We start from the raw sequence: 144,179 nt of genomic DNA, 5'->3' as shown, positions 1-144,179 counted from the left end.
GTAAAGAGACTTGGGTACAGAAGGCCCTGATGCTGGTAATGGAACTGTATCCTCGTGCTGAAGAAGCCAGAGTGTGTGCTTTGCTCGAGTGAACTGCCTTGTCCCGTGCTGAAAATGTGGTGAAGGGAGGCAAACAGCCTGAACATCCTGACATATCATTTTGTGAACACTTCTTTCTTTTTCATGAACACTACCCCCACACTATTTTTAATTAGCAGTAATTATTAGCAACATTTCTTTTTAGTTTAGACCTTTTTACTTTTTTGTTTTTTAACTCTTTTTTTTGGTTTTACAACATCCATAACATAACAGTTCCCCGCCCTCCTCCTCCCACCCCCTGGTGCAGATGAGGATTCCTCCCGCTCATGGTCCTTCTTAAGTTCAGTCCAAGTCCAAATGCTTAAGGCGTTGGGGTCACCATAATATTCTGTAATCTTCCTTTAGAAATTTCATAATCTCTCCCCAGTCCCTTCCAAAGTGTTGGATTTTATTGTTCATGGCGTATGTAGCCCATTCCAGTGCCATTATTTCCCACACTTTGCGCAGCCAGTCCTGGAGTGTAGGGATGTTTTTACTCTTCCACCTCTGGGCGATGATGCTCATTGCGCCTAGGGTCAGGATCAGTCTTGCCTTTTCTCGGAACCTTGGCTCGCTGGTCTTGCCCTGTTCCCGAAATGCCAGTAGGACATATTCCGGGGGCTTGTGCCCCTCCCGCCTGAATGCCTGTTGTAGGGCACTTTTTATGTCCTTCCAAAAGGGCTCTATTTTTGGGCATCTCCACCATATGTGTTCTGCTGTTCCCCTTAAGCCACAGTCTCTCCAACAATCTGCCGAGGCTGTGTTCGGGTACATGCTATGATGCCGAGCCGGCGTTTAGTGCCACCCATATAGGATTTTGTACCAAACTTCCTGCAGTTGAGAAGCCCTTGCTAGTCTCGGTATCTTCCTCCATAGTTTGCCCAAAGCCTCTCTTGTGATCTCCTGCCCTATTGTCTGTTCCGAACTTTGCATGTATGCCCAATCGGGTCTTAGTGAGGCGTCTTCTATTATTTTATGTAGATTTGATATCAAGCCCTTTGTTCCATCGTTCATTGTTATGAAGTTTTCAAAAGCTGTTAATTTCCTTTTGGCTGCCTTTTTATTGTGCAGGCTCATCACCCAATGTTTTAACTGCACATACTCTGCCGCTCCCCCTCTCCTACCCCAAAATACCTCTTTCACCACCTAAAAGAGCAGATTTTTCCCCCCTGAAATAGATCTCCGATGACCCTACAGCCCCCATTCTTCCACTGCCCGAATGCCCCCCTGGAATAGGGGGGTGAACGGGGACGGGTAAGATGTTATCCCCTTTGTTTTAACCACCTTGTCCCAGATGTCTGCCACTAGTGCCGTAATAGTGCTTTCATACAACTGTTGTCGGGGAGTTTCTCCCGGGGTCGGCTGGGCCTTCTGCGGACCTCCGGGCTGGGAGGCCCCAACTACTCCCGCGTTTCCCAAAAATGAGTATGAGACAGGCCTATTTTGCTTCGAAAAACCAGAGCACGTCCTTAGGTTTGTGTCGTGCCACTGCCCGGTCCATGGCCACCCATAGCTTCCCTCCCCCCTGTAAACCTCTCCCTAATGACCCGTAGGTGTGCAGCTTCATAGTAGATAGGAATATCTGGCAGGGCTAGCCCCCCTTCCCTTCTCAATGCCATAAGAAGCCTTCTGTTTAGCCTGGGTTTCCTCCCTTCCCTTCCCAGATATGATATGATATGATAGTTTATTTATATAGCACCTATACACAATGTGTTTCAAAGTGCTTCCAGGTAAGGGAGGGAACAAGGGAAAATACAATGACATTCTTACAGGCCATGAACAGTAAAGATGTGAAATTAACTATCGTACTCGGCCTGACGACATTTCAGGTAGTGCAAGAGCTAAGACATAGATAAGGAAGGGAGGGGGAGAGTGGGAAGGAAATGGAAACAGACAGGCAACTACCGTACTAGGCCTGACGACATTTCTGGTAGAGCCAGAGAAAACAAAAGGTGAGTGAGAGGGGTGCAGAAAGGGAGGGGAGGAACAAAACAAGCGACTATCGTATTAGGCATGACAACATTTCAGATAGTGCTGGAGGGGGTTGGGGAGGAAACGAACAGTAATGGGAGGGTGGAGGAAACAAACGAGGTTGCTATCATATTAGGTCCAGGGACAATTCTGATAGAGTAAGTGCATAGAAGAAAGTAAGGGGAGGAGATATGAAAAGGGAGAAGGGAAAGGAGGAGAGAACAAAGAGTAAGCAGTCAAAAAGGGTGGAGAAGCAAGAGTGGAGAGTGCATACAATTGCCGAAGTCAGTAGTAACACATAATGTTGCAAGCTAGGATACAAGATGAAGATGTGAACAACACGATTCAGGGCCACCATGAGTACAAGACGCAAAGGAAGTCCAGCATGAGAGTTGAGAAAGGGTGATGCACTGTGAATGAATGAAGTCCATAAAAGTCAAATCCAGCATTGGCCACAAGACGGTGATGGTGAAACCAGATTATATTAGGACAGACTCCTGCAGAAGTAGGCTGGAGGAGGTTGAGAGGGAGCAGGGTAGAAGAATCAAGCAAAACAGGCAACACCTGTGTGCGAGAAGGGGGGCACAAGGGAACATCACAGGGGGACCAGAGGGGCTGGTGATGGCCTGTGGGGACACATTTTGGCACAGGAAGGCACCAGGTGGGCAGGGCTTGCTAAGTGTTGAAAAAGAGCGGCAAGCAGGAAGACACCAGGTGGGCATGGCTTGCTAAGTGGTGAAAAAGAGCGGCAGGCAGGAAGGCACCAGATGGACGGGGCTTAGGCAAAGTGACCTAGATCCACGTGCACCTGCTCCCCATCTGCAATGGAAAAGAGGCTGGAGGGCTCCTTAAGTAGGAAAAAGAGTGGCAAGCAGGAATGCACCAGGTGGGCTGGCTTGCTAAGTGTTGAAAAAGAGCGGAAAGCAGGAAGGCACCAGGTCGGCAGGGCTTGCTAAGTGGTGAAAAAGAGCGGCAGGCAGGAAGGCACCAGGTGGGTGGGGCTTAGGCCAGGTGACCTAAATCCAATTGCACATGCTCCCCAGATGAAATCGCTTATCATTTTGTCCAGTTCCCTGAAGAAGTGTGCTGGCAAGGCGACTGGTATTGCCTGGAACAAGTACAGGAGACGGGGAGGACTACAATTTTCACAGCCGCTATCCTTCCTATCCGTGATATTCTCAGGTATCTCCATTTCTGTAGTTCTTTCCTAATTTCCTTTAACATGTGCTCTAATGGTGTTGAACGGAGCGCCATTGTGCACATCGTCATCCGACCTCACTCCTGGGAACCCAGCTTTAATTGTATTTATTTATTTATTGTTTGCTTGTTAGGTGCCTATACAGCAAGTAAAATACTTACATATATCTCCCGTTTGGTACCCCACTATTGCTACTAGAAAACTGTTTATACCACTGTGAGAAACCTGAGTGTATACTCCCAGTAAGACCTCGAGAGACCCTTATTTAGGTTGCCAGGACATGGCTATCGCTTTTGCATCCAGTTCCTGGGGGTGGATCAGTGGGGGAGGATCCCCTGGGTAGGGGAACCCATGGTTATGCTAGGGGGAAATACTCCAGGTGAGACGCAGTATTGTGCCAAAGAAGGAGAAAAGGGCAAGATATCTGAAGCTTTCATGGGCTGTATTGCATCTGCCTCCCTTCCTTCTGTTAGATCTCTCTGGCCAAGATCCAACAACCCCTCTGTACATAATAAATCTTCTAAGGTCCTAAACCCGGTTAAACCTAAAAAGCATAACTCCCAGAATCCTTGCTTCACCGGTCTCCATTTGAATACTCCCTATCCTCCTTTCCGTTCCTCTGATTATCATTTTCCGCGAAGGTGGACCAGGAGAGCACAGGACGAGCAAGGCGAGTATAGCAGAGAGCATAGTGAGACGGCTTCCATGCAGCAGTTCAAATGAAGGAGGAAGGTGGCAGGAATCGAGAGGGTGGCGAGGAGACAATTGACCTTGCCCTTTTCGTACCAGGCCCGCGGAACTTCGCGGAAGAGAGCCTAAGACCATGAACAATAGCACAATTGTCCTGCAGCAGATGTCAACTGTATACGGGGCAATCGTATGCCGATAAGCAGGAGCAAGGGAAGCTCCCACGCCTGTGGTACCAGAATTGACTCCAGAGAAGCTAAAAGCCAAGCGGTTCGACACAGCCAGTGAGTCGAGGGAAGAACTGATAAGAACCGGGCTGTGATGAGTGAGAATCGCAAAGTGGCATGTTTTGAACCAAAGCTGTTAAACTTTGAATGAACTGTTAAATGTTTGAAGGGGAGACCATCTGCAGAGGGGATTCAGCACCACATGGGTGCTAACTCGAGAGACTATAGTCGAGCCCCATATGAGATAAACAAGTACCAGAAGGCCATAAAAGGCCCACAAAATAAGTCAATGTGGTCATACAGAGGGTCAAGCAAAATCCCCATACAATTGAAAGACTTTAATCTACAAGCACTATGAAAGAAAAGGACGTGAATCCCAAAGCAAAAGGACATCGAGAAACCAAGGGCATCGAGTCCCATAAAAGGCAAGAGGAGTCTGAGCCCGACGGAAGGAGATCCGGCAGTGAAGCTATCCCCCAAGAATTGGCAGTCAGGAGAGGTCTGAGAGATTCAGGGGTGAAGCCATCACCTAAGAACTGACATTCAAGAGTGGTCCGATCTGCCCAAACTATGACCAATGGTCCGCGGACGTGGATGCTATCAGCCTGAAGGAACGTCGAGTATATCAAGCACGGGGCTGCCCTGGCAAGGCGGATAAAATATGGGGAAAATGGGAACAAGTACTATGAATATGCAGGGTTTGGGAGAATGAACTGCAACACGTAGCCTTGCCATCAAGCAAGGACTTAACAAAACGTAATGTTTCGCCAAAATCTGGTTGTGTAGCCAAGACATTAACGCAGCTGGTCTTGTATATGTGTATCTCTCCGTAGTTGATGTGTATATGCGCCCAGAGAAGTTTCCTGCGCAATGCCTTATTCATATGTATGCAAACTATGTTTATTTTTATGTTTATTTTCACTTTTATTTTCTTAGTTTTGATTGGATATTGATTGTTCTGTATAAAAACCCAATAAAACTTGTTATTAAAAAAAAAGAGTTGTCCGAACCCGGAAGAAGGAGATCCTTGGGATGAAATTATCACCCAAAAAGTTCATAAATAAAATAACTGTGATATATGGTGAAGTACAATACATAAAGTGTCAGCCCAGAAGAGGGAGACCCAGAGGTGAGGGCATCACCCTATGTGGAACTGAAATAAACTATTAAAAAGGGTCAGTGCCCAGAAGAGGGGGACCCAGGGGTGAAGTCGTCACCTGAAGGTGAACATTTGGAATAAGATTGAGAAGAGTCAGCACACAGAAGAGGGGGACCCAGGGGTGATCCCATCACCCAGCGAACATTAGAAAAGAACTTTCATTTGTTAAAGGAACTTTTGTTTTGTTGTTTGAACACATCAGGTCCTTTAAAGCAAGGCACTTTCAAGTGAAATGAGACTTGGCCATTGAAGGCCCTGATAACTGAGAGCCTGAAAGAGTGTCCTGAGAGCTGCCGTTGGTACTGCCTTCTCATGCTAGAGCAACCCAAGACTATACTGTGTTCCAAGCTTCCATCTTACTCTGTGCTCAAATTGTGGGAAGGGAGACCCAGGCTACCGCCTCCTGACATATTATTTAAGAACACTTCTTTCTTTTCTTGAGAACTATCACACACCCCTTTTTGTATTAGTTGTGCGGTTGGGAAATAGGTTTCTTAGTATAGGCCCTTTTGTTTTGACACAACGCCTCCTAGGAATGCTTTATTTTTTGTTTGTAGATTTCGGTTTAGATTAGGCATTTTTCCAACCTGCATACCAAATTCATTGTTCAATAAAACCCTAGAACTGTGATCACTTTTGGCTGTCTTACTTGTTTAGACCATGAGTTTCTCACACAACGCACAGCGAAGGGCACACCTTTTTAAATGCGTATATCCATTCTCTCGCTCCCGCCATCAACTGTGGGAGCGCCTTGATCAAATTGTTCTTATCCATCTGCACCCAGGCTACATACTGTGCTCTATCCACACCCTTATGAATCAGCAGCATTTGTAACACTACTTTTTTCTCTTTTCTTCGCACTTCCCTTTTTCCTTGATACTTCCATCCGGCCAAACCTCTTAACCCACTCATCCTATAAACTCTCCATCCCGCGTGTCCTTTGTGCTTGCATCCTGCTGTGCTTCTTCTTCACCATCATCCTCAAATTCATCCACTGTACTCCACCCCTCGTCACCTGGGTCTCCACCTAAGCTTCAGTCCGACCTCATATTTTCATACCCTGTACTGCTGCTCGCCCGTAATCTTCCTTCTCTATATGCACATTGTTTACTGCTGTGCTGTGCTGTCCAATCTAAACAAAATGTCCCCCGCTCTCCACTCATCTAAACCGTTCCCCTTCGCCTCACTTTGTGTTGCTTGCAGTCGTGCTAGTTCTGCTCATGCCGATTCTAGTGCTTCTTCTAACTCCTTCTACTATGCGCACTCCAAAGAGGGAGCTGTTGCTGGAGTGAGTATATATGGGGTGATGGGACACAGGCCAGTGTGCAAACATATGTTGGGTTAGAGCACCCTGTCGCTGGGAGTGTCGACAATGGGTATGTGTTGGTCGTTCCTCACCTCCCTCAGCTGGTTTGTCCCCCTCCTGTATATTCTGTGCCTCACTTTCAGTGGTATCTTCCACATCCTCGATCATCTTCCATAAATCTAAGATCTCTTTTCATTTCTGTAGCTGCTTTCCCTTATACTTGTCAGCTAGAAAGGTTTTATGTGTTCCAAAATTCGCTTATCGTGGCTGCCCTGCTCTGGCTATGGGCGAGGCATTCCCCCTTTTTGTCTCTCTTACCCATTGTTTGTGATACCTCTCTATGTTGTCCCTGTACAGGAGTAAAATCTTGTATATGTACCCTAGTGGAGTCTCCCCTCTCATTGCAGCGATATGTCCCTACGCCCATAGTCGTGCACTATGCACACTGGAAAAATTACAACCAACAAACAATTTGTTGTTCCCTCCTCCCTGTCTGCCCTCGTTATTTCTTCTCCCCCTCAACACACCCACTCTCACACTCCATACACCTTAAACACACTGCTATATACACAATGTCCCTCCTTGGGCCTCCACCCTGCACGCTAAAAACACTGAAACAATAAAATAAAATAACAAGCTAAAATAACAATAACTACTATTCCCAAGACGACTAATTATGCAGAGCTCCTATTTATTCCTTTTTTCTCTGTTACACAATAAAAGTGCTACCAACATCTCCCCTCACTCTGGGAAGCTCCTGTTTCCTCCTGTTTCCTTTTCTGTAATATACTCCTTAAAATCCAATAATAACAAAAAACGAAAAAAGAACACACTCACACTATACAATTGACCTTGTTCTCCACTTGCTCATGATCCAAACTCATTCCCAATTACCCTTTGCCTGCTTGTTATCCCTCGCAAGGGTATACTCACACAAGTGTATTCACCCGAACTCCTACGTCACGGGGTTCCAACACCGGCCTGCACTCTCTACGGAGTAAGGCCCCGCTGCAAAGATGGCTCCTGCAAACCTCTGTGACTGCTCGCTGCAGGTGGGTGCGACACCCTCGGAGAAGCAGCCTGGAAGCCTCCGTCAGTGCGGGGGTCGCTGGGATCATGTCGGGTCACCAAATGAAGGCACGCCCCTGCATGCTCACACGAGACAAAAATAGCGATAGGGAAAAATGCCCGAGATACTCTTGCATGGATAAACAAGTGTTTACTTCCATACAAAAAGAAAAGCGCCAACAAGTAACTCTGCTGCCGCAGAATGTTCTGAGGTTCATTGGCATGTGTGGTACATTATAAGCACGTAAAGCATCACTAGTGACGTCAACATATATAGTACAATTCTCCAACATGGATTTACCAAGGCCTATAGATGTAAGGCCTGCTCCATATCGGATGCCAGGCCGATTGTCCATCTTCATCTTTCCATCTTTGTTCACGTAGGTGCTGCTGGGATAATCATCTGCGGTGAGCTGACCTAACAATTAATTAGCTACTCTGACACACAAGGTTATTCTTCTGATAGTGACAATTCACCTGGCAGATACAGGAATGGGCTTGTGGGAGAACCGAGGTAACACTAACTCACAAACACATTACTTGCTCCCAGACAGATCAGCAACCCCCAAGGTCCTCCACCTAAGTTTTAGGCTGTAATTGTGATGCCACCCTGGACCTCGCTTCACGAATCACGTGACCCATTTCTGAAGGTGCGATTCCTTTCCTTCAGATGTTGGTGATCGATCGAGGGGTGTAAATGTTTTATGGTCGGCGGTCTGGATTTGGACGGTGCCATGGCAAACAGGCTCATTGGATGAAAAGTATTGCAAAGCTGTATTTCTCGTGTGAGGATCAATGGGGGCAGGAGGGCCTTTGCTATCTGTTCTGTGGGATGATACAGCCAAGCGGTGCTCGGCTATCTGTTCATGACCTAGCCGGGTGCATTCTTCCCTGGGCGTGAGGGCCTGTAACTTTCTGAACAATGGAGGAGGTTGTGGGGAGGTTGTGGATCTCTCAGACCTGGCCAGGGTGGGGTTGCCGTTTGCGCTCATACAAGGGGCCTAATACTAATGCACAAGATACTGTTTGCTGCGCTTGGGCCTAACTTCTAAGACGGTTGTGGCTTGCCAAGATGCCGTTCACAACTTCATATACCATATAGCTTATAATGCATGAACTTAGGTGACCGTGCAGCCCTCTATGTGTACACCCCGTACTCCCTGTGCTCTATTAGTGTCTAGTTCTCATTCGGTATCGCCTAGGGGGGGTGGGAAGAGCCTCTCTCCTTCCCAGCAATTGTTACTCTGACAATGGCAAAGACTGTTGCTAATTGAGAGGCAAAGCTTCCTTTGGCTCTGAGTTGCATTTTTATGGATTTGAGAGATACGTTATATTCAGCCAGAATTTTGCATTGAAGTAGTTATTTGTTATGTTGCTGCTGAGGTTGCTGGTGTGTGGTATTTTATCTCGGCGCCAGTGGACAGGCGTGTTTGATAATGACCACTGCTACAGAACCAAACCCTCCTGCGAAATCGGTCCACCGTCAAGAGCAGGTAACGCTGCGGTGCCCGCGTTTCATTGTGGGCAAATCCTCTCTGTTTCATATGCGTGTCCCTCGTTTGCCAGCTGATATACAGCACAGCAGCTCACATTAGAAGAGCAAGCCATGTGTGGTTTGTGGTAGGCACGTTGGTCACTCTTAGCTCAACTGATTGCTTCTTATGGGTGCATAATTCATACATGATCTTAACCGTGTTGTTTTTTAGTGTGCTGCCTAAAAGAAAAAACAACAACAACAAGTGGGCCTTTATAAAGAGTACATGCAGGTTTGTCTTTGTGAGTTGAGGAGGGGAGAGGAAAGAGGATGGCGGAAACAACCATGGGGTTTGTCCTAAAAAGCACAAGTATATTTGTTTTTTAATTTGACAAAAGAGTGTCCCACTGTAGTACGATTTCCAGGATGCAGAAGGGCATTTTTTAGTGGCAAGGATGGCGTCCACATGTTTTACCTCCCTACTTGTTCCTACAAAATATCTGCTGTCCTTCATTAGCCAGAGTATTGTAAGTGGAAACTTTCACAGACGGAAAAGGCGAGGAGCGCCTTGTGCTTCACGTGAAAAGAAAGGGTGACTTGAGCCGGGCTCTTCTTCTTTAGCTATTTTAAAAAAGATTGTACTCACATGATTCAATGTATCAATTTGGAAGATGCATGATATCTGTCCCATTCAAAGATGGCCACTAGTTTTGGCTTGTTTCCAGAGAGCTTCCTTAGAGACAGTCAACCAAGATGACTGCCTCCATGGAAGAGCTCAGAGTTCTAAGAGTTCTGAGATGGGAAGGAATGGGAGAGGGTCCATACCAAAACAACACCAAATACACAGTGTATCTCTCTTCAAATGTCATCTCCATTGAAAACCATTACAGACCCTCATTCAAAGCCTATATTTGAAGCTCCTATGTTGAAGCTCTTATTTTAATGACAATAGTTTTGGCTTAAACTTAGCGCTTTCAGCACCAAGTAAGAGCCCAAACTAAGCACATTTTGTAATAATTCTAAAATTGTCAACTGGCTCTTAATACACATTTAACAACGTTAATTTCTATTTATCTATTTGAGTGCATAGTTTAGTCATAAGAAGATTGCACTTATTTACGCAGCAAAGCACAATGTTAATAACAAGAATAACCATATGCATTATGTTCTAATAAAAGGATCTCATTCCAAAATGCACAGACTGGTAACCACCCATTGTAGTTATAACCTTAAGAGAAAGGGACTAGGCCAAATAACACCAACAGGAATGCCTGCATTCTCTTCATAAAATCAAAAGGTATTTCGTGGACATATAATTGCCCAGTGTCGTCATATTGAACCAATATGTCTGTAATAAAAGATGTGTAAACTTGAATTCCTAAGTAGCTTAAGTTCTATAGTGGTGTACCAAGATTGAAAGGCGTAAAAGCCTTGAGTAAGGCTTTAATGGCTTTCAAACATGCCACGCCGCATATTCAGTGCATAAGAATGGTTGCGATGAATAAGTTGTTTAATGGTTTGCTAATGTTGATAGTGTTTTTTTTTTTTTCTCTTGTCCATTGGTCTATGTGTTGTGGTAGCTAGATCAATTTTGTACATTGTAACTCTGTAATTTTGACTAATGTGTGGTGTTATGTTAAAAGCTTTCAGTGTATATTACTGTATTAATTTCCTTGTATTTATAAGTTATTTGTACCTGTTATAATCAATCAAAAAAGATGTTAAAAAACAAATTTAAAAAAAACATGCCACTCCACATATTCAGCCATCTTTATGGCAGAGAGGAGGGGCGGAACGCAAACTGCCATACAAATGCCCCAGCATTTGCACCAGCATGGATTTTCATGCCAGTGCAAATGCTGGAGATCTCTATGGGGCGGTTGTAATTGTAATTGTGAGTGGCACCTGCCATGTGAGTATGAAAAGCGGCACTTACAAACAAAATTAAATGCTGCTTGCCTGGCAGCGTTTACTCACTTTGTACTGAAGTGTGCAAATGTGATGGGCAAAATGCAGCGTATACGCTTGTATGACACCTTTTGCCCTTTCCAAATGCTCCCCACAGCACAAATGACAATAATTTGGTGCCGGAGAGCCCTTTACATTGCTGTGCAAACATAATGACTCTCTGCCGTCAAATTACTCATTTATTGAAAATGAGCCCCAAAGAACACTATTCGCACTGGACTTTGTGCTCATTTAATTCTTCATAACACTCACCCCAAAATTCAAATATTTGAAACATTAAACCGTATACTCATTTGAAAAGCCTCAGAACTTGGATGTGCCGTCACTCAGTCCAAAGGGGTTTAAGAGCAAGTTGGGTCTCAAGGAATCCATAGTTGTACATATGTTCAGCTCCCAAAGCACAGATATTTTAGGTGAAATGTGTATGTAGTATTGACTTCTGTACTTTTGTCATGGATGTCAATTGCTCTCGAAGGTTTGAGCTGGGAAGCATTTTGATATCCAAATATCTGTTACAACTTAAACATTATAGAGATGGAATTTAATGATTTCCTCTCCCAAATGTTAACTGAAAAATTGGAAGTAGGGATGTGTTGAAGATGGACAGTTATGGGACAAAGAGTGTTTGGCTTAAGGATTTGCCAAAAATATAGGTAGTGATACATTTTTTGGATGGGGGCAGAGTGACAGCTCCAGAGAGAAGCCCAAGGCACTACAAATAAATGACCTCTGATTTAGACACATGACAAGAGGGTCTCCGAAAATATTGTTTTTACACAATCAGTATTTTTGCACATGTGGACAGTCCCTGTTTTCCATAAATTAGAGTGTAGATTGAGCTTTCAGTTATGATAGAATTTCATCCACCTCGCCAGTGGAGTAAATACCATCTCAAGAAACCTGGCCTCTGTTGCTTGCTTTTTCTTTAAAGAATTACCGGATGTCCCCATGCTGCAGGAAGTACATGCTTTCAAACTGTTGTTATTTGAGAGTTTTTCAATGGTATATGATATGATATGATATGATATGATATGGCATTTGTAACGCGCCTATACACAAGTGTTTCAAGGCTCTGATCCTACTAGGCCAAGTGTCATTCAGATCGCGCAAGTGCAAGGGTAGGGGGGACTGGGAAAAGTGCAAGGGGAAGGGGAAGGGAAAAGTGCAGTACATGGTTAGTAGAAAAACAGATAAATAATAGGGCCAGCTGGTGGCAAGTGCAAGGAAGTGCAGTAAATGGTTAGTAGAATACAAGATAAATAATAGGGCCAGCTGGTGGCATGTGCAAGTTAAGTGCCGGGAGAAGGGGCTGCAGGGTACAGAGACAGTCCCGTAGTGCAGGTAGGCAGTGCAGGGAAGTGTGGCTGGGCCAAGGACCGAGATCGGTGAGTGGCCCAGTTGCAGATTCAGTGCAGGTTCATTGATTTTAGCAGGGGAAAGAGGGAGAGAAAGCAAAGGCAAAGAGGAAGGTTTTGAGGTGCTTCCGGAACCGGAGATGGTTCTCAAGTTTCACGGAGGCATGAAGGCTGTTCCAGAGGGAGGCCCCTGCTGCGGAGAGAGAGATCTACCCCCAGCTCGTTGCTTGGAGAAGCGGCTGACCCTGAGGTAATTGGAGGTGGATAAGCGAAGAGCTCGAGAAGGAAGATATTTAGGAAGAGAGAGTTGAAGGTATTTTGGCCCAAGGCCCCAGAAGGCCTTGTGGACAATGCAGAGGGTTTTGAACTTGATCCTCGCAGCCACTGGGAGCCAGTGTAGTGATTTCAGTCCTGGAGAGATACGGTCCCTGGGCTTGAGGCCAAGGACAAGTCTCGCAGTCCTGTTCTGGATGAGTTGCAAAGGGCGGAGAGTAGAGACAGGAAGATTTAGATAGAGGCTGTTACAGTAGTCCAGCATCGAGAGAACCAGGGCTCTGGAGACAGTGAGCTTCTGGGGGAAGGAGAGGAAAGGAAGGATACCTCTGAGGAGGTGTAGCTGGTAGTGTGACTTCTTAGAGATGTCAGATATGTGAAGAGAGAAAGAGAGTGTGGAGTCGAAGATGCCCCCGAGGTTTTTGCCTTGCAAGTAGGAGCAGGAAGAGGGCCAAGGGGAGATCAGAATAGGTTGATTATTGTAGGATATTGTTATCACTGTTAAGCCTCTGACTAGGCTGTACGGCTAATGTGGATCATGTCATTAGTAGCAAGACAGATGCACTTTTCTATTATATTTGTATATTGGAAGGCTATTAAAATAACACTGATTTACATTCACTGTTTTCAACTGTTCACATTTTTGAGATATCATAAAATCATGGAGGTTTAACCTCATCTGTACTTTGTTTGGAGACATTGGGCCTCATTACAATCTTGGCGGAAAGGGTTAACGTGTGCCGTTAATGGATGCAGACCGTTAAACCCATTCCACCTGATTACAAGGTCCCCTCACGGGACCCGGTAAGGACGCCTGGTAAAACCAGGTGTTGTTACCGGGTCCCATAAGGGGACCAGGGAGCTAACAACTGGCCGGTCGTAATCGGCCCGTTGTTAGCTTCCTGCACCCATTCCCATTGAACCCTATGGGGGCTTGAATGGGAATGGGGAAGGTTCGGGCCCGGGTTCCCTGAGGGAGGAATTACCAGGCCCTCCAAACTCGGAATGGCCCGGTAATTCCCCATTCAGGAAACCCAGACCGGGTTTTGGAGGCAGCCATGCTGCCAATAGCGGCATGGCTACCGCCAAAGCCGTAATGAGGCCCATTGTATGACATTACGCAAAAAACAATGAAATTGTACATTGAGCCTCATAGGATAATGTCTTACTTCCATCCCGAACGGTGTGTGATCCAGGCAGGCACATTCCACGGCAACAGGAGAATATCTGAAAATGTAATGTGAGAGAAGTGGAAATTAACTTTTTTAAATATCACAGCTCTAATACAATGAAAAAACATGAAATACCATGAATCATAATGGGCAAACTAGGCCAGATGAGGTGTCATGCACCCTTTGTATCACCATTATTCCAGATTTTGGACAGTCTCAGTAGATACAATCAATAACCTGTAGTATGCTTAGGCTCACTATTAGGTTTCAGATCTGATTCAAGGTGCTATTATAACATGTATAATGTTCTGCAAGCATTGGGTCCTGGTTATCTGCAGAACTAACTTACTAAGGCAGAACCTGAACTCTTTACTACCCCTAAAAAATCACTTGTTTTGGAAACCCATCATCTGTGAAAAATAAGTAACAAAACCACCCAAAAAACAAACAAGCAGACGTTTTCGAGAATAGCCCACTCCAGCAATACACCAAATCATCAACCAACAAGTAAAAGACATACCCCAACCAAAAACCAAGCCATCAAGCCTTAAAGAAACAAGCTTTGGCAAAACCAATACATTTCACCTCTGCAATTATTTATGCATTTTATGTTTACATGCATGAATGTAGTAAATACATCTGCTTCACACACCCAGTAATTCCTTTCAATAGTTTCAAACATGTCTTCAAGAAAATATTTGCAGACACATAAGATTAGTAAGACATATACCAAAATAATATCTATTCACTGCAGTATCTACACAACTAACTTACCAAGGCAAAACCTGAACTCTTTACGCCCCCCCAAAAAAATCACATGGCTTGGAAACCCATCCACTGTGAAAGATAAGTAACTGAATTTACCCGAAAAACAAACAAGCAGATATCTTCGAGAATAGCCCACTCCAGCAATACACCAAATCATCAGCCACCAAGTGAAGAGAAACCCCCCAACCAGAAACCAAGCCATCAAGCATTACAGAAACAAGTTTCGGCAAAACGAACCATTTTAACCTCTACAATTATGTGTGTATTTCACATTTATATGCATGAATGTAGTATATACCTCTGCCTCGTACACCCAGAAATTCCTTTTAATAGTGTGATAAAGGTGCTAACTCAGTGCCAGATAGGGGGACGAACCTACCAACTGCAGGAGTAAAGAAGATGCATGGTGGGGGTGGCTACATGGGGGATAACACAGGTACTGTGAACCACAGACATGCTGTGTAAAGGACTTCACCAGGAATGGTAGGGGGTAACGATACATTAGATGTAAACTTGGTCCAACCCAATGCTCTAAGATTAGCTAATGGAGGGCAGGGAACAAAATAGCACTATCACAAATGAGTACAGTGGTAAATCCCTTGAAGTAAGCTGTATCTGGGAACTTTTCAATTCAAAACACGTGACCACAATGGCAGGGATGTGCAAAGCGGGGAGGAGTCTCAATGTACTTGTCAGATGGGAATTAAAACAACCGGAACTGGGTGATGTAACTGCAGGGTGGTCAGCCAAAACAAGCCGCCCTACATGGTAGTGGGGAGGTTGGCTGTGTACCCGTGTGCCAGTTAAATGGCCACCAATGCCCATCGACAGGCGGTAGTGGGAAAGGAACACTGGATGGAGTGACGTTCCTGGGAGGACCAATCAGACAGTAAGGTTCTAAGCTCTGACGAGGGAGCCAGCCCTCAAAGTATTTTCCAGAGTCTGCAAAGGTCATTATCTAACAGGTATTGTGTGAATGTCCCCTTTCTCACCAGCTGCAGCGTGTCCTGTATCCTGTTCTCATTGGTGCTGAGCAATGGCAGTGTATTAAAGTTCCGGCAGTCAGCACAAATGTAGCTTCATTGATAACAAGATCCCGGTTGGGTTGTAAATAAAATGTGGTACCACATGGGGAGGTGAGGTGATGGGAAACTATTGAACTGTTTGCTGTAATGACTTTCACTAATTAGTGTAACTATTAAGGAGGTGGAGGAGATTGCAAACCAATCAAATCCCTGGATAGCAGAGAAAAATAAATCCTCCAACTTGCAAGTGTTTGTCCTGACTTCCGACTATTGTATTTATTGTTATAAAACTGCTGTTCATAGTCCATTCAGATGTAAGCCACTCAATCAGAGCTAATTTCTGTTCTGTTTGATTTGTGCTCAAACAGTTGTAATAAACAGCGTTGCTTCTTGCCTGGTTTGTGCTCAATTTTTTGAGTATGTGGTTTTTATTATGCACTAATTTGCAGACCCCTGACTACATTTTGGAGTCCCCAGTGAGATGTCTCATTCCTGCCCGGACTACTGAAGGTATCCAGGCTGGCCCTTCATGGGGCGCAGGTCTGGCGACCACAGACTTATTCACAGCGCATCACTGAGGAGGCCCTGCAGACAATGAGTTTGCAAAGGTCTGCCCAGGTCGTAAGAGCCGTCCAGGGGTGGACTGGCCTAGACGGAACTCTGGAGATTTCCCGGTGGGCCTCTGCACCCTGGGCCTCTTTTCTGTGGTATTTCCAAATTTTCTCATAGGAAAAGCATTGGGCTTGCTGAAAATGTGTCATTTGGGCCAATTTGAACTTTATTTCCAGGGCCTCTTTTGGTCCCCAGTAATTATTTCCAGGGCCTCTTTTAGTTCCCAGTCCAGCCCTGGAGCCGTCCCGCATTTCAGCGGCAGGGCGAGCCTGTGGTGGAGGTTCAGTGCCGAGGGGACTCAAGAGTATCCAGGACGTGAGTATAACTGTGCAAGAAGATGCTGCACAATAGGTGTAGCTAGCAGAATGGGAAGGGATACATTGTTTTTATGGTGGATATGACGCATCCACGAGAGAAGATAGGACAATCTGTCGTAGTAGTGTAGTTATTAGATCGTACCACCCGATAGGGATTTAGCACTGGTGTGGGCATGCCTGTGGTAGAGCAGGAGGGATGCGTGGTGAACTTCATTAGACAGGAGTGGCCCGTAGTACAGGCAATTGTATAGTTACGTCATTGTGGTGCGAGTTGTGTTGGTTTTTTCTTGTAGAAAGGGACATGCATGTGGTACTTAGCATCATTGAATGGTGAGGGTTTGTGGTGGAGGGATCAGCACACAGATGTATCTCGTGTAAAATAGCAGGATTTTCGCATTAGTAACAGCAGGAGTGTGCAGGTGGTGCCTGAGTAGACACTGGACACTCTTGCAATAACATTGGAAACGGTGAGCCTGTAGAGAAGGCTGTGCAATGCTAACATTGGGTGAGTGGTCGGACCTGTGGAGAAGGCCAGTGTGAACGATTGGAGTGGCTAGTTGGGCCTGTGGAGAGGGCCCGAGTGAAGATTGAAGAGTGTGCTTGGGAATAAAGATGGGGGGAAGAGTTGGGGGAAACAGAAAAAGGGGAACACAGGGTGGTGGAATAAAAAAGAAAAGGAAATAATGGCATATATGGAAAGGCCCTTAGACCATATGTGCCATAAATTGCCCCAGTATTGCAATAAAATATTAAAGTACATCTTCCAGTAGGCACAGGAGGCTGTAGGGCAGTGTTTCCAAACCTGGCTAGGAGAAGGGACGTTTGATAGTAAAATAATAGAGAATACATTCTCCTGCCTGGTAACAAAATATAAAAGCGCTAAGATAAAAAGTAGGCAGAATATATTGGGTCTCTGGTAACTATACGAGGAGACTAAAGAGGACAAATTAAATAAAGAAGAAGTAACAGTGGGAGGGGATGGACCGAGCTCACTGCCCCCACCCTACAGGTTTTATCTCACTTTACCACCAGCCACATGTTACACTAACCTGCAGCGGGAAACATCAAAGAGAGATCAGGGGGAAGCACAGGTGAAAAAGAGAAGGAGGAACAAAGAGGAGATACATACGTGGGGAGAAAGAAAATATCTAGCAGACATTGAAAAGAACACACGCCAGCAAGTAGATGCGTTGTTCAGTGAAGCAGAACGGGTAATGGAAGAGGAGGTTAGGAGGAAGAACAAAGGGGACAAGGGGGAATGGGTATGGGGAAGAATCAAATTCAAATTAGATGGGTAGGACGGGGAAGAGGAAAAGACAAAAGAAGATCAGGGGGACGAGGAACACATAGCATCAAAAAAAGGGTCAATGGGAGGCGAATGGAGTGACAGGGACAGTGAGAAATGGACAACTGACAAACTGAGGAGAAGGGGAAGAAAAGAGCAGAGATGACAGGACCGAGATGGTTGCGGTAGAGGTTGGTCCACCTCTGTATGAGGTAGGATGGGGAAGGTAAAAATGGGATTGAAACAAGTTGTCAAGGGAGGAGTGGCTGGACCAAAGCCGCAGGTAATGCAATTATTACAGAAGGGACAAGGGGAGCCATTACGTGCCTTGGCAAATAATGGACCGGGATAACCTAATTGGTACTTTACCTTCTCTCGTGGATGGGGCCATTAAGTGCATACAGGCACTAGAGAAAAGACAGCCGAGAAGGTGCTGGCCATAGGGGACATGAAAAGTTTGTTCACCGCAATCATAGGAGAACAGGCAGACAACATTTGGAATCAGGCAGGTTACAAAGGAGTGAGATTGAGCACCAATGCTTATGACGGAACTCCATTTAACAATTGTCAAGTACATGTCTGGGAAGAGCTAAGAAGCATGTATTAAGACACCTATGACCTGGGGACAGTGATGACGCATAAAATGAAAGGAGAAGATGTCCCAGAAGAATATATAAAGAGATTCCTGGATTTATGGACTCAAGAGACATGAAGTCCTGGGATGATTGTATACCATTGCTCTATGTGAGAAACCAAAGGGTGTCTCATTTACTATTCCCAAGGATCTCTCTATCAGGTGGCCAGGGCACAGCCATCACCTTTGGATCCAGACCATGGGGGTGGACTAGTGCGGGAGTATCACCTGGGTGGGGGATCTTCGGGGAGTTGGGGTGAAGCAACCGATGGTAAGACCCGGTATCTCCCCCATTCCTGTGACCATATTCCATCCTATTATTTAGGATTCTCTGATTTTCCAAACCCCACCCTTCACAAACACTGGGCTGAGGAAGATGAGGACTGAGAGTAAAAAGGCTAACACTTGCATATGTCATTGGACATTTCCTGTTAAAAGGTCAGGCAAAGTCAGGCAGTTGACATTAATCACATACATCTGATATCCATTAGCTTCCCCCACACGGATAAAAGGCAGAACATTGAGACACACTCTGAGCAAAGTGAGACACGAGAAGGAGCAGATCTTCCGGGGCAAAGGCAAACGCACTGCAGTAGGACGACCAATTGAGGGGCCAGAGCAAGGGGTAGAGAAACCCTGAAGAACCCTGCAGGAGGTAGTTGCTTCCGGGAAACCGTAGGGATACACAGAGAAAGCCCAATCCCAGCCAAGAAGAAACCTGCATTGTGTTTCAAGGCCACCAGTGACCCTCCCGGGCGAACGGCAGAGTTGTGGAGTTGAGGCCAAGCCTGTGGTATCAACCTTGACTCATAAATCAAAGCTGCAGAGAAAAGAACAGAATGCACATAACCGGTGAGTTAGCGAAAGACATGATAAGCCATTTTTTGTCAAGGAAAGATTGAAGCTGCAACAGTGTATCCTACAATTTAAGATTGCGTGCGTGCTGATGAGATGCAAAAGAAGGCAAATCAGTAGTGAACTTTAAAGTTACTGATAACTGTGAAGCCAGTGATACAGAGTAGCTGAGTGGTCCGGTGAAAGAAAATAGACCACTTGAAAATCTCAGTAAAATGTTTGATGTCTCACTAAAAAATGACAAAGGGAACAAACTCTGAAAGGCACAATGGTCAAGATGAATTCTGTCGAAAGTGGAAGTTAAAAAGGTGATTGCTTTAAGAGAAATATTTCTTTGAACTTTTCTGATTGTGCTGTGGAACTACCTAGACCAAGAGACACTGGGGAAATTATCATAAGAGAGAGATGAAGTGAAAGTTGAAGTGGTCCTGCGGAGGTCTATGGAAAAAGCCGTGCACACTTGAAAGTCTTCAACATCAGTGAAAGGTCTGAGCCCAACCGATGGAGACCTGGAATATGAAATAAGTTAGGGGAAGGGAATCCCTAACAAATGGGAATGAAGCTTGGGGAAGGGAACCCCTACAAGTTTCAAGGTCCAAGTACAACTGAGGGAGACCTACGTGATGTTGAATCAGGTACTTTTTGTTGAGAGGTCCGAGTCCGACTGAGGGAGACCTACATGAACTGTTGATGCCTTGAGAGGTTCAAGTCCACCAGAGGTAGACCTATGTGAACTTTTGTTGAACTCTGAAAGGACATTCGGTGAACTGAAAGTAAGTCACTTTAATGTGGAAGACAAAGCGGGCCTCCACCCACATTTTGAGCTGCCGTTTTTTGATAACCTGAGCCAGAGCGTGTCATCCTGTCTGTGGGGGCCGCCTTCCTCCGTGCTGTCCAACGTAGGGAGGAGAGCTGACTTAGCCACTTTGATCCTTTATGTTATAACACTTACTTTCCTTTGCATACACATTACTCTTTACACAATTTTGTATAAGAGATAGGGCAGACATTCGTTTTCCTTAGTACAGGCCATTTTGATTTGACATTGACTAGGCCTGTGTTTTCTTAAATATTTGATGGTTGAGACTACTCCGATTATAGCTATAGGGCAAATCAGGAGTTTTTCCAAACCCCAAGAATTTAATAAAGGTTTTGAAACTTGTAGTTCTTGTATCAGTGTCATCCTTGTGATACCCTGCCTCTCTTACATCTATCACATACTAGTCCAAGATAGAGGGCATAGAAGTGTGATAAAAATGCAAGTTCAGCACGACAAAGAGGCACAAACTTACGAGCTGCGGGAGTAGTGATCAAAGGGGCAGGGGCTTCTGTGATAACTGCACTGCAACTTCAATGTAAGATGGAGAATGCCCAAAATAATAATGTCTCACAATTAAATAAATAACAATAATAAAGATGAATGATAGGTAAGTATAACAAAAATGTGTATAAGGCTGAGGCGCTGCAAATAGGCCCCAAAGAATGCTTTTGCAGAAACATGTGTTTGTTTCATTAATTCACTTAGAAGCCCCAGCTGCAGGATGGCATGGTAAGAAGTAAGCAATGTTTTTTACTTTCGAGGTCGGAGGGCAGAGCTCACGAATCCTGCCGAAAGGCAATGAATACACAAATATTTAATAATTCGGCATATTTAAGTTAATAAGCTTGATCTACTAAGTGGTTTCAAAAAGCCTGTAGCGGTTTCAAAATTGCCCCAAACTAATTTCTGCCTGGGACGAAGGTCAAAGAATTGTTAATGTGATACATTTATACAGTGACTTGTTTTTGGTTCAAGGCTCTAACAGTGTCATGGTGTAAGGTTCTTTCTCATGAGAACGGAGATGAGATGACCGAGAAAGATGCATAAAGTTCTGCTGGTCATTTCAAATGTTTCAATGAATTGACATTACAATGTGGGAACTGGGAGTTGGTCTATGACATCACAGTGGGGGGCCAGGGATGGTGTAGCCAGGTCTGCAGGACCCAATCACTGAAAGTAATTTATGTCCATCTGTAGAGGTTTAATATGTAGTGACCAATCCGCTACGTGTGGGGACACTTATGTTGCTAAATACCTAGTGTTAATGATTTTAGATGGTTATAAAGGTTTCCAAATAAGGGGGTTTCTTTGACAGCACCTTTTCATGCTATTCTGTTCTGTGTTCTGCTTGAATGCCAGCTGCGTCTGGGATCCTCAAATAAAACTGTTACTTCAAGCCTGGCGTACACTCCTTTTTGACTACTTTTTGTAATTTTTACTGGTGAGTTCTGCGGCGACCCCCAACACATTTTTGTAGGCCCCAGTGAGATTATTCAGCATTCCCGACCAGGCGTGAGGATTCCAGCCGTATTCCTGGGGGAGTGCGGGATAGCACCTGCTGACCAGCCCCAACAGCTCAAATATCGAGGAGGTCCAAGGACACTGAGTTCCCGAAGTTCCGCCTGGTCAAGGCACTGCCCACGCTCCAACACGGTAGAGTCCTTTAAAGGAAGAATCTGAGGTCGAGAGGAGTGGAGAATCTCCTAAAAGAATAGGTGACGGACCCGTGCATGAATGCGCAAGGGTGTGGGAGGGATCAGAACACAGAGACGTATCTAAAAGATACAACACATTTTTTACAAAAACTACAAGATGTTGAATTTGTAGCGGGCCGTGACATGCTCTTCACCATGGATGTCACATCCCTCTACACTAATATCACCCATGAGACCGGTCTAGAGGCAGTAGAGTGGATGCTCCTAAGAACAGCAGATTGCAAGGCAGATCGAGTGTTTGTACTGACTTTATTAAAATTGGTTCTAATGAACAATTTTTTCAAATTTGGAGAGCGCTATTTCTTACAAGTATCAGGAACCAGCATGGGAGCCGCTATGGCACCATGCTATGCTAATATATTCATGTTTTACCTAGAGTATGAAAATGTCCTCACCCCCCCAAGATGGTCTCGACACCTATCACTCTACACACGATACATTGATGACATCTTCGGTATCTGGACAGGTCCAGCAGACGAGTTGGAACAATTCTTTACCATGATGAACCTAATGAACCCCAGAATCAAGTTTACATCAGTCACTAGTGACTCTAGAATACACTTCCTTGATGTCGAAATCTACGCGAAAGAAGGAAAACTAGAAACAAGGATCTTCACAAAGGAGACAGACAGGAACAACTTACTACTAGCAACAAGCTTTCATCCTCAAAGAACACTGGATAGTGTACCGTTGAGCCAATTTTTACGATACAGGCGAAACATCTCTGAAATGTCAGAATTCTCCAGACAATTATCAACCTTACAAACAAAGTTTATCGAGAGAGGATATGATAGAAATCTAATTTCTGAAATCAAAGACAAAGTTAACTCAACCCAAAGGGATACTCTACTTACTCCCAGAACCAACCAAGATCAACAGAAATTGGTATACGTTACGACATACTCCACCCAGAGTAAGAGGATCAAAAGGATTTTTCAGAAACATTGGCACCTGCTCCAAATGGATCCGAAATTGCTACAACTCTTCCCAGATATACCAACGTTCGCGTACAGGAACAATAAATCCTTACGTAACAGCCTGATTAAAGCAGACATAACTACCATGGGAACCGGAAAAACTACATTCAAGGGTACTGTCCCCTGCCACAACTGCCAACATTGTGACAATATATTAAAAGGCAATACCATCAGCCACCCATACACAGGAAAACCTATCCCCTTGAAACACTCATGCACGTGTGATGCATCAAATGTCATTTATGGACTCAAGTGTCCTTGTGGCCTATTCTATGTGGGCATGACCACCAGAAAAGTAAAAACCAGATGGTCAGAGCATAAGTCTAACATCAGAACAAAAAGTCAGAAATCACCCGTGGCCACACACTTCTCAGAAGCTAGACACTCGGTAGCACAAATGAAATGTGTTATACTCGAACATGTAAAACTTGGCCCTAGAGGCGGAAACATTCTAAGAACTCTCCACCAGAGGGAGATAATATGGATTGACACCCTTGACTGCCTTAGCCCTAGAGGCATGAACATAGAGTTTGATCTAATGTGTTATGTTTGAATGTATGCATGTTTCGGGTCACAAGTATGTAAATGTACAGATGTCTCTTCTGTTAAATATACTCTACCCTACCTCCGGGCACCTAACTTTGTAATTCCAACTGACTAATGTACATGTCTAAAATGCCTTGATGTCAGCCACGTTTGATTATATGCAAAAGCAAAATTTGGCTCATAAACCACACAGAATGTGAGCCATCTAATTGGCAGAGACCAACTTGTTAAAATGTTGAAACAACAGGCCTTTCAGGTAGCAGAGAGGCAGGAGAGAGACTATTGTGTCACGTTTCAGCCACAGTGTGGAATGAAAGGGGACCCAAGCAGACTAGCTGTCTGCGTCACTCCCCACTCATTCACACTGTGGCTCTATGATACAGATTTTTGGCAGAACCTTCTTTTATAAAAAACATATGTTATTTTTTCGAGATTGACCATATTAATTTATCCTATCTTCCCAAATGGATGGGATAAGATGCCTTACCTAGCAAGTACCGGCTCACTAAACTGCAAGTCAGCATAGGGCTCGCCCCTCCCCGAGATACATCAGGTATGCATACGCATGCGTGGAGGCACAGTGGTCCTGAACCGAGTTGCGATTAGACGGGCACATCATCTGCGCAACAGAGGTTCACACAATGCACCCGCGCATGCCTAAACGAAATCGGACCAAGCTCCTGTCGACACACATGCGCGTGGAATCAGTGGCACAGCCCGCCCATGCGCACACGAAGTCAGACTAGACACGAACTTCCACCGTGCGCATGCGCGAATAGTAAGCGGCCCGGTCCGCTCACGGGCATGCGCACAGGCTCCCCACACTATTTAGAACAGTTACCACCAGGCAAGGCTACGAACCGAAGAGCTCCGCTCGATGCTCCGGATACCCAAGGACTTACAAGGCACCCACACGCTGCACCTAGAGGTGAGAAAGAGATTTAGAACAGATTTAACAGGCGCAGCCCTGGTCCCTACATCATTTGACTAGATAAATAGTATGCACAATGTGCATCTAGTTAAAAGAATACAGCCAGATTAACATTATGGGGGAATAGTATACCCCTGGATCTACTCTACTAACACATAGCGGTTCACTTTTATAACTTGCAAATATAATTCTCAGTGGAGCCTACCAAGTATCCAAAAAATAATCTCCCCCTGTTGGTTTTTTTTTTCTAGAAACTCTTTGAGAAGAATTCTCCTTGAAGTACAATTGTTCACACACAGAGCAGATTAGGTGTATTTAACCTATCAACAAGATAGTGTCAAAGAATCAGGAAGCAAGGTGCCAGAGGCAATAGAAAAAGGTGCGTTAAAAGTAATGTTTTGAATTGTCTGAAAGGCAACCTTTCAAGTTGTTATTTCTTACTGTTGAGTTTCCCATTATTTTGAATAAGTGATGCAAGAACACTAATAGTGAAAATATTGTCTATGTTTTTATCGTAGGAATTGAATTCAAGAAACACATGTATTGTTGGAACAAATAGTGTCATTAGCCCTGAAGATGGACTGTCAGAAAAGTCCGAAACGCGTTGGCAACACACTGATAAATCTTGATACTAGTTTGGTTTGGTGACTTTAACCAAGAAATTTGTCTTACTTTATTTTGTCATTACCCAAAAAGGGATTTGGTGAATTCATGTATGAAAACAAAGTTTTATGATTTAGAATGTATTTAACAATAAGGCTTTGAGAAAAAAACTATATATTTTGATTAAAATAACCCATGAAGGGTTTTTCTACTTTCACTAAGGTTGTAATATTTTGTATCAAATAACGGATTTGCGAAATTGTGACACCCTGTGAATTGAATCCAAAAAAGTAAAATACTATTGTTGGATATAACACAACAGTGAAGCGGTGACTGTACACCTTACCTAACCACCTTGTACCTTAGGAATTTAAAACCTAAAAAAAGAAATCATACCTTCAGTTAAAATCTGAATTGCAAGCAGTGGGAACCTTCCTATAGCCCACGTGCCTGCAACACTAATACGTTTTGGGATTTTATTCCCTCTGGAGTGCACTAAGGGTTGGCAGGTAGTAATACACGCCTTTCCTTTCCAGTTTCTTTATCAGTCCCGAGTGGCCCCGTGACATTCGCCCTGGTGCACCTGAAGTCTCACTACATTTGAATAAATAACAAACGTATTTGTTTTCACCACCATTTTTAAATGATATAAACGCATAAGCAACCCATAGTAGTGCCTCCTCTTCATTTTCTCACAAGGGATTATTTTTTTGTCATAAGGGACGCACCCTCAAGAGTTGTAGGGCGATTGTCATAGTAGTCTTTGATCTTAGGTCCACTTATTCAATAGGGAGAACGTGGGAAGTGGCATAAATGCATTAGAGCAGATGGTTACGTAGCAGGTTGCGGACCTCGTCAGATGAGAGTTTACGCATAGTGCAGGCAATTGGTATAGTTGCGTCATGTTTTATAGTTACGGGTGAAGAGTTTTTATGATAAAAGGAGAAGGGGCAAGAAGCATAAGCGTTAGTGTCTGGTCAGTAGTAGCGGATTATTGCTGTTTAGTGGAAAACATTGTAGTGTTCGTTGACCATGGCTGTGGAGGTTACGGATAGGGCCAGAGTCAATTTAACATTTAAGTAAGAGTTGTGCAGATCATGCAAGGCGGTGTGGTCAAATGAAGAAAAGCAACTGCACTCTCAATATAATAACCTATATATGATATGATATGATATGGCATTCATAACGCGCCTATACACAAGTTTTTTTTTAAAACTCTTTTTATTGTTCAACAGCGGTCTCAACAGTCACAGCAACCTCCTCCCATCAATGCATAGAGGTCAACAAACAGGTAAAACGTTTACATTTAGTGTTATATGGACACTTCATCATCTGAGAGCATTTCACACAAATACGTGCGGAAGGGGCCCCATATGTCTTTTGGTCGGCTTGCCCCAGGCAATGTCAAAACATATTGTTCTTCACATTCATTGGTATATGTCAGTTCACCGAGGAAAGTGGTCATGGTTGGTGGTGTAGGAGTTTTCCAAGCTTGTAGGATACATTTCTTTGCCACCACACATGAAACATTAAATAATCTCCTAGTTTTCTCTGAACACTTGCTAATGTTTCCAAATAAGTATTTTTGGGGAGTTAACTGTGGGGGCATCTACGTGATTTCCACCAACATCTCGGCCACCTCTCCCCAGAATCTCAACAGCACAGGACACTCCCAGTACATATGAAAGGAGCCAGCGCGCTGGGTCCCACACTTGGGGCACTCCCCCCCGTACTCTGCCACAAATTTTACCATCTTAGCTGGTGTGTAATGCAATCGATTAAGGAGTTTAAATTGGATCAGGCGTAGCCCCGCATTTAAAGAAACTTTTTTCATGTGTGCACAGTATCTGTTCCATTTATCTTCTGGAATGGGCGTTTGCAGGTCTGCCTCCCATTTGTCTTTGACCCAGTGTATTGTGGGGGTGTGGGTTTGTATTGCCACATATAATTTGGAGATACCCAACCCAGCCTTCGTGGTGATAAGTTGTGTACAGGGGTGTTGGGGGGGTTCATCTGGAAACATCGGCCACCTTTTCTGAAATGCAGCTCTAACCCTGTAGTATTGTAGTATTTTGAGTGGCCCACCGCCCATTGCTCTCGTGAAGTCATCTTTAGTAGAAAATTTACCATTTATGAACATATCGCCCACCTTAATTTCCATATGAGGGACCCGGCCCTCCCGGCTACTCGTATCAGAAGTTGGGGGGATACCCGGAAAGTTCCACAAGGGGACCTCTGGGTTATATGGTGTCTCCAGCTTTAATCTTTTAAATAGCGCACCCCAGGCCCGGACCGTGCAGCTGACTGGGTCATAATCGCATGTGTCTTTGTGTCGTGGATTAAATATAACTGACTTGATGTCTGCAGGAGAGATAGTTTGTGTTTCTACCCAGGTGTGTGATGTTCCATCTGACTCTTCGTACCAGTACTTCGCAAACTGTGCCTGAGCGACAAGATAGTAGAGCTCAAAGTCAGGGGCCGCTATACCCCCGGTGTTATAGGGCTCTGTCATTTTCTCCCACCCGATTTTTGCCGTTTTCCCCTTCCATAGGAAGGTGACTACCAATGACCGCAGTCTGGAAAAGAAGTCTCTGCCCGGCCATATGGGTATATTTACAAAGAAGTATAGTAGCTTTGGGAGGGCTATCATTTTGAGTAGTGCTATTGTGGCATATAGGGATATGGGGAGGTGTCCCCATATCTGTAGCTTGGTACCCAGAGTTTGTAGTGCCTGTTCGTGGTTGTCTGCATAAAGCGTGTGTCTGGTTCTAGATACTAGCACACCAAGGTATCTGATGTGCTGTTCCGACCATTTGAGTCCGCAGGTGGTTGTTGGGCATTTAGTGGAGTGGGTGAGCGGGAATATTTCCGATTTAGATGTGTTGATGACATATCCCGCGTATTCTGCAAACTCATGTATATCGGTCATGATGGGCGCAATATTGTTCTCTGGTTCGCGGACATATAGGAGTGTATCATCGGCGTAGAGTGAAATTAGCTGGATGGAGCCTTTCATATTTATACCCTTATCTCCATGTCTCTGTCTGACAGCTGCTGCCATGGGCTCAATAGTCAAGGCAAATAAGATGGGCGAGAAGGGGCACCCCTGCCGTGTACCCCTACCTAATTGGAACAACTCGGAGATGGTTCTGTTGGTGCATACTCTGGCACCTGGGGCGGTGTAGAGTAGCCGGACAAATCTAATGAAGGCGGGTCCCACTCCAAATGTTTCCAGCACAGTGAGGAGATAAACCCACGAAACGGAGTCAAATGCCTTTTCAGCGTCTAGGGCCACAGCGACTGCACGTCTGCATGGATCTATCTGTGCCATTATACCAAATAGTCTACGGAGGTTCAGCACAGTAGATCTTAGGGGAATAAAACCATTCTGATCAGGGTGGACCAATGTGGAGACCAGGGGCAGCATTTGGTCCGCCAATACCTTAGCAAATATCTTAGCGACAACATTGATGAGAGATAAGGGCCTGTATGAAGACATGTCGTTAGGCAGGCGTCCGGGCTTGGGTAGCACATTTATGATTGCTTCTCTCATTGTCGGGGGTAGCATGTTTCCCTCTAGGGCTTCCTCCCATGTCTCTAGCATTATGGGAACTAGTTCGGTACGGAACTCTTTGTATAATTCGGCCCCTAGCCCGTCAGAGCCCGGCGCTTTACCTGATGCTAGCCTAATGATCGCCTTGCTCACTTCTTCCGCAGTGATCGGCTGATCTAGAGCCATTTGGTTTTCAAGCGGTAGTTTTGGGAGCCCCAGTGTTGCTAAGTATGCCTTAATCTCACCAGTAGTTGTCCTGTCTCTGTTTGAATATAGTGATTGATAACATTTGGAAAATTACTGATTTATGCCTTCTTCGCTCATTACTACCTCGCCTGTTATTGCCTATATGCTGGTAATTGTGTGTGATTGCCTCTCATGCTTAATCAGGTTAGCCAATGTTCTACCTGCCTTATTACCCTCGCCATATCTACTTGCCCTGGCCGGGGCTGCCATATATCATATTTCTCTGGCAGCTAGATCATCAAAATCTTTAATGGATTTGTGATTCTCGGCCAGAGTGGCCCTATCATGTGTGCGGCTATAAGTTTCCTCAAGGCTATTTAAGGTGTTTTCCACTCCTTCAAGCTCTCTTCTTACTCCCCTCAAGAGGCCCGTGGATTTTGAGATAAGTGCCCACCTAGCCCAGACCTTGAAGGTTTCCCATACCGTGCCACTGTCCCAATATTGTTAGTAAAAAACTTAGTTATTTCCTCCCGTAGGGCCTCCACTACGCATGGGTCACCGAGTAACCCATCCGGCATTCTCCATCTCTTAGCAGGCCTGGCAACATCTCTCAGCCTGAGCTCCTGTATTACAGGGGAGTGATCAGAGAATGTACGGGGCAGGATTTCGGAGCTATGCAATGTCTCAGACAGGCCATGCAACACAAAGAAATAGTCTATAGGTGATTCGCTGTCATGGACGGATGAGTAATAGGTGTATCGTCTAGCATCTGGGTGAAATGTGCGCCATGCATCTATCAATGTCATTTCTGTTATTAGTTGACCTAATGTTAGTGCCATTCTGGTTGGTGTCCTCATTTTCGTGCTGTTTCTATCTGTCAACGGGTCAAGGGCCATATTGAAGTCCCCCCACCCATATTATGGATGATGCATCGAGTTTATTGAGGGTTTCATATATATTTAAGTAAAAGTCAGGGTTTTCAATGTTGGGGCCATATGTATTAACCAATGTTAATTGTTTGCCAGCTATCTCCCCCCATACCAGCACATACCTTCCCAGCACGTCTACCTTGTGTCCCGCTACCTGTAACTTCAATGAGGGGTGTATGAGAATGATAACTCCTCTTGACTGAGACAAATAGTTTGTATAATATCGTGTCTTTCCCCATTTGGGCATTATATTCATGTTTACGACACCCGTTGCATGAGTCTCCTGTAGCATCACAATCAGGGGGCAAAGTCTAGCAACATAATTTCCAACCTTCCTGGCCTTTATCGGGTTGTTTAGTCCTCTTACATTCCAGGACAAGAGTGGTATTCTCAACCCATCTGTGCCATAGTTCCTATGAGTGTCTTTACCAGCCATAGCATCAACCAATTCCAATGTTTATATGGCGGGAGTAGCAACCGTATCTGCGAGACCACTTAACCTTCAAACCTAGCTCAAAACCATAGCAACTTCGCTCCATCAAATGCAAGGCCGGCTTGCAAAATTCCCCCCTCTACCCCCCTCCCTCACCACATAGCTCAACATGACAAAACACTTTCTTGTACCCTGACCCTCCACCCGCACCATCTCCCCGAACTTGACGATGCTGCCCCATAACACTCATAACTTGCCCAGTGGGCTTACTTCTGAGCTGTTGGACCTTTCCAGAGAGACAGCTGCTGTAAGCATCAGGCTGCCCTCAATGGAGGCTTCACGGCTCGATAAACAACGAAGTTCTTTCCAGACCAACAGCGTTAGTGTTCCTTAAATAATGTCCCTGTGCGGGGATGGTGTATCTTCATCCGTCTGCTGGGTCCCTTCTCTCCTCACCGGGTCTTGGCCTCGCATTTTGGTCTCTCCCCCGATCGCCGGGTGGAAGTGGGATGGAGGCCTCCACATATGCCATTGCATCTGAGGGGTTTTCAAAGAAGTGGGCTCTTCCACCGTGTTGAATTTGCATTTTTGCAAGGAAGATTAGGGCGTATGGCACATTGCGTAACCTCAGCTGTTTCTTGACCATCTCATAAACCCTTCTCTGTATTTGTATGTTTGCCGAGAAGTCTGGGTATATGTGTATTTTGTTTTCCTCGAATTGCAGTGATCCTTTCTCCCTAGATAGTCAGAGTATTGTGTCCCTGTCCCTGTAATTTAGGAGCCTTGCCACAATGGTGCGTGGCGGAGCGCCTGGTTTTGGAAGGGGTGCAAGAGTACGGTGAGCTCTTTCGACAAGAAAGTGGTCTGAGAGGGACTCCGTCCCGAGGACCATCTTAAGAAAATGTTCTACCTGTCTTTCCATGGAGGCTTTGCCAAACATTTACGAAACCCTGACTATCCGAATGTTATTTCTGCGTGATCTGGATTCCAAATCCTCGCACTTGTTTTGTGTTTTGCACAGTTCCATTTAATTTTGAGTTGGGCTATATCGCGGCCATGTTGTGTTATTGTGTCTTCATTCGTGCTTATTCTATTCTCCTCTTCCGTAGTGCGCGTACTCTCTTTTTCCACTCGTGCTTTCAAGGATCCAATTGTCGCCACTATGTCGTCCAGCTTGACGTTGACCGACATGAATCCATTCTGCACCACCGTAGCCAGGCAGTCTATAGGATCTGTCTCAAGGTTGTCAGATGTCTGTGGCAGTCCTCCAGCCACACCGTGGGGCTGGGAGCCGGCGAAGGAGTCCATTGGGCCGTTTTTTTCCCTCCTGCACCCTTCTTCTCGGTGTGGCCCATGTGAGTCGGTAACCACTTTGGGGTGGACTGTGCTCTCCCACGTATAGGAGTCTAGTACCTTGGTACCCAGTAAGAGAGATATATGTATGTTAAGAGGGCAATGCCGTCGCCCCTGTAGGGGCGTAGGATGCATTACAGGTCAGATATAGCTCCCAGCTCGCTCCAATGAGCAGCATTCGATTGTGGTCCGCTGCAACGGGACTCCCACTACCTCCGGAGGGCTGCAGTTGGAGGCCGCAATGTGTGTCGCCTAGCCACCAGCCAGTAATGTACCACCAATTCCACTCCCCCGAGGTGGCCATGCAGCGTAGGCAAATTGCTGCACCTATCCCTCGTGGCCGTATCCGGGCAGTGCCGGCAATGTAATTATATGTCCTCCCCTCCTCCAGTGGTGTGAAAGGATCGGTGACCCCAAAGGCACCAGCCGTCCAGCCGCTCCCTCCCGCAGTCGCAGCGCAGGCCTGCACCAGGATGTCACAGTCGGGTGCACCCTCGCAGCCTTGCACTCACTTGCTGGTGTTGCCTCTGCTCCTTTCCTGCCGCTGGTATCCACAGGTCCAATCGCGTGGTGGTCGCCCGGGAAGGCAATTCCGGATTCCAGAGAGTACGCCGTGTATGCAGACCCATCCGCAGCAGGCGCAGAGCGTCTCTGCCAGTCTGTGTCTTTGGGCAGCCCCTTCAGCTGCCGATGCAGGATTCGGGCCGTGAAGGTATCCGCCGCAGTTCGCAGTGCCTCTCCCTCATGAGAGGGGCCGGCAGTCGTAGGTGTTTGCTCAGGGGAGAGGGTGGCAGCAAGTTCGTCTCAGACAATCTTCGGCACTCTGGTCCGGCCCAGGCGCCCCTCCCCCACTCGGCCTGCACGCTGTCCTCAAGACCCCAGGCCAGAGTAGAAAGCGCGTGGAGCTCTTGAGCGGCCCTGCTGCAGCTCCACAGCCGGTGCAGGGTCCGACACGGATTTCTGCGTCGTCTGGCAACCTGGGCATCTCGCTTTTTCAGGGTTTATGCCTTGCACCTTCTGCCACGATATTTTGAAGTTTGCTGGTATCCGCGTTGGTTCTGGCAGGATATTTTATAAAGAAGGATTTCGTACGAGCCGGAGCTCTCCATCTAGGCAGCCATTTTTGTTATGCGCAACAGCGCCCCCCTATACACAAGTTTTTCAAGGCGCGATGAGGCGGGGGAGGGTCAGGGGGGACAGACAACAATCCTACTAGGCCAGGTGTTTCAGATCGCACAAGTGCATGGGAAGGGGGATGGGGGAAAGTGCAGTACATGGGATAATAGAATAAATAACAATAAATAAAAGTAAGGCCAGCAGGTGGCAAGTGCAAGGGCACTGTTGTTAAGGTGGTGGGCCTGTGGAGAGGGCCATTCACATACTAATAACATAACAGGACAGGCCAGTGGAGAAGGCCATTGTGTGTGTGTCTGTGTGGAGTGTGAGGAGTGAAAGGGTAGGCCTGTGGAGAAGGCCAGTGTGAACGAAAGTAGGGTGAACAAGTTAAGTGGTAAGTATAAAAATTGAGTGAGTGGGGTGAGCGAATGAGGATATACAAGTTTTGGGTGTTAATAACAGAGGGAAAGAATAAAAATGAGAGGGAAGAGTATTTTAATAATTAGAACCAGGAAGGGATAATGTTGTCGTATTGGATGGACGCTCCCCTTGAGCACATGTGTAGGAAATTGCCTCAATATCACAATAAAATAACAAAGTAGCACTTTCAGTGGGTAGACAACACGGTGGGGAAATGTCATCAGGAATAACCCGGAGTGGGAACATTCGATAAAGGTATTATCAACAGTATGTATTCATACCTGTCGGCTACCTATAAGGGAGCGAAACCCATGAAGAGGGAGAACATTCTAAGGCTCTGGAAAAAGTACGAGGAAAAGAAAAAGAGACTGAGAAGGGGAGGAGGAAAAGTGGAGAGCACCTCCCTCTCCCTATGCACTATATTCGATGTTAAAACCAGCTCTGGGGTATACACACCCTAAGAGAGTGTCCGAAGATAAGGAAGGGTCTAACAAAAAGAAAGGTGAATGCAAAGTAGGGATGAGAAGGGGAGAAGAACATAATTGGTGGACATTAAAAAGAGCATACAACAGCAACTTGACTCTGTTCAGGGAGGCAGAAAAAGCATTGGAAAGGGAGATGGAGAAAAAAAGAGAAAGAAACCGGGATGTACAGCAGGGATCATGCGATTTAAAAGTGCTAAGTGGTGACACGATGCGGACGACAGTGAACTAGATATGACATAGCCTGATTACACAGCATCAGATTGGGAGGACAGTAGGGTCAGTGACCATGAGGATGGCAAACTTAATGTATGCAATATGGCAGATACGAGAAGGAGAAGAAGAAGACACGAAAGGGAGGAGAACGAAAGAGAGGAATCAGCTGCGGACAGGGGAGATAGGCTTTGGAGTAGTAAGACTAGGAAGGCAGTAGTTAGAAAACGACGATGAGGAAATAAACACACAGTACAAACACAAAATGCTCCTTTTGTAGAAAGGCCAGGTGCATTGGCAGACAATGGGAAGGATATTTTGGTTAACAGTTTAGCTTCACTAATGGCGGGTGCAAGTAAATGGATTTATGTGTTTGAAAAGGAGACAGCAGGGATCCCGCTGGCCATAGGAGATATTAAGTGTTTGTTAGCAGTATTGGTGGGGGAGCAAAGTGACACAAATTGGCAGCAAGCAGGAAATGGAGGGGTAGAAAAAGCTCTAACATACATGACGGAGCACCCATTAATAATTATCAAGCACACGTTTGCAAATCACTAAAATAACTGTACCCAAATACGTCTAATATGGGCTCAATATTAGCACAAATAATGTAGCCAGATGAGGACCCCGCTTAATAAACACAGTTCATACAAGCGATGTGGACACAGGAAAATAAACAGTCCTGGGACGTCAAAATAACATTGTTTTATCACATCTTGGGGAGGGTGCTCCCTGCGAAAGTGTATATTTTCTTAGAGAAAATAGTGGGGATTGAAGCGAAAAGATGGCGTGAGATACAAGTGACAATTGTGCACTATTGTAAAAGGAATCAGGAAAAAGACAAAGCAATAGCAGAAAATGCGGTAAAAGCACAAAAAAGGGCAAAAACAACTGGCTAAATTAAGCATGGATGGGGTACTGCTTAAAGGATCAGTTTTGGTTCCCACAACTCAGCAAGGGGGACTCCCAGTAGCAGTGGTAACACAGCAAGGAGGGTATAAGCAAGCACCATACAATCAGAAGTGGAGGACAGTGCAGATGCAAAAACAACCGGCATTCACAAACACACAACAAGACCGAGGGATTATATACACAGGGGAGTAAGCAATTACACAGGAAAATATCAGTCAGGGAATGGGTATTATACAAGAGGAAGGGGAAAAGGTTACAGGGGTCCACGTTTGGAGGACAGCAGTTTGCATGCAGTAACATTGGTCATTTTGCCTGAATGTGCCCATTAATTTCACAAGCAGGGCAGTAACAGCAGGCATATATACCGGCACAGGCACCTCAACAAATGCAGATGGTACCACAGCAGCAACAATTATAATTGCTGTCTGGACAGATGCAGAGTTTACCAGCACAGGGACAAGTACAAATGCAAGGTGGGGAAATGGCATGAACACAAGGTACTTTGAGCATACGCCAGGCAGAAAGTACAAGAAAATGTACGAATACTGGGACAAAACACAGTACCCCAATACACGGGACTGACAGTGGTGGGCGGCAATCCATTCACGTCTTCCGCAAACACATTTTCCCAATAGGGGTCCCATGGGAGGTATGAGTGTGTCCTGCCCTAGCAGTAACTGAAGACTCTGAGGAGGAGCCCGGGGTAGCAGTTCAAAGAAGATTTTCCTTTCTAATGGATACTGGGGCAACCATATCCTGCACTAAAGAAGGGGGATTTCCATTATCCAACAAGAGTTTGGACACACAAGGCTTTTTCGGGGGACAACTTTAAAGGTATCTCTGAATAAAAGATCTATCCTTAACAATAGGGACGCAGCATATTGTAGCACCATTATTGTATTCAAAAGACACACCCATCAACATATTGGGAAGATACTTACGTAGCAAACAAAATGTCACTATTTAATTTTCAGAGAAGGAGATGGAGTGCACAACACCCGGGATGTATCCAGCTATAGTGGCAGTACTGATAGAGACATTCTAGGGCCACAGCACAATGAGAGGGATACCCACACATGTGGAGATGACTTTGAATGGGGTACATGTGTTGTTTGGGATGGATACCAGGAATTTAAGGAAAGATATTTCGATTGGCCAATGAATTTCTGTTCAGACCACGGTGCTCCCACTACATTGTTGCTTCCGGCAAACACACACTGCTGTAGCTAGAAGAGGTAGTGGTGAGGGAAAACATGATCATAACGGTTGCCACTGACAGTGACAGTATGGAGTGATGTTCAGTGTTATGCATCAATCCTACACAGACACTCACAGGAATAACAGACGCAGAACTCTTTGCTACCAAAGACAAAGAAGGGGATAGGTTGTTTTCGAATTAAGCATACCATGTCCTGTACACATAAAAGAAAGAGCAGTACCCCAGATGACATAATTAATGAAGTATGAATTGGAGCTGTGGTCAAGTCCTAAAAATTACAGTTGGGGGACTCATCAACAGGCGCAATGAGATGTGACTGTGACAAATCAACTTCCAGGGCACCACTTTTCCAGGGATGAATATCAGTTTCTAAACCATCAATCAGCCCCACACCTCTAGTACAGCATCAGGGATCCATACAGATTGGAACACAATTCAATTATAAACCTCTTTGTCCAAATTTTGGTCAGGTGGACGGAACGGAAGGCTTATCTCTGCAAGGTTGTAGATCGTTGGTTAGTTGCAACACAGCGAAAATACAATTATTAACCAATGATAACAGGGACTGTCCAATCAAGGTTGTATACAAATGTCTACTTTATTATCAATACAACAGAAAGTTCTAGCAGACTACAAAATAAAACCCACCTGTAAAGGAACACAGAGGACAGACAGTTTCACAGAAAGGGATGCACTCTGGATACTGACAGGAGCGAAGTTGGTAAAGTAATCAGTCTTACTGTTCAAGGTTATTTGGTTCCTGTCTCCCTCAAATCCCATACTTCTCCCCTCTGAAAGGGGTCAGCTTTGCAGGGGTACCTACGGTAACTAATGGACTGAGACATGCCATTCACTGCCTTTCATACAGAGGGGTGGTAACTAGCTTCAAGTTGACACATTGCATACCAAAAGGGTGTAAGCCCATCTCCCTGTTGTCTGTTCGGTGACCAAGCGCCTTCAACAGGTTTGCCTGAATCATCCCTAATTAGTATGCGCTGCCAGCAGCGGAACTAAACAATAGGAAAGCAGATTCATGGTGCCTTTGATATTTTAATTAGGCTGCCCATGACCGCAGGAAAGTGTGCCTTCCCCAAACTTGAGGTTCTTTGATATACCCGTGGCTGTCACATTCCAGCTGAACATGACAGGGGAGGATGGTGCCTGTAGGCTGTGTCCTCCCGGAGTATATGTGACTTTGTGTTTCTTGCGGTGCGCAGAGAAAATGTGTGCAGAATGGCCTCACAAATTTTCGAAGGTTGATATCCCATCATTCATTTTCATTATCAAAACATGAAAAAAGCCCAGGCAAGCGCACACTCCCGTGCGGATTGTTGAATGCCTCATATGCCCCCTAGCCTCAACATGTGAACCACCACCCAACTGAGGGTCTGGTTCGTCATTAAGGGGAAAGTACCGACTGAGGCCATCTGCATTTCCATGCTGGGAGCCTGGCCTTTGCTGGATGTTCATATCTAATCCCTGTAGGGATATGCCCTAGTGCAAAAGCTTTGGGTTTTTCGCCTTGCATGGCCATTTACCATCACAGAGGCCTGTGGTCTGGCTGGATCGTAACGTGAGACCCAAGGATGTAGGGTTTCAGTTCTTTACAGCCCACACAACCACACAACCACATATGCCTCTTTTTACACCTCTTGTTCTATGACAGCCCAGTTCCTTTCCCTTTTTGTCAAGCACATGCTAATGTAGGCGACAAGTGGCTCTCCCCCTTCAGAGTTCAGCTGCGCTAACATTGCTCCAATCCCAAAATCATAATGAATTCCTGACCATATTCTGGCGCTTTCAGAACTGGGCCCTGCACAAGCCATCCTTTAAATCCTGAAAGGAGGTTTCACAGGCGGGGGTCCAAGTTACCTTGTTCTGCATCTTCTTGGAATCTACATCATTCAGGGGCATGGCAATGGTGCCCTACCCCCTGATGAATGACTGGTAGTACCCGGTGAGACCTAGAAAAGCTCTCACCTGCGTCTGTGTGGTGGGGATTTCCCAATCCTTCACGGTCTGTACCTTGGCTTTGAGAGGTTTTTTCTTACCTCCACTGACCTGATGGCCTAGGTAAGTGATGGTACCCAGCGCTATCTGGCCTTAATAGTCAGACCTGCATTCTGCAGCACCTGAAGCACTTGTTTCAGGTGGGATAAGTGATCCTCCAAGGTGTGGCTGAAGACGGCAATGTCATCTAAAAAGGATATAATTAAGTTTTCCAGACGTGACAAACCTGGTCAACCATCTGCTGAAAAGTGGCAGGGGCATTCTTCAATCTGAATGGCATCACAGTGAACTCATAGGGGCTGATTCATGGAATTTGTGCGCCGAAAAAGGGGGTCTGTGTGCCATTCTGCCCGCAAATCCCTGTTTAACAAATGGGGATTTGCGGGCAGAATGGCGCACAAATCCCTGTTTTTCGGCGCACAGATTCCATGAATCAGCCCCTTAATGTCCTTCCGCGGTTCGGAATGCTGACCTCTCTCTCACTCCATCGGTCAAACCGACCTGCCAATACCCTGCTGTGAGTTCAAAGGTACTCATGTATTTGGCAGCGCCGAGTTTGTCAATGAGTTTATGGGTGAGCATCTGTCTTCGTGACAGAATTGAGCCTCCTGGGGTCCACACAAAAACGAACTTCAGTCTTCCCAACACAGGTCTTTTTAGGGACCAGTACCACTGGGCTAGTCTTTGGTTCTGGGATGGCTCTATCAATCCTAGCAATATGATCCTGGAACCTCCTCCTTGATGGTGTCCCTGACCTTATCGGACATCCAGTGAATCCTACTCTTCACCGGCTTACTGTCTCCAGTGTCCACATCATGGGTGCACCAATCTGCGTGATCTGGAGTCAGAGAAAACAGACCTGCAAACTGACCCAGTAAAAGTGATAGTCTGCCAGTTGCTGTTCTGACAGGTGTGTTGCAAGGTTCACACCTTCAACTGACCAGCACACAGTAAGGCCCAGTCCACTTGTCCTGAAAGACAATGGATTTGACAGGTACCATAATCCACACACACTGCCCCGGAGAATAGACTGTCACTGTGGTCTTCTGGTTGTGCCAGTGCTTCATCAGCTCCTGACTGGCCTTTAGGTTCTTGGTTGACTGTTCCATGTACTTTGCCATTCTAGACCGAAGGCTGAGTACATAGTCCACCACATTTCGTGTAGGAGATGAGGGTTTACTTTCCCATCCCTCTTTCACTAGACTGAGGGGACCTTGTACAGGGTGTCCAAACAGAAGCTCAATGGGGGTAAACCCTTCTCCATTCTGTGGTACCTCCCTGCAGGCGAACAGAAGGCATGGCAGGAGAATATCCCATTTTCTAAGCCACCTGTCATGCGTTTCAGGGTCTTGTTGAACCGCTCAACAAGCCTTTGGTTTGTGGTTGGAAGGAGGTAGAGAACTGGTAGCTGACTCCACACTCTTCCCAAATAGCCTTCATATATGTTGATATGAAGTTTGATCCCCTGTCAGAAATGACTTCCTTGGGGAATCCAACATGGGAGAATATCCCAATCAGATCCTTCGCAACCGTGGGGGCCGGATTTCTCCTCAGAGGAATAGCCTCAGGGTATCTTGTGGTGTGGCACCAACCTCCTCGTGCCCTCGCCCTCAGAGTCTTTTGGCTCACTGTACAGGAGTTCATCCTCCCAGTCCACTTTGAACAGTCCAGGGGCCTCGCCCTTAGCCTGCTCATCTGCCTGCTTATGCAGACCCACCAGCGTAGGACATTTTTTCTGGGCTGTGAAGAAGTAGTCTGACCTGGGCTCCCAGCTGATGCAAACTCATCCAGCTTGGGCAGACCCTTGAGATCGGCACCCACCTGGTCATCCACCTCAGCTTCCTGGGCTGTGCTAGGCAACTCTGAAATCACTGAGTCCCCTGCTACTAAATTAGGGTCCTCAGTGGCTACTACCCCCCTATCTCGGAGTAGGCGACTCAGTAGTCTGTGGAACTGGACTAGGGGCTACTGGCCACTTCCACCAAGCCCACTGGAAGAAGTCTAGGCCCAAAGGCTCTCAGAGTGTTCAATCTGGTGCATCCTTTGACCCTCGATCGTGTAGCCACTGCGACTATTTCGGGGTCAGGAAGATCATTAACCAACAGACATGGGACGGGGATGGAGTCTTTCACCGCTACACAGAGCTGGGTCATTTCACCTTGTCAGCTGAACTCTAATATCACCAAGGGGCACTTACTCTTACCATCAAACCCACTTATGCACAAATCAGGCTCAGCAATATACTGGCCTGGCTGTGCTCACTGCCTGCCGGGTGACAGTATTGATGCTAGCCGCAGTGTCTCGGACCGCAGGAGTTTTGTGTCCATTGATATACACATGTTCTAGATAGAGTTGAGTATTATTGGGAACTGGGGTCTCTTCTGAAGACCCGGTACTGTTCACACTCACTGTAATCAACCGACATTCGGCCACTCCCTGACCTAGTGGGAAGTCCTCCTCTGAGAGGCCCACGCTAACAATGGCCTCTTCCATCAGTCCAACATTCACTATGGCTTGCTTCGGTAAGCCCTTGCAAGCAGGATGCCCTTTCCTATGGCCCAGCTCCTTACATACGAAACAACTTTTGGCTGGTGAGAACGCAGGTGTCCCAGTATTTTCGGTGTGCACTGCTGAACTAGAGTTTGATGGTTTCCCTACGTTATTTTGGGGAGTTGACTTTGAAGAGGATTGGGTTGGACCTTTATCCTTCCAATACTTGTTTACATTTTTGTCTGCAGATTTCACGTCCGGTTTGGGTGTCCTCACCTGAGCCTTTTTCTGGACTCGAGTACTCATAAACTTGTTGGCAGTCTTTGCAAGCTCCCTAGGATCTGTGATAGTCTTGTCCACAAGATGCTGGTGTAGGTGAACCTCACAATTTTTCAACACATGCTCACACGCAATCAAATTGTACATCCCTTTAAATGTGTCAACTTTGTTAACAGTCACCCACCCGCTCAGATATTTCAATGACAAGTGTGTGAATGCTTCAAATGTCTGCCCACTTTTCTTTCCGAGCTCTCTGAAGCTCTTGAGATACTGTTCTGGGGTTTTACAGAACATCCTGAGGAGGGCTGCCTTCATGCTCTCATAAACGGGTCTTTCCTGAGGATTTAACTGAAGAATTGCATTAGTCCTTGGTGCCGGGAAGCGACTCATCAGGGGTGCACCGCCACATTACCTCATCCACCTCCTCTAGCTGAAAAAGCCAGCTCGATTGCTTCAAACCAGTCAAATATATCTTTCCTCAGCCTGTACTAAGTCTTTGGGGATGTGCCGTCGGGGCATATCCGCCAACAAAGAAAAAGTTGTCCCCTTTCCCATTGTACAGATTATCAATTGCCCTCCTTACATTGGTGAAGGGCATCAACTGGTTCCTGCCTTGTCCCTGTCTGAATCTACACTAAGTCTTGGACAAGGGGACTACTGAGAAACTTGCAACATTCCTCTGTGTTGGTCTCGGTCCATATCTGTATCTGCAGTTAGTACTACGCCCCTATTGATTCAGGCCCTGTACGTACGAAACTAGAAGACAAATGACCATATATAACCAAGTGAATTGAAAAAATAATAATTTATATGGAACAGGTGTGTGGTAAAATACTGACACATTTACAGTGACACATAAATACAGTGTTCAAAACAAAAATCAAATATAACCGTGTTTCACTTTACATATTCAATGCCAAGGATTTGGTGTACAACATAGAGAGACACATACATTTAGCTTTAGTGGTTCTTAAAAAGACATATTCCTCGTGACATACAATTGCATTTAACAATTAAAGCATATCCGGGAAGTTGTAAGTGCTATGAGGAACAGTTTCCTTTACGATTAGTCATTTGAGAGGAATTGTATTGACAGGTCTCTCATTTCAGATGCTCAGAGTAATTATTTGCTGAAAAGAGGTCTAAGTCTTTGGACTTAAAAGATATCTCAAATTTTAGTCGGGGCATATCCGGGCACTCTGGTTTGAGCCACTTCTGCTGCATTCGCTAGAGGTGGATCTGCTGACCTCCTTCTGCTCTTCAAGCGCCAGCTTGCGCAGCTCTAGGGTGGCCTTGCCCCACTGTTTCTGTTCCTCTAGCGCTATTCTTCGCTCCTCCAGCAGGAGCTTTCTAGCCACTACCTCATTAGCAGCCAAAACAATTCCTGGGCCACTTAGAGACTTTGCTGTGGCCTGGGACCTGCAGACCTGCAGGATTCCACACTAGCCCCTGTCCTCACTTAAACTCTCGAGCATTGAGAATCCACAATTGCCCCCAGGCGGGATGATTGTCGAGAAACACTGCTCATGCGGTCGTCCTCGTCATTTTCCCCCTCCAAAAGGTCTTGTCCTTGCGGGTACACAGGAACTAGCCCATCGCCTGGGGTATTCTCCCCAACCAAGCTTGGAGGCTGATCAGCAATTCAGGTTTATTAACCTTAGTATTGTGGGGAAATCCCCTCACTTGGCATAAGATGCGCAGGACATCCTTGGTCATACCTTTTACAGTCTCGATGTCAAACTTCATGTCTATTACTAATACCTAGCAGTCACTAAACGTTGCCTGCAACAGTACTTTTATCATTGGGTGACTAAGCTTTGCGCAAGGCTCTAACTGATCTGACTACTTTCCACCAATGTGACAAATCAACTTCCGGGGCACCAGTGGTCCGGGGATGAATATCGTTTTCTAAACCATCAATCAGCCTCACTGCTCTAGTACACCAGAAGGGATTAGAACAGATTGGAACACAAGTCAATTATAAACCTCCTTGTCGAAATTCTGGTAACGTGGACGGAATGGCAGGCTTATCTCTGCATGGTCATGGATCAGTGATTAGTGGCAACACAGCGAAAATACAATCATTACCCAATGATAAAAGGGACTGTCCATGAGACAGGAAGTGTTGATCACATCCATTAATGAAATCCCCTTTCTCATAGGGACAAATTGCCTGAAGAGGTTGTCGGCCCTTATTGATGGAGTTAATGGAGTATTGTGGTCCTTAGCTAAAAAGCTATTAAGACCAAAGAAAATAATGACACAAAGCAACAGTGTAAAAGAATGCCACACCGTTGCTAAATCAGAAAGTGCAGTGGAAGTATATCTTCAGAATGGCTGTGTGCCCAACATCACTGTTATTCTCATGTATCAGGATAAAATGTGAGGAGAAAAAGAGAAACAGTCTTTGGAGATTTATTTGAATCCCAAGAAAAAATGGCAAACAGAAATAGATGAAAACACGCTGTGCTTTTATCTAAATGAAGAAAAACATAAACCAAATGTCACTCCAGAGATAAATAAAGAAAGGGTACATTTCAAGCCTCTCAGAAATGCACATGTGAGATGGGCAGCCATGGATTCCTATCCATGTGAATGGGCATCCTGAAATGATTGAAGCCACTTTGGCACTTGAACATGAAAGGAGTTTCATTAATGAAAAGGTTATCCAGCAAATAATTGACAGGGAGGAGATCCCAAAGTTCAGAATAAAAAATCAACACATTTTTGGCCTAGATGACCCCGAGTTGGGACAAAGAATTGTAGGAAGATGCATGTTGAAGATTACAATTGGCCCTAAGAGTATTCATCACAATGTGTGGATTGTGAGCGGAACACAAAACACATTTTATTTGGGAAATTACATCATGCACAGGATGTGTATGGTATTAGATTTTCTAAATCAAAAGGTTGGGTCCAAGATGGGTGGAGCCACACCTGAATTTGAAGACAAAAGACAGGCTTACCATTGTGCCCACATGACAAAATATGCAGTTGAACTGCAGGTGAAAAGGAAATGTACCATTTCTGCATTCATCAGACAATTTACAGTAGCATTAAAATACAAAAAGGGCAACAGATAAAGGGTTCTGATGCATTTGTATGCCTAAAAGCATCCATGAGGTAGCAAGGGTTAGAATGTGAATATACACCACTGACAGAGATTGGGGATGGACCCATTCAAAACATGGTGGACAATACAGGGTGTCAAGACATTCATATGGAAGAGAATTCAGCAATAGGAATGGCAATACAGAAATCATATTACACTGCCAATTCCAGTAACCCACTGATTGGGAACATTCCTGAAAGCTATGTGACTGCACAGGGTGAGTTGCCATAATCATTGGAGTCTAAACCTAAAGGAATCTTTAAAGTTCAATCTGTGTGCCCTTATGAGCCAAGTGAAATAGAGTACTGTCATCAAGATGATTGTATTCTATCCGAATTAAGTGAATCGAAAAGAGAAAAGCAGCATATTGAGATTGAGGTTTAGGTTTAGTGACCCTCCAAAGAGACACTGCCACATGATTAGAGGAAAGTACAGAGGTTACTCCTTTGGAGGACTTCCCAGAGTTTTCTAACATGGTAGAAGAGCAAATTCAAGCTGCAGATGTTTGCACAAGTGAAGAAGAAAAAGACCAATTGAGAAATATATTTATGGAATTCGAACAGATTTTGCCAAAATGCCTATGATTGTGGGTTAACCGATTTGCATGTTGCCACAAAACCAAAAGGACATGGTAGGGAACCAGTATTTGTGTGGCAATATAGGTTACCCCAGGCATATTTGGAATCACTAGCTAAAGTAATCAAAAACTTAGAATCTAGAGGAATCATTAGGCCTATTCATAGCACATCAAATACCCCTATATTAGGTGTGCTAAAACCTAATGGCCAATGGCGCTTGTGTGCAGATCTACGACAATTTAACAAAAGATAACTGTTTCAAGGTGGCCCCTTCTATTTATTGATCAGAGTCTTGCACAAGTTCACGGGTCAAGGGTGTTTACTACATTAGACCTTACAGCTGGATACTGGTGTGTGCCACGAGCTGAAGATATTCAAAATTTGTTTGCATTTACTTTTAACAAGTCACAATATGCTTGGTCCCAGGAACACCTTTCGGGTATGTCAATAGTGGGAGTGAGTTTGGGATATTCCTGAGCAAGGTACTGTCGGATGCAGCTGAAAGGGGGACAATAGTTTATGTGAATGATGTGCCAATCAAAAATGAAGATCTGAAAAGCCACTTCAATGAGATTATACATGTACTCAGTCAGCTACAGAAGGGTAAAAGTATATTTATAGAAAGCACAGTGGTGCAGGAAATAGGTAAACTTCCTAGTTCATGAAGTGACAGAGCATGGATTAATCCTACAAAAGAAAAAAGTGGAGGCGATTTATAAACTTAAAGATCCCACTCATTTGAAAAATTTAAATCGTTTGGGGGTCATTACGACCCCGCCGGTCTTGTAACAACAGTGCCAGTAAGCTTACCAGCACTGTTGTTACGAGACCGGCAGAGTACACGTTTGTGGGCCGGATGCCCTCCTGCCCACCTGGTCTGATGTGGCGGGCGGAACAGCACCCGCCCAAAAGACTTTCATTGTAGCACCGGCACCGTTTTGAATGGTGCCGGTGCTACCGTCATCCCCATTCCAATTGAATCCTATGGGACTCAAATGGGAATGGGGAATACCATTTTCCTGCGCCTGACTTCCGGGACCAGCGGGGTTAGAATCCCCTGCTGTTACCGGCAAGGCAGGCGCAGGAAAAATGCACGAGTTTGGCGGCAGCCTGCCGGTTTTACCAGCAGAGCTACCGCTGGACTCGTAATGAGGCCCTTTGTTAGGAATGACAAGTTACAACAGGAATTGTATTGAGAATTACACAATCTTTAATGAGGGTATTGAAACAGGGCGTACCCTGGAAATATGAAAAGGAACAAAATGAGGCAGTAGCCAGGCTAAAAGAGTGTCTAATGAAAGCACCATGTTTGGCATATTCAATGAAAAACCAGGATTTCTTTGTAGAAATAGGATTTTCTGATCAATGCATGTCAGCACTGTTATATCAAAAACATGATGTCAGTAATAAAACCATTGCATATGCTAGCAAAGCATTGTCACAGGTAGAGACCAAATTTAGTGAATGCAAAAAAGCACTTCTGACCACTGTCTGGGCGTTGCAACATTTCAGGCCCATAATTCAAATGGGAGCCTATGGTAGTTGAAACAAATCACCAGCCTCTGCAATTTTTGCAAAGTAAGAGAATCAGATCAGGGAATTTGGCCCAGTCAAAAATTACTTCCTGGACATTAGCACTTCAGGGATTTCCTGTTGAAGTGAAGTATTGACAAAATAAAAAGAGCCCAGGTTCTCAAGGACTAGCAGAGTTGCATGATTGTGCAGCTGTATGTGCGCCTGATGACATAGAGATAGAGGCAAGTTTGAATGAATTTGAGCAATCTCCACATAAAGCATTCAACGAAGAAACGTACAAGGATTTACTGACTGTATATGTAGATGGATGTGCATACCATGTCGAAAATGATACTGAAAAAGAGCTTGTAGCAGGAATAGGAAACATATGGTTTAAATGTGACAACATTCCAAGAGTAAGAATTAGGATAGGTCCCAAAAGTAGTCAAGTGGCAGAATTGGCTGCTATTTATAAGGCAATATCTACAGCAGTAGAAAATAAATTCAAAGAAAAATAGTTCTAGAGACTGATTCTGATTATGCATGAAATATTTTTGTGGAGAATTTACCTGGCTGGAAAGTGAAAGGCATGCTTACCTATAACAAGAAACCACTTACACATGGCAAGATGATTCAGGCTATAGACAAGCTTGTGTCAGGAAATTATATAATAATCCATTGGAGGAAAATATGTGGTCATTTGAAAATGCCAGGTGACGATAAGTAGGGAAATGATAAGGCAGATCAATTAGCCAAAATTGGAGCTGTAATGGGGGATTTATTTCAATTGTACACCTGCTTGGTGAAATACAGGTAGATGCGCTAACATGCTCCAAAACTCCAAAAGCAGTTGAGCAGCCTGTGGTACAGTGGAATTTTGATACTCTAGACCAAGACTTGATCAAAGCGCAAAAGGAAGACCTTATTCTAGGCCTATTTTATACCCATTTGCTAGACACAGAACAACATCCTCTGACTGAAGAGGACTGCAAAGGGAAAGAGGAATTGAGAGTGCTATTAAAAAATAAAAAGAGAATTAGGTTACAAGATGGACTGATGATTAGAGAATCTGTGACAGGCCAAATCCAAAGGGTAGTTCCTTTGTCATTTTGGTGATTGATGTTACATCATGCCCACAATGCCATAACTGCAGGACACAGAAATTCACAAAAACATTTTAAAATATTACTCATATTGGCCACATATGTCCCAAGATGTTGAGCTCTACACCAGAGTGTGTTTAGTGTGTGCACAGTTTCAACCTGTGTCACCGGCTCATAGAGCACCGTTGATGAAAAGGGGCTTCACACACCCATGGTCTGATTTACAAGTCGACTATGTCAGGCCCATAAGAAGATCAGCAAGGGGAAACAGGTATGTGCTGACAGTAACTTTTCTAATGTCCAAATGGGTAGAGTGCATTCCAGCTACAGGCTACAGTGCGCAGACGGCGGCCACTTTACTTGTAAATCATATTTTTCAAGATGTGGTTCACCTCAAAGAATAGAGTCAGAACATGGAATTCATTTCACTAGTGCATTAATGATAAAAATATAGCAAATATTGTGTCTGAAGAGAAAGCTACACATTTCTTTCCGGCCCTCCTCTTCAGGGGGAGTGGAACGGTGTAGCAGATCGATAGTTGATATGTTGAGAACCCTTGTATCTGAAGTAGGATCTAGTCAGATTTACGGCTTCCATTGGTACTAATGGCAATCAGGTAGATGCCCTCTAACTCAAAGAACATCAGTCCCCATGAAATATTGACAGGAAGAAAAATGGTTCTGCCACTTACTCTACAGAACAAATGAACAGGTGCTTGTAAATGCATCCACAATTAATTAATATGTGGAGGAATTGAGAAAGCACTTGCAATATGCGTTTGCATTTGTGCAGCGAAATTTGGAAAAGGCTGCTGACGGCGCAAACACATATAATGATAGGAAGGCATCTGAAAAAGAAAATTAAATAGTAGACCAGATTTACAAGTTTAATTTCAGGAAGGGGAAACATAATAACTCTAAATTCCTTGCAGCATGGCAAGGGCCATATAGAATTGTAGATAAGGTTTCACCTGTGGTCTACAAAATTGCTAAAAGGGAGGGAGAATTAACAGTGGAACAGTTTGTCCATGTTAATCAAATTAAGCCCTTTCATCCGAAACATGAAGTGAAAAGACTAGAGCGAGTTGAAACTAGCAAGGAGTAAAACAAAATTTGCCATAGCAAGTGGTTAGGTATAAATAATGCAAATATGTCAAAAGGAGATTTAAAGAAGTAAAAAAAAAACAGTACGATGTATCAAGGTAGTGGAAACAAAAATGCAATTGAGTAAGCGAATGGGGGAAAGGAATGTGGTGTTTGAGAATGTTATCTAAAATACCATTTGATATCAGGGTGATTACTTCTTGTTGTTTCAGTAGTGATTTGGAAAATGTCTTGGCTACATGGCATGTTACTTCTATAATTTGTATTTGTGTGCATAACTAAATTTGGTTTCAGATGCTCCAGTGAGAAAGTAAAGTAAAATGTTTGATGTGCTTGATATTTAAGTTGTCTTTTCTTTCACTCTAGAAAAATAATTGTTTTCCCTATCAGCCCTGGTCCTTAGAGCACCGGATCCTTGGAGCGCTGGATACCTGGAGATTACCACTGGATTGCTGTCCCTTCGAAAGCCCCCTGGACTGAAGAAGGGGGTAAAGATGATAACTCCAAGAGATGTGAAGATGATGAGCCCAAAAGATGTGGAGACGATGACCCTGAAAGAAGTCTCATGAAGTCCTAGAATGGAGGAGTTACACCAAGAACGGTGTTCTGTGTGATTTCTATTTTATCACAAACTATTTTATTACAGGCTATTATTTATAAAGACTATGTTTCCCACAGACTATTTTTTGTTATCACAGATTCCTATCATGAACTGAATTTTTACTGGTTTTTACATTTGACTGAAGCCAATGTGTCTGTTTTTGTTGGATGTATGTTTTCTGAAATAAATGCTTGACTTTAATGTTTGAAAAAAGAAGATACAAAGGTTAAAAAAAATTGGATCACCTACTGAAAAAATATAAAAAGATAAAGGTGATCAAGAGATAAAAAAATTAAAAAAACAATTTTTGTATTTTTTTAACGATGTTTGTTTTCTTTTATATATTTTGTTTCTTTTTTCTCAAGACTAATAATTTTTTTGCTCAAGACAACAAATGTACACATCATGTTTCTCATGTATGAATTTTTCCATTTGCATGTTTTTTTATTTTCAACTAATAAGAGAAGATCGAATTGGGAGAAGCACATGTGTTTTCAGAACATCTATGTTTTGTTTTTCCTGCAGTGATTTTTGGTTATATCCAAGCAGCACAAAAGGAGGGAGAGTGTAGGAGTAGGGGGTCTGAATTTTAACAGTTAGGTTAATCATTTCAGCATGCACATGTTAGCGTGGGTTTGAACTGCAACTTCGGCCCAGGGTGTGAGACTTATTACTAGACTCAAGAGTGTGAGTCTCAGGCAGAATTAAATAGATGCCAATGCACAGAGCACATGCTTGAAATTGCACTTTGCTTCAGGATGATAGTTCAATGAACTGAGCTGCACTCAATATAATACTAACATACAATTAACATACTAATTTAACCCAACCCCAGTTAACATGTCACTGAATCCCTTAATAACATTTAGTGCAAACTAATCCATGATGAAATAAGATGAATGCAGATTGGGAAAATGCATGATGCTCTGAAAGTGGGAATTTAAACGTGCAGGCTGAATCTGCGATGGGTGATAAACTAAAAAAAAGTGACAATCTGTTCTACTGAAAACAGGGCATTGTATTAGGGCAGGAAGTGCAGGAAAGATGTAGCTTTTGCTCACCAGCAATGAAATCACGTGCCATTTCCGCCATTTCCAAGGAATGATTTGCTCAAGGCGTGGTGTTTCCTTGAGTGACAAAGGGGTTTGTCTAAAAGGGTTTTGACACAGACTAGGGTCATTCCTCTTCAGGCACTGAAAGACGAAGGGCAGAGGGCTGGCTAGGCATACAGAATTCAATGGTGGCAAACTGTCTGATGAAGAGGTTGTCCTTATTTTGTTGACCCTGTGAGAGGCAGGTAGAAAGATTGGGGAAGATTCCCATGCCAAACTGAATCAGAAATACCACCACAAATCCAGGTAAATATGAAGATAAGTGAGGGGCTGCAGTTTTGAATGATAACAGATAGTTTAGGTGACATAGTTAATTTCATTTTAGGTGCTGTCTATTTGTTATGTGATTGTAATACTGCATTTATATTTCTCAAAGTCTTACTGTGTTTTTTTAAAGAGTATTTCACAAGGCCAAGAACTCTACACAGATAAAGCACTGAATGCTATTGCACTGTGAAATACAATGTGGGCATTAGTGTCATTATGTGTAACTTGCATATTTCTATTTTACGATAAAAGAAAAACAGATTAAAAAGTAACAGTGGCATTACATTTATTCTGCATTCAGTTCATTTCATTTGACATGTTTAGGGAGACAAATGTGCAGCAAATATCTCAAAGTAAAGTAGCCGCTGTGAGCTGTTTATCTAGAGAGATTGAATGAATATGCAGAATTTTAATAGCATGCTTTAGAATTGTTGAAACTCAGCCAAAAGGGCATAGAGTGGTATTGTACATAAGGTACAACAGAAGGGTATGAGCCATCTATCCAGAGTGAATCAAGTCCAGTATTTTGTTTGTTGTTAGCGACCCTGGTAAAAAATAATGATTAGGCAGTATTCTGAAGTCAATCTCACCACTATAAAAATACCCCAACAGGTTACCACAATGTATTGCCAAGGATTATAAAATACCACCAAATACAACCATAATAAAAAAAATAACACAAAGTAATAGATATAACCCCAAAATATATCCAACACCAGCCAAGGTTGTATAAAAATGTCTACTTTATTATTACTACAACAGACAGTTTTAGCACACTACAAAATACAACCCACTCTGTAAAGGAACACAGAGGACAGACCATTTCACAAAAGAAAGGAATGCACTCTGGATACTGACAGGAGGGTGGTTGGTAAAGTGATCATTGTTAGTGTTCAATGTTATTTGGTTTCAGCACCAGGGGGTCAAGGGTTATAACTGTGTCTATGGGCATTTGGAGAAGGACCGGGGGTGCAAAACCACAATGTACCTGCTGCTTAAGAAGTTCTTGATCCTCGACAGCGTTGAGGATATTCCAGGGTGCTAGGCAGCTCTTGAGACAGAGTTTGAGGCAGGAGAAAGCTGCGGGTATCAGGCGGCAGGCAGTTCAGCAAGCGACGCTGGATGGACGGCTGCAGGCTAGCCTACATGGCGGCTCAGGCCAAGAATCATTGTCTCTGTGCTGGTGGCGAATCTGGAGTGCTGGTCGAGGCGTCTTGGATGGCTCTGACGACTGCAGCGTGACAACAGTAAGCGGTGCAGCCAGTTGCGGGTCCAGGACTTGACTGTCTCGAAAATGTTCTTAAAAGATGGACGCTGGTTGATGCTTGTGTGGCAATCCTCTGAGCTTCTTCACAGGGTTTGTGTCATCCATTCAAGGAGGATGGCCCAAAGCTTGGGAGAGTGTTTGCAGGAAATGGCCTTGTCCTTAGTTCAGATACTCTCTGGCACTTCCCACCTAGGATGCTTGCTGGCAGAACCTAGCTGGGCACGCTGTGTGCTGGCTGGGTACCGGTTCTGGTTCTGAAGCTGCTGGACAGGTCCTCTGAGTCTGGTATCTCCCTCTGTTCCCTGGCAGATGTTTAGGGAAGGGATCTTGCCTCCCTCTTGGAACTCCTGGCTTTCCTTCACTGGCGGAAGATATAAGGTAGACTGTACCTTCAGCATGGGTCCAAATGAGTCCTTCTTACTCCATTCAAGGTCGTTGGACGATCTGCTAAGCGAGGGGTTCAGCCCTCTTTTAAAGCCGAATGGGCCCCAGTGATTGATGCAGGCTAAGCCTACCTTAATGAACCAATCCTGGGTCCCCACCAGCAATCTTCTGTTATGTGAGTCATCAGAACTAGAGTGTTCTGCAACAGGAAAGGGAAGGGGTGACAAAATATACCTAAGTCCCACGCATCTTCCCATCTGTTGTAGATCAAAGTGTCTCTCTGGTTAACTGAGCCCTCTGTGACTCTTGATTAAAGTGCAGGTATCCTTTGAATCTTGTGGGAAGAGCAGACTCCCTCTCTCCCTCAAATCACATACTTCTCCCCTCTGAAAGGGGTCTGCTCTGCAGTGGTACCTACGGTAACTAATGGACCCAGACATGCCATTCACTGGCTTTCATACAGAGGGGTGGGAACTAGCTTCAAGTTGGCACATTGCATACCAAAAGGGTGTTAGCCCCGCCTTTCTTTAGTCTGTTTGGTGACCAAGCCTCTCCAACAGGCTTGCCTCAATCATCTCTCATTACTATGCACTGCCACCTGCCAAACTAAACTATAGGAAAGCAGATCCATGGAGCCTTGATATTTTAATTAGGCTGCCCATGGTCAGAGGAAGATATGTCTTCTTCCTTCTTGAGATGCTTTGATCTACCCGTGGCTGTCACATTCCAGCTGAACCTGACAGCGGAGGACGGTGCCTGTAGGCTATGTCCTTCTGGAGTACATGTGACTATGGGCCTCATTACAACTTAGGAGGTAGCCTTGCCTGCAAAAAACTCTGGCACCCGCTAATGGGCAATTACCAGGGTATTCTGGCCCCACAGCACACGGTAATTGCCCATCTGCAGGTGCTGGAATGGGAATGGGGAGGTCGGATGAATCCGACATGCTGTTCTCATAGGTGCCTTTCATTCCGCCAGGTGACACCTGGCGGAATGAAAGGTGCCCACGAGAACAACTCGGAGTTTGCCGGTCCGGTTACAACAGTACAGGCAAGTTTACTGGTACCGTCATATCCGGACCAGCAAGGTCGCAATGAGGCCCTATGTGTTTCATGCAGTGATCAATGTGTGCAGAATGGCCTCACACATTTCCGGAGGTTGATCTCCCATCATTCATTTTCATTATCAAAAAATCAAAAAAGCCCAGGCGAGCACACACTCCCCGTGCAGATGGTCAAGTTCCTCACAGTGACGTCGTCAGAAATGCGCATATCGCGATGAGGGTATTTTCTTCTAATAGTGTTTTTGAAAACATTGAAAGGTGTGCATCTTTTAAACTCCAAGAACCAATACAAATGTTTTCCCTGGAATTTGCAGTGCTAAAGTGAGTTATTTCACCCTTAGTTGTTTGTTATTTTTCATCAGGTTATATAGTGTAGTGGTGAAGTGTCTGGCCTGCAAACCTGACGACTGTGGTTTGATCTCTGAGGTTGGCTTTAGTTCATTAATTCAAAGAGGACATTCAATGTTTCTCACTTTATCTGGGGGGGGACTGAGTCCACCCTCTGAAAAAAGTGGGTGAGCCTCGTCCACCTGTGTGTTCCCTCGACATGAGCCCTCATTCGGCAAAAGATCCGAAGAACCTATGGAAAAAAGGACTCCATGATGTAGGAATACTAAAAGGGGTGAGGGCAGTACACATACAATTGAAAGAATGAGCGCTGCTGGCACGAGTGAAACAATTTGTGTTACTGTACTTACCGCCTTCCCCATTCCCATTATGGGGCAAAAATGAGAATGGGGAAGGGCCATGGTGGCATGGGGAATTACCGCCCCACCAACCTTGGAATGGGGTGGTAATTCCCCATTCCGCCATGGCGGACTCCGGCATCGACCAATGTGCTAATAGCACCATGGTTTTCTGCCGGAGTCCTAATGAGGGCCAATGTGAACAGAGGAAATAGGAGTTTCATTAATTAGGAGGGTTTTCACCATGACACTGAAAATCGGCAAATTACATCATCTGGAAATGTTTGGTATGGTGAAATGTTGTGGGTGAGAAGAGAGTGGTTAAACAGCACATGCTATGACTGCTATGACTGTTCACACATCCCACACATAACCTGAACTACCAAGTTCTCCCTACCCCACGGTGTGTCGTATGAGGAAGCAGGATGCCTAATGCACCTATCTCTCTACAAGACAATGGGCCTCATTCCGGGTTTGGAGCTAACCATGGAGTAATTAGCTCCATGTTTGCCTCCGAAACCTTCCCAAATCCGGCATGGTGAATGGAGTAATTACCGGTCCATTCCAGGGTTGGAGAGACCGGTAATTCCCCATTCACTTTTTGCCCTTCCCCATTCCCATTTCTGCCCCATAGGGCTCAATGGGAATGGGGAAGGAGGTAATTACGGCACCGTAAATTACGGTACCGTAATTACCTCCGAAGTACCTTTGCGGGTCCCCTACTTAACTCCTGCTAAAAGCAGGAGGTAAGGAAGGACCCGCAAAGGGACCTCGGAATACGGAGGTAAGGGATTATCGCCATCAGCACCCTTACCGGTGCCAGTAATTCCTTACCTCCAACCTCAGAATGACCCCCAATGGGTTTATTCCAAGGGGGAAAGGTGACCATACAGTGGGTGGATGAAGGTGAACATGTCCATGCAGACAATTATGTGAAGCTAACAAGAATGGCTGAAAAAATGGAAAAACAAAACCTGGTAGTGGAGTATATAATGGAAGGTTCTAAAAAGGGGAGATGAAAATAAGTGAACACAAAAAGTGCATAAATGAAGAGGGACAAAGCATTCCCTGGTGTCACACAAGACTATTAATGAGAAGAGAAGGGGCGCTGTGGTATGGGGGAGAATGGGGGGGGTTAATGCAATGTCATGCTGGAGGGTAGTGGGATATGAGTAAAGAGTAGCAGCTCAGGTGAATGACAGCTACAGGGCAATCTGGGGAAAATATGTACATGCTTTAACTTGGCTACATGAAAGACATCAACCAGTTGACATAAAGAGCTTTCTTTACATGGTTTCCTCTGTGCTTCAGGTCGAGTGGGTCTATCTATCTGGGGACTAACACAGGATGTGCCAAGGTGATGAGAAGTGCAGCGCTGACGATGGGGACAGCTGTCATCATGGACTTGTGGTGGGCCTGTGGATCAAAGGCCTGTGCCCAACATCCGCCTGATTGGGGTGGACTTTGTGCAATTGTTACCCTGCACAGCCCCTCCTTAGTGGTGCCCCAAAACAGTACTGCCATGAAAATTGTGCTACAGGAGAAAATGGTGCAGCAAGCTGAAAAACAGAAATCATTGAGAAGAAAACAGGGGAATAATTACTTTTCCGAAAAAAATGCGGAGAACTTTTCCATCCCTGATGAGTTCCAGTTGTTCTCCAAGGCTGCAACATGTTTTACGTCTTTGATGATTCCAGGTGTGCAGGTTGCAGCCAATGCAAAGTGACTTTAGCTCACATGGTACAAGCTGCTGCAGCTTGCTAATTCAGCAGCAAACGGGTTAAATGTAATAAATGAAGAAATGAGGGCACTACGTTTGGTTGCCCTCCAGAACTGGTACGTTCTGGACCTTTTAACTGCTATTGAAGCTGGTGTCTGTGCAAAATTTGAAAGCAGCTGTTGCACCATGATACCTGACGGAGAGGCTTCTAATGGAACACTGAAAACAGCCATAAAGGAGATACAAACACTGCACGAAAAAATGACAAGTGAGGCTAATGGAGTGCAATCAGGTAATTGGCTGGACAGCGTTTTCACATGGGTGCCACATGGCTTTCTGGAATTTTTTGAAACTTTAGTGCTCATTCTCATCACCTTCTGCATCGGCAAGCACCTTTTTATACTTTATGCTAACAAACAAAGAGGAACTGTTATGTTACCCCTGAGGATCAATAAAGACAATACAAAGAAGGTTACTAATGGACTAATTGGGGGAAATGGGGAAGATGATATTGGATGGGTGGGTTACAACACAGCCTGACGATTTTGAAAATGATTAGCAATTTTGGATATCATGTCTTAGAGGTGGAGCAGGGTGTATATGGGTGGGGGACTCGTTGCATGGTTGGAAAGAAACAGGGGGTTGTATGACAAGGTTGGAAAACATTTGGGTCCACAAACACACCGTAGCAGAAAGGGAGTGGGAAAAAGTTACTGATAAATCAATTAAACAGGGAATAATGTGATAAAAATGCAATTTCAGCATGACAAAGAGGTGAAAACTTACCAGCTGTGGGAGTAGTGATAACTACACTGCAAATTCAATGTAAGATGGAGAATTCCCAAAATAATAATGTCTCACAATTAAATAAAAAAACAATGGGGGGCGCTGCTGAGCAGCCCAAAGATGGCTTCCTCGCCTTTGTGCTTCGTGCTGAGCCGACAGAATATTTCAAATTACGTCGATTTCCTGTGACTACTGGCCCTATGAAGCAAACCACTTTCTGGCGGGGGTGTTGTGCGGCTGCAGCGCGTATTTGGTGCGGATTGCTTGTTCCACTGAGAAGATTGAGCTGCTGCGTGGAGCGGTGGTTAGCTCCAAAGCAGCCCTGGGCTGCGCGCCACAGGGAGGGCCGACACCGTTGCAAGTTCTACTGCTTGATCCTAAAGACTTGTCACACAGGAGGCGGGTGCCCCGCCTTGATAGAGCCATAGCCCCAGCCAAGGCTGCAAGCACCCCTGCTGCTGTCCGGGCTGGAGTGTTATGACCGCTGCTGGGCCTCTTGCGCGAGGGATAGTGCTACAGTTCGAGTCCATGCCTGCCTCCACCCGTGCAGCGGCCGAGTATAACCTCCGGCCTCTGCCTGCGGCCGAAAGGTGACTGACTTCCTGCACTGCCATGCAGACCTCTACCTTTGCTGCAGCTGTGCCGGGGGGCTGCGGATGTAACTGGCAGACCCTATACCCCCTGAACGACACACCTCAGCGACATCCTCCTAACGGAAGGGTTCCGGAGGGCCTACCCACCGCCAGCATACATCCTGCTGACTCGCTCTGAAGCACACGCACCACCTGGGCACCTGCGCCCCAATGCTGTGTTGGTGCCGATGTGAGCGCCTTGCCCCTCTAGGGTGCCTCCATTAACGGTGTGTGGCCCTCCTGCTGCCGTTGCGTGCGAAGATACAATATAAGAAGATCTCTATGGTGGAAATGGGGGCCCTGCGCCGACATCCTGCAATTCAAGACTCTGGTGCCAGACGAGGTGCGTGGGGCTCACTAACCAATAAAAGTAAGTGCAGGGGTTTGGAGGTGGCTGGATGACCCCAGGTCCTGGTGGTTCCCCTTGGGCTGTGCTGGACATAATGCAGGGAGTCTGATAAACCCATCTGGGCTGGAGTGGCTATGCCTGCACCCCTATGGAGGGAAGCTCCTTTGGGCTGCCATACGCGCACTGTATTCATTATGCAACCATATCAGGTACACAGCCTGGTCCAGCGCTGACACCATATTGAATTGGAGGACTCACTCTCATTGGAGCTGCACTGACAACCATGTTGGTGCGATCTGGCCGACTACTGAGGACCATTTTATTAAGGTACTGGCCATATGCATTGAACCTACTGGACACATCAATACCTATTACAGGATCAGAGCCGCTGTCATCTGATGTCATTTTTCCAATGCTAAATAAGAGAAGGTGGGTTTCCACATTAACCTACATACCTGTACAGGGGAGACTAACTCTGCTGCGCCGTGCTAACGCTCCAAGCCCCCACCACTGTGCTGGACAATACCTGCCTGCCCTGTGCTGATCTTCTGGAGGCGACTGAGTCTGATGCCCCTGCTGTTGTAGTATATCTGGTCTCCCCCTCCTCTGCCAATGGCCCAGGTTGCGATCCCCTCTTCCACACGATGACTACCACCGAACAACTAACTTTCTGCTCCGGGACCGCTCCTCTCTGTTGCGGGCTGCCGCGGGGTGCTTCAAGCAACAACTGCATATATGCCGATCTCTTGTGCCTGCACCAGGCAGATGGCCCTACACCCAGAGGGGCCTCAGGTAAACACCTCCCTGAACAGAGTTCGCACACCATTGCCCTGAGTGCGACCACCGCCCCACACGGACATACAGAGAGTGTGACACAGGCCGTGGCCCCCCCTACTTGTGGCTGGGTCGTGGTGTTATTGAATCAGGCAACTCAACTGAACCTGGGAGACGACCGGCCTACCGAGTGATCTCACTTACCTGCTCCTCCCATGTCCAACAGATTTTGAGGGGCCAGCAAGACTGGTGTCATGGATAAGAACACTAAGACGACACCCAGGCCTGACCACAAGCGCTCTCCTGCGCACCAGGAAGGCGCATGCTTATTTGCGAATCCCTCCCCTCCCGATTTAACTGTCATGATGGAATCTATGGACAAGAACTTTGCGACCTTTCATGAAAAACTGGACGGCATAAATGCTAATGTGGCATTGCTCAAAACCAAACTTTACCAACATGGAACTAGGATCGCTGAAGCACAGACCAGGATTGGTGCAAACAAGGACGGGATACACACACTTCGAGACACTGTGGCCAAGCTCGTTCGTGATTTGAAATTTGTCAAAGCCAAGTGCGACGACTTGGAATCTAGGTCACACAGAAACAACATTTGCATTGTGGGGGAACCCAAGACAGCGCTCAAGGGACGCATGGAGCTTGAAACGGAAAACCTCCTGAAAGACCTACTTGACAACCCTGAGCTCTCCCCGTTCTTCGCTGTTGGGCGCGCGCATCGTGCGCTTATCCCCCGCCCAAAACCCAGGGATTTCCTAAGGCCCATAATTGCGAAGATCCTTAGTTACAGAGACAGAGACCACATACTTCGGCTGGCACGCGAAAAAGGGAGAACTTAGACTAGACTCTGAAGTCATCAGAATCTTCCCTGACTTTTCCAGGGGGGTACAGCAGGAACAACAGCAATTTAACAGAGTCAAGAAAATGCTTTGGGAAAGGAAAGTGGACTATACTATGCTGTTTAATGGCCGCCTTAAATTCACCCACCACAATAAGCTTTATTTTTTTACTTTCCCAGATGAAGCGGTGAAATTCATAGAGGCACATATCCCACTGAATAATCCAGCGGACGACCTGATGGATAATGACTAATGTTGATATCATCCAATGTTAATATTGGTGCCCTGCTCTTGCACTCCCTTGCCCTATCGCGGGCTGATTGGTGGACTCCACTGTACCCTCTACTGCCCTATTATGGGCAGAGGCGCCACCGCTGGTTAACGGGAGCGGGCATCAGTCCCTAGGTCTATGATTCAAATGCCATGTATTTCTTGTATTCAGAGGATTAATTGGTAACTTAAGAACAGGGACTGCTCCAACGTACGATAGAGGGTGGTGTACACCAAATTGTTGCGAGAATGAGGCCTCCTGTGGCAAGAGGCCCCGTTGATGGGGACCTGTTGTCCTAAATTTTCATGTGCTCTAAATACCCCGGGCAGATGGAGCCTGCCCTCCGGGCCGAAGGCTTCATGTTGGTTGTATTGACTGCCCCTGTGCCAATAACCCATTGTAGATACCCCAAGACAAGCATATGTTAACAGATATATGGGGCATGTCCATGAGGGCTTGCACCCTGAACCTGATCCGCTGTGCTGCCTGGGGGAGGACTTGTGTCAACATATGTACTCTTGAGCTCTTACACCTAGCTTGGATGGTCCCATTAGACGATAGGGAAACTCAAAATCACCATAGTGTACAAGTAGTGGCGACACTACATCCATTTAGTACTCGGCTACTCAGCAACGGCGGACCCCACTGTGGCTGCAATGGGCTGTTTGGGAGTTGTACTGCGCCCCCGCCGCTGTTGGGCCTCAGACGCGAGCAGGTGGAGTTGTGGGAGGGGGTCGCAAAGTTGGGGTATGTTATGCAAATAAAGGCAGAAGTGTGGTGGCACTACACATAGCGGGCAGACATCAAGCCCATGTTGTTTGCACAGTCTTGTACGTACAATGTTGTTATGGTTGTGCTGGGGATGGCCTGACGCTGCACTGGCCTCGCATGATCTGGGATGTGCCTTGAGATAGAGACATGGCAGTACGCATAATGTCCTGGAACGTACGGGGTTAGGGAACTACACTAAAGTTTGTAGGATCACGGCATATGCCCAGAGGCACAGCGTAAAGATTCTACTATTACAGGAAACCCATGTCCAGGGACACCTTGCTTCATGTATAGCACCCTCTTGGGGACCCAGTAGGTTTTACACCACTTACTCTACACAGTCCAGAGGGGTTAAGACGCTAGTACATAAGTCGGTTAGATTCACGCTGAAGAGGAGCCACATAGACACTGAGGGGAGATATGTCATTCTGCACTGCATTGTGATGGGGGTGGAGTTCCTATAAGTAAATATGTATGGCCCAAACGTGGAAACTCCTGATTTTTTCGATACTGTGGTTTCCCTACTGATGGGGTACATTGGGGTCCCAATAATATGGGGAGGGGATATGAACTTGATATTGAATACCAATCTGGATAGAACGGGGACGGCACCCAGGGTTCTATACCATGCTGCTAGGAGACTACACTCACATATCCAGTTACTTGACCTGCAGGGTGTATGGAGAACCCTTCACCCCATAGACCGTGAATATACCTACTATTCCTCAGTACATGATAGCTCTTCGAGGATAGATCTTTTCCTGGTGACAGGAAGTGTGGTGGGCCGGGTTGTGCCTGCAGGGAAAATCCTATGTGGCTCTTGATCTAAGTTTCTCAATAAAGTTCAATGTAACATAAAGAATGGAATATTTCTGACCCTCAGGCCCACTTGGACCTTTCCATCCAAACTATTTCATTCATCTCCATATGTCTCTATGTTTCTCCCTTCTACCTACTACTCTCCTCTGTAATACTCCATTCACTGTCTCTCTCCTCTCTCTCCACCACACTGCTATTCTAACCCTCTGAGGTTCCACTCCCTCTACTTCCTCCACCATCTGATCTTAGTCTCTAATACTCCCTACCATTTTTACATTCATGTTGGATTTTTGATTCGTATTTTGATCTAAGTTGAAATCTGGGTACAGGTTTCTTATAAACAAATGTAATTCTTGGGTTTTTATAGCAGCGCGCTAGAGTTTGTAAACTCATGACTTCCACCATTTTTTACATAGGCCTTTGGTTACTGCTTACTTATCATACATCATTAGTACCTGGCACTCACGTCCACAGGATTACACTCAAAGGTGATTTGCTCATTTCCGAGCCATACCTCAGTGTAATCTCGTGGACGCACGAACGTGCACGGCCTGCGTTCGTTCCCGGCGGGGGGCGTGGCAGCCCCTTAGCCAATGAAGAGGCTCAAAACGGGGCAATCCCGGCTCCGAGCCTCCCCATGGCTGGAGGCTGCCTTCGTCCCCCGCTGGGGACTCAGGTTAATCCTCCCCTGAAAACTATCCCTTCCCCACCTCCCAAGCACACTTACCTTCTTTTTTCTTCTATTCACGGTAGCGAACGTGCTGGGAACACTTCTGTTCCCACCGCATCCGCTCCCGATGGCCGCCATGGAAAGGGAAAACGGACTACGTTTTCCCTTTCCCGGCAGCCATTTTATTTGACCTTTTTTTTCTGTTCTGGAACGCGATTTCGGAACAGAAAAAATTCTATTAGTACCTTGGTCTAACAGGCTGGAGTACTAATAGCTACAAGCCCCTCGACAGTGGGCCAATAGCGCCCGCAGTAATGCCCCCGGGGCCTCGTTAACTATGGGCCCCGGGGGCATTACCTGGGGCGGTATTGGGCCGCTGTCTCGGGGCTTATTGCCACAGTATAAGTCATGACATCACATCGCTTGTTACGTGGTGACATCTCATTACATGATGTGGGTTTATTGACACACGCCATTTTGTTTCTCACTCAAATACGGCTTTGCAACACAAAAGCAACCTACAGCCACCCATCTCCATGTTAGGTTCTTTGGGCAATCTAAAAGGCTTTGGTGTGTATGAACACTCTGATATTTATTTTCCAGCGTTCATTCCTGATTTCTTTCACATGTTTATATACATTTTTCCAGTATCTTTTTAGGTACCAACAGTTTGATGGTGATGAGCCATGTGCTCCACATATCATGAGAGATGGACTACACTAGGATTCTCACTAATGTTTCAGATATATTGCTTTAATTCTGTTTTGTAACGTTGGTATTTTTTACATATATTTTTGCAAATTTGTACATGCCTTACTCGGGTTGCATGGTACGGAACGGATGATTCAGATTTACAACGCAAGATGACACAGGTATGCTTGAGGGATAGGCAATGCATTACATGCAATTTGTGATTACTGCATGATTCTATATCTCATATTGTTTGCTTTTCTTTTCTCTGTCTTTGTGGATTCAGCCCTTATGATGGACATATACTGAAATGCATTGGCCCCCTTTTTAGTTGTGGCTATTAGGTATTGCTGTAAGCGCTGCCCATAAGCAAAAACTGTTGTCATGGGAACGAAAGAGGGCTTCAGAAAGGAGATGGCATATGAGAAAGGACACAAGGCCTGTAGGTGTTGTTTGGCTATTTGCTCTCCCAGTTTATGCCCTTCTGTGGGTTAATCCTATGGCAATTTCCACCCTATCACACCCATTCCCGCCCAAAAAAACACCCTATTTGCCCTCTTTACTGGCATTTCTATTGTGAAGCACAATGGCTGCCATTTTTCCTTTCAAGATGAAGGTCGCTATGTTTTTATGGTAATAAAATATTTATTTCCTGCGTTTTATGCTAGTAAAATTAATTATTTGTTTATATACAATTTAAGAATTGTATTTTTTTAAACAAAAAATGACACTAATACTGAAAGGCAGCATTGTTATGTTCATAGGGGAGTCGTGGGCGTGGGTGTTGGCACCCGGAGGATTTAATCAGCATTTCTTCAGTTGATGCATTCTGTGAGTGTGGCTCGCCCCCCATCCACTGCTTATCTGAGCCTACATAACCTGCTGGGCTTCCCGCGAGGGTGAAGCCCATGGTGAGTCAAGGGTGCGGGTGTTGGCGCCCAGAGGATTGCATCAGAAATTATTCAGTTACTGCATTGCATGATTGTGCCTTCCCCCCGCACAGCTGCTTACCTGAGCCTACATAATGTGCTGGGCTTCCCGCGAGAAAGAGGCCCGCAGCAAGTCAAGGGCACGGGTTTTGTTTGGCACCAAGAGGATTTCATCAGTATTTCTTCAGTTGCTGCATTGTGATTGTGGCCCCGCTCAGCACCCCGCTTGCCTGAGCCTAAATAACCTGGTGGGCTTCCCGTGAGGGTGAAGCCCACGGGAGGAAAGCTTGGGTGTTAGTGCTCCGCTGCCACTGTTATTCACTCTGCCTCCATTGCGTCTGCCTCCATTGACTGTAATTGGACACTGCTTCTAACATAGACTTTGATTATTGGTTTTACTGATGTTCGGCCCGAAGAAGCAGTGAGAAGGCGATAAAATGTTTTTCAGCTGATGCTAAGTGCAGGTAGAGTTGGCTCTCTTTATAGATTATGGTGAAAAGGAAAGCTGAAGAGGTATACTTGTGGGCGGGAGCCAAAATAAGATTTCCAGGATGCCCATTAAGGAGGTGAATTTCCTGATTATGGAAATCAATTACCTGTTGATTGACATCGATGGTTTGGGGAGTATGATTTCCAAGGAACATAAGGGAGCCCCCTTGAAGGTGACCAAAGACCCTGTTCCAGCACCCAGTCTGAAATCTAACTGTGGTTTTCTGCCGGTTGAGGCCAATTTTATTTCCTTTTGTGACCCAGAATCTGTGCAATGTAGAGGAATGGAAGGCTCCTTTAACTGGCCTAAGAAGAAGCGTACTGCTTGGCCCCTTTTGAAGTATCTCCCCCTCCGGGCCAAGAGGCAGGGAGAAATGTTACTATCCCAGTGAATTTTTATGGGTTGGCACTGGAGGGTGTTGGCCCTGTCATTATTGAAACACATCAGATGGGAACGTCTCTGCCGTTTTTGACAGAGCCAGCTGTCAACAAGTGTGAATGGGTGTCTGCCCTTCCCCTAGTTGGCATCAGTGAACTCTATACCGGCGGCACAGGCACAATGGATTTATCCTCCAAGGGTACAGAGGGTGCACCATATTGTCCCGGAGGAGCTGCAGAGTCATCTGCAGAGGGTTCTGAGGGTGGTCTTGGCTGTGTCAAAACGTCTTCCTGTATTGCACTCTCTAATCGCTCAGTAATGTTTGACAGAAGGCATCCCAGCAGCTTCGGTTCCTATCTCTAGTCCAGCAGTGCTTGCTATTAACCAAGACAATTCTGTTTGGGGAGTCCCCTCTGGATGGTTGGTTCACACAAAAACAAGAAGAAGGCAGTGGGGAAACCTAAGCACATGTGTTTGGCTTCACTGCCATTGGCAAACCCATTCCATTATAGGAGCACTGAAACATGTGTTCCCGAGACTAATGGATCTATGAGCAAGCCAGAATCATCTCTGAAAATTGAAGAAATATTTACTGATCTGAAAGAGTTGCTTCTTCGGAAGGGAATGCTGGTTGAGCGAGATGGCTGATCTATTTAAAGAGAAAACATCACTGATGAGGCCTTGCAGATGCCGAGTTCGCAAACGTCTGACAGGCCCCAAGCGCCGTCCCATGCTAAGTGGAAGGGTAAGCCTGTGGTGGAGACTGAATACCGACAGGACTCGAGAGTGTCCAGGATGTGAGTATAACCGTACGAGAAGACGCTGAACAATAGTGTATGCTTGAGGGGGAGGGATAGATTATTTTTATGGTGTATAGGATGCATCCTCTGAGAAGAGAAAATGACCAGCCATAGTAGTGTAGATATTAGAGCATACCACCCAATAGGGAGTGGGCGCTGGTGTGGGCAAGCCTGTGGTAGAGCATGAGTGGTGTGTAGTGTGTGGCAAACTCTGTTAGACTGGAGTGGCGATTGTATAGTTGCGTCTTTGGGGTACAAACTGTGTCTTTTTTTTGTGCAGAGAGAGACATGCGTGTGGTAGTTAGAGTCATTCAGTGGTGATGGGTCCTGGTGGACGAGTCAGCACCCAGAGGTATCACGTGTAAAATAGCACGCTTTTGCATTTTAACAGCAGGAGTGTGCCAGTGACGCATGGTTAGACACTGTACACTCTTGCGCTAACATAGGGAAGGGTAAGCCAGTGGTGCAGGATGATAAGTACTAACATTGAGTGAAGGGTAGGGCCTGAGGAGAGGGTCATTGCGAACAAGGGGAGTGTCTGGTAGGGCCTGTGGACAGCGTCAGAGTGAAAGTTGAGAGTAGTGATTGGGAATATAAAAGGGGAAGAGTTGGGAGAACAGAAGGATGGGGGAGCACAGTGCAGTAGAGTAAAAATAAAGGAAATAATGGCTTATATCGACAGCCCGCTAGACCAAATGTGCCGCAAATTGCCGCAGTATCGCGATAAACTATTAAAATACAATTTCCAGTGGGCCGGGGAGACTGCAAGGCAGTGTTTCTATGCATAGAGAGGGGAGGGGGCATTTGACAGTAAGATAATAGAGAATATATTCTCATACCTATTAACAAAATATAAAGGCTATAAGCTAAAAAACAGGCAAAACATATTGGGTCTCTGGAAATTATATGAGAAGACTAAAGGGGTAAAATTGAAGAAAGAAGAAGAAGAGACAGTGGGAGGGAGTGAACCGGGCTCACCTCCCCCTCCCTATGGGTTGTATCCCACCTTGCGATCAGCTGCAGGGTATACTATCCTGCGGCTGGAAACCTCAAAGGGAGACCAGGGGAAAGCAATGGGGGAGAAAGAAAAATAAGCAAAAAGGGAGGAGATGCACATGCAGGGAGGAAGAAAATATCTAGCAGACATCGAAAAGAATATGCGCCAACAGGTTGATGCGTTATTCACTGAATCCGAACCGATGATAGAGGCGGAAGTGCAACGGGGATAAGGGCGAATGGCTATCAGGAAGAATACAATTTGAATTAGATAAGGAGGACAAAGAGGGAGAAACAAAGAAAAATGATGAAGGAGATGAAGAAAATGCAACCTCAGACAAAGGGTTATTAGGAGACGAATGGGGTGACGGAGACGAAGGGACAGCCGACAAACTTAGGAGAAGGGGACCAAAAGAACAGAAACAACAGGACAGTGACGGTTGCCACAGCGTCTGATGCACTTACTTATGTAGTAGGACATGGAAGGTAAAAATTGAGTTAGCGCAAGCTGTCAGAGAGGGAGGGATGGGACCAAAGACACAGGTAATGTTGTTACTACAGAAGGGACGAGGGGGAGCCCATTATGTGCCCTGGCAAACAATGGACCGGGACAAAGTAATATGTAGCTTGCCCTCCCTGGTAATCGGGGCCAGTAACTGGATACAGGTACTGGAGAAAAAGACGGCAGGGGTGGCACTGGGCCTCATTACGAGTTTGGTGTTAACCCGCCGGTGCTACCGTCGGGTTGACACCAAACCGGTAAAACCATTACTGCAGCCTGAGATCCCGATGCCACTGGGACATTGCAAGTCCCATTGGCCATGGATATCAGGCAGTGGAAAGTGTAAGTCCCCATTCCCATGGAGTCGCATAGTCCCATGGGAATGGCGACACAGAAGCACCGGTTGCTAACAGTGTCATGATTCTGTGACAACTCTGCCTACTGAGTCAGAGTTGGAGTGTGGTGGTCTGGAAAAGGTGCCGGTACGTTGATACCGGCATCCTTATTTCCAGATGGCCACACTTGTAATGAGGCCCACTGGCCCCATAGGAGACATGAAAAGTTTCTTTGCCGCAATTATAGGAGATCACGCAGACAAAATTTGTGTTCAGTCTGGCTACAAAGGGGTGACGTTGAGCACCAAAGCTCATGGCAGAGCTCCATTTAACAATTGTCGAGCACACATCTTCGAAGTATTAAGGAGCATGTATACAGACAGCTATGACCTGGGGACAGTGATGGCTTACAAAATGAAAGGTGACAATGACCCAGCTGAATATATAAAGCGAGTTCAGGATTTATGGACCCAAGAGTCATGAAGGTCCTGGGATGAATGCATATCATTGTTTTATCACATACTAGTTAAAGGACTGCCAACATAACTACAGGCTTCCTTGGACAAGGTAGTAGGTATAGAAGCTAAGGGCCGGCCCGAAATACAAGCCATAATAGTACATTACTGTAAGAGGAAGCAGGAAAGCGAGAGGCAGGCAGCAGAGAATGCCGTGAAGGCAGAAAACAAATTAGTACAAAAGATACTGGTAATAAACACCATGGAAGGAGAGCTGTTAGTGCCAGCCGTCGCTGCTGTGGTGCCAGCACCACAGGGAGGGTTTCCCGCAGGATAAACACCACAACAAGGAGGGTTCATGCAGCCGTAATATGGATCACAATTGAGAACAACGTCACAGGGGCATTACATGCATGGGGGATACTTTCCCATAGGTAGAGAGTTTTCACAACAGGGAAGGGGGTGGTTTCGAGGAACAGGATACAGGGTTTCTGGACCATCCTACATATGTCAGAACATGGGACACTTGACACACACCTGCCCATTTATGCAACAAGCACAGGCAATCCAAGTAGCGCAACAACCGGGGCTCCAGTGGCAGCAGATACAGTGTCATCCAGGGCACTTTCAACCAATGCAGATGGTAGCACAGCAGGGAGGAGTGCAGCCTGAAGGAAAGACAACCGACAGCGGGGTAATGGTCCCAGCGATGGTTGAGCCACCCCCAATAGCAGGCAGTAGCAGGCGGAACCACGGTGGTGCTATGGCAAAATGTGATAACCCATTACACAGGGGTCAGCGTAGTAGGAAGGAACCCTTACCCCTTCCTACCAAATAACACACAGCAATAGGGGGATCCACAGAAAGTCAGAACGTGTCCAGTCCTGCCAGTAACTGATGACCCCGAAGAGGAACCTGAGGTAGTGAAAATAGGACCAAGAGAGTTCTCGTTTCTCATAAAAACAGGAGCAACCAAATCCTGCATTAAGAGGGGGATTCCCATTATCTAAAAAAGTGATGGATGGCAGTGGTCGCGGTTCCAGTAAGGAAAGATTTACCATTAACCATAGGGACTCAACACCCCATAGCTCCCTTACTGTCCACCAAAGACACACCCATCAGTATCTTGGGGAGAGACCTGCTCAGCAAACTGAATGCAACCATATCATTCACAGAGAAAGGAATGGTCTGCTCTACATCTGGCATTTACTATGCCAGGGTAGCAGCTCTTCTCTTGGCAGCTCACACCAAAGCATCTTGCAAATACAGCCACTATATCACAGCATGTTCCTGTACAGGGTTGAAGTTCTACTAGGATGAGAGAAGGTGTTCCAACTGGTCTTTGGAATTCCTATTCAGACCACAGTGCTAGAAGGATGACTTAAAGGGGAAAACAATGGTGTTACAGCTGGAAGAAGCAGTAATATGCAAAGTCATGGTTATTTTGTGTGGAACATAAGATGACAATATGAAGTGGTGAACAGTGCTGTGCATTGACTCCACTTTGACAAATACAGAAGTATGGGATGAACAATTGTTTGGCGATGAGAAGGAGGAAGGAGAGATGGTGTTACGGATACAGATACCTTGCCCAGTTCATATATTGGAAAAATTGGTGCCCATTCTGACACAATTAGTGATGAGGGAAAATAAACACACAGTAGGAGATCTCAAAAGGGTGCCAGATGAGTTGTGTTCCAAGGGACCTCACGATGTAGGGCTAATGAAAAGGATTGGGGCTGTAAAAATAAAACTGAAATACGGGGCCCAGCTGCCTCGGCCAAAACAATACCCATGAACCAGAGAAGCAGAGGAAAGGATATACTCCACTTTGCAAGCATAATGGCAGCAAGGTATAATTCAGACAGCCACATCAACCTGTAGTACAGCGATCTACCCAGTAAAGAAATCAAAGGGTGGGTCATGGCATTTTCAATCAAGCGGTGGAACCAGAATTTCCTGTGGTTCCAAACCCTGCAACAATATTGTGTAATATCACAGCAAAGGCAAAATACTTCACAGTCATTTACTTGAAAAATGCATTCTTCTCTATACCTTTGCACCCAGACTCAAGATATCTGACCACCATCAATGCATTGAGGAACCAGATTCGAACACACTTGTTTGCCCCAGGGGTACTGTGAATCGCCCCGTATTTTCAATAGAATAATATAAATGGATCTATGCAATATGCAAACATCAAGCACTGTAATTCAATATGTTGATGATCTGCTAAAATACAGTGAGACAGAAGAAGAGTGTAGAACAGCCTCAGTACACGTGTTGTCACTACTTGCAGAGAAAGGTTATAAGTTGGATAAGGCAAAAATACAGTATTGCCTAGAAGAGGTTGTGTACCTGGGGCAAATAATATCCATTGACGGGCGTAGAATAAAATGCAAAAGGAGACAAGCCATTCATTGGATAAATGAAAACCCATGTCCAGAAAACACGAAGCCGCTCACACAGTATTTTTTGTGTTTCAGATCAAATGGAACAATAATACTGGGGATAAATACCAGATACAGGAGGACGATGGTCATTGCATCATTGCAAAAGGGAACTGCAGCTGTGATCGACACCTGGTGGGCGTGTGGAACGAGAGCATACGCCCAGCTACCACCAGACTGAAAGGGGTGTGAGCACTGGTAACCCTCCATAATCCTACATTAGTTGTGCCCAGCGCAGACTTGATACCACGCAATGAGTTCTCTGCGTCTATAGAGAAAGTGACAGCAGAAATACAAACAAACACAAGGTAACAAGGAAGAAAAGGTCCAGCAGCAACTACATCTTGGCAGAATCCACCAAGAGCTTAGAGAAAATTCCACCCCATTTGAAATCATTCAGCTCAGCATCTGTGTTCTTTACTTCTCTCCTGCATCCTGGGGTAGAAGCTGCAGCCAATACAAAATGATTGCAGCTCATGCTCTACGAATTACTTTAACTGGCAAATGCAACTGACAAATGCAACTGAAAAGGGACTCAACGCTGTGCGTGAAGAACTATGGGCACTACGATTGATGACCCTCCAAAATAGTTTTATTTTCTCCAAAATAGTTTTATTTTGGATCTCATGATGACGATGGAGGGAGCGGTGTGCCATAAGATATGGAGCATGTGCTGTAACACAATATCCACTAATGATGCTGCAAATGGAACAATCACAGATGTGGTGGAGGAAATAAGAACAATACACGAGAGAATGCCAAAAGAAATGCAGACATTTCATCGGCAACCTGGCTGGATTCATTGTTCACCTGGGCAGCCAGCTGGCTTGTGGCAGCATTTAAGATAACTGTCCCTGTGCTAGTCACGCTCCTCATCATCATCTGCATTGGTCATCTGATCATCCAGTGGTGTAAATGCCACCAGCACAAAAGGGTTAAATAAAGACATTATACAAAATTTAGGTTGAGGAGTTATTAGTTTAGGAACACCCCAGTATGAATGAAAGAGAGAATGGAGTAGAAATAATGTTCAGAGCAGCCCCACTAGACTTCAAAAATTACAAAGCATTGTGGGGAGAGTGTTGACCTGATGGAACACAAATACAGATTTTTGTGGAAGATTTGGATGGATACGAAGATGAAAGGGACATGACCAGGGTAACAACGGTGTGGGTGCACAAGGAAAAGGAAAAAGGAATGAGAGTGGCAGAAGTATTGATCAAAAGATCGATTGAAGGAGGGGAATGTGTTAAAGGTACTAATTCAGCGCCAGACAGGGGGACACACCTAAAAACTGCACGAGTAAAGAAGGGGGACTGTGGGGGAAGCTACATGGGGAATGACAGAGGTTTCTAAGCAACTGAAGCCCTGTACAAAGGGCTTCACCAGGAACGGTAGGGGGTAATGGTGCATTGGGTGTACACACAGTCCAAGATACGGTCCTATGATTAAGTAAAGAAGGGGAAGGATAAAAATAGCACCATCATAAACACACAAAGTGGAAATCCCATGGGGTGGGCTGGACCCGGGAAACTTTGATCTGAAACACATGACCAACTTGACGGGGATCTGCAAAGGGGGGTGGGGCTTAAGCTACTCATCGCATGAAAAAAATAACAGAACTAGAACAAGGTGATGTGATCACAGCAGTCAGCCAAACTAGCACACTACACAGCAGCAGGTATGGTGGCTCTGTGCCAGTGTGCCAGAACACTCAGATCCAATGCTAACACACTTCTGCTCATCCCCCTGGTCAATAACACTAGAACAGGTAACTCAAGTTTCCCTGTAGCAGCCCCCAGAATCTGGAAATCCCTCCCATCCAATATCTGCAATGAGCCCTCCTTCCTACAGTTTAAGACACTACTAAAGACCTGGCTTTTCAATAAATACTAACTACAAGTCAGATACTCTCCACTACCTATCACCGTACCCCCCGACCCCAGCCCAGATCTACTGATTTATTGCTGAAACCCTGCGATCACCATCTATCATAACCTACTGTAATTAACTATCTATATGCTAATATATGATGCTTAATATGCAAACTGCAATCAGTGAGCCGCTCACGCCGACACTGCCAAATGAGAACCACCCATGTAACCAAGAAATTACCTAGCCAGCATGTAACCAAGCAACCATTAATCTGTACTATAATTTCCTATTCATGTAAGTATTCTTGTAACGTGCTAGAATGTACATATCCTTGCAACCTACGCCTGTACTGTAATCTCCTATTTATGTAAGTATTCTTGCAATGTGTAAGAATGTAAATATCCTTGTAACCTACGGCGTGATACCCCAGGGTTTGGGCGTATAACCAAATACAATAAATAAATAAATACATAAAATAATACATGACCGCGGATGCCCATCGGTAGGCGGCTGTGGGAGAGGAATGCTGGACAGAGTGGCGTTTCTGGGAAAACCAATTAGACAGTAAGTTCATTAGCTCTGCGGAGGTGGCCAGCCTCCAAAGTATCTATCACAGAGTTTTGCAAAGGTCATTACCTAAAAGGTATTGTGTGAATTTCCTCTTTCCCGCCAGCTGCAGGGTGTCTTGTGTTCCGTTCTCAATGGTGCTGACCAATGGCAGTGTATTAAAGTTCTGGCGGTCAGCCCAAATGTTACTTCAGTAATAACAAGTTGTTCCGGGGTGGGGTATGAAGACATGTGGTACCACATGGGGAGGCATTGTAATGGGAAACTGTTAAACTGTTTGCTTCAATTATGCTTCACTAATCAACATAAACTTCTAGGAGCTGATGTCCACTAACCAATGAAATCCCTGGGAAACATGGAACAAGTGAATTCCCCAACTTGCTAGTGTTTCGAGGGATTTCCGACGATTGTATTTCTTGGTATAAAACGACCGTCGTATTCCATTCAGATGTCAGCCTTTCGATCAGAGCCTATACACTGTTCTGTTTCATTTGCTGTAATAAACAGTGTTGCTTCTTGCCTGGTATTTGCTCAACTTTTTGAGTATGTGGTTTTTACTATGCTCTAATTGGCGGAACTTTGACTACATTTTAGACCAATTTCTTTGCTAGATGGTGTGGGTAAGCTATTTGGGAAGATCATTCTGAACAATCTTCAAGGATGGGTGGATGGCAAAAACATAATAACAGACTTGCAGGCTGTGTTTAAGAAGAACATGGGCATGCTGGATCAGTGTCTGATACTGTTTCTGTTAATCCAAAAGTATACAGTTCTTTGAAAAATGAATGTATCTGTGGCATTCCTAGATTTATTAACTGTTTTTCACACTGTGGCAAATTGTATCAACCTGGGGGGCCCTGTCTAATCTGATTTTTATCTTAACTCAATTGAACTCAAATGCAAATTCTAACCAGTTTTAAGTACCCATGGGCGTCAGACAGGGCTGTGTCCTGGTCCTGCTCCATTTTAATATCAATATCCAAGAGATAATTGATGTATTACTGAGTGGGTGCCAGGAATGTCCGAAATTAGCTTCCTGTAAATACCCGGTCCTCTTCTATGCGGACTACACGGTTTAAACCTCAATTACTCCACAAGGTCTAGAAGAATCTTTATATTTTTTATCTGGCTAAATGTACTGAGCTTTGATTAAATTTGAATGCTGATAAGAATAAATCAATGGTGTTTAGCTCTAATTTTTCTAAGCATAAATTGGTCCAGCTAAAAGTGCAAGGTGCTTTAATTGAACAGGTGGACCACTTGTATTACCTTGGGGTGAGGTTCCAGGAGTATCCTGGCTGGACGGCTCAGACTGATAAGGCAGCAATCAATCTGGACAAATTAAGTTGTGCTATAAGGTCTTATTTCCTCAGCCATGGTAGTGGCGCTGTGTCTCCGGGCCCACATTTTTACAATAAGCAGGTTCTGCGAGCTGCATTATATGGGTGAATTTCTGGGGTTATTTGAAGGCTGAACAACTCAACATTAAAGAAAATAAATGTTTAAAACAACTTTTACTGCTCCCTAAGAGGGCACTCTCTGCACCCACCGATTTGCAGTATGACGTTATCCATATAGGTACACTGGCTATGTTGAACTCAGTATTCTTTCAGATAAGGGTTTGGTTTCAAACAGGTTTGGAAAAATGTAAAGAGGCACTGTTTACAACTCATGTCATTAAATGGTGGCAAAAGCCTTAAATGGTTTGCTCATATTAAGATCATACTGCAAGATCTGGGAATGAGCGAGCTATGGAGCGACCCAAGGGTCTGTTGTCGTTCAGTTTTGATTAAAGCTAAAAACTCTGCTAAGCAGAGAGCTAGGGAACAACTTTTTGCAGATGCCACCAAGTGCAAACTGGGCCTGGAATACATGGTTTATAACAGCAAGCCTGGCTTTAAGCAATATTTAGATGAAATGTCACCCCCATCTGAGAGATTGCTGTATATGCGCTTGAGAGTGGGCATTTTACCTGTAGCTGTTGTGACTCATGTTTGGTGTAACTCAGCATATGATATCTGCCCTATGTGTGGGAACGCAATAGAAACAGTGCTACACTTCTTTTTGTTATGTGAACAGTCACAGAGTTTAAGACGTTTGTATTTAAAACCGATTCTATAAGACGTTGGAATACATACATAAAATCCAGCAATGTTGCTTTTTAACACATTCTCTGTCTCCCACTGTGATATCCGCAACTGCCCACTGAAGCTACAGGATGTGGCTGTCGACCTGGCTCCGACCTAATTACTCATTTAATGGTGGCCTCTGGTGTCCTATATCTACTAAGGCGGCAAGCTCCGCTCTCTTTGTATTTTCTATCTTTTAAAATATTTATGTAATTGTCATTGAGCAAGGCTCCAAACATTAATGTGTATTGTTTTTATTCGTTTTTTAAACCTGTATTTTGTTGTAAAGTTGAAGGTATTTTACTGATTAAGAGTATTTTGATGATGACGGTTATGTTTGTTTTAAACATGGCCATGTCTTTATTTGCAGTGTGGGTCTAGTGTTTTTATTAATTGGTTTGTTTTTGTTTGGATGTTTTGTGACTGTGACTGTTTGTTATTGGGGGATTAATACAATGTAGGCTGTACGTGATAGGATATGGAGCCCCTGTGATGTCAGCATTACTTGATTGGATGTGGAGGATCTGTTTATTTTGTAACATAGCCATTCTTTCGAGCAAAGTCATTTACTTTGGACTTTTGACAGACGAGCTACTGCACACACTTAAGATTAAAAGCAGAATGTGTACTTTAACCATTCACAAAATGTGCAATAGGCATGCAATCAGCCCGGGAAGATTGAGATTATCAGTGCTTAATGTGGCCTTAGCGTGAACATTTTTACAGGGGCTGTTTGAACACAGTGCAGGCGCTATTTGTATTTAGGCCTCAATTGCTTCTTTGTACAGAAGTACTATAGATGCAGCCACCAACGTTCTGTAATCAACGTGAGCCTGGGGTTTCTGTTAATCTGCCTCTTCCACCAGCAGCAGAAGTTTTTAGCATTATATATATTTTTTTTTTTTTATTTGAGCCATGGTTAAATATTAAACCTTTCACAACATATCTAAAACAAAGTTACATAAAATCGAAAAGTTACATAAAATACACTAATACAATTCATCACAAAATTTAAAAACTATTAATTTGAAGATTAAAACCAAATGTCCATAAAAATAAAATGTATTTCCGTGCCACATTTCTATCTATACATTCATCCTAAAAATAATCTACAAATACATAATTCAATCATTAACTCCTCCAAACTCAACAACTCATGTGTAAGGGTCAACCTAATTGTTCAAATATTATTTTCAAAAAATTCATCAAAGCAATGGATATGGGGAGAGTATGGCTCATCATTAAGCGTGTCCACAAAGTATCACTAAAATTTACCCAAGTAGAATGAATAACTTACTCAGTAATCTAATTCGATGATCAACAAGTGACACAGGGCCTCATCACGAGTTTGGCGGTAACCCTTAAATTCGGCGGTCGCGCTATTACTGCCGGATTTAAGGGTTCGCCAAATCAAGGCTTCAGCGGATTTCTCTCCAGCTCTGAGCTGGGGGGAAATCTGCTGAAAATTTGCGCTATTACCGCCAGCGGGAAATACGCCGGCGGTAAGAGCGCGAAAATTCCCCATTGAGCCCAATGGGGAATGGGGCATTCCCGAATGGGCTCAGTGGGGAATGGGGAATTCCATTACCGCCAAACCTGTGATCCAGCGCTAATAGCACCGGGGGGTTTGGAGGTAGGGCTAATACCCACATTCTAGTGTCAGCTGCCATAAGGTTTCAGTCTGCTGCAACTTACGAAATTGACATGATCTTCATTCAGACATACCATTCCTAGGCCCCAGCACTTCCAGTGTAAGCTTACAGTTGACCCGAAACTTTAGGGAAGTCATTCTAAATGATCTTTAGGGAGATTTCATCAAATAGGGAAAAGGTTTCTGAAGACACATTGAAGTTGCTCTAAGTTCCTTTTATACTTTACAGTTTTTAATCAAATCCCAAGTTTCATATCCCATCCCATTGTTTACATTTTCTTATAAGAGATAGGTAACCAGTCTCAGAATTAATGGAAGCTTTGTTTAGCAGCTCAAGGCAGCTCTTCCTAAAATTCATTATAGATTAGTCTCCCGCCATCCTATAGATATCTCCAAGTTTATTAAACAGGGTAGCTTCATTATCATCCCTAACCTTGTAGTACAACCTACATGTTTTATATTTGTAGGTGAACCACCAGGATGTCAAACCAAGTTCCATCGAATGACGGCAAGAGGAACTGATCAGGGAATACCCAGCACCACTCTCCAGAGTCTGCCCTTCACACCCAATCGACACAAGTAGCCATTCCAAACCATATCAAATTGTCGGGGTAGCTTTTAGTCTATAAAATTGAAGCAATGGACTCAATGAGTAGTAGAAATTTGCATGGAGGATTTCTATTTGAATTAAAATAGTTTTGAGTTTAGCAGCCACCTTTTCCTTGCTCGATAGTTACTAAATGGGAACGTCATGTGAGGCAAAAGTAAAACCTAAGTGCACAAAGGATCGCACTTCGGGAATCATTTTCTTATTCAAACTCCAAGAGTAGTCTTTCTATCTACTCTTTCTATTGTCAATCAAAATCTGGGACTTGTCTGGATTGACTGCCAATTAACTATCTTCTGCAAACTGACCTAGGGCATTCAAAGCCCGTTGGAGACCAATCGGGGTTGGATCAAAGGGGACCATGTCATCTGTGTAGGCCAACCACCCCACCTCCAAGGATCCCAACCTAGGAGCGAAGGTGGCGGCAGATTGTAACGGAAGCGTAAGATCAGACATATATAGGTTAAAATGGGTTGGGGAAAGGACACAGCCTTGCCATACTCCCTTCCCAACCAAGATCTCCCTCCACAAGGCTCATTCTAGATTCAAGAACACAATGGTCTTATTTTTGACTCTAGTCATTATTGTTTGGAGAAAGGTAAAAACAACACCATACAAAGAGGTTCCTAATCCATAATGATCGCATTGTACTACGATTAATGTAAGATCTGCTGTTGTACGATTTGCTTAAATAAACTAGATAGTATTTCAGCCCATAGGTCAATGTTGCCTTTTAAGGCCAAATTAGAAATCTATTCTATTATTGTTAGAAAAGAATAATGTATCCATATCCAGAAGCCATACTTAAATAAATCCCCCAGCTCATTAACCTACAGCACAGCAAGTCCCTGTCAACTTTGTCAAATGCTGCAGACATGTCCAGACTTGCAACATACACATGATTTATTTGTGACACTAGCCATTTTGTATGGAGAAAGGTAAACACAACACCATTTATTTATGCTTATATATTTATTTGGGTATTTATAATGCGCCTATACAGCAAAATGGTGTTTCAAGGCACATCAAGACGTTGGAGGGGGTGGTACAGGGAAGAAAAAAACAAAACAATAAAGTTCCTACTAGGTCTTGAGAGATTTGGATCATGCAAGTGTAGTAACAAGAATACAGGGGAGAGGGGGAAGTGTAGGTTCGGGAGGAACATGGAAAACAAACAATAATGTTCCTACTTGATCTTGAGACAATTCAGAGCATGCAAGTGCAGTAACAGAAATGAGGAGAGAGGAGCAGGAGAGGAAGTGAAGTTTGGGATGGAACAGGGAAGAAAGACAAACAATAACGTTCCTGCTAGGTCTTGAAACAATTCAGAGCGTGCAAGTGCCATTCAAAGATGTTCCTAATCCTTTACTAAGCCATGTGAGGATACTTAGTCTAGATGATTTCTCAGCCCACTCAATTAGGTCCTGCAAAACCAGGGACATCAGCACTTTTCCTATTGAGTAAATAAAAGAAATGAGTCGATAACCACTGGGATCAGATCTGGGGCTTTTCTTATATAAAGGCATAATGATCGCATTATTCCATGATGAAGGTAAGACCTGTTGTTGTACTGTTTGCATAAAAGAAAATGAGACTGACTTTCAGCACACAGATCAATGTTGCCTTTCAGCACCAAATTAGAAATCGCATCTGGGCCACGTGCCCTTGAACTTTTACATTTTTGAATCAGAATCCTAATGTCATCGACATCCCATTTCATATCCCACTTTGCATCTGAGAAAACTACCAAATAAAAATGCGATACCTAACTGTTCTGTGATATACCATTAGGTTGAACATTTCTTTTGTAATCCTGGTGCCCATTCAATACTCTTCATATACATCTATTATCCTGAGTTGCACACAGTGTGAGCATTTCCTGATTCTCCCTAATGTATTTATTCATTTTATAGGATTTGAGCAAGTTTTTAAATGATTGTTTGAATCTACAAATCTGTAGCGACCTCTCCTCTTTGACAAGTCCATTTGCCCTACCAATTTCTCCAATCTTACAACTAAGCGCATGCTTTTTTATCTTTAATCACACTATCAAATTTGTGATTATGAGGAAGTTTAACAGTGGCAGAATTCCACCTTTTTGTCAGGACAAGCATCGACACCCACCTCCTCAAGGCTCCACAGAATAATTCAGGACACACAAATCGCTCACAGCCCCTATTCACCCATCTGTGCCACTCCATTGTTTACAAGCCTGTTAAACTGATCACAAGCCCTAGTCAATTGGTCTACTCTTGAGCTTTGATTGTTGACCGAATGATTCTTATAATGAGAGTCATTTTAGCATCCTATCCCGAGAGGCAATATTTAAACTCACAATTAACTTTGCATGATAACTTTTCAGAACTTTACAAATAGACAAGGCATGAAGCAGACATGAATGCAAAGTCAATCATTGACTGTGAATAGGGGCCAAACCAGTTGGTTGACATTCCCAATCTACTTCCACATTGGCATTTAACCTATTAAGATTCCACGTTTCCATACATTTAGACATGCATAACTCCTAGTTTCTTTGGCAGTTCTCCCTATAGAAGCTGGCATTTCCACATCTCTCTCACTCAGAGAATCATAACAAAAACTATTCAAATCACCCACACGTCATACAACAGGCTTAACCACCATTTCATACCACATTGTGAAAATGTATCCAATTCTATTTTCAGAGTCACTTCACGCATTTTGGCTGGATTAATATATAGCTTAATAAGCAAACAACACATTTTTATAACGGACGTAGAGATCTTTAAAGTGCCCACCAGTGTCAATTCAAGAGTGCTATTTATGGGAGTAAAGTTCCAGTCAGAAGAATTCTTAACTGCAATTGGCAACCCACCATAAGGGTGACCCATACACCCTTCTTAGCCTTCTTCAACATTATTGCATGTCCATCAAGTATAGACTTTTCCATCAACCATGTTTCTTGCAATATCATAACGTCATATGATATAAAGTCACCCCAGGCTTCATCACTCAGAAAGTTGTTAAACCCTCTAGAGTTCCAACTTAAGATCCTAGTATCTCTAATTTTAGATTCATGGTTGTTGACCGAGGGAACCAGCCAAACATCCCCACTCAAATCCACCCATTGGTGACCCGTGTTTCTTAAACACCTGCCTCCGACCTGAGGCATCCATTCAACATAGCATATCTTTTTTCAAGCTGTCCTGTGTATAGGAAATGCACTCACACTTAGGATCACAGTTCAGTTTTGATGGGCTGGCTGGCATCACATTTTTAGGAAAATAAACAGTGTAAACCTTTTGAAGGAATTCTTCCTGCACATCCATCATCAAGCCCCTGACTAATGCAATGTGAAAGTATAGCATACATTCATTAAAATAATTAACCTCTTGTAACTCCACTTGCTTAATGTTCCTCCAACATCAATTGATGACCTTTGGAACACTGTGTGCGGCCAAAGACCTGACCGTAAATAATTCAAAAACAAAAGTTATGACGTGTTGCCCTGCAATCTGCCCTTTCCGGGCAAAGCTTAAGCTTTACTTGAATAAGTCTGTGCTGACGCTTGCGGAGAGTTTTGAATATTTGGATATAACTTTTGCCAAAAATCTGAAATGGGCCAAACAGATTGAAAAGAGTAACCTAACAGCGGCCAGACAAGCTGGGATGGTTTCTGGTTTTTCAGCCTGTTTTGGAGGAAGGTCAATTTCCTCTGCCATGATGGTATACAGAACCCAAGCTATCTCTGCTATAGTTTATGGAGTAGAACTGTGGGTCCACACACCAACTGTTTCTTTGCAGATAACAGAAAACACATTTTTAAAGTGCCTTTTAGGGCTTACAGGCGCTGCCCCATCTGCACCGCTAGATCTTGAAGTTGGGCATATTGGAATTAAATACGAGGTGATGATTAAACCCTTATTGTATTGGCTTAAGATCCAGTCTTTGTATGAATGGGTCTCATAAAAAGTGGGTTAGGCAGACGTGTTGGCCATGGACAGTTCTAAATCCCTACTGTGGCTGAATCATGTTATAAATCTGCCAACGGCATTGAATTTAGACTCTCTGTGGTCTGAGCCTTCTAATATCAATTCACGGTGCAAAGCAGTACTTAAGGGGACGTTTTATGAATGGGCTATGGGGACAAAACTGGATTTTTGTTACTCTAGCCAACTGCCAGCAGCAAACTATCTGGTTTTCAAATCTGACCCGGCCATGGAGACATATCTGGGTTACCCAGTGGGCATGAAGAAGAAATATCTCTCTATGCCATATTTCGTGTGGGTATTCTCCTCCTTGCAAAATGTACTAGACACTGGAGAAAGGGATCGACTGCTTTCAGTCCAGTATTCCCCACCGGGGGGACAAGGAACTGCACTTTGTGTTGTCCTGCCCATTGTACAAAACCCTGAGACATTAATGGCTGAACCCTTTACTAAATTTAGCTGAGATCAATAATAGGCGTGAGGCTCTCACGGCAATGAAAATATGCACAGCACCATTTTCTTTTAATGCTTTTTCTACATTTTTATTCATTGACCTTAAGAAAGGGGGGACCGTTTTAAAATAATTTTTGTTAATCAGTCCTTCAAGCAGAGGTGGTCTTGCTGTGCTTGTTCAAAGGGTAACTTGTCATGTATCTAAGCCTATATAAAAGGGATTGGGGTTGAAAGACTGAGTTCCAAATGTTCGAGGGAGAAAAGACAGAAGATAATTTTTTCGAAATAACCTTCAGTCTTTTCTCCCCTGAACATTTCTGACTTGGCCAAACCCCTGCCCACACCCCTGGCCACACCCCCACCCACACCCCTGCCAACACCCCAACACACCCCCACTCCCACTCCCACCCCCCTACTTACCTTGCCTCCGATTCGCTGGTCCCTGTGACACCTGTTCCCTTTCACTTCTGTGATCGGGAACAGGCGCCGCCGGGTCCTTTTTTTTTTCAGGACAGCTGCGGGGGACACCCCTGCAGTCCTTTTTTTTGGGATGACTGCGGGGGACACCCCCGCAACCCCCACTCAAAATATAGTGAGCAAGGGTGCAGGGGACACCCCTGCAGCTCCCAGCACTGAATGCCTTGTTTGGTCAAACTTTTCGGCCGTTTGGAATTTTCGAACGGCCGAAAATACAGCCAAATCACGCATTAGGACAATTTTTATCAGTCTTTTTGGGTGAACCCATATAAAAGTCCTGTTTAAAAGCTTGATGTAATATGATGTTGAAATCTAAGCTTTTAATATTTTTAGCCTGATTCATGGAATTATTTGCGTGAAAAACGCATATTTGCGCGCTTTTCTGCCCGAAAATCCCTGTTTGAAGTATGGGGATTTTCGGGCAGAATGGCGCGCAAATCTGTGTTTTTCACACAAATAATTCCATGAATCAGGCTTTTTGTGTATAAATCAATATTTAGCTCAATTGGATGAAATTGTGTAAATAACCTGCTATGTGATTTTATTTGATTGTACAATTGTTTGTTCTGCTTTTATAGTGTACAGCCAAAATAAGCTGATTTGATTGATAATCTTGCTAATGCCGGGACAGTCCTATAAATAGATAGAACTCTCCCTCTATTTAATGGATATTCAATTTCATCACAAAAAATAGTGGACATTTTTCACACATAAAGGGCCTGAATGTAGTAATCCCACTGCCTCATTAGAACCTGCACGATCCCTAAAAACCTCAAGATTCCTTAAACATATGCTTTGGGTAGCACCGTTCCCATCAGTACACAGGCCCCCTCTACTAGTCACATCAGCAGAGGTAGAATTGGCTTCAAACCGACACAGTGTTCCAATAATGTCATTTGAGCCTGTATGCCGATTTATTGGGTCAGTTGGAAATGCGGATAGGGGATAGTCATCCTCCTGAATCATTATATGAACCTGGGGCAGGGGAGAGGGGGGACGTTGTCCTCCTCTTGAATGACTGGGCAGAGAAAATGTCAAATATCTGATCTTTTGGTAGATTTCTTTCTTGTTCTTTTTAATTTTTTCCCACCACGCTTCTTCTTCCGGGAATTGTTCTTTGATGTATCCATATCAGATGAACAGCCTATCACAGGAGAACTCTTTACTCTCAGAGCAGGCGACGGCCATCATCCTCTGAGAATTCACCAGTGGGCTTTCTTCATTTATTTCCTTAGAATTGGACCCCAGGACACTATTCTCTTAGATCTGCTGCTCAGAACATATTTCGTAAAAGTTTGTGGGAGCCCTTTCGCCTATTAGATCGATCCTTTGGCAGGTTTTTCATTTTTTTCTGGTCTACTATTATAGAGGTTTTAGATTTAACTATATCATTATAAGCTTGCCTACAGACCTCTGTCTGGGACTGAGAGCTCACCACAATCACATCTTTTTTACTTTCCATGCAGTCCCTATCGATTGCTACAGGTACCTTTGTGGACTGACTTCGCATATCTGACCCAGTCAACCTCTCCTTGATATCTAATAATGTACTGGAAGGCAGCCTAACCTCCACAATGAAGTTATCATAAAGCCTCATTAACGCTTGAAGCACCCTCGGGGGCTGTATGGTCTTCAATGCTTGCGAACAAAGTGGTCTGGCAGGTTTATAGATACTGAATTTTACCTGAAGAAATTCAGCTCCTGATTTGTGAACAGCTATATGCACCAAGCATAGGGATTTAAATTTAATATGCTGCTCAAGGGGAAGCCAGTGAAGTTGATGCAAAAACAGAGTCATCCGGGCACCAAAAGGAGGATAAAGAACATTCATGACTGCCACATTCTGCAATAGCTGGAGACACTGAAGCAGGTACTGTGGAAGGGCAAGGTAGAAGGCGTTTCAATAATCAATATTGCTGATAACCAGGAAAGAACCCCCGGTGCATGACATTTTTGAGGAATGCAGGGAAGAACCGGAGTCCAAAGTTTAAAGTGAGCTTTTTGGCAGACCGAGGAAACTTGGGGGTCATCACGAGTTGGGCGGTAACGCCGGTGGTATTACCGCTGGCGGTATTAGCCCTACCGCCGAACTCCCCGGCACTAATAGTGCCAGATCACGAGTTTGGCGGTAATGTTAATCCCCATTCCCCATTGAGCCCATTCGGGAATGCCCCATTCCCCATTGGGCTCAATGGGGAAAATTTGCGCTCTTACTGCCGGCGGATTTTCCGCCGGCGGTAATAGCGCAAATTTTCCGCGGATTTCCCCCCAGCTCAGAGCTGGGACGAAATCCGCCGAAGCCCTGATTGGCAGACCCATAAATCCAGCGGTAATAGCGCTACTGCCGGATTTAAGGGTTACCGCCAAACTCGTGATGAGGCCCTTGGTCAGCCATAGACAGAGAATCAGGGGTCAAAAACAGAGTGGATAGCGCAGTGCCCACCACCAGCACCTCAGTTTTTTCTCTGTTCAACTTAAGCCAATTGGAGGCCATCCAGTCACCAATGGCCTGTAGACACTTCTTCAATCGACCCGCTGTCTCAGGTTGGGTAAGGTCCAATCGCACAATAATTTGAGTATCGCTGGCATGGGAGTAACACAAAAAGCCAAAAGCATGAATTATACTCAGAAGCGGTTGGATATAAAGATGAAATAAAGTAGGAGACAGTGAGGAGCCCTCGGGAACTACACAAAGCAAAGAGATAGACTGGGACAAAAAAGGGGGAAGAGATACCAACTTGGAGCGCCCCATCAGGTAAGCAGAAAACCAAGCCAGAACTTGGCGAGTGAGACCCACCAAGGACATATGGGTGATCAGCGTAGGGTGGTCAATGGTGTCAATCGCCGCTGATAAATCCAGCAAAACCAGCGCCCCCGCCCCACCCTGATCGACCAGACGAGTCAGGTCGTCTATAACAGATACTAGCACTGACTCAATGACCCGGCCGGGCGACAGGCTGAATTAATTGGGTCAAAGAAACCCGATGACTCCAAGAAAGCACTGAGAAGAGGGGACACCAGGGATTCCAATAACTTCATAAGGCAAGGAGGCAGAGAAATAGGCCGAAAGTTGGATAGAACTGCAGAATCCAAACCAGGTTTTTTTTAGCAATGGGATAACCAGGGCATGTTTGAGATTATCTGGAATGACTCCAGAAAAAAAGGAGTCATTCACAGCCTCAGTAAGTGCTGGAACAATGATGTCAGAAATGTTCTTTAATAACACGAGCGTTCCCATATCATCAACCAGACTAGACATTGGCATCCCTTCACCACTTCCTTCTGCTTTGGCCTCACCATGCCAGCTAAGCCGCCTGACCTCTTGCACAATCTCAGCGCCTTCAACTCCCAAATCACATCAAGAAGAACTTTGACTGTTTCCATTGACACATCTGATATCAGCCTGAACAACTTGACTAACTTCTAGGCTTATCAAGAGACTTTGCATGAGGAGAAAAGCTGTCATTTTTCCATTGCCTTTAGGAGAAGTCTCATGTATTGCCTCCTCCAGAGCTTTACCAACCTCATTATCAAGGGGCATAGGATCTTTACTTCTGAGGTTGTATTGTTGTCCGTTGCCTTTCATCTCCTTTGATAAATCAACAATGTTCTCATAACGTCCCTGGACAAGGAGATGCAGCGAATTCACCAGGTTTGAAATAATCAAGTAATAATCACAGTTTGGAGCATATGCTATGGAAGGGCTTAAATCACTTGCAGTTACTTTCCGTAATAGAAAGAGTTCCTCCTTTTTTTAACACAAAAGAATGGTAATTCACATGAGCGTTTGGAGATACTGTTGATTTTAATAGCGGATGCGCTGTGGCAGGGACTAACAGTCAGAAGAATAGGCTGCTTACCGATGAAGATATTAGTCGCCTCTCCTAAACCAGGGCTTTCGGCTCCACACCGCACCACCACTCCGTCGTCCACTGACTGCCAACTCTATCAAATTTCCTCTGCTCAGCCCAGTGAACTCCAACCACGTTAGACAATGAAACACTTTCGAAGCAGCACACCCTCCTTGCCAACTGTCAACACTTCTGCACTTAGCGTTTTAATGTTCGTTATGTGGAACGGAGTGAAAGCGGGAATGGCAGGCATGTTCTGGTCAGTCCTGGGCCATTTTTAAACTGCCATTAGCACAACAGACAAGGGGCCTCATCACGACTTGGGCGGTAACGGTAACGCTATTAGCGCGGGCGGTATTAGCCCTACCGCCGAACTCCCCGGCGCTAATAGCGCCGGATCACGAGTTCGGCGGTAATGTCAATCCCCATTCCCCATTGAGCCCATTCGGGAATGCCCCATTCCCCATTGGGCTCAATGGGGAAATTTTGCGCTAATACCGCCGGTGGATTTCCCGCCGGCGGTAATAGCGCGAATTTTCGGCGGATTTCCCCCCAGCTCAGAGCTGGGGAGAAATCCGCCGAAGTCCTGCTTTGGCGGACCCTTAAATCCGGCGGTAATAGCGCTACCGCCGGATTTAAGGGTTACCGCCGAAGTCGTGATGAGGCCCAAATTATGTACCTTAAATTACAATTGGTGAAGTGGTCTGGTTGGTTTGGCTTTTTTGATTTACAGCAACAGAGTGAATTTGTGGTGAACATGTTGTTTTTAAACTAAGTAAGCTCAAAGGCCCAAAACGATGATACTCATTAGACACGGGCCAGCAATAAACAGGGTACAGACACATTCTAAATATAAACTGACTGACTGAAACAATAGCAAATAATATCAAGGCAATTACCCATTAATAAAATATGTTGGCCTTATATAGGCTGTGGGTGATGCATGCAACTTATGTTAGGAGACGTGATAGTAAATTGAATAAGATATGTTAATGTTAAAGGTATTTATATAGCGCACCATCACCAACAGAGTTGGTCTCCAGGCGCTCAGGCAGATCTGTAAACAAAAAGGTGGGGGTGGGTTAGTGGATGAAGAGGGCAGAGGAAAGTGAGAGGTGGTGTACTGTTGGCAGCTTCAGTTCGTGTTTCACTGTGCGCTGAGTTTGGGTGTGCATATACGATGGAAGCGGGTCCTCGCGTGCTGTTGTAGCGATCTATGCGTTGATGGTTTGTTGTTGCAGTGTGGTGAAGTCTGTGCGGTTTGCTGTTAGAGAGGTGGTTGTGTGGGTTTTTGTGTGAATTAAGTATGCAGAAATTTGAGGTTTTGGTTAGTGGGTTGTATGTTTCATAATCCCTATCGTTTAGTTTATGTATCAGGTTGTCATACTGGGTTGGTATACTCTTTCACTTGGTTTACTGATTGTCTAGTTTCTGTGGTGGCAGATTAAATTGGCTAAGTACCCCAGGTTCGGTGAGCATTGTCCCCTAGTTCGATAGTGGTGTTATATTATCCTTAACTAGCTCCATACTATCTATTTACTTTTGGTGGTCCATTGGATGGTATAATCTTCTCTTCCCTTTCCTGACTGTCTAGTTTCAGATATGATAGTTTCAGATAGTTTTAGATATTTCAGTTTCAGATATTCTAGTTTCAGATATGAAAGAGAAAGAGATGAAAGAGCATGTGAAAAGGGTCAGTGAGAAACTCACAGGTATATGAGAGAGGGGAAAGTTGGCAGTGAACGGGAAATGGAAGGCACAATAGACGCCTTTTTGGAGTGCAAAAGAGAAGGTGGTATGGGCATATGCATAAAGAGCAGTAAAATTAAGATTTAGAAAAGAGACAAATTGCGGTGATGAAAGCACTAGATAAATAAATAACACATCATACTAATCAGTAAATTGCCATTATGCATTGCTTGTCTCTATAACTGAGGGGCAGCCTTCTGTTGGCACAGTGGCTGATGGGAAATTAGAATGAGAACATGAACAGACGATCATGCATTTTAGGACCAGTAACATGCACAATTTTTCTCTGGGGGTCTGAGATCAAGCAGATCATGCAGGGATGCAGTTAAGCGTAGAAGTTAACCGCTCCGAGGAATGTAGTCTCTCTCAGGAAAAAAGCTGCTTTAGTTGATGATGACAAGAGAAGGGGAAGACAGAAAGTAATTAGTGTGTGTACAGTGATGGATTATGGCTTAATATTCCGGCATTTCACCTTTTGGTTGTAATAGGTAGGCCCGCAGGATGATACACTGAAAGTCGAGATAGCTGCCGATAACAAAATGGCAGTATAGTGGTCTAAAAGCATTGCCAAAAAGTCATGAAATTCCATTCTGATTACCTAGCTCTCTGTGTCATGCAAAATGGTTTAATTTAAAGTGGATTCAATATTTACATGTCAACATTGTGGTGTGAGACCCTCCCAAGTGTATTGCCCCTTTATTGGAATGTGTCCCTCCCATCTGTATTGCCCTTTCAAGATGGGCCATGACTAATAAAAGGAGCCCCTGCAGGCACATGTTTAGAACGGCTGCAGACTCCCGAAGAGGAATAACTAAGTCTGTCTCTTATATAGACCTTAAGGCCCACACCGTGTGAGCATGAACCTGCAGGCCATGATGCTGTGGGGCCCTCGTGCCAGCAAGGTGACACGGATCTGCATGGTCAGGGTATGGCCCACCCTGCCCCCACTTAAGACCCGGTGTTCCCCGACAACTCCCTGGGGCACTGGGACTTCAGGGTGCTGGTGTCCCATAGCACCCAAGGGAGCCGGCAGGATGTCCATAGCCGGCCCCCATAACAATGGCGATGATGTATGGAACCCCTGCGATGCGCCCACCCCCCTTCTCCTGTGACTTTCATAGAGAAACAAAACATTTGTGGGGAAAACAGTGAGTTGAGGCACGTCTGCCGCCACAGTTTTCCCTGGAGGAGAGGAGGAAGCGGGATCCATCGCTGCAAGGAAAAGGTGAGGCGGCATCCATAGCTGTGGGAAAAGTGGAGAGTGTAGCACGCAGGTCCGCTGCCGGCGGATCCTCCCTGGCCATGGCCCTCGGTGAAGAGGGTGCTTTTGCGCCCACGGTGGGAGTCTGCCAGCAGCTTCTGTGGCATCCACTACCCAGTGTATTTGTTCCTTCCACCGAGGAAGAAAGCGAGCAGTCCCCCGCTGGAGAGGGACACGCAGCCTCTGCCGCACCCATAATGGTCTCCTGCCAGGGCGAGCAAGGGAGAGTAGCCGAAGGCCCCTGCAGGCAGCAGAGCCATCCTGCATGTGCCATCGGGGCCCCCAACTGATAACCCGGGCCACAAGGCAGTGAAACGAAAGTGCACCCTGATCGGAGCGGGAAAAGAAGCAGCTGAGCATGAAGAGAACACTGCCACATTGCTGTAAGGTAAGCCCCGCCTGGGAAAAGTGAATAGGGAGGCTCCCTTGCATGAGACTACAAGCATCCCCACAATTGTTTCAGCCTTGTTGGGCGTCATCAGTGAGGAGTAGCTTGGTTCTCTAGGCCCGGCAGACTCGGGACCCACGTCTGGGCATACCCGTCCCAATCTGGGTGACTTTGGCAAAACAAAAAGGTGATGGCTGGAAGGTTTTGAATAAATCATACCCACGGGCACAGCTCTGGGCAACGCTCCAGACCATCGTTTTTCAGCCTGCCAAGCCATTACAGAATGGGAAAAACCATATGCAAATCAGGCTTGGTCCTACCCCAAAAGGCGCAGTCCAGCCCGAACGGCTAGGTCACATCCCTTCTGCATGAGACCGCAAGCATCCCCAGACATGTTTCAGTCTTTTTGGGCATCATCAGTGAGGAGTAGCTTGGGTCTCTTGGCACGGCAGACTCGGGACCCACGTATGGGCATACCGGTCCCACTCGGGGTGACTTTAGCAAAACAGAAAGGTGATGGCTGGAAGGTTTTGAATTAATCATATGAACGGGAACAGCCTAATTTGCATATGGTCTTTACCCTTCTATAATGGCTTGGCAGGCAAAGAACGATGGTCTTGAGGGTTGCCCAGAGTAATGCCAGAGGTTAAGATTCATTCAAAACCTTCCAGCCATCACCTAGTTGTTTTTGCTTTGTCACCCTGAGTGGGACGGGTATGCCCAGACTTGGGCCCCGTGCCTGCTGGGCCTAGAGACCCAAGCTACTCCTTACTGATGAGGCCCACCAAGGCTGAGACATGTTTGGGAATGCTTGTGGTCTCGTGCAGAAGGGATGTGACCTAGCAGTTAGGGATTGACTGCCCCTTGTGGGGTGGGACCAAGCCTCATTTGCATATGGTCTTTCTCCTTCTGCATTGGCTTGGCAGGCAAACAACAATGGTCTGCAGGGTTGCCCAGAGCAATGCTAGAGGTTAAGATTCATTCTAAACCTTCCAGCCATCACCTCTTTGTTTTTGCTTTGGAAGAAGGACTGGCCAGGACTGCTGCTCCATCAACAACAGTGACTCCTGCCTGGGGGAGGAACAGGAATGGCCCAGACACCCTGTCACCTGTGTCTGGCCACCAAGAAGAAGTGCAATGGGCAAGTGGGGGTTGCAGCTCTGAATGAGTGCTTAGGCACCCGCCTGCACCATGGAAATAAAGTGAAAGTCCTGCCTGTGAGAGCCTGACCAATAAAGGGGGGTGTCACCCCATGCCCTGGCAACATCATGTGGCACAGCCTAGATGCCCTGCTACCAATGCCTTTGTAACTCATACTATTATTCATTGTTAACTTGGACAATATGTTCCATATCAAAGATCAGCTATGCTTTGGCAGAAACTGCACCATCCTGATGCCATGATTTACAATACAAAGTCAGGCATAAAAAATAGGTCAACAAAACTCACTGAAAATATGGGAACACCTTTAAGAAGCTGTACGTTTCTGTTCAAATTAAAGGCAATGGCTGTTTTAAGGCATCGTATATGAAGATGTATTCTCTTCACTTACATTTTCGCATATAGCGTTGTAATAAAAAAAAGGGCCCAACACAAAGTTATGTGAGTGAATTTGATATTCCTACCAACATGATGTTTGAATTTACATCAGGGTGAGCTGGTAGTGTAGGACCACTGTGCGCAGGTGCCAATGTTATGCTCCTGTTTTGGATTGATTTATGCCCTACAGGAGTACAAGGAGGAGTACGGTCTAAAGCGCCCATACAGCCCTCACTCTTCATTCTAAAGCGCCCATTCAGCCCTCACACTTCTACAAAGAGCCAACACAATCATAAAGGTGAAACAGGCACAGTTAAGATATATATCTTGTTTGCCTTTTGTGGTAACTCAGGGAAAGTCTATATTCTCAAGAGGGGGGGTGAATATGGTTCAGTAGCAACCCAAAGTGTTTAGCATAACACTCCGAAATAAAGAAATGCCTAATCTAGTTTCTACAACATATATATACTTCAATCAAATACATCATGTACATTATTAATTAACTGGAATATGCTATTAAACAAGCATTGCCAATGCCAATAATGTTGGCTTTTTTTGCGTAGACATGGGAAAGGCACTTGCCAGGCACAGCCATGGTGGTCTTAACTGGTCATTGATGGTAGGAGGTGCAAAATGGTGCGAGTACCTGGACATCTAATAACAGTGCCTGGCAACTGCCTAATAATTATACACATGCCAAAACTATTGGTGTTGCCAATGCTTGTTTTATATGAATGTGTTCCCTCACTATGCATGTTTTTCATCATCATTTCAGTATATGTTATGTTTTCTTTGACTTTTGACAGTATAATAATATTGTTTATCATAATTTCAAGGAGTAATTTACACTCAGTGGTGAGGGTTTCCAGGTGTATCGTTGTTCAGATTTGTGTTCTTATCCTGCTGCCGGGGACAGTTTGTCTGCAGTGCTCTGTACTATGTTTGTAACTTATCAAACCTTAAGTACTGATTTTGTTGTGGAAAAGTAATGCCCACCTAAGCTTTCTCTTTTTTTCAGATAGTTAGAAAAGACCACAGGCTTTAGTGGCATTTAGGGAAAAGGGAGAGATGAAGACAGCAGGGTCTACCTGGCGATAGTTTTACTGGCATTTGAGATCCATCATCTTGGGTAGGGAAGCAAAGGGCTAGAGTGGTGGAAGCCCAAGGGGACCTTGAGGTGAGCAGTAGGCACCACCAACACCATCGTGATTCTCCAGATACATATTCCTTCTCAAATAAAAAATCAAAACCTATTAATTGTCTTGAGATTTGTGGAGCAAGGTGTCACACTGTCTTTCAGCACAGTCCCTCTACCGTTCTGCCTATATCCAGGGTCCATTGAAAAGGAAACACATGTGGCTGGAATCAGTTCAGAACCCCTAGCATGCACAGATCGCGCATGTCATGTATATGGAAAGTGGCACTCAGGAGGCTTCAGCATGCTAGGATGACTGTGGCCATAGTTTTGACTGACAGATTGAATAAGGCCATTTGCTGTTTTCATTATCTGAGATCATGGAGTCGTTTTAGCTTTATCCCAGATGTGGGAAATTCTGGCTCAAATCCAGGTCTAAAGCATTTTTTAAAAGGCCTCCCGCTCATGCTATTGCTCCATACATAACAATATGAATCACGGGGACCATTCATACATTAAATAACACAACATTAATTGTTTTATGGTAACGCACAGCAACTTCTCTACTATTCAGCTGTGTTGCACTGATTGGATCCAACCCCCAATCCCTTTCTAGAATGTTTCTTTCCTCTTAGCCCATCTACCCAGCAGGAGAAACAAGGGAATTCAAGATATTTCCAATATAAATAGACATGAGTTTGAAAGTGTAATCCCACTACACACCTGACTTTTCTGCACAACAGGGGTTTCTTTGGATAATTTATGTAGCATAAATAGCCCAATCTGGCAAATCAGGGTGCAGCAGATTACCAAAATGGCAAATAATATCTACAGGAACACATTTAGGGCAAGGATGGGAGAGTGATGTTTAACAATCCATACCTATTTCAATCGCTATTGGTGTGCAGTCGTAGGGAGTATATTTATCAAAGCCCTGAGCACTTCCATCATACCAGATCTTACTCTGTAAACCCACCTTTACTTTCAGCTTACAGGCTTACCTATCCACTTCACCCAAAATAAATGTCTAACCGTAGCCAAAACATGAACCAGCAAAGAGAAATATCCAGGACCAGTAAGGTTATAAACGGTATCCAGTGGTAAAGTCGCCTGGGAAATGGTCACCAGGGGGCGGCATTTCCACAAACCTGTACTCCCAAGAAAATCAAGAACTTTCCCCAAATATTGTACGACTGGAGTATATAATAGTAAAGTATACCCATCCTAGAATATGTGAGGGAAGGCTTTTGGGGTGCAGCAAAAAAATCCTGTACCTAGCCACTTTTCTCCAGTGGACATTATCGCATAGAACCTTATAAACCATTAAGAGGCGAAGAGAAGAATGAGACGCAACAAGATCTTAGATGCAAAAGAGAACCCCAGTACAGGCAGAACTCCAACCATCAAAGAGAAGCAACCAAGCCCAGGAAGAACCAAGCAAACGCCACAGAGAAAGAAACAGCGACCATTGTAGATTAGTAGGAATAAAACCTGTATGAAAAGACCTTTTTCTCTTAGTACAAAGAATTGTAACCTCTGTAGATAGCTGTCATGAGTACAGTGTGTATTTACTGTATCTGCTCACATTACTAGTGTATGTGATATACTATATTGCAGCTCAATGAGCACAATATTTAAAAAAACATCCCAACCTATTTTGCACATCATTTGCTTTAGTTTTAAACCTAAAAAATATAGAAGTAAAACATCTCTTACTTGTAAGGAAGCCACTCAATTCTAGGGTCATGAAACCAAGCTAGATAGAGGGCAGCAACAGGCAGGACACTTGACATTCCCAGTGCAACATGGAAGATATATGCATAGCTAATTCACACAACAGTGCAATGCTTTGCATTTGTCATATCCGTCTCTCATTTATGGTGTACAAGAATCTGTGTAAACCACAAACAATTCAATTGTACCCGAGAAAAAAAAGACCGGGGCAGTTATACGCATCAACCAAAAGTGAGAAATGACCAGGCTACGCCAAATCCCCAACCATCAGGAATGTTGAAAAGGAATCTGAGCCAGTCCGGCTGTGGACTATCAAATATCAAAGCAAGGGCACAGGCCCAAAATTAACACCAGCCAGAAGTGAATGGTTTCCAATAGTGACTCCAACCAAAAGTCTGACACTTGTTCTTCTGCTCTACAGCATGACCATATTCTGAATAATAAATTGTCACTCACGCCAGGCATCTTGAAGTACGCCTAAATGGACAGCTGCTGGAGAATGTTTGATATGGCAGAGGAACCCCAGGCACCACAACAGCCTAAAAAGAATAATAAAACACAGTATGTAAATGTGTGAATAACAACCATTGTATGAACAACAGAAATGGTGTAGGATTCTCAGAGGAGTGTTAAAAGTGTTATCTTCGCCCAAGACCTGCATACTTTTAGCCTAAGTTACTAGGGGAATCCAGACGTGGACCCCTTGCTCACTATTCTTAGAGAGGCACAGCTCCTCCCTACTGATGAGGTCCAACCAGACCGAAACACGTGTCTGGGGATGCTGTTGGTACTCTTGTTCAGAGGAGAATTGCCTAGCATTTCGGTGCTGGACTGCCCCAGGGCAGGACAAAGACTGATATGTTTGGGATATTTCTTCTCTGTGAAAGATAGTGAGTTAAAGACTCTGGGTAAGTCTCTCGTAACCCGGACTAATGTCTGGCAGAGCGACTCCCAGGACCCCCCTTGTCAATTTGCATATTCAAGTAGCTTTGGGTCTCACCCTAAGTTACTAGGGGAATCCAGACGTGGACCTCTTGCTCACTATTCTTAGAGAGGCACAGCTCCTCCCTACTGATGAGGTCCAACCAGACCGAAACACGTGTCTGGGGATGCTGTTGGTACTCTTGTTCAGAGGAGAATTGCCTAGCATTTCGGTGCTGGACTGCCCCAGGGCAGGACAAAGACTGATATGTTTGGGATATTTCTTCTCTGTGAAAGATAGTGAGCTAAAGACTCTGGGTAAGTCTCTCGTAACCAGGACTAATGTCTGGCAGAGAGACTCCCAGGACCCCCCTTGTCAATTTACTTTTAGCCTTCCTCCAGGAAAAGCCACACCATCTAGCAAACAGGACTTACTGGTAGCCCTGCCATGCATAGGGGAGCAGGATGGAGGAGTAGAGTTTTTATTGTTCAACCTCTGATCTTGTTAATTACACTCTACTGAACAGTCAACATCCCCCTCTCCCCCTGTCTCCCTGTCCCTCAGTCCCTTTAAACAGCCAATCCCAAAGGTTGGGACACATACCACTCGTAAGAAAGCAAAAATGAAACAGTACCTCTTCACAAAGGTCTTCAAAAAGGTGAGGACACCAACTCCCGGGATCAGGTGGGCCCTAGAGATCTGCTGTGGCTTCAGACAATGTAGACCGGAAAGCTGAGAAAAAGGCTTTTGCCTTTTACGAAAAGGTGGTTTGTCTACTCCAAGCGATGAAAGGACAATGTAGAGTGGTTTTCACAGATGAAAAATATCTCGAAATTCACTCTAAAGACAGATGTGTATCATAGGCCAGAGCAATCAGAGAAACCTCTTAACTCCTGACTTTCTGAACACAAATGTCCACTTTGCAGAGTTCTAATTCAGTGAGGTCACAGAGGTTGCTGGGTTCTGAAGATGAGGTCACATTGAATGTTTCCCTCATCTGTGCTGTGATTTATAAAATGCAACTAGTTCAATTTGCCTTTTATAATTAAAGGAACAGTCATTCTTAGGTCTCATTTATGAAGTTATCACTCATGCTTCACTCCTATCATTTTTGATGGTGCCATTTACTTGTTCTCTACTTCCAATTTTATATAAAGCATTTCAGTTTCTACTATTATTTTCTTGTAGAAATTGTATTAAATTGATTGTGGCCATATTTGGGAGATTGATGCCAGATTACGTATATTCTTCCTGTACTTCTCAGAAATGTGGTGTCTAGAAAAGTTGGCTCCTTTTGTTGGGGATGTTTATTTTGGTTTGTCTTTTACACATTATTACCAGTTACCACTTGCTCCAGTATCATATACATGTTGATAATATCTTGGCATATGTTCCCGTAAAGAAATCCATAATGACTACAATTAGCTGTGTAAATATGTGTAGACTCCTGCTTACCAGAGTGATGCCATGCCGTTGTAAAAGAAGGTGTGAGAATGGAAAACCTGTGAATAAATGTAAAACCAGGTGCATCTGTAGAGGCAAATTAGCATATTGGAGCAACTTGCCACAATAAGAATACATTGGAGATGGGCTTCACTGCTAATAGAGAATCCTGAATAATTTTATTGTGGTCCTGGAATTGATATAAGTGTGAATCACCTGCTGACAGAACCTGTGAAACAAGCAGTGCATCCTCTAAATGATATGGTCTTCTGGCGAAGTACCCTACCCCTACCCCTACCCCCCCCCCATACCGGCCCCTTCTTCTAGTGACAATGAGCCAGGAGACTCAGGGATCCAGGTGCCTAGACAAAGCAGTAATGGAAAAATATATTTCACACAATTCCCTTCAGAAACAGAAACAAAACACGGACCGGATCTAAGAAAATGAATTCGGCGATGGGTCGAAGGTAGACTTGACAAAATACCCAGTCCTCTCACTTGAGCCAGAGAAGACACCAGAAAACCGGCCTCAGGGTTCAAACATCGAAACTGTACAAGCAAACCACCATCAGAGGGACTGCATCTCCCCTAATGCCCATCTTTCCCAAACAGATATCCTGGAATGGATAACGGAAATTAAATGATCCCTTCAAGGACAGGGGGCCATACTAAAACCCTTCAAGGACTTTGGAGACACGAGGGGACTCCTAAACACTCCTCGAAACACCTTACACACTTGCCTTCCCAACAGCAACACAGCACGATATCCCTCACATAAGCAGCCTGTTCAGCTTCTCGCTGCACACAGAGTTTAAAAATGACCACCAGGGTTGTTACAGTCTAAACCCAGCCTGCACAGCCTCAATCTATTAGGAAGTGAGAGAGTCCAGTTAATCCCAACCCTCACACCCTTTAAGCTCAAAGATGCAGACTTTCAGCCCTCTTTTGAATGAGGGGGAGGAATCATGTTGCTATATAAACCAAGCAGCCCAGTTTGGTGTGGTGACTGAGACAGAGGATTTGTCCATTTATGTCCTTGGGCAAGTGTAAAGTTATTATAGGAGCCTTTGTTACTAGTCACTTAGACTATAGCATTGCCACGGCCGCAACACCCAGTCACATGTTGCACTATGCTTACACCTACCCCCCACCCCTGTTGAGGCCATGAGTTCTACTATTTTTTCAGTGCTCTTCTACCACTGAGGGGGAGAGCCTGAGAACACTCCAGAGTGGGGAGCAAGAGTAAGAAGAGCCCAGTGTGGGTAGAGCCTAAGAGCACTCCAGAGTGGAGAAAGCATGAGAACACCCCAGAGTGGGGAGTGAAAGAAGTAAGAAGAGCCCCAAAAGGGAAGAGCCTGAGAACACCCCAAAGGAAGGAGAGCCTTGTTAGGAAAGTTTCCCATTTATGTGTAACTTTCCCTCCAGTTGTGAACCCCCCAACGTTTTGCTGTTGTCTGACAAGCCTACCCTCACTTTTTCAGTGGAGCACAGCCGTCTGCTGGACTCTGCTGGGTTTTCGCTCACTTTGTTATGCGGAAACTGACATGCCCTTAAAAACAGTCAGTACTGGGAGACTTTGTTTCCCTTAGTCCTTTCCTATGTTGCAATTTTTCTGCAACATATTAGCAGTGCACAATGTACCTTACAGTACAGTGTGCTGGGGTCTTTTATTTCCAAAGGCCCAAGACTCCCTCAAAGGATTTGTTGGTAGAAGTACAGATGTGCCTTGGACTGGGCTGGTGGCAGCTATTACTTTTGCATATTTGTAACTCTTTCTTTCTATACAAACCACATTTACCGCGGTTGGCACAGAAAGTGGCCTGGCTCTAAAATGGCCATGCCACAAGGTTATTTTTCCTCTCCTTTGGCCATCTTGTCGCTTTGCCTTCCCCAGGTCGAGCAGACCCGGGTCAGTCCTTATTTGGTCATGCATTCTTCTGTGAAACGCCAAGCTTTTGTGGGTTTCTGCATGCCTTGTGTGTGTGCCTCCAGGATGTGGGCTGGGCTCTCTAGTTCCAATACACAGCCTGGGTGCCAGAGAGTCTGTTGTGCTGGGAATGACTGGGACCACCGTGGTTGGTCCACGTCTGGTGTGCCTGTATGTGAGCTGATCTCCCATTGGGTCCTCTTCGTTTTGGCGTGAAAGAGATTATGGATAGGAGTAGGCTCCAAACACCCATAACAGGTCGATCTCTTGAGTTCTCATTAAACCTAGGATAGGATCCAAGCATCCTGATACTAAGAAGCTGATTCAAGGAACCACTGGTGACCCGCTGGAAGGTTTGCCACCCTGAGCCTGGTGTTGTCCCGCAGGACCCCAATACATCTTATCTTACCAGAAAGTCTGCAAAGGCACTTTGCCCCATTTGAATAGTGGAACAACTATTCCCAACGCCTTCATCTTAACCTGCAAGCAAGCCTCTTCGGAAGTGTTCCTGGGCCAACCAGAGAACTGACATGCTTGCACAGGACCTTTGCTCTGAAACCGCTGCCGTTTTGAGTTGACACTTGAAACTTGGTAGATCGTAAGCACTGAGTCCAAGGCACTCTACTGCAGAGTTTCGTACACCTAGGCACCCTATGTCTGGAATTAGGAGAGTATGCCTGAACCAGAGTGCACGCAGTCACTGTGTCGCTCAGCCGTGGTGACGAAACTTTGTAGGTGCCTTGCTGCTGCTGTGTCCCTCTGTGCCCTGAATCCTACTGCAGTGAAATGGGCCTGATCCCTTCATCAGAAGTGGAGAAATCACCACTGTCCTGCCACAGAATCATCGCTGTAATTCAGCAGCTGAAAGCAGTAGAGCCGCACCATTGCCGCATTTGAACGTGCAACCAAAATTAACTTGACTGCCGAAGTTTGGTCTGGAATGTGCTGGGGGTCGGTGAGTACTTGAAACCCTTACCGATGGCCCCTAGCGCATCCATCCCTTTTTACGCGCAAGTGTCCCCTGAGGGCCACTTACCTTTCCACAAGTAGCCTGTGCTACCGCCCTATTCCCAACTCCTGGAACTTGTTCTGCCCTCTTGGGGAGACCCTCCTGGAATAGTGGGAACCTATTCTTCATCGCCTCAGCCACCTTCATGAGTCGCTACAGCCCCTGCAAGAGACCCAGTTTTCGCGCTACTGCACCATCGCGTGCACCTGCATCCGAAAGTACTTTTGAGCGTCAGGCTCCACTCTTCATAGGGAATGGATTGCCTCTTGCTTAGGGATTAATTGATGAAGAACTGCCTAAGTCTATTTGCACTGTTTGCTTCCTTTCTTCATAGGTTGTGGACCCGTTCTGTGCGCTATTCCTTTAGGCATCTTGGTAACTGTATATATGTTTCAGAGTAGTGTTGTATTGGTTTGAAGTATTACTGTTGATATTTGCTTTGTGTTTGATTTCAAAGGCCTTGAATACATGTATATGTATTTTTGAAACATACACCTGACTGGGAGTGATTTGTAGTTTCCTTTACTGTAGGTGCTCATTGTGTGCTTTCAGTCACCCTCACCCCCCCTGAGACCTAGTCTTGACCGCCGTCAATGCTACCTTGATTGGTCTGGCTTGTCCAGAAGGTTTCCCTGTTCCAAGAAACTAAACTGGCCTTCTGAACCTCTGCACACCACGTCAGAGTTTAGAAATCCATCTTAACAAGCCTTAACACCCCAGAGTGAGGAATGAGAGTAGTAGGAGCACGGTAGTGGGGAGAGCCTGAGAACACCCCATATTGGGGAGAGCCTGAGAACACACCAGAGTGGAGAGTGAGCAGAATAAGAGCCCCAAAGTGGGGCAAGTGTCATCAAGCACTAGACCAGGAGTGAAAAGGAGAAGAACCCCAGAGTGAAGTAATACATTCATTGGAAGGTGGGACATCAGGCCATGATGGTAGCAAGGAGACAGTAGAATATCCGCAGGAGGAAGGTCAGAAGATTGTGAAATATATCGCTTCAGAGGGGAAGAGTGAAGTAGATGCACCAGAGATTTACAAGTATTTGAAGAAAAAGAAAGCATTAGAAAGAAGAGATCAGTGTTTTATTAAGATGTTATGTCATCTTACTGTGATTTGTACCACGTACCACTGCCATGTTCTTGATCTCCAAGAGCTCTGGAGGATCTGGAAAGAAAGGTTTGCTTTAAGTGGGATCAATAGGGGAAGCGCTAGTGAGCTTTGATGTGGTGTTGGTAGTTTCAGTTCAGAAAAAAAACTCTATCTGTGTGCAGCGTTTGTTTGTGTGTAGTCGGTGAAGGTTAGGTGGTATTCGGTGTGTGGGATGTTTTGTGTGTATGATCTTTATTTGTCTGCAGTTTGTTGGGTTTGGTTTGGTGTTGCATAGTGTATGCAGTTTGTGGAGCTTTTATGTTTCTGCCACGGTAAAGCTGTGGGTGTGTATAGTTTGGTGTTTGATAGTGAGTGGCGACAGCGGCCGTGGTGTGCGGGCTCAATCACACTAGGTCTAGTTGGAGGGCAGGCCCAGTCCTCACCCATCAGAGTGAAGGCTGGGCCAGGGCTCGCAGTGTGGGAAGGAGGAGCTCTACCTCCAGCTCTGTAGGGATCAGTGCTGAACACATGTGACACGTGTTACATGCCACATTCAGCTCATATCCCGTCTTATCCAGCTTATTCGCACTGCATCAGATCATATGCAAGAAGCTTTCCCAGCTTCCAGGTTCATGTCTGTGAGCAGCACAGAGGAGCCTGAAGCCTGGAGTGACACCACGGCTGTCCGAACCTTAAGCGGGAAACAGGTAAGGCTTTTTAAAAATAAATGTGTATGTGCATTTTGTATGTGTGATGGGCATGTCAGATGTATGTGGTATGGATCAGTGACTGGTGGGTGAATGAGTATGAAAGTTATAGTGTATGTTTCAATAATCTGGGTGGGTGGGTGCGTGTCTGTGTGGAGAATGCAGTGTGAGTGGATGTGATAGAATTTGTATGAGTGAGTATGGCTGGTGGGTGAATGGGCATTATTCTTATTTTATTTTTTCATTTGTAGACGCACACCTAATCCGTAGGCATCTAGGTGCCAGTTGCATTACAACAGACAGTGAGCGTGTAGTCATTAGTCATTACAATATATATTGGCAAAGTGGTCATTATACAGCAGGAGAAACTGGGGTGTTCGGCAGCAGAACTTTTCGGTGGTCCTTAGGTGAAGAGGCAAGTTTTCAAATGTCTACGGAAGACCGAGTATGATTGCTCAGATCTCAGGGTGTGGGTGTGATAGTGTATGTTTGAACGCTCTGGGTGGATGGGTGCGTGCCTGTGTGGAGAATGCAGTGTGAGTGAATGTGAGAGAAGGTTTATGGGTGAGTGAATGGTGGGTGAATGAGTGGGAATGTGACTGTGTGTGTGTGTGTGTTTGTGTGTGTTTGCAGACAGTGTGGCATGAATGTGTTTACACATATTCAAAAGCAGTAATCACACCTTCAATCCATATGCCCATTTAGGAGTTGTAAATGTGCACTATTTTGGTGTGTTGTAATTAATTTTCACCAACTGGCAAACTCTGATTTAACACCCCCTGGTAGACAATCCCTCCCCACAATTCTGGAACAAGAAACAGGCCGTATTAGTAATCAATATTTTGTTTTGTTAAAGTAAACATCAGTTTAAATGTGGTCCCCTAACTTTATGCTGAGGATGTCAACCACAGTATATTATAAAACAATAGGAGGCTAGTTTGCCTGTGTGTGAAGATCTCACTAAGGAGCAAAGAAGCAACACACACACATACACACACACACAAATTCCATAAATCAAAACATATTTCTAATTTTCATGCATCAATTGAACCTCTAGGCAACACAATATAATTCCAACATCCCATCACTGTCTTTTTGCCAATGTGTTTACATCTCACAAGAAAGTTACATTTTCATTTGAAATTGCTTCTTTACTATGGAAATGAAAATGGCCGAACTAAGCTCCCTTTCATCCCAATATGCCTTTTTAAATATCTCTGGCTTTCAGGGGTCACACTTTATCAATCCATTCTGGAAATGGGGGCATGGTGTACATCATTCCACAAAACCAGTATCAGACTACACATGTGAAAACACAGAGAATTCAATTTATTTACAGAATGCAGTATGCTTTGCACTGGGAACTGTTACCTATTCTAAACTGTGCACACAGCACAGAGAGATGCAGAAACATGCTATATGGTCTTCTTAAATGCAATTTGACTCAGCTATGAATATGCCCAGAAAGCTGGATACCTTTCACACTAACAAATGATAGGATTCTAATTGCATTCGATTGGTTATGATTTATCAGACACTGTGAGCAGGGTGCAGGAAATTCTATCTGTTCTGCGCCAACACAGATCTCACTTGGGGTTGAATATAGTGAAATAAAGGTGCATTTCACTCTAAGTATCTGCCTTCTCCAGTGTCATCACTCTTGTTTTTCCCACTCCAGGGACTAAGCAGGGAAATGATTCTAGGAGACATATATCCAATCGTATTTGGGACCTTTTATACCACTTTTGAATAACTATTTAAGGTCCAGAGTCAGCATGGACCTTCTGAGCTTTCAGGTACTCTCATAGAAAGTGAAGCCCCTCCTGCTCTTCAGTTTCATCAGTAGAAAATCAAGCCTGTCTCATGTCAAATTTCCTTCAGGTTTCCTCTTGGATAAGGCCCATGATCTCTCCAGATCTTAACCCTGCTCAGCACTCATTCAGGTGGATAGAGGATTGCCTTTCTGCAGTCTTCACAATCCTCCTCACTTTATGTGTGTTTCTGCTTACATGATATCAAATATTTCTACAGTAGTTCCTTGACCTCACATGTTTTAATTGGGCAATTTCTTTCATTGACTTCAGTTCTTTATAACCTGGAGGATCATGGATTTGGCTCCACTGCAATGCAAATATGTTTTATAAGCTATCTTCCTAAACCCTGAGCTCATGACACTTTTTTATGTAGTAAACATAATGGGGGTCATTCCGAGTTTGGAGGTAAGTACCGGCTATCAGACTACACATGTGAAAACACACAGAATTCAATTTATTTACAGAATGCAGTATGCTTTGCACTGGGAACTGTTACCTATTCTGAACTGTGCACAGAGCACAGAGAGATGCAGAAAAATGCTATATGTTCCTTCTTAAATGCAATTTGACTCGGCTATGAATATGCCCAGCGGTTTACCGGCATGGAGCAAATAACGTGTCCGATCTGGTAATAGACTGCTAAAAGTGGCCTATTACGATTTCGCGGGCACAAGCTTTGTGCCATGCCGGTAAGGTACCTAGCGCCATGCCGCAAAAGGGCTCCAAAAAGCCCTTAGCGGCATGAAGCGCACCGTACATAACACTACCGCCATAGAGTAAAGCGGCATTAGCTGTGAACGTAAATAGCGGTGACCGTAATTAGCAGTCACCAATATTAACGGACACCGTTAAATAGCGGAACTGGAAATATCGTCATTGCACAGGAAAGGGAAGAAGCGCAGCGGCCATCTTTAAAAATACAATCCATTGCGATCCTCACCAGGCAGGACCCCTGGGACCATTTTGAACCTTGGAAAAGGCCATCAGAAGCAGCAGGAATGCCAAAAGCACCCAAGAAGACAGCAGACCGGCTCCGCAAGCAGCACTTCAGCCCCGATGAATTGCAGATCATGGTGGACACCCTCGAGGAGCATGCCGACATTGTCTTCAGCGGAGACATGCGGAGAGAGCCGGTGCTCAGGTAGAAAAACATCTGGGCACTAGTGGCCCAGAGGGTGAGCACAGTCGGCAGCACCACCCACAGCCACAAGGACTGCCGCAAGCGGTGGGACGACCTGCGGCTGAGGGTGCAAAGCATCCTCTCAGCAAACCGCAGCCAGGCCCAGCAGACTGGGGGGGGGGCAAGTTCCCCAATGAAACTGATGCCATAGGAGGAGACGTGTGCTGACTTGATCAGCAAAGAATTAATAGAAGGGGTCGGCAAAATGGAGTGTGGGGCACTGTCGTCCGCTGATGGAGGTGAGTGTCCAAAGTCTACACTGCCAATGCCATGATATACACTTGAAAGTCCCGGCCAAGGAATCACGGCATGGTGTCCCCCCCCATTAAATTCATGCCGAAGCAACTGCGACCCAAGCAAGTTCCAAGTGCAAGGGCTTAACGCACATTACACATACTGCATGAAGTGGCACATCCCATGAGGCATGGTGGGGGGTTTGTTATTCACTTAGTCTTTTACAATTTCAATACACCGTTTGTGTTGCAAAGGTAAACCAGTGTGGACATTCATCATTGTACATGTGTCTTCTGATATCTGACAGTGCATGGTGAACATGTGCCGTATGTCCTCATGTCATGACACCCTCTGCTGACTTGTGTGTCAGTTATATTGTCCAATCAATGCATGCCACAGGGCATGTCCCTCCAGTGCATCAACACCATGATGCTGTCCTGTCCCATCTTCCTCCTCCTACCCTTCATCATCATCTGGTGGTAGCAGTCCCATGTCAGGGGACAGGGGCACGTTCCAAGTGATGCACATATTGTGCAGCATTACACATGCCATGGGGGTCTTGGACACCTTCTCATGTCTGTAGATGGGTGTCCCACCCGACTGGCTGAGGCAACAAAATCATGCCTTCAACAGGCCAAATGCCTGCTTAATCAACAAACGTGCACTCGAATGGGCACGATTGTAGGCCTCCTCGGGCCTGTTCTGTGGGTTTCAGACAGGGGTCCTGAGCCACAGCGTGAAGGGACAGCCACCATCACCTGCATGAGAAGGGAATGAAGGTAAGTGTTTGGACATTCATGGTGGACAACTGAACTAATCTTGCATGGCAGCAGGTGATTTCTGCCCATACGCACATGTCCATGGATGCATTGACCCCATTCCTGGCCCCGCTATGTGTCCTGTGCAATGGAATGATGGAGGGGTAGCATCTTCGAGTTGGTCTATGGTCTATGACACTCACATCTTGTAGAACATGCATTGTATATGCATGCAGCAGTCTTGGGGTAAGATCCTTGAAGTGCTGTGTTCTGTAAGATTCGGTAGTAGGGGGCGTTGGCTGTAGTCAGTAGCATATTTGTCATTCTGCACTGATCCGTACTATGGTGACTTCCAGCACTCCTATGGGTGTGCAGTACCAGTGACACGGTGTGGTATCCCTGCTGGCCTCAGTTCAATGCACTCCCAGGGATGACTCTCCGGTGTGGTGATATGCTAGAGGCAGCAACATGGTGCATACGTAGTACATATTGGTAGATGCCCTTACGGTGTGTGAGGGCCACCGATGAGTGGTGCATGTTTTGTGGGATGTGGCCTGGTCACCTGTTGGTCATGTAGTGTTAGGTGTGGGCCTTACCTCATCACGGTGGGATTCAGTGGTCATGTGCCGTTTCACTGGCTCTGTGTCACAGTGTTGGGTGAGGTGCACATCGTGCACTGGCGTCAACATTTCCACCCAGGTTGAGTGTGCAGGCACCCACCTCATAAGCCCGATGCACTGCCATGGCCCAGTCAGGCAACTCACCAAGCAGCCAGGCACACCAACCAGCATGTCGCTCCATGTAGCGTGGTAGCATGGAGTTCTGCAGGACCATTGAGTCATGAGTTGATCCTGGATATCGGGCCCAGCAATGTGTGATGATCTTGCTGGCGTTGCATACCATCTGCACATTGATGGAGTGGTATTGCTTGCGGTTGCGATATGCCACCTCCATGGCATGCGGGACCACCAACTCCACGTGGGTGCAGTCAAGGGCATGTATACAATTTGGCATGCCTGCCAGTGCATGGAAGGCAATCTTTGTATCGAATATCTCCTGGGGGGTCCATGGTAGGGATTTGTAGTTCCTTGTGTGTTTGAGGAGGGCATCCAGCACTTGCTTCAGTATCCGTGAAATTAACGGTTGTGATATGCCATGCATGTGCCCCACTGTGTGCTGGTAGGTGCCTGTGGCATAGAAGTGGAGCACAGACACCACCTTCAGTAGAGGGGGGATGGCAGTGCATATTTGTATGAGGGTCACTATGTCGTCATGTATCATGTCCACTATGGTGGTGATGGTGTCACAGTGAGGCTGGTACAGGGTGTGGATCTGCTCAGGGGTTAGGTTGAAGGACTGGCTCTGATGCAAGGGATTGGTCGCTGATGGCGTGGTTACGGTGCCTGCACTGGTAGTGCATTCTGGGCCTGTCTCACCCTCCTTCTCCTCCTGTGTATCCTCTGTGGTGGGGGCTGTGGTTCTGATTGTTGTTGTTGCTGCCTTGCAAGCAGGGCCTCCAGCTCCAGTGATGGTGCTACTATTGGTATCATCTTGGTGTGGCAGGGGGTGTGGTGTGTGGGTGTGCTCCTTTTCTGCTGTGCCAGACACCATTGCCTCCACCTGTGCTGATTGTGTGCACCTGTGGCTCTTGGAACCACTGCTCAGGGTTCTTAAGACCTTCTCTGAGATGTCTGTATGTACTCCATGCCGGTAAGGTACTTTTCGGGCTTCAGGAGGCCGTTATTTGCATGTGCGCATTTCTTGTGATCAGTTCCGGTTCACGCCATGCCGCTAATATCGGCATGGTGTGTCGCGTGCGCGACACTAGACCGCTATTTCCGGCATTGTACTTTACGGTGCCGTAAATTGCGGTCTGGTTGGTCAGAATATCCTGCAACGTTTTTTTCCCTTACCTCCAACCTCGGAATAACCCCCAATGTGTTTCTGTGATGGCTGGATGGGAGGATCTGGGCTGGCTGAGCTAATTCCCTAGGCCTTCCCTCATCATGATGTGTTTTCATGACGGTTCAACAGAAATTTACCTTAACAGGCTCACTTGAGAACCGTCAACAACAAGCATTGGCCAAACAAAAATGAGAGCTACTAACTAGCCATGCCTATTCAAACAGAAATACCTTACCTTTATAACTTTAAGCTGTCTAACATGTAATTAGGGGCATTTGATACATACAATACAAGGTTTTCCTCTATTTGTAACTGGGTCATTTTTATATTTAGCTTCATTTTACATGTTCTGAATGAAATGCACTGCACAATTAAAGCAAAGGCTTGTACAATGCGATACTTCAATTGAAGTTGCAGGGCAACACTTTCCTGGTGAATGTAGAAATCATATTTAGTAAAGGCGATTTCAGCATTTGATATGTTACAATATGATATAATGTGGAATTTAAAATGCACCTTTACACAAGTGTTTCTAGGCGTCACAAGACAAGGAAGGGAAGACAAACGGAGGACAAGACAAATGATCGTACTAGGCTTGTGTCATTCGGATTGTGCAAGTGCGACAGTAGAGGTACAAGGGGAAAGAGAGGAGAAGTGCAAGGGAGACGAAGGGGGGAAGTGCGAGCAGGGTCGCATGTCTCTCAGTAAGTGCAGCCAGGGCAGCGTAGGTCTGAGTAAGTGCACGGAGGCTGGGGCTGTAGGGGTAACACTTATAGCCCCTAAGTGTGAGGTAGGACAGGAAGCCATGCAAAGAAAGACTGGTTTTGGAGGGGCCTGGTACCCAGTGAGACTCTGAGGGAACCAAGCAAGCAGTCGGCACACAGACAGGAAGTTAGCAAGGGAGCAAGAAAGGGAAGGCTGAAAAGAAAAGGAGGGTCTTGAGCTGCTTCCAGAACCTCAGCTGGTCTGGCTCAAGTCTGAGAGGGGAAGGGAGGCTGTTCCAGAGAGAGGCACCTCCGCCTTTGCCATTAAGTTAAATCATATCAGAACCAAACCTTGCTTTTGCATATGCAGTTCCAGAAATTGCCCTATTTCGTTGTAAATTGCCATCCTTTAGTCTGGTGTTGAACATTACAAGAGAAGATATCTGTGCTGTTCACTGGTGCACTTTTTTCATGGTAGTTTAATGAAGCACAAACAACTTGACTACAGCAAGGCACCACGTTGGCACCTGGTGCTTTAGTTGAGGATCTGTGGACAACGTTTCTCTAATTTTGGCATATTAGTGGTCAGTGGTTTTTAAATGGGTTTCATTTGGCTATTCTTTTCCCAAATATATGCTAAGAATGTCAAATGGAATTCGGGTTGCATCTCACTGGCTAACTCAGGATTAGGAATTCGAATGTTACACTAGGGAGTGTTTTATGAGGCAGGCAAACTGACTGGAAGAGAATGATTTTTGACTTAGTGTAACTTTTTTGTAGCAGTGTCCTATTTGTTTTATGAGGTGTCACATCTTTGAGATATTTATGTTTGTGGGAGGTATATGTATTTTCATCGATAAGAGGGGCAGTTTACATAAGTGGAATGATATAAGAAGTGGCACAAATGCAGCAAAAGGATGAAGCAGCAAGAAGCATTCTCTGTCATTGAGGTGGTAGAATGTAGTGCAAACAGGAAGGTTGGTAGAATGGTAGTGTAAGTAAGAGCATAAAGGTCACAGCTGGCATGAACGTGGGGGGTGTATCAGTAGAGCAGTGTTAGGAGGTGCTTAGTACCAACTTGAGATCTCATCTCCCTGTGCAATATTGTTGTCACTCATGGCATTGGGTATCTTAGTTACAAGGGAACCCTGGCTGTGTTGACTCAGTAAGGGTTCCAGATTCCAGGGGAGGTTGAGAGCTGAAGGAGAGAAGTGGTTCACTGCTGGGGGCCGTTCTCATGGATGTATCTTTTCTGAATAAAACCTCTCAACTCATGTGAAATCTCTGAAGTGTATTACAGAACCTTTTAACAAGCAGCAGCATGGATGCTGTGTCATGAACATGTTTATTGTGCAGTCCTGTAAAAGGAACCTCATTCAAGACAGCAATATACCAGTTCAGTGAAAATTATAGCATCTTCATTAGCAATCCAACTACCTTGCACATACAAGCAGATAACACATGGAAGGGGCCTCTTTTGTATGCCTTCATTGTCTACCATCCCTTACTTTGGTACTGCCAGGTGGAGCCAAACATCACCAATTAACTAAAAGTGAAACAAAACAAGAGAATGCTAAGCGTACCATGTAGCTGGCACTAGGCAATACAAACATTCTTAGCTCATGCTATGGTATGCCAAGTATGTCTTAATTCGTCAGACAACAAGATATGTAGATCCTTTTTTTAAAGGAAAATTATTCTGTGTCTCTTAAATACGTCAATAGGTAAAAGTACTACCATCAACTCCATTCCAGGTAGCAGATCCATATACAGTTCTGGTGAAAGATTTTTACCCATTATGCCTAAGTGTGAGAGACCTTCTACTCAAAATTAATAATGGCAAATAACATTTGCCCATTCGGGGATATACAATCACACTTTAGTTATCTTTACTGTACTGCACCAGAAGAGAATTACACATTGCATATCACTGTAGTTCTGCAAATAAGCACATTCCAGCAATTGATATGTCGATCATGTATTTTTTTAACAGGCGTAACAGAAGAAACCTTCAATGCATATCTGTGCCTCCTTGGCATCATCAGTGAGGTGTGGATGAGGTACAGCAACTTTCTAGGCATAGAGAGCAGAAGTCCTTGTCTATTTTACCCTTACTAGCTTACAGTGAAAAACGGACATTTCAACATTTGCCAAACTTGAAGAAGCCTCTCTCCAGAGAAATACACATTTGAGTATGTGTCTGGTAACAGCCACAAGGGCAGACGGCACTGAAATGACATGCTGTTCTCATTTGAAAAAGACACCCACTAGAAACCAAAAACACCTTTTCAGCCTCAATGGGCATCATCAGTGAGGTGCAATTGAGGTGCAACGTGTCTATAGAAACACCTTGAAACTCGTTTCTAACTCGATGATGATTACCTAGCTTTTTGGTGACAAACTATGCTTGTTTTTTCTAGTATGCTACTGAGATCTCAAAACATGACTGAGGACCCTCCAAAGTGGGCCCCTTCTCGAAGAAACAATAATTAGGCCTTGTTATTTTTCAGAAGTGGAGCTCTGTCCATTTTGGCTATGGTTACTATACATTATGTCAGTAAATAATTGTAATTTCCTAATTAACTTACACTATTTTGAGGGATGACTTATTGCATATGAGCTCTCATCTCTTCACCTTGCGCATAAGATTTAACAATCTGCAATCTCAGATCAGCATTCAGCTCAAGGGTTTAAAAGCTAATTCCCTGGAAGTCAGCAAAATGGCACACTACCATTGAAAGCATGTGACCAAACAAAAGGATACTCTTGAATGTGTTAATGGAAGATCATACATTTAGAGAACATGTTCAATGTTAAACATATCAATTAATATCCAAATATTTCTTTTTAATGTGGGATTACCTGGAAGTCGAGAATGATAGTGCCTGACTTTATTTGATTCAGGAAGGATGGTCAGAAAGTCAATTCACTAAGGCATGCATGTCAAGGATTTCACTTGCTAACCTGTATTTGTATAATAAGTACAAAAACACATCTTCAGTTTCTGCTTACACTTTGCATAATAACTATTTGTTCTTTTGAAATAATTTTTATAAGCAAATTATCGGCACCTGAATGGATACAATATGTGAATCCAAATATGCAAATACATGTATGAAATGGCTCGAGAAATCAAAGATTTTGAACATGACTGATTGTAAACAAGGTGGGTGATGCTTTCATCAATTGGCAATCATTGGTAGAACATACTTTGAACAAATGAGCACCCTTTACAGGGTTGGGGACAAGTGTCCTTCCAGAGCCCACCCATTCTCATGATGGACACAACAAGTGTAACTTGTTTTGCAGGGCTAGGAGAGAACAATACAAAGTGGGGATGGATATTACACAGTAAGACAAGTGGCTGAAAAGGTCAGGCCAGATTGTTAGCTCTGAATTCTGGTAGCTGGGCTGGAAACAGATTTAACGACAGGCATAGCTGGTTTTTGGAGTACTTTCGCAGGGCTAGAGGAAGTCCACAAATCCCCACCTATACCACAGGTGCAGGGGACTGAGTGGACTAAACCCAATGGCAGAAACTCAACACAGGTCCACATAGCAAAGCAGGGTCTCTCTCTCTCTCTCTCTCTCTCTCTCACACACACACACACTAAAGACACAATATGCCTCATTATGAGCACCATTCTGGACCGGCACACTAGAACTCTGCAGACGGGTGTCATCCAGCCCGCCAGGGTCAGACCTGGCGGGTGAAATGGCACCCACCCGCTGAGTTTCACCGAAGCACCTGCATCATTGTTAACGGGGCTGGTGCTTCTGTGGTCCCCATTCCCATGGAGTCCTATGGGCACGGTTACCACCAGACCCGTAATGAGGCCCAATGTCAATGATGGGCAATGTCCAATGTGCCAGAAAACAAGAAACTATAGGTATCATGAGTAAAAGTAAAACATGCAGTGATCAGAAAATGTTGAATCAAGTTCAGTGAAGCATTAAAAGCAATAGTTAAATACTGGACAAATACACACACAGGGTAGCATGCAAGTACTTGGCAAAATTAAACAAAGTGCATAAACAGCACAGAAACTGTAATCAGGGGCGAATATACAGTCATATGCCATGCAAGATGGAAAATACATTTAGGAAACATGAAAGTCAAGCTCAGTCATTTCCACAGTCGTCCCTGGATCTGAAAGGGGCCATATCAACTGTGCTGGGGACCAACACCACACCTCAAACTGGGCCAGTCTGCAAAGTTCATGCTGTAGGGAGTATGTATTCCAGGATGTGATGGGCATATGAGCCATGGTCATGCAGGGTCCAGCGGTCTGGCGACACTCTAATATAAGGCACCAGAGTAGTTTGCAGATGACAATTAGCGCAAACCCCAACAGCATACAGGACATATGAAAGCAGTTTTCCCCAGAAGAAGCTGAACCAGTCTTTTATTCCATCCAAAAAGTCCTTGAATGTATATTTGTGGGTGGCCCCAAGGAATGGGATGTGAGCAGCATGGTGAAAGATTTCATCAGAGGAGTCTGCAATACATACACACTGCTCTAATCCAATAAGTGCACCCACTTTACCATGTATCATGTCATGGTTTTTGAGAGAGAGTTTTCTCAACTCCTTCTATTCGGTGGGCAATGTTCCTAGTGATGCAGCAATTTCATTTGCCACCACTTCCACAACTGCTTGCAACTGATATTCAGCCCAACCTACTCTCATGACAACCATCTGGGGTAATAATACAGTGCCATCAGAGGAGAGTGGGTGATCATTAGGTCATGGGCTTCTTGTAGGTAACAGACATTTTGGATGTTTGCTGGGAGGCCTTTCTTTGGTGACCATGATGGTGGGCACCACTTGGCTTAGTGCGCAGCTGCTGCTCCAAACTTTAGGCAGCTGCGTGTGGGCCTTGCTACCACAGATCTAGGAAAGTACTTCAGGTGTGGTGTCTGTTGGTTGGCACACAGACAAGGGTATCTGCCACACTTGGCAAAAAATGTAAGGTAGAAGGCGGTCTCACAGGTCGAGGACATCAAGTTTTCTGCACAGCCTAGGGCACAGCGTGGACTGGCACCTGGTGGTAGTGCCCACATCTTCTGCCCCCTCTTCTCTTTCCCACTTGACGCACACCGGGAAGGTGTCCTTTTACCGTATAATTAGAGCCAATTTTTCCAGGTGTGCACTGAGCTTCCTTGTATTGAGAAGGTGACACTGGCAGGTACGAACTGGAGCAGGAGTTTACGGGCCTCCCAAAAGCAGAGCAGAAGGGGGAGCAGAGCAAGTGTGATTAACTGGCTGATGGAAGACATTGCGGATTGTCTTTGGGGACCCACGGGGATCAAGAACACCCAGTTGGAGCAAAGCATGTGCAGATGAGTCAGAGACTATCTGTCCTCCAAATCCTTAGGGCAGCAGATGAAAAGTTCACTAGATCCAGGGGGTAACCAGAGATCTTACAAGAGTTGCTCCTAAAATGCAGGTTGAACTCCTAACATATAATTAAGCAATATAACCCGAGCGGCGGGGGCATTACTGACTCAGGTAATGCCCTGGGGCACATAGGTAAGGCCCCGAGTGAAGTGAGGGCCTTACCAAAGGCCCCGGGGCATTACCTGTGTCGATAATGCCCCCGCCGCAAGGGTTATATTGCTATTAGTATCCCGGCCCGCATTATGTGCGTGACCGGGGCACTTAAACCATTTTTTGTCCCGAAACGACCAAGAAAATGGCCGCCGCCATGGAAAGGGAAAACAGAGACCGTTTTCCCTTTCCATGGCGGCAGCCATCGGGAGCGGACGCGCTGGGAACACTTGTTCCCAGCGCGTCCGCTCCCAAAAATGGATCAAAAAGAAGGTAAGTGGGGTTGGGTGGGCAGGAGTGGGACGGGGGAAGAAAAAAAAACCGAACCTGTGTCCCCGGCGGGGGACGAGGGAAGCCTCCAGCCGTGTGGAGCTCCGAGTCTCCACACGGCTGGAGGCTTCCCTCGTCCCCGCCGGGGACACAGGAATAAGAAGGTAAGTTGAGGGTGGGCGGGTGGGAGGGAGGGAAGGAAGGGAATAAAACAAAAAAAAAGACTTACCCGAGTCCCCGGCGGAGGGTGAAGGCAGCCTCTCAGGCACGGGGAGGCTCGGAGCGGGGATGGCCCTGCTTCGAGCCTCCTCATTGGCTGAGGGACTGCCACACCCCCCGCCAGGGACAAAGGCCGTGGAATCCCAACAGAGGGATTCCCGGCCGGGTAAGGACCCGGCGAGAGCCAATCAGAATGCGTGTTGCATTCTGCTTGACTCTCGCCGGGTACTAATGCTCCAAATATCGCAACTCAAAAAAGCGAAAAAAGGAAACATTGAAAAATATTTGCTTTCAAAAGAGATCAAGCTTAAAACAAAATCCAAAATTAAAAAAAGAAAGAGGAACTAAATGAATACAAATATTAAAATGGAAAATACTAAAATTGAAATGTAATAATTAAATACAAATTCAAAAACAAATTCAAAAATTAAAATATAAAAAATCATATAAAATATTACAATTTAAAATACAAAAAAATTAAAATATAAAAATGTTAAAGTTGAAAATGCCAAAAATTATTCAAAATGTATAAACAGAAAATACAAATGGTCACTGTCAAAATACTAAGGTCCAATAAAATATCTCATACACTGTTCCCATGCCAGCATGGTTTCTGAGTGGGGTTGAGGGCAGATTTTCAGGTAAAATTGTCCATGCTCTGGGATGTATGGTTCTAGCTCTCCGCCCTGCACTAAATGTAATCTTGGTGTCCAGGAACAGGGTGTGCCTCACTTACCTGGTGGTAGTTCTGTATAATGACTGACATAAGGTGTTTGAAATATGCCAGAACTGAATAATCAGTTAGTGCTAAAAAAAGCAACCTGGTCACAGAGGGTCGAGCTGCAGCTGGCAGAGGCATTGCTCCTGCCATCATGATCTCAAATAGAGAGAGACCAGCAAAACGGCTGGGAATATCTCTCATGTACATGAGGGAAGGGGACAACATGTCTGGCCAATTTATTCCTGTCTGTGCACACACTTTGCCAGTTTGTAGCTCCCCATTCTTCCTTTCTCTTTTCCTCAAGCTTTGTTTTCTGTTTCTTCCATAGGGTAGCCTGCAGTGAATGTAGCAATGGTGTCCGTTTTGCTACAGGGTCTTGTACCGGAGAATTGAGGAGAATATACCAGGGACACAGAACTCTCAACAGCGCGCAGACCAGAGGTTTGGCCAGAAGTGACAGGGTCAAGCGGAGTGCTGTAGTATGCCAGAGGACACCATGCACCACAATTATACAGGCACCTTAGATGGGATGTCCTCTATTCCACCAGCTGACACAGTCTGGGCAGACACTGGGGAATCCAGTAACTCACCCAGCTTCAGTGTGCTGAAGGTGGCTTCTGTGTCCTGCAGCATCCTGACATACTTGTTACCTACCTGTGCTGTCATGTAGGGGCCACTGGATTTGAAGAGGTTGGCTAGGGCAAAGAGTTGGGGTGCCAGGGGTACTATGTCTGTGTCCAGTTCCCGTCAAGCTTAAGGGAACATTAAGGGACTCTGGCCTGGCTGCTGGGGCCAGGGTTGCAAGGTGGTGCCAGAAGAGGCACCATGGATGTTTTTACTGCTAGTTGGGATGAGAGGCATTGGTCTGGGAACCGGCCTGGGGTTGTTGCAGGCTGGGGTGCTGGGCACGAACTGGCATTGTGATCTGGGGACCTAGGCTAAGCATGGAGCTGAAGGCGACCAGGCAGGCATGGTGCAGGTAGCTACGATTTTCTCTGAGCAGACAGGGCTGTGGCCTTGTTCTGCTGATGCTGAATCCGCTGAGGATAGTTGTACTTTCAGTGACCCCATTCCTTACAATAGGTAATCCAGACCTGATGCACGCAGTGACCTAACTCGGATGGGCATCAGGCTGGTGGAGTATACTGGCTTGGGACATGCTGAGGCATGTACCTAGTGTTCTGAAAGCCCCAGTACTGTGGGTTCAGAGTGGGAATCTGGGAGTGGTGAATGATTCCTCTTCTTCCTCCCCCACAAAATGTGTGCTTTCCTCTAGATCCCAATACGGCCCCCCATGGGGTGAAAGTACAGGGGCTGATGCTGAAGGGGCATAAACATAAGGGGCAGGAACTGGCAATGGAGAAGAATAGCTGGGTGTGAGAGCAAGCACAGAAAAGTATAGGACATCCTCTGGGGCAGAAGGGGTCACTGGGGGCAACACTGGGAACAGATGGGGGTCACACCCATGAGTGGGGTCATTTCTAATTTTCTCTAGATTAGGCTGTTCTAGCTTCCTCTCTAGGGCCACTTGTAGTTCCAGCCACTTCTTCCTCACCACAGACACCTTCTGCAGGGACAATTTTTATGAACCTCATGCACCGCATCTAGGTGAGTCTCATCAAAGGAGCCCTCTAGGGACCAGACCAATAGGTTCTGATGCTTGGTCTGTTCATGCCATGCGGGCATCCATCTGACAATGTCTGGGCCATGCACTGTAGCCATGAGTGCCACAGGGGAATCAGGGAAAAGGCTTGCTCCCTGGCTTGCAGAATTTCCCATTCTGACATGCAAAAAGATGTCATAAACAAACTAATATTCCTTGACAAATACTAAATCACTACAAGGCGTCGGCCAGCACCACTGAGTCCCTAATATCCAAGTCTGTCAACCAAAGTTATTCTAGAGCACTCACAATCGCCCACAGGCACTCACAGATGCACAGTCTAAATTAGGGTAGGGGTTGGATGATAAACTGTTGCAGGACAGGGGGCACAGTAATGCCAAGTTACTGGTCCCCTCCCAAAAGGAGTGTCAAGTACAATTCCCAGGTGTCCCTGGAAAACTACTCGTATTCAGAGGTCAGGCAGCCACTCCGCACAGAAGAGATCCAAGCAGAGATGATCTCTAGAGGCCCACTCTTGTGCTGCTAAAGAAATACACAGCTCTCACGACCAGCAAATTGACACAATAAAAGTGTGTCTGTGGGTGGGATTAGGCCCTCTACTAGCCTTGTTCACTATGAGTGAGTATCTAGGAGATCAGTATGGTACAGATTAGGTGGCTCTGGTACTAGTAATTGTAATTGTGATGGGTTATTTATAACACGGTTAATACCCAGAGGTTTCTAAGAGTTGACCCAGGGATCAAACCTGTGTTGCTCCATGTTGTCTTGCTTCCAAGACAAGCATGTTGCCCTTGAGCTATCCTCCAGAGACGAGTACAAACTGAATTCGGCACTTTGGTGGGGTGAGGGCTCCAGCCGTCCAGATAAGCAAACTAAAGGGTATCAAGGCAGACCCCACAAAGTTATTATTTACTATTAAGATGCCACCTCACTCTTAGTACCAAGATTCCAAAGACTAGTAAACTGAATTAAACAACAGGGAGTGCTCTCTAAAACAAAACTTTTGGCGACCTGTCCCTAAGGTGAGCAATGAGCTAGAGCTACCCTTGTTCACCCTCCAGTATGGGCCTAGAAGTTGAGTTTGTTATGGGATAGGTGACGCCCCTCTCCTGAGGAACTCTCAGGGTTATAACCAAACATTGGATATAATTAGGGGTTGAGAACTGAAGGCTATGACTAGTTGGGTATATTATCTGGAAAGGTAAACCCTACAAGTTACCAGGACAATTGTGTGATGTTGTGGAGGTGTGCCGATCCTTCTCTGATATGGGCAACACTCCAGCACCTCACCACTGTGGGAGTGGAACCTGGATTGGCTGGATGGGTACACTGACCTACCTCAGTGTTACCATTCCCACCAGAGACTAGGAGCCCTCCCCGCAAGCTACAAGCTGGCAATGTACATGCGCAAGACTGATACTTCAGTTCTTACCTTATCCGGCAGCCACGGACACGTACAGCAAACAGCTCTGAAGGCAGGAACTCCTCTGCACTGGGACTGGTCCGTAGATTCTGAAAGAGGAGAAAAGCTAGAATCCATGTATACAGAAATGGCTTTTGCTGAAGGTAGAAAATTGACAGAGAAGAGGGGTGAAGGCTGCAGAATAGGGGTGAGTTTGGTCAGAGAAGGTGCAGACATTAAGGTGCTCTTCAGGTGATAAGGGGCTTAGACCCGGTTCTGGATCTGAGTCACAGGTTCCATAAAATTGTGGAAGTGGTAGCAGGCCAAAATGGGGGAGGCCTTGTGGGAGACTTCCGGTAGGGCCACAGATTTGGACCAGGGAGTCAACAGACCCAGTGAGGGTGCGTTGCGTATGCAGATGGACTGGGTCCCCCCCTCTGGCAATAACAGGCAGTCTACATTGAAAAGTGGGAACACAATGAAAGCACCAAAGTTTTTCTAGAAATCAGGAACATATTTGTTACATGCAGAGAGGTAGACTCATTGCCAGCAGAGTAAATTAGAAACACTGGGCACAAGTGATTGTCTGCACTGGAATGCAGGCACAAATCGGGGCATTGGTGGCAGGCATACTAGCTAGGCACACCCACTGGCATGGAACCAGTGAAGGGTAGACAGGAAACAAGGTACCTGCTAAAAGGGGCCTCTCTGCCCTCGACCCCCATGTCCAGCACACAGCACCACCAGCAGCCAAAAGGAAGACTCCCCTGCCCAGATCCTCTGTCCACTTATAAGACTGCTGCCCCAACCCTGCATAGCCAGCCCAACTACCCACCCTCATGAAAGGGGAGGGTGTTTATACGGTGTAGAGAACTAGTTTCTAGTTTGTGAGACACACACACTTAAGACACAATGTCAATGATGGGCAATGTGTAGCGTGCCATAACACAAACAACTATAGGGATTACAAGTAAAAGTACAAAACACAGTGATCATGAAATGTTGGAATCAAGTACAGTGAAGCGTTAAATTCAATCATTAAATACAGGAGAAAATACACAAACAGGGGAAAACACAGTAAACAACGAGAATGAACAGCGCAGAAACTGTAGTCAGGGGCAAACATACAGTCATTTGCAGTGCACGATGGAATAAACATTTGGGAAACATGAGAGTCACGCACAGTCATTTACACACCCAAAAGCCTTGCAGTGTCTTAAGATGTACGTTAAAAGAACAAATCCGAAAAGCTTGCAGGGGACACCCCCACAACCCCTGAATCTGGAAACACTGAACTAGGTGTGCGGGGGACACTCCTGCAATTCTAACTCACTGAGTTCAGTATTTTCAGATTCAGTATTTTATATAATGCCAAATACACAGTAAAAGTGCATTCTGTATTATGTATACAATATTTTGGGGTAATACTGTGTCTTATTGATGACTATTCTCTATTCATGGACTCACTGGACCTAAAAGTTAATGCATGGTCAGTAGTAGGGGGAAGCATTTACCCAAATTCCAGGTCATGATTAGCAAGGGTGTATTAATCCCCAGACTGGATAGTTTTGATTTCCTGAGGGTTAGGTTTTCATCGAATTTTAGTGCTGAAGACCATGTCAATAAGCAGCCTGCAAGATTCAAACAGGCTATTGGTGGGGGGGGAAGGTGGCTAGAGCTTTGGGCATGTTCAAAGCAAAACCGGTTGAGCTTATGCTCAAAGTATAAACTGGCAAAGCTACTTCTGTTGCTAGGTATGGCATGGAGTTGTGGGGATATGGCAAGACTGAGCACATCCAGGTGGCCGAGAGCACCTTTTTTAAAAGATTAATGGGGTTTCCTCGATCTGCTCCAAACTTTGCGGTGCACCAGGAATTGGAATGCAGGTTTCTTAGCAATCTAATTGCAGCCCAGCATGTAAGTCACTTGCTCAGAGTTTGGGGTAACAGCAAAGCTGCCCGACTCCCGAGCTAATGAGATATTTGGTGCCCGGGACCCCCACTTGAATATCCCTGGGCTTAGGAATGTAAAAGTGACACTGGGGGTAGTGGATGCCTCTTGATGGTTCTATGTGACAGATGGTATGCCTCTCAGGGATTTAAAGTCTGTGAATGCTAGGGTACTCCAACATATCTTGGATAAAAGGGAGTTATCTGAGATCATGAGGCCTGGCAATAGGAAGCACACGATTATTGTGGACCCAAGTCTCCAGAGGTATCTGCGGTGGGCTCAGAATCCTTTGCAGCATATTGTTATCACCAGGGAGTGGTTTACCTGTGTTTACCTGAAAGCAGTGGTGGCGGCCTGGTCTAACGTGAATGAGAACAAATCATGTGTAGTTTTGTGACGCCCCCAATGAAGATTTGGCACAATTTGTATTGTTTTGTCCTGCTTTTTCCCCCATCAGGGAGTGCACGCTCAACCCCGTCTTGCAGCTCCAGGGATTTCATTGTTATGAGCCTGCTCTGTGTTACCTGCTACGGGCGGATCCAGTTTTTTGGGGATGGGCTTTATTGTCATTTTTAAAGAACACATTATCTGTGAGGAAATGTTTATTGAAACCTGCTTGCAATGTTTCCCTTTTTGTATTTTTGCAATGTTTATATATTTTTAATGTTGGTATTTTTCTGATTTGTAATCATGTTGTTTATGCTGTTGTTTTTATGGGTATGTTTTGTATTCCCAAAAAAAACGTTTCTTCTACTACTACTTTGCATTGCAAAAGTACTCTTTGCACCATGCTAAATGAGCCTAATTAAAAGAAAACACTAAGTGGTACAGACTTAGTCCTTTTTTGTCTGAATGAGACCCATTTAGCGCGGTGCAAAGAGTACATTTGCAGTGCAAAGTCACTTTGCACCACTCTGTGAATTAGGCCCAGTTGAACGTGTTTGTTGACAGTGTAAAGTCACTTTGCACCGTGCGAAAAGTTCCATGAATTAGGCCCTTTGTGTGTTGAGAGAGAAGATATATGTTGTGTATTGGTTTGTGGTGTGGAGACAAAAACTATGGACATGTGGAACGAGCTCTATCTCACTCCCAACATGCAGATAGACACTCCCAACATGCAGATAGAGACAATGGTGGTGATTTGAGTGTTTGTATTGTAGATACCATGTCAGGGGGTTGAGTGGGGGGAGCTTGAATTAGTGTGTTTATGGGGGATTAGGTAACACAACACAGACGTATAAAATGTAATTACCTTACAGCAACATCCACCAAAACTCACACAAAGACACACATAGGCCAAGCATCCTTAACAAAGTAAGGTATAGCACTAGAAAATGTTATATGAGCTTCCAGCAAATACCCATAGAGCAAAGGCAAAGCAAGATTGAATTACACTAACATAAAAAAGATGCCTTGGCAAAAGAAGATGAAGCTTTACTTAGACACAGCAAAGTTACAAGACAGACAGCAATGCAAGATGCCTCTATTGTATAGACTTTGCTAGGTATCCAGTCATGTCATCGAATACAAAGCATTGAATGCAAAACGCATTTTTTTCAAAGGTAAAGGTTTTATTTGAATTATAATGGTTTTTAAGGGGTAAAAAAAACGGGTTGGTGGTCCCATTAATAAAAAAAGAAGAAAAAATGCATTCAATGCTTTTTTTTCGTTGCTTTTTTTTAGATGCTAAGGCATTTGATGCAATCACTTTAAACCACTTTGCTAGGCATGGGAAACTGTGCAACTCAATATCTGCATTCTCTTTTTTCATGCAAGACGTATTAAGGTAATTCGCACCCTTCCCCAGTTACTGACTTCTTCTGGGCATATCACAGTGCTTGGAATGTGATCTGCAACTCATGATATAAACTGCATTCAAGCATCCAAAGTGGTCGAGGAGTTAGTACCTGCACAAACCTCCCTTCCCTCCCTTACTATCGGTAATCCACTTGTGCTTCCTGCACACATTTTACCAGTGATACCCGGTTGAAGACTCCATTCCTGGTTCCTCTCCTCGGGCGGGTGCTCCTATCCCTTATCCACGTTCCTTCTTTCCAACACCTGGACATGCTGTACCTGCGCACACTGAGCATGATTTGTACTGTGGCCATCTTGGAATGAGATCCTATCATTCCTTTGAACCTGGTTTTTCTTCTGTACTTAAGGTGCTAAAGGAGAAAAGGTTTAGTCAAAAATTGATGCTAATACCATTATAAACCTTGAGGATGGTCATTATCGGTTTGGATAATACTTTTCCCCAATGTATTGCCCAAAGCGAATATTATAACATTATAAGGAGTCCCATGATTAATTAAATGAAGTGACAAGCTGGATTTAACTGGAGGAAAATAAAACCCAATGAATACTTGATGGAAGCAATGCCATACCATGTTTTTGAGTTGTGTGTTTGAGGGAGGGCTATAATGTATCTCTCAATGGGATGTATAACCCCCTCAAACCCCATTAATGCAGAACATGTCACTGGCAAGGGTTGAACAAAATCAAATGTGTGTATACTGGCTTCGACGTGATTCTCATCGACCAGACCAAAGTGGGTTTACAGCGAAAATTAACAAACTTGAAAAAATACACAGATGAAAACCTTCTGGAGATAAATAGAAATAAAACAAAAATCATGATCCTTGAGAAACATAGAAAGAACCTAACAACCAAGGAAGCATGGTATCTGGATGACATAAAAATTGAAAAAGTAAAAAATATCAGATATCTAGGGTTTGAAATAGACAATACAACAACAGACAAAGCTATGCAAACAGTACTCTGGGACAAAGTGAAGAGCTTGATAGCACAAATGAGAACAATAGACAAGAAATTTGGCAAATTCACCTTAACTCCGGCAATCAACTTCTATAAAATGAAAGTAGTGCCCTCGCTAACAAGCGGTATGGAAGCCTCTCTCTGTATTCCGGAGAACATTTGGAATAAGATAGAAGGTATGGTCTGGAGATCTGTTTTGGGATTGCCCAAATCAACGGCAATTGCGGCCATTAGAAGGGAACTTGGGCTAACGTCTTTGGCTTCGATAGTCGACGTTAGCGCAATGAGGTTATTTAGAAAAATCATTCTGGCAGACTCCCTCCCGATCTACGCTGTAGTCAAAGAAGAAATGTTAAACGGGAATTGCACGATATTTAGAAATTGGGCCGAAACTAGAAAAGAAAGACTGTCGCAAATAATGTGCACGGAAACAGATTTAAAAGAAAATCCAGACAAAATCAAGCGGAAAATGCAGGAAATGGACTGGATTAAAACAATAGAAATAGCAGCAGACAACAAATTGCTACAGCATCGTCCGCCTACATGCAACAAATTAAAGGTACCCATAAAATACGTCAGCAAATTTCCAGAAAAGAAAAAAAGACACTTGTTTATGAAAGCGAGACTAAATACACTTCACACAAAGCAAATACTTGCCATCCGAGGTTTGGTGGAAAACCAAGCATGCAGGTTATGTAAAAATGTGGACACCGTGGAAACGATTAGGCACCTGGTTTTAAACTGTCCATACACCAAACAGAACAGAATCACTTATCTATCTCCGTTGATTACAAATCCTTGGATATTCGAAGAGGATAACATATGGAACAGATTGATCTCAGGTGAAGCTACGCGGTGGACAATGGCCATGACAAACCTAATCGAGTTGGCTTTCAAACAGATAAATGAAATTCTTCTCATCGAAGACGCCTCATTAATACAAACCTAAGGAGTATCGGAACAATGACATTGGAAACGTATCTATTGTTCATAAAAAGATGTACCTCGATCTGTTGAAAGCCAACTCTCCGGAGAATCTGGAAGAGTTAAATGCGTAGATCTTTTTGATAAAATTACAGGTCTCGGCCTGAAATATAAATCAAATAAATAAATAAAAAAAATAAAAAAAAATGTGTGTATACTGGCTTCAACTCACGAAATGTGATGTATTTGCAACTACGCAGACTCGTGGAATGTCTAGGTTTCATTGGTCGGCATGGCCACCACGCAGCAGGTTTGGGCTATTTCATGCACACAAGAAAAAGAAACACGTGCTTCTCGTTCAGGGCAAGCCTGCTGTGTGCAAGTGTGAATCCTGACGAGGCCAGGGTTTCACCCCTCCTAGGCCAATAAATCGTGAACCATTTTCTTGGGATAACATATCCCAATATGTGGAAGCTGGAGGAATGCAGCATAAGCCCCATTGTGAAAACCTCATATTCTGATTATTATCCATAGAGAATTGCATCCTCTGCTCCCACTCATGTACCCTTGGAGTCATAGCTATGGCTGGGGTGCCAACTATGAGACCAATTCCTAAATGTGGCATTCAAATCAGAGGCGGGGACAGGACAACACAGTAAGCAACTGTAATGCGTGAACAATAAACACAGATCTGTGGTGTCAATACAGAAACCACTGTAGCAGAACCTCCCAAAACCACAGTGTTGCATGGCAAGCTCTCCATCTCAAGGCACGTATTGCTTTCCTGCTCAAGGTTTGAGGACGACAGAGCTCGTTTAGAGACATTCTAAAAGATACACTTTAATGCCAACATAAAAGGATATCTCAGTAAACACTCTTACATAAACCCTTCAAATCATTCCAAACCCACATATTTTAATCCATGCACATTCCAGGTCATGGATCACAAGGAATAGAAATACTGGGGGCAGAAGCTAAATAGCCCATGGCAAATGCCTCCCATGGCTGATGGGTTGGGAGGGGGTTGAACGGGTTTTTACCCTCATTTGCTCATGTTATCTAGCTTGCGTGAAGTGTTCCAGAACCCTCTTTTCCATATTGTTCAAGAGCATGATAAGTGGCAGCAGCAATATGCCCTTGGGGGAAGTGGCCAGGCTTCGTTTTTGCACACACTTCAACTTGTTTATAAAATGTATACATTCTACATTCTGAGAGAGGTCTGTGTAAACCCTCAGAGTTACTCGACATCTTCAACACATTAAACTCCTCTTCCTGATCAAGTTTGTTCACCTCCTTTCTCCTCACTAATGCAAACATGTTTGACCTACATTCTCCCCAGAATACTGTGTTCCATTGTGATGTACATATCTTTTATTGGCAATGAAATGTGAGCACATCTTTTTCTGTGTATAGCTAGATCTGTTATGGCTCCTAAGTAGGTGTCACTTTCGCTAATATAGCGATGCAATTTAAAGTCTGCCAGTGCAGCATTCGGGGGTACAGTGGCACAGTAGCAATGTAGTGTGTTCTCATATGGAATTATGGGAGCGACATGATTCCAGAAGGTTTTGAAAGTGTGCCCTGGAATACATGAAACGTACCAAAAGTGGCTTCTAAGGGAAATATTCTAGCATCACAAGAGCCGGTTCATTGTCAAGGCAAATGCATGCATGCTTTTCCTGGTCTGCTCGCCTAACCGAGTACACCTAGACCTCACCCTCTTTGCTGAGATACAGCGAAGAGCTCTTAATTTAGAGTGTAGGGACCCGGCAGGGGCTCAGGAGCAACAGGAGCGAAGTAAGGCAGGTCCCTGCAGTAGAAACACAAGCTTGGCTTCCTTGCACACTAAAAGAGGCTTCGTTTGTTTGAAATAGAAATGCTTGCAGACATTTTCCAATACATGAAGATCATTTTCACAGGCGGTGTAATCTACGATTAATTTGCAGAAGCACTACCACTTTCTTAGTGAGTTGATTTATGTATAGTGTAAAAAGGCAGTAAGTATAATGATTCATTAAAAAACAAAATGTTATTATATTTAAATGCCGAAATGACGTAGTGCTTAAAGGTAAAAGTTCCATGTTCTCATTAAGCAAGAACAGTAGTTTAGGCAAAAGCAAGACAACAACAATAGAAGACCCTGACAAGCTTTTGTCCTGCTTTTGTAGTCAGCACTTTCCCCATCTTTATTTCCCATTCTTCGCCAGAGACAGTAAACGCCGTTTTGCTGCTGCTGACTGGATTAAAGGTGTTGTGTAAAGGAGAAATGCTGGCAAACATTGCAGCTATGCTATAAGGCTTAGAAAGTGGGAGCACATAGGTGAAAATGGATGAGAGAGACTGACGGAGATAGCTGTCCACTGCTTTCTGCAGAACATAGCAACTGACTGGCAACAGGGCCCCTCTCTAGTATGTATCTCCAAGAGCTCTGGGAGAGAGCAACATTTCTCTCTAACTATTATCAACTGAATACTCACATACGGCTCTTCCATTCATGAAATTCACACCATTAAATGTTACTGTTGGCTTTTGTTTTTGCAAAACGACTCTGACTGAAAGCAATTCAGGAACTCAGTTCCAGGGGTTTTATATTTAAAAAAATGAATTAAAACAAAAAAAAGCTTAATTTCGGATTATATATCGATCTATAAAAAGTTAAATAGAACACAATCAATACATTTTAAACTTTGTAAACCTATAACACATTTATTTATTTATATACACGGAGGCAGAATGCTCTTTTGATCACAAAAGAATGTACACTCGACAACTAGTCAACAAACTGAAATTGACAGGAAGCAGTGAGCTTCTTACAATGGCGTGGGTTTGAGTGACATTCTGACCAGAATGTGGAGGGGAGTACATGGAACGGTCCCTGGGGACAAAACATGGGTGGACATACATAGATCAGGGACAGCCAACATTAGACATTTTTAAGTGTGTGTAGGTGGTATGACTAGCTGTGTTAGGGATGAGATCATGATGGATGAAGTGCTAGTTGAAGGCAGAGACAGTGAGGGAAAGATGCAGGTTAGAGGGGAGGAAAACATGTTAGCTAGAAGGCAGATGGAAGGTAGGTTAAGAGTATAACTCGGACGCATGGAAATAGGCTTTTAGTTTGCTTCAGAACATATATGTGTGGACTGTTAAAAGCAAAACTCTGTTTACAATTAATACATAGTACTTCCTGATTTACATTTATTTGGCAGAGTTAAAGGTTGTGTTAAAGCCAATCTGTAGTTCTTTATTTCATACTTCTTCCATACTTGCACTAATGATTTACCATGAATGTCTTCATTTAAAGTGCAGAATAGCATGAAGTGCATAGGGAATTCACAGCCATGTCTACATAGACACGCGTTATCATTTGTTCTACATGCATCACTGGGCCCCCATGTGCACATTGGTATGCTTAAAGGTGACAGCCTTAACCTGAAACGAGTGAGGATGGCTCTGTGGTGCTTTAAAGTCAGCCATTTTAAATACTATGCTAGTGATATTTGCAGTGCCATTGATAGGTAGGTTCTCACACACACCTTATCCTTTACCGAAGATTCACATTACAATCTCGTTGTAGCTCCTTGACATACTCTTTGGAACCTGCAGCATGCTATTCTGGCTTAAGAACTCATTTTCTAAATCTATTTCTTGCAAACACTTTCTTTTATGGTTCAACATTGTATTCTTCTCACAAACCTATATGAAATCGTATTTTATTATAGCTTAAAGAACGCTTCCAAAAAAGGGCTGTACATCAATGAAAAAGTAAATTGGTACAACAATATCTGAAATGATGGTGATGGATAACAAATGGGGTAGATAGACAGAGATAGTTAAGAGGAAGCAAGAGAAGTCAAAAGGTGTGTTTTAAAACGGGAATGGAAAATATGGATTCAGGGGGAGGCATGGATATCATGTGGAAAGGTATTTCACAGATTAAGGGCAAGCAGAGAAAAAGAGCCAAGGCTTACGGGTAGAAAGAGGATGAAGATACTGGGAGCAGGGAGCATGTGAGTGAGAGTTAAGTGACACAAGAGAAGCAAGATAATAAGTCTACACTACACATAGGAAGTGGAAAAGAAGATAACAGTCGTAGGTCAAAAGAGAAATGGAAAGAAGCAAGGGGGAGATGACGGAGAAAAGAGAAGATGTATAGCCGAGTTGAATACAGAACTTAAAGGCATAAAATGAGAAGAGGAGAGTACGATAAGAAGCGCAGAGCAGTAGTACAGACGAGAAATGATAGTAAAGATGATGAGAGATTTGGCCGCGTGTAAGGTTAAGTAATGGATGATATTTACGACTGTAGAACAAAAGAAATCATCAGGTGCGAGCAGTCATGGAGATATGGGAGGAAAAGGGTAGTGAAGGACCAAAGGTGATGCCAAGATTTCCAGCAGACTAGGAAAAGGGGAGAACCACAGAAGGAAAAAGGAGACCAGAGGGGGGAGGAGAGGGTGTAGGAGAAGTGAGCGGAAAGTCAAGAATTTCCATTTTTTGATGGATTAAGGTAAAGGAAGTGGGACCTCATCCAGTCCTGGACCGCAGAGAGACATGATGACACTGATGCATGGAGAGAGGCAGAGAACATATAGAAAGAAAAGAAGACCTGAGAATTGTCAATGTAAAAGTGAGAAAAAAAGTTTGAACGATTTGATGATAAAAAATAGAGGAACCCCGTATAGAAGTGGTTGAGATGGGGAGGTGTGTCCAGCCCAGGACAGAGAGGGAGCGATTAAAAAGATAGGAACAGAACCAATCAGTGATAGAGCTGGAGAATCTAAGTGAGGTGAGAGCAGATAGCAAAGTAGAGTGATCAACCATCTCAATACTCCAGATATATCAAGGAGAGTGATAATGGAAGAGGATCTGTTGTGACATGCAGGAAGAAGTGATCTGATGACATGGATAAGGGCAGCTTGCTTGGAGTGGGCAGAATGGAAAACTGATTGAGTAGGGGAAAGAAGAGAGTGGAGACTGAAGAAGGAAGAGATTTGTGCATGCTCAACTTGTTCCAGAGGTTTATAGAGAAAGGGTACAAGGGAGATGGGGCAGTAGTTGGATAGTGAGGACGGGTTAAGAGCAGGTTTATTTTACAATGAGTGTAACCAAAGCATGTTTAAACCATAGAGGGAAAGTCAAAGAGGGCAGTGACAGATTGAAGAGAGATGTTAGAAAGGGATTAATTGAAGGGTGGACAGCAGGTATAAGAGAGGAGGGCAGAGGTTCAAGTGGGGCAGCCGTGGGATGGGCACGGGAAAGAAAGTAGGCACAACTCAAGTCAATGAGAGGTAGGAATGAGATAAGAGATGAGGGGGATAAGTGGGAGGGCAAAGGTGGAGGAAGAGAACTAAAGGGAGAGTCAGAGAGGGAAGACCGTAGGGTAGCAACTTTAGACATAAAAAAGTTAGCAGTAACCTGAGGATAGAGGTGAAGATGTTGAGGAGCCGGATGCTGTAGGTAAGAGCATTTTGTTGACAGAAGATGCATCGAGGGTGGCATGAGAGGGATGAACTAAGTGACGCGAAGTAGTGTTTTTTAGCTGCAAGGAGAGAGGTGTCAAAGGAAGAATGGAATACAGATAGGAGAGAGAGATTTTAGGGAGAGCAGTTTTTGTTCCAGTGACGCACTGCCTTTCAAAATGCAGAATTGAGAGAGTGAAAGACAGATGTCAACCATGGTTGTGGCTTTTTGCGAGAAGGAATACAACATTCAGAAGGTTAGAACGTTTCGAGAGTAGAAGAAAGAGAAATGCGCTTTAACATACATCTCTAAACAGTTCTTTTGCAAATCCAGCTTCGTGTTAGTTCCTAACACTGGACCCAAACAGCAATGGTTGCATACAAATGAAATCACTTAAAAAAAGTAATTACCAAATCTGCATGAGTGTTATAAGTCGTTGCCTTGTGCGTAAAGCCCAGCATTTTACTCAGAAAATTATTCTGGAGCATTTGCAATTTCTCCACTTCCACAAAGGCCCAGATAGCAGCAGCGTCTATCCCTATTCAGGTGGCCTTATCCTTGTAAACCTTTAAAATTGCATCAATGGGATATTTATGTACATAAAGCGAAGCACTGCACCATTTACCCGCCAAATGTCCAATACTTGGTTATGTACGTAGTCTACACATGATAGAGTGAAGTGAAGACATTTAAATATTCTGCATGGTCCTAGTCTCTATTGTTCCATGTACAAAGGATTGAACTGTTTCTCTTTTCCTTGATAGCTGTGTTTCTTAACATTCACTGTAAGGCCCGTTTTGAACATGTATGATGCATATGCAGCCAGTACTTTATTTAGTGCCGCTGAGGTGCGAGCTAGGACAGCGTCATTTGCATACCTAAGAATGTAAATTCGCCCTTGCCCACACGTAGTATATTGGTGGAGACACTATACAAGTAAGCAGTTAGTGAATTAGCAGTTAGGGAGTTAGCGTACAGATTGAAGAGGGTCGGTGCCAGTACACACCCCTGGCAGACGCAGTTTTCTAAACCTGGAACTTGCCACTAACGTCCCCCTCACGCCCACACCTAACCCATGAAACTTGCAAAGGTGATATGACAGGCTGACTCAATTTGATAACAAGTTAGTTTCATGGCAGAAAAAGGCATCTACCCAAGCTTATAGTCATTCTGCTGTGGAAACATCATAAAAGGTCAATCGCTTATTCAGTGATGAACCATGCATCAGTATAGAAAACAAAAGTACTTCAAAATGAAAATCAATTATTTTAATTATCGGGGCATACACTAACAGTGTTTAAACAAGAAGATAACAATTCAATTATGTTTTTCTACGCATCACATGTTAATGCAAGTAGCTTTTGCAAGGTGACAGAATCCATAAAGAATGTCGTAAAAATGCCATTGCGTTTGAAATAATTATCTTTATTACAATGTATGTTTACAATAATTAAGGAGATATAAAGATTTTTCAAAACCATCATTACCATTACTTATACACGTCCTGATTTTTAGAAAGACATACTAAGACAATATGTAAAAGATGTGACAAATATAAATAAATTAATCATGCCATTTAATGCACATTTTTTTGCAACGAAGACCAGGAAAAAGCATATTTTTCAGTAAGTCTTTCAAGTGCAGCATGTAGTGATCCACAAAACGATTTAGTAAGCACAATCTGAATGATTGCATACAGATGTTTTGCATAAAAGGTGTTGTTAACATTGACATTGTCAGACTGATCTCAAAAAGATAATCGATGGGTTTCAGACCGCAATTGATCCTTCTTCAGAAGTCGACTAAGGTGACGTCCAAGAAATATAAAACAGTGTTAAAACTAAGAGTGTTCGAGTACTTACATAGAAATAGTTTTCAAATAATTGTAAACATTGATTTTGCAATATCCTTAACTATTTGGGCTAACCTTCATTAGTTCTGTAAGAGTTTCCATGAAGTCATAGGTGACTCAATTCATTGGTAAGCTAATCACTATGTTTTAGCAATTTAAAACACTCTACATAACCAATGCATAGTTATTGTATTCTTCACAGAACTTGAAAAAAGTATCACAATGCATGTTGTTCAGCTAAAGCCCTGACTAATAAAATTACAGTTGAAACATACATTCATGGGGGGTGGGCATACGTTTTCAGGTAGAACATGATTTGAGATTTAAGAGAAATCTTTATTGTACCAAAACGAATTAAAGTATGCAAAGTGTGCAGGTTGCCGTTGTTTGAAGAGACAAAGGTGTCAATTCACTAGGGCACACATTTGCATTTTGTTGGACTTGGCCATTGCTTTCCATAACCTGGTAAAAGTGGAAGGCCTGAATTAGTTCACTCATTTTGATTGATCATCATGATAACTGTTGTGAAATCTTGCTCTACGTGCGGCCCTCCCCATTTTTGGTCGGAATATCAAAACTATGGGCCTCATTACGACCCAGGCAGAATGGGTGTAATGGCGCCGGTAATGGTGCCGGTGCCGTTAAACACATTGTGCCCTATTATGAGGTTCCCTCGCGGGACCCGCTCTGGACGTCTGGTTGGATCAGACGTCCTTTGTAGGTCCCGTGAGGGGACCAGGGAGCTAACAACGGGCATGTTTTTAGCTCCCACCCCATTCCCATTGAGCCCTATGGGGGCTCGAATGGGAATGGGTACATTGAATGAAGAATTACCGGGTCCTCCAAGGTTGGAATGGCCCAGTAATTCCTCATTCAAGAAACCCGGACACAAGTTTGGAAGCAGCCATGCCGCAAATAGCAGCATGGTTACCTCCACACTGGTCATGAGGCCCATGACTTGCCCATGGAAAAAGCTCTCTTTGGACCAATTGAATTCCAACATGTTGGTCACTTCCTTGCTATTTCCAGCAGTGGTATTTCATCTGCACTTGTTAAGTGTGATAGCTGGACTACAGCTTTCTTTGACCCCCAAATCCTCCTCACACCTTTATCCCTGCCTTCATCTTGCAACTGTTTAAAGACGTTCACATCCTCGTTGGAAAGGGCAAACAGGCCAATCAGAGCAGTGGAAAGACTTTAATGCTGTTGATAGTTCAAAGGAAAGAATTAACAAACAAACTCAAATGAAGATCTGTGAAGCACCCATCAAGCATGAATTAAAAGATTGTTTTTCACCATAGATTAATAACACCACTAATAAACACATAATGGGCCTCATTCCGAGAAGGGCAGCAAGGGTTAACGGTCACCAGTAACGAGACCGGTGCCATTAAACCCTTACCGCCCTGCTACGAGTTCCCTTTGCGGGTCCTTCCTTAACACCTGCTTCTAGCAGTCGTTAAGGACGGGACCCACAAATGGACTCCGGGGTCAATAACGGTACCGTAATTTACGGTACCATTATTGCCTCCTTCCCCCTTCCCATTGAGCCCTATGGGGGCTCAAATGGGAATGGGGAATGGCCCTGGTGAATGGGGAATTACCGGTCCCTCCGACCTCGGAATGGACCGGTAATTACTCCATTCACCAGGCCGGAGTTTGGACGAGTTCGGAGGCAGCCATGGCGCTAATAGCGGCGTGGTTACCTCTGAACTCGGAATGAGGGCCAATGTATCTTTTCAGTCCTTAAAGATAGATTCCTTAAAGGAATCCTTTGCTTTGGTCTCTATTTTTCCCCACTTATTTGGATCTTTGCCAACATCTCGCTTTTTACGTTTGCAGTAAGGTCCTTGATATTAGGTCAGTAAGGTCCTTGACTTTCATGCAAACATTTGCATTGTTTCTCCCACTCTATCTCTCTACAAACTTCCAAACTACATGTGCAGGTCAGAGAGTCAGGCTATGTTTCTTCACTGTGATCCATCTTGGAAGTGTTCCCTTTTGTGCTGATGCCATGGAAGGGTGTGTGTGTTGGGACAAGTGTGTCCACGCTGATGCAGTTTGGGAAGGGAGTGTGGTGATTGGAAGAATCGAAGCTGAAGCCGGCGATGAGTCCTTGCCCTGTTATGCTCTGATAAACTTTGCTCTTCTCCAGTGGAACAAGCTTGGCAGTGATGTGCCACGAGCCAGGAAAATTTTGACCTGCGAAGAGTTGTATGAGCTGCATGGTAAGCTGTGTAGCATGGCCGTGTTAGTGACACCCTAATGTAAGCCTCAGCATGAATTTGAAGACAAGGGCTTAAGGGGGCTCAAAGAAAGCCGGGTGTGTTGGTGTCAGCTGCCGTGGGCTAGTGGTGGGAGTTGAGGAACCACCTTTCAAATGTGACACATGTGTGATTCTAAAATGGTGCATGATTGAGGTGTGTAGGCCGCCCAAGCAAATGTCCCCGTGGGCCAGTGTGGCTTTCGGTTTCTGCTCATTGTGATTGGCAGAGGACGTACCCCTTTGTTTTTTGCCAGTGGGCACATGTCATTTATGTCATTTATATCTATATTGTAATGGCTGCCATGGGCACAGCCCAAGAGTGAGCCTATATAGAGACCAGATTCTATTCATTCCCACAATTTGAATCAGGGAGTTGATGCTTAAAATAATATGAGAAGCACTGAGTTAAACTGAGTTGTGGGGCTGAACCTAAAATATCAATTTAAAAAAGGACCCGGCCTTTAAGGAACTGTCTAACTTCCTGGTCTTCCACTAAAATCGATAAAGGAGGACATATATAACAGTCAGATGTAAGGTCAATGTTCGGATGCACCTTAAGATTCATGAAAATGTAGTTGCTTGCAGCCTTAAGAGGCATTATGCTCACATTCCCAAACTCAAGCCCTTGTATTGAAGAGAAAAAGCCATATACATCTCATTGAAACAAATTCAGGCAATATCCGATGTGGGCAGCGATGCCTGGGCATCATTGCATGTATCTTTGGCTCATGAGCATGTGCAACACATTTGAAGTTATGAAGGCATTACCCCTGTGGATAAAACATTTCTTAACTGAAAAAAATGAGATAAGTGACAGCGTGTATGGTCAACCAAAGTGAACGTCCAATTAGGTATATTTGGTTCTCCATCAGCTCAAGAAAGTTTGTGAGAATACCTGGAGACTATCAAATATTCTGGATCTGAGGGGAACACATTCTCCAGACTTGTCACCAGGATTCAGGAGCGGACATGCTCAGACAGAAGCAGCTTCGGAGATAAAAGTATACTCAACATCATCAAACTGGGACCACATTGGAGTTTGTGGCAAATCTAGCTGGCATGAGTAAAACACCTTTACAAAATTAGTGGGCGATCTGAGGGCATAAAAGAAGAGGCCCATATATCCCTACAGTCAAATGACCCTCCTGAAAAAATCAGGCATAAGTGTTCCTTCAGTGTATGTGGATCCATTTAAAGTGGCTATAGAGAAAAGTGAGACAAGAATGAAATACTGCATAGTGAAGCTGACCACAGTTGGCCAAGATAAGCAAGACATCTTCACAGAGACACAGCGAGACAAATGCACTGTTATCCCTACTCAGGAGACCACATGCTCAAAGGTGCCCAAGGGATGGAACTCGCAAACCTGCTTGGACCCTCTTCCATCTGCTCCAAGAGACATGCTCTCGCCTTCCTCCTCTGGTAGGACTCATGTTTGCATGCACTGTTGCACTCTGGTCCAAGGCCTGCCCTTTTCTGCCTGCTCCAATGGGTGTCGCCATGCCAGCACCATCCTCCTCCAGCAGGAAGTGTATTTGCATGTGCTGATGCATGCTGTTCTTTCATGATCTCCTAAAGGTAGAGACAACCTCTGCTGCCTTACATATACTTACGAAAGCATGTATGCAAGGGGTAGATCCATCATGCCCTTGATTTTTATATGAACATGTTCACCCCAAAATCCAAAAAAAGAAAAACTTCCTACGTTGGTAAACAATGCGTCATCATTATTGCTAGTCTAATTAAAGCGTGGCTTTCACCACATCCAAAGGCTCATTATGTCAGATGTTGATGTCTCATCCATTTGTCAAGTCACTGCTGCCAGGGTGGTCCTGCCTTTGCCAAATGATGAACTGGCAATACAAATGTCTTCACCATTTGACCTATGCGATACAAGCAATGTGGACACCAGTGGACACGATGAATATGCAATTTCAATGTTTACATTAATGCCATTGGCCCTCAAGTCGCCGGCAGGAAAAGAAAAAGCCTGTTCACAGTATCCATGGGTTCTGCTGTGCGTGATATGACTTATGATCTTACTGAAGACACTATACCTACTTTTGATGATGAGAGAAGAGCTTTAAACAAATATTTTGCCCCATACATGAAAGTGGACTATGAAATGATAGGTTATTTATAACACACTTAATACCCAGAGGTTTCTAAGCATGGACCTGGGGATCGAACCTTTGGTGCTCCGTGTGGTCTTGCTTACAAGGCGAGCACGCTGCCCCCTGAGCTATCCTCCTGAGACTATGGATACCATTTATTTACAATCATTCAATCCAAAGGAGAAAACATGGACACATTTTGGATGCACATTTAAAACACGTTGATTTTCACCTTTATTCCAATGAAGAAGCCATGAAGTCTCAAATCATAGTGGATGGGGAGTTCGCCACATTTCAGAAGAAACTGTTACTGAAGCCAGGGACACTGGCAGAAATATTGAGCATGTCACACACTGACATGCCCATTGAAATACTACTGGCAACATAGGATATACTTAAACTCAGTGCTTCCACTGCAGTCATTATTCACCATATCTCTCTAATGCCTCCAACTCCGAACCAACCAGGCAGGGCCAGTTATCATTGTGTCTATGACTTCCCTCATGAAGGCACATGCCCTCCTCTGGGCCACTCTTGTGCTGCATGTGGTAGGGAGAAACATTTCACGGCGGTATGCAGAGCATTCAGGGCGTCTACTTTTCTTCAGCCCTCCCATTCCGAGTATCACAAGGAAAGCAAAACCCCAAGGCCACCACAGGATGATAGATGCAATCCTCGCTCAGCCAAACCTAGGAAACAATCCTCACACTGTCATCATCAATCCCCAAAATGTAAGCAATGTGATAAGTTATAACATTCTTTACTATTCCCTGTTTGAAAACACTGCCTGATTGTGATTCAAGCTTGTCATCTGAAATGATCACAAACAAGGCTGCACTGTAACTGTGGGAAACCAAGCAACCCTTGAAAATAGTCCAGCAGTTTTCATATAAATAAATGATCAACTCTTTGAATTCTTAATTTACACAAGTGAAACAGTAGACATGATAAATGCAAAAGGACTACCTAGATCTTCCTCTTGCACCCAAGCTGGACTCTTCTGTCTGATTTGACATATATCCTTACGGCTTGCACACACTCAAACCACACATCACTCTCTAACGAAGCTACAAACCTAACAACCTCAGATAACAAACGACTAAAACACTAGAAACCCACCTTACAGACACACCAAGTCCAGTGCACAAAACAAAATACATCCAGAAACCTCACACTCACAGATGCAAGTTACTTCTGGTTCTACATGCGTCAATAGATGAGCACATCTATCCTATCCCTCTCTCCCTCATTCACCAACGCAACCCATTTTTCCTTACAGAGTCGCATGAGTGTCCAGATACCATCAAAATAGCAGTGGTGCAAGATATAAATCATCTTAACAGATCATTACACCTTTGCCATGTCAAGGTACATTTGTCACTACATGTAAACCCAAACCACATTCTACAAAGTTTGAAATACATGTTCTGGAAGCAGCAGCGAAACGTGGCAGCATTTTCAGCTTCAGAACAGCAAGGGAAATGGGATCAAAATAAAACAATATATTATCTAATGATGTCTCACTATCTCAAGATAAGGAAAATAAGATAGACTGACTCTTTCCATGCTGCTTTAAAAGAGTAGGAATATTAAAAAAATGTTTTAAATTTCATATACATATTGATGATTGCATTGAACCTACGGCACACCACTTCAGGGCTATACATGTCAATATTCAACAACAAATTGAGAAAGAGCAGCACATCCTTACTTACTCAAGATATCATCAAATCAGAGACTACGCCATGAGTATCTCCCATCATCAATGTCCCTAAGTAAATATCGGACAAATACGTTTCCATTTGCGTAGATATTCACTTCCCAAATCAGTCAATCCTAGCAGAAAGACACCATGCTTGAAGGATCACTGATATGATTCACCTCCTAAATGTTTTTTTTCCAAATTAGACCTAAGTAAAGGGTACCATCATCCAGAAATAGATATAGAAATAGCACCAGAGTCATGATATATTAAAACCTTTTCCACACAGTTTCGGCCCTACAGCTACACATGTCTAACTCTCGGTGTCTTATTGGAGGCAGACATTTCCCATGAGAAAATACACATAGTCATCTGACACATCCCAAACTGCATGAATCACAGTGTCGAAATACTGATATAGCGCTATGGTGAGACCCTTCACCGCCTGTCCATGCTGCTAGAAAACACACAGCTCACACGGAATAAATGGAAATGTGAACTTTTAAAATACACACTTAAATTCGTCTAACACAACTTCTCAGACTAAGACATTGAGCCGGAGAAGGAGTCTGCATTAAGGAATACCCTGAGACCCCACACTTCATTAGCTCTGAGGTCAATCTTAGGGCTAGAAAGTTATTGGACCTGCTACAATCAAGATTTCATGACTGTCAGTTATACCTTATGGGCTCTCACCCAACAAAATTGTAAATTCACCTAAATGTATGAATGTCAATCAGCCTTTAATCCCATATCACAGAGGATAGAATTTCCTCCATGCGTGTCATATGTTAACTCTGATTGATCCACTGAGCTCACAGTATATGCAAGGCTAGCAGGTCCAGGGGCTATCTGGGCACAGTGTGTTCCCACAAATACATCAAGGAAACACTTTGGGATTCATTACGCTTTTGGTGGTAATTCGCAGCAAATCTGTCACTGAATTAATCCCCACTTTAATCCATGGGGATATATCACAATTACTGCCATCAAAGGTCTGCTACAGTAATTTCATCGAAATGTGACCATACAGTGGCAGATTTGCCTCCAGTAGGATGCTGGAGGAAAATCCTCCACTTCAAGGCCAAAACTATAGTTCAGCGGTGATGTAAACACTGTGGTAATTCTGTTACCATGAATTACCACCTGTTTTTTCCTGCACCGCTGAACTTGTAATGAGGCCCTATCATAAGATAGCAGGAGTTTGACAAGGTTACATTGAAGCTGAGAGAGAGAGAACGTAGCTGTGGTATGAGCCTGCAAACACTTCCATGTGTCCCTCTATGACAAAGATGTCACCAAGCACTACTGACAATTTATGGAAACTGAAAAGCACACATGCCTCCTCAGATTGTCAAATGTGGATTAAGTCTTCAGGGCTGTGACCTTTGGATTATGCACACACCAGGTAAGGAAGAATACCTTACAGACTTCTGGTCTCAGCACCAGATGCTGTCACCCCAGATGAGGCTGTACATGTGGACATTACATACTCTATGTCATTCATCATGCAGAACCTGTTGGCCTAGATTTAGACACCACACAACAGATATCTGAACGAGATATGCGTCTCTCCATCTTCAGAGAGATTGCCTCAGACCTGGCAAGTGGAAACATGCAAAAGAAATGGCTCTAAAAATAGCCTTTAGTGACAAGAGTCCAGAACTTGTAAGTACTAAGACAAGAACGTTCGGCATCTGAAGACAGTATCCTATTAAAAGGAAACAAGATTACAATCCCCACGTCTCTCATTTAGCAGTGGTTGATTTAGCTCATGAATGGCATAGAGGGGTCATTACGAGTTCAGCAGTGTACAGGAAATGTAGTTGTAACGGAACTACTGCCACATTTACCGTTCTCCCAAATTATGAGTTGGTGGTAATACCATGAACGGTAATACTGTTGATGGTAATTCCACTGACTGCATTACAGCCGTCAGAATTACCGTTGGTAAAATTACCACAGAAAACACTGAAGTTATATTACTGTCGAACTATAGGTCAGGACATGGCGCTAATACTGCCAGATTCCAGCTTTCAAGTGGAGGTAAATGAAGACAGGTGCAACAAATGAATCCACAGGTGCACCCAATTCACTCAATAGGGCTACATAAAGCACACACCTTCCCCAAACACACTTTCCATCACCATGCTGCCACCAGCCATTGCAACCTGGGATATGCAGCCACTCACGATGCTACAGAGGCAGGAAAATCAGCACAAAGAGAGTGCAGAGAGGATGAGGAGAAGAAGACGCCATGGAAGAAGGTGAGCACCCACACCCATGGTCAGGCCCTCACCCTGGACCCTCACAGACATACAGCTGGTAACTGTGAGGGGTCAGTAATGCAAGGCGGACAACTATTTGTAATGTTCTCAAGATTCAAAATTTTATTAAAGAAAATAGTTGCAAATAAATCCTTGCCCTACTCTATCAGGGAATTCCTTACCTGGTTTAAAGGCTAAGGGAATAACTCCTAAAATAGAGGCACGGGTCTTCACACTACACAACAAAACATTCAAAGGTAATCATAACCAAAATAAAGAATACATTATTATTTGGATTTGACATGTGGATGACCTTCACATGTCCTGGATGAATCCCTTCACCATGGTTTCCCAAAGTCAACTTTTCAAATGTTCAAAAGGAAAGAAAAATCTTGAACCAGTTCTTATCAGTTCTTCAAAATGTACAAAAGGAAAGAAAAGTGTTTAACCAGTTTTTGTAAGTTCTACGTTAAAACAAAAGTTAATCAGACACACATATACTGGTGACTATTCTTCAGCTTCCTTTTGAAAAGATCCCTTCCAATTCCAGCCAAGAAAATAGCACCAATGGTAGTCCTGGATATCTTCTTTCCAAGATTATTTGACACAGTTCAAAGAATAGGATAACAACTTCTTGTTGTACAATATTACAATTGGTTAGGACCTCCACAGTATATTTGTTATAATTGCCAGAATGCTTCTCTTCAGGTTGTTGCTTTCTTCTTGACATCTACCCTTCTACTACTGTTAATGTGTGAACAGTCTCCTTTGTTCCACAGTATGCCACTACTCGAGCCAGCTTCAATGTGACATCCACTGACAGTTTTATACACCACCACATTTCGGGTACTTCTGCTTTGACTTTATAATTCAGAATGATTAGGCATTTAAAGACAAGACACATTGACCTCTACAGGTAGCCAAGGCACTCTTCTTTCCTATACTCCATGAAAAGGGCAGGCTGTTTACCTCTGCTCTATGCCTTACTGCCACAAGTATAACCTGACTCTGCTCCAAGATTGACTTCCTCTCAACTTCAGCAGTCTTCAGCAGTACAGGTCACTTTCTCTTTTTTTTTTACAACTTCTTTATTCATTTTACCATCTTGCAAATACATTGTTAAATAACTTTATCTAATACACCTTATCCACAAATACTTCAATACATAGAAAACAAGAGAATTTCCCCTCACCCCACCCCATAACTACAATTATAGACATAGAAGCTCAACAAAGCGGTGCGCATTAGAGTTAAAAAAAATAAAAACAACCCCCCACCCATACCTCAGTTACCATCTTGAAATCAATTTTGCAACAGTTAATAAAGTAGATGTACATACTATGAAAAATATTGTAATTACATTCAAACACTAAAAAAGAAAAAAATCACTTATCTTACCCTCTGCCATGTCTTCTCTATCTTGACCAGATTAAGCCAGTTCCAAATTCAGGAAACACCCCAACATTTTATTAAACAGTGCCACCTTTTTCTGCTGTGACATCAAAACTCTTTCAATGCTACAAATTGAGCACATTTCTTCTATCCATTACTCCGATGTTGGGTACCCAGCCACTTTCCAATTGCGTAGAATTATCTTATTTGCTGCCAATGAACACTTCACAATCCAAGTCACTTGGTGGTGGTTTAGATCATCTAAGTCTGTATCCTTTCCCAGGATCAAGGTTTCAAAATTAAATTCCCTTTCTTCATCCAGAACACTATTCATCACTTCAGTAACCCCTTTCCAAAATGCTCTTACTTTGTTGCGCTCCCAAAACATATGCTCTATAGTGCCTTGCGCATGACCACAACCCCAACATGCATCCGTTAAACTCAAGCCTTGTTTGTGCATACGATCGGGAGTCCAAAATAGTCTGTGCAATAGTTTCTTTGTCAAGCTCTTTCTCCGATATTTAATGACATTCTCGGGATGTTTCCATGCAGAGCCTCCCATCGATTTTTAGTCATTTCCTCCTCTATGCAAGGCGACCAGGATGCCCAGATCTTGTTGTGCACTACCGTATTTTTGCTTAATAGATTGTACAGTTTTGATGCCATATGTTCTTGGCTACCTATAATCTTAATAATAACCACTAGATCTGAAGAATCCAGTGTTGACAAACTCACCTCATTTATTAACTCCGGTACTCACCCTAATTGCCTTCAATTACTCCTGCAAGAAACCAGCTCAGACAAAAAATTGATTTATTCTTGATTTTAATTGCTGGGTTTAACTAAATTGATTATGAGTTCATTAGTTATGGGTTTCTTTTTAGTGACACGCCATGGCACTCCATGTAGATCTCAGAAAGTCAGTCAAAGCAGATCTACTCCCCCAATCTGAATCTGTGGTTGATAAGACTGCCAAGGTGTCCAGTGGGCCCACCATGCTTGCTTCCACTACAGCCCACTCATCCAGATCTTCAGCAATGAATGGCAGAAAATGTTGGGTCATGAATACTTAATTCTGAATATTTAATCCTCCTCTTTCATTTTGAAATTGCAGTTCCCATAACTTCAATCAAGGTTTCTTCCTTTCCCATAGAAATTATTGGATTAGATTACCCAGCTCTCTCAACTTTGATTTTTTGACAGTGTGCGGGATCATACTCATTACATAAGTTATTTTTGGAGTTATCATCATCTTGATCGCATTTACTTTGCCCCACAATTACAGTTTAAGAGATTCACATTGCACTAATTCTGCTGATATATTATCTAATGTTAATATCAAGTTTAAATCCATCATTTCCTTGATATCTCTTGTAAGCCATATTCCTAGGTACTTCATCTTTTCAGGGAACCATGTGAAGCCGTAACTTTTTTAAAAAAAACTCTGCTAGTCATGTGCGTGCAAGGCAAAGCCTGTGACTTCGACCAGTTTATTTTATAATTTGAAATTGAACCAAACTCTTCAATAAGGTGCATCAGGACAGGAATAGATGTTCTTAAATCCTGAACAACTAGAAGAAGATCATCAGCATACAGCCATAGCTTTTGTGCTATTCCATAAAAGTGTATACCCTTGATTCTACTTTCAGATCTGATTGCCACTGCCAATGATTCAATTGAAAGCATAAAAAAACATGGCGATAATGGACAGCCCTGTAGAGTTCCATGCTGCAATTCAAATTTAGATGATATTCTCCCATTAGTTGTTACCTCTGCCGTATGGTTTTTATAAAGCAGTTTTACCCAGTTCAAGTATTCAGGGCCAAAATTAATTTTCTCCATTGTCCTGAACAAAAAGTCCCATCGAACCCAGTTAAAGGATAGTTCCGGGACTTTTTTTTTATTGTCCCTACGGTTCGGCCATGTGTTTTTAAGCATAACTCGGTAGATCGTAGAAAACTTTCCTATGGACCTTACCCGACTTTTCGTCCATTAACGCACTCGAAATCAGCCGCCATTTTCTGATAATCCTATCATTTCCCCCCATCGCCCTGGCTCACCTGCTTTTGCGGCACTAAATCAAATCTCCCGCCCCTGAGCCTGAAATCAGCAGACGCGTACCGCCCATTTCCCAACGCCAAAGCACGTTTCGTGTCAACAATCGCTGCGCCTCAGCTAATGAAGTGTCGCCATGGAAATGGCAGGACGCCTCTTTCCTCAATAAGTATAAACACACTGTTTCACAACACACAGCAGCAGATTTTCGATTCCATTACTCTCTCTGTGTTACTTTGAGTATTCTGTGACTCCTTTCTGTGCTCTGGTCAGCTACCTTCGCCACTTCTAGGCCTTGTGAACACCTGTACCATCTCTGTAAATTATTTTACTTTCTTTACCACACAATGGCTACAATAATGCCGTATATGTACGAGCCCGAGTACACCGAGCAAGAACTACTGGAAAGGCAAGCACGCGAAAACGATGGGGATTCGGACGGCAGTTGGGAGGATCAGTCAACGGATGAAGAGCCTGGACCATGTCGCATGGACGGCGTCTCCACCTGGTGCACGTGCAATCGGTGCGAGCTAATGCCAACTGAGGAGGAGAACTGCTGCTGCCGTGAAAATTCCGGGTGCTTGGCCTACATTTCGGAAGGCGAGCCAAGTCCGCAATGCATCACCGAGCTGCCAGAGTTCAGGGAAGCCTGCCTCTCACGGACCGTGTTGAGGATGATGATGGTGCTTATGCACGAACTTCGCGGCACTGTTCGTCCGCGTAATCCGAGTAACGAGTAAGTATACTCTGGTTTTGATGTCAGTGATGCCACTACTATGTCATGGTCGTCTCCCACATATAAAATTACATCTACATATCATTCGAATACATGTAAATTGGTTCCATATTGTGCATTTTCTAGATAGAATTTTTTTCAAAGCAGAATGACATTTTTTACCTGAATCGACAGTGATAAGAAAGTTTTGTCATTTTAATACAGTTTGCATCTTTCATTTTCACAGGTGGTACAGGCTGGTGGCCTATCGTTGCTTCACTTGGTGGCTTCACGGGAGGCTCGGACACCGCGTTCGGAGAGTAATACCTGCCTGTGCGGTACTTGCCATTAGACAACATTTCCCCAGCGACAGTGGACAATACAGCGGATTTTCCCTGGATGTGCTGCAACCGGAACTTTACAATGTGTAATGTTTATTATTTATGTTCAATTGAAATTAAGATCTAAAATAAAACCCAACATATATTTTAACAATGGTTGTTTTGATTTTTTAAATGAATCTAGTGTGTCTCCATTGAATAGTCTTCCTGTGCCTTGTCTTGTCACACCACATGTCTCCGGCCAGCATCCTCCCTCACGCTGGCCGCCCACCTTCAATCCACATAACCGTTGAACCCATATGCAGCAGACATACATATGTTATTTTGCGGGTTGGCATCAAGCCTCCCGGCCTTGCCTCCTCCCCCAAAAATACTTACCACACCACTTTGTTCAAGCGTTGGCAATAAAAGGAAGGCTGTTGGATTTTATTGATACAAAACATGGTTATAGGTAAATAATCAATATGGTTGATCATAATAAATCATCCTTTTGGGCACCGGGTACAGAGATGACGCCCTCTGGCCCGTGCCGCCTTGCCACCACAGGCCAGCCTGCTGCTGACTAACTGCCTAGGCATCCAGGGTCTCCAGGGTGAACTGCACCCATATATTCTCCTGGGAGGCTGAGGTATTTATAAACCCACCCCCCTGCCTTCCATGTACTAGATCCTGCAGCCTGCCTCTTACATGCAGTTAGATGGCCTCTCCTTGGTGAGGCCCTGCAGCAAACGAGTCTTGTCTGCTTGACCACCGCCCTAATCCACCCCCCTCCCGCCCTATCAAAGGCAGTTCGCACCGGGGTACTTGTGCTGCCAAGTGGAGCTGTCAGGGAGCGATAAAGGCCAAGAGGTGCCAAAGACCATGTACACTTCAAAGTGGTCTATAGAGCATGGGTTGTTGTTCCCATGTCTACCTCCAGACCCCCTGTCTCCTGCCAAGCATCCCCCCTCACGCTGGACAGCCCCCTGCAATCCACATGAGTGTGTCTCCATTCACGAGTCTTCCTGTGTCTTGTCTGCACGACCACTGCCCCAATCCACCCCCCACCCTATCAAAGGCAGTTCGCACCGGGGTACTTGTGCTGCCAAGTGGAGCTGTCAGGGAGCGATAAAGGCCAAGAGGTGCCAAAGACCATGTACACTTCAAAGTGGTCTATAGAGCATGGGTTGTTGTTCCCATGTCTACCTCCAGACCCCGTGTCTCCTGCCAAGCACCCCCCTCACGCTGGACGGCCCCCTGCAATCCACATAAGTGTGTCTCCATTCACGAGTTTTCCTGTGTCTTGTCTGCACGACCACCGCCCCAATCCACCCCCCGCCCTATCAAAGGCAGTTCGCACCGGGGTACTTGTGCTGCCAAGTGGAGCTGTCAGGGAGCGATAAAGGCCAAGAGGTGCCAAAGACCATGTACACTTCAAAGTGGTCTATAGAGCATGGGTTGTTGTTCCCATGTCTACCTCCAGACCCCGTGTCTCCTGCCAAGCACCCCCCTCACGCTGGACGGCCCCCTGCAATCCACATAAGTGTGTCTCCATTCACGAGTCTTCCTGTGTCTTGTCAGCACGACCACCGCCCCAATCCACCCCCCGCCCTATCAAAGGCAGTTCGCACCAGGGTACTTGTGCTGCCAAGTGGAGCTGTCAGGGAGCGATAAAGGCCAAGAGGTGCCAAAGACCATGTACACTTCAAAGTGGTCTATAGAGCATGGGTTGTTGTTCCCATGTCTACCTCCAGACCCCGTGTCTCCTGCCAAGCATCCCCCCTCACGCTGGGCGGCCCCCTGCAAACCGCATAATGCCACGACATATACACGTCATTCATTCACAAACACACCCCTGTTTCGAATTCTTTATAACCCACTTCATATTTCTAATGAGAACTTCTTTGCGCTTTGCTAGTCAACCCGTGAAGGTGCTGGTTATCTGCTCTTCGCCTCTGTGAACTTCCGTGACCACTTCGAGGAAACTCGTCAGTTTGCAACCTGTGAACTGCTCCCTTTTCTACAACAAGAAACTACTCTGATCCCTGCATCTAACTGTTTGTTCGTCAAGGTAAGGCCATGTACCATAATCATTTTGCGTCCAATTTCTTTTCGTTCAAGACAGTACATGCAAGGAACTAGTCACATGTTCTGAGTCTAGTCAAATTATCTTTCTATTTTTTTAAAGTTATTCAAATACTTATCCGCATGTGAATAACGTGTATAGTTCCAAGAACCAAAACGAAGCTTGCATTGAACCTTTTATGTGTCATTTAATTTTTTAACACATTGGTATTCATAGAGAATTGTTGATCTTTACTTTTCAGAACTTTCCACAATGCCTGCCTGTTCCATTGGCGGTTGCCCTTCGAAGACCCATAATAAATCTGAAGGTACTATAATGCATGTTTTCCCTAAAACAATAGATCAGAT

The sequence above is a fragment of the Ambystoma mexicanum genome, chromosome 8 (assembly GCF_040938575.1).
Source record: "Ambystoma mexicanum isolate Mex_15411 chromosome 8, UKY_AmexF1_1, whole genome shotgun sequence".
In the NCBI taxonomy this organism is placed as follows: Eukaryota; Metazoa; Chordata; class Amphibia; order Caudata; family Ambystomatidae; genus Ambystoma; species Ambystoma mexicanum.
This window is presented reverse-complemented; position numbering follows the sequence as displayed.